Source organism: Macaca nemestrina, chromosome 4 (assembly GCF_043159975.1).
Source record: "Macaca nemestrina isolate mMacNem1 chromosome 4, mMacNem.hap1, whole genome shotgun sequence".
Lineage (NCBI taxonomy): Eukaryota > Metazoa > Chordata > Mammalia > Primates > Cercopithecidae > Macaca > Macaca nemestrina.
This window is the reverse complement of record NC_092128.1, coordinates 38,215,819-38,359,997: the sequence shown is the minus strand read 5'-3', so window position 1 is coordinate 38,359,997 and position 144,179 is coordinate 38,215,819. Positions and strand designations below refer to the sequence as shown.

The following is a 144,179-nucleotide window of genomic DNA, read 5'->3' as shown; positions in this document are numbered from 1 at the left end:
GGCTGTCCTTACATGAGAATTTGCAGGACAGCCTGGACTGTCTTAGCACCCCTGCCTGTTCTACTTCCTTGTACTCTCTTACTATCTCCTCTGCTTTAACTCACAACAGCAGAGCCTTGGAGACCATCCTAACTGGCTATAATGTGAGGAAACTCTGTGTCTCTACCCAAGAGTGTAAACGTGAGAGAAGATGTACCCATTGATGAACACTTCGTGCCCCCTTCCTCTTCTCACCATAATCATTGCAGTCCTGCTTAGTCCTTGCAAATACTCACCTGTGCTTTCTCAGTTGTGAAGGAATGTTGGATTATAAAACAAAGATGGTAGAGCTAAAAAATAAGTATTTTATTTTATGTCGATTACCACAGCTTTATGACACGAAGCTTCTCTTATGTATCTGAAACCTCTTTTCCCTTATGGATCCTACTAGACTGAATTTGCTGCCTTTCAACAAACTGGTGTATCTCCTTACTTTTCGTAATTTTCTCTAATAATTGCAACTATTCTGAGCTTGCCTATCCTATGACATAGTGAACCAAGAATACAAAAATTAAATAATAAATAATGACTTTTAAAAGTCTTTCAAGGGCAGGAGAAAGTATATGATGGATTCACTTAGCTATTTTATATATTGATATTTTAAAAGGCTTACTTCAATTACATGGACTCAGTACTTGTCTTCTTTAGCCATAATAAATAATTAAGTTTTTATTAAACATCAAATCTCTTTTTTTAAATCCGTGTGTGTGTGTGTATGCGTGCGTGTACATGCGTGTGTGTGTGTGTCTGTGTGTGTGCCTTCTCTGGGGCCTACTGCATAATCAATGCAAAGGGGAAAAACACTGTGTATCAAATATGGCTGGACATTCAATGGGAACTGTGACAGATACATAATTTGTCTCATATGTACACAGCATTGTATAAAAAGGAGTTGACCTTCCAATCCCACTGACATATCTCTATAGTAAGAATTTCCCCAAGACTTTTAAAAATCATCTTCTAAATTCCTTTAGTTTTCACTGTTTCTTCACTAACATAACCTTTAGATTATAATTTAGCTTCCCAGATAGAAGGAGATCATGTTTTATATGAACACAGCATTCTGGTTCTTAGGTTATTATTTTTGTACTATAAATTAATACTGTCATTCTGGTGCCAAAGCCTTGTGGGAACTTTAGCTATGTTAAATTAGCTCAACTGCTGATCACCCACAAACACCAACAGGAATGAGTATCTTAGTCTTCAATGCAAAGGACCAGAGCTCAGAATAGGGTCACTAAATGTGGCACTAGATAGTATCACCTTCTGTCTCTCTCAAGTTTTTCTTCAGCCGATTCCTCTCCATCTCCATATTGACACACATATGTTTTCCCACAAAACAATGTTAGAGTGACTATTGCCTAGGCTACCTCTCAAGATACAATATAACCCCAAGTCCTCCTAAACTCCCTTGAGTATGGATTCTAGTATGTGAGTTCCTTCGAGCCCTGTCTCTCAGGATTACACTCTCTGAGCATTGAGCTCTCCAAAGCCCCAGAATGAGCGTGGAATAGTTGGAGCTCAGACACAGCTGGGTAACTTCTGCAACAATAAGATGGAAAGAACTCCTCCTTGTCCCCTGCCCCAGGAGTGCACTCTTAGACAGTCTCCATCAGTAAAGAAGAGAAAATGTATTCATTCAAGTAGGAGCTGGCCTTATGCTCACAAAACACAAAGTAGAACAGCTCCTGCTTTAGCAAGTTTACATTCTAATGTCAGTAGGGTGGATGAGGAGTGAAAAAATAGATCAATAAATAAGAAAATGTTACTTGTTAATAAGTACTCTGAAGATAATCAAATGAGGAAATGTTATAGAGAATGATTAGGGAAGACAGTAAGACTACTGTGAATTAGGTGGCCAGAAAATCACTTGGATGGAGACATTTAAATGACACCCTGAATAATCACCATCTGGGGGCTGCACACAAAACAGAAGGCCAGATGGCCAGTGTGGCCAGAGGCCAGTGAGCTTGGTGAAAGGTGGTGTAAAATATAGGCAGGAACTAAATGAGGTAGGCCCTTGGAGGCAAAACTGAGGAGTTTGGATTTATTTCAGTTTCAAGTCCATTTCAGGGTTTAAACAACATAGCAGTTGTCTTATCTCCATTTCTAAAACCAAAATTCTGGCTGCTATGTTGGTATGAATTGTAAAGTGGTAAATGTAGAAAAGAGAGTCAGGTAAGAAGCTATATCTATGGCTCTGGCAAGAAATGACCATGGTTTGGTTTACTGTCATAAAGAGGCTTGAATGGGATACAATTTGGTGTGCCCAGAGACAACAAGACCAGCTAAGAGATGAAATGTTGATACTGGCAATTACGTTGATGGCTCTTCCAGTTTTGGTATGAACAACTGCATGGTGGTGGTTCTGTTTAATTATAGGTGGCAGACTTGTGGGAGGAAAAGATTTGAGAGAGGCAGAGGAAGCTAGGGAAATAAGAGTTCCATTTTGTCTGATTTAAATTTTAATGGGTTCTTAGGCATCCAGGGGTAGAAACAATCAGACCAGACCACTCGAGATGTGAATCTGGTTTTCAGGAGAGACATCATGGCTGTCAATATAAGTCAGAGCGTCAGCTGCATAGAGCTAGTTTTAAGATATGAGATTGGACAAAGTCACATAGGAAGTGGGTTTATATGGAGAAGATAAGAGGACTGAAGACGGAGACCTAAAGTACTCTAAGGTTTAGAAATCAGATAAGGGGAAAGGAGGCAGAAAAAAAGATGGAGAAGTGGTAGCCAATGAGGTAGAAGGGAGAATAAGAATATTTGCTAATACTAAAGCCAAGAATAAAAGGAATCTTTCAAGGAGAGAATAGTCAACTAATAAGCTACAAATGAGAGATTGAGTTAGATTTTTATGGAGAAATGGCCATTAGATTTCACAAGTGAAGGTTAATGGGGGCCTTGAAAAGTTTATTTTTTAAATGATGACATCTGGTGAAAGGAATGTGATGTGCTACTTTTTCTACTTAAATTTCATAACCAACTAAATGTTGAAAAAAAACTAAGTGGAAAATTGTGTTATCCAGACTATAAATTTCAGCATAGAATTATTGAGTATTAAATAAATGTAAAGAACTATGTCACGGCGTATAAAGGAAAAATTGAAGAGCTATCATTACATCATCTGACTTAACATATTTTCCAATCAAAAAGATTCCTTAATGTTAGAATCATTTTCTACAAGGTTGAAAGGTAATTTTTATATTCAGATATTTATCATTTCTGACATTAACATCTGAAGCCATGTATATTGTAGTCACAAAGTAGAAATAGACATGTCTAAAAAATCATTTGACTTAAAGCAAAAAATTATTAGTTTCAGGTAGAAATGTCTTTCTGTGACTTAAAACAATATATGTATTTTTTTTCATTAACTCAGGTATGGTGACATGGTGCCAAAAACCATAGCAGGGAAGATTTTTGGTTCTATCTGTTCGCTGAGTGGGGTCTTGGTCATTGCTCTACCCGTTCCGGTGATTGTATCGAACTTCAGTCGTATCTACCACCAGAATCAACGAGCAGACAAACGAAGGGCACAGAAGGTGCGTATTCAGCTCTATGCAACCATAGTTTAGCACTTCCCACTTTTTATAATGAGCTTTAGTATTTCTTAACGGTTATTCAGTGCTCTGGATTGGTCAGTATGTGCATCAATCAGGACCGAGTAGGTTATTCTACACTAAAAAGAAGCCTAACATCTCAGGGGCTTAAAACAATAAGCAATATTTCTGAATCATGCTACAAGTCCATTACTTGTCCAGAGAATAGAGAGTCCATCTTGACAGTGTGCTTCTGCAGTCTCCAGGAGGAGTAAAGGGCACGATGAATCACACACTGCTTCCTAATGCCCCTCCTGGAAGTGGTTTGAGTCACTTTCTCGTCTATTGCATTAACCAAAGCAAATCACACAGCAGTGTCTAATTTCGAAGTGGGCAGGAAAATACAATTCTACTATGGGGCCAGAAGCAGAAAATAAGAAATATTTGATGAGCAGCACTAATGACAGTAGCAAAATCAGAAACAGATTCTTGGCAAATTTTATTAAAATCAGATTTCTAGGTCTGATTCACTGAGTCTGTATCTATTAAGGGTCAAGCTGGTTCTAGTAGATGAGGGTTATTAAAGGGCACCAAAATGTGTCTCAGATATTTTACATAGTTGACACAGGAAGTAATCTGATCATCTGTAGCTGAGTTTTATTCTCGTCCTAGCAGCTTACCGTTTGTTTGAACTTCATGCCAGGTAATTAATCCCTCAAGAATAAGCATAGTGTACACTCAACTATAAAATGGAGAAAATAATAAATAGTAAGATTAAGATTATATACAAGTATATGTAAATTTATATAACCACATCATATTATAAATATTTAATGTTTACTTGTGGTTTATATGTGCCAGACATTAGCCTAACGTTTTTCACAAAAGAATTCATATGTTAAAAGACAAACCTTAGCCAAATTAAATTGAAAACTTTAATTGAGCAAAGAACAATTCATGAATTGGGCAGCCTTTCAAGCCAGAGTAAGCACAGAAATTCCAGCACAGCCACATGATAGAAAAAGATTTACAGGCAGTAAAAGGAAAATGACAATCAGAAAACAAAAGTGAGGTACAGAAACAGTTGTAATGATTATAGCTCAGCGTTTGCCTTATTTGAACACCATTGGAGCAGTTGGCCCCCTTTGATTGGCCAAAACTCAGTGGTTGGCACAGAGTGGGTTACAGTCTGTTTACTCCTCCATTTAAGGTACAGTTCACTATGCATAGAGAAACCTTTAGGCTAAATTTAAAATATGTAAGGAGGCAACTTTAGGCTAAACTTGAGTCAACATATACAACCTTCACGAAAACTCTAGCAGTTAGTTACCATTATTATCCTCATTTTATAGATGGGAATTCTCCAGTATTCCCAAATTAAGCAATTGTAAGGTCACATACCTGTTCAATTGGAGATCCACCACTCCATCCAAGCTAGTCTGGCTCCCAGGCTCATACACACAAACAGTATGATAAGGTGCCTCTCAGAAAAGCTATGTAAATGTTATCATACTTCCCTTCCCCAATCCTTGTCAAAATAGTCACCTTGAGAGGCAGGGCCCTTGTTGCTTAGAAACAATCTTGGAAATCTCTTCTGTAGTTTCCTTTGGGCTTATGGCACTGTATTTCCAGTATTCTTCATGGTCATTATATCTTTGTCCTTTAAGGATAGATTCATTTTTTAAAAAACATCCAAAACCATTCATAATCGCGACTAAAGTGGATGCACAACCTGGGTGATGTGTCATAACTACAAAATACCATGAGAGGCTTTGGTGTAGTTATTCACTGGCTTTGTAGGTAATTCCAGAACAGGATCTTAAACACGCATATGAACAATGTCAGCCTCTTAAGTAAAGTATACAATCTCATGAAGTAAGTCTTTGGAAAGTTCTAGTTAATCAGTGTGGCCACACAGCATATTTGTCCAGAGAACTAATTTATGCCCTTTGTCAAAGATCTTCCTTTAGCAAAGAATCACTTTTCCAAGTCCTGTAGTTACTTGCTTTATGGAACTCTTCATTTTTGGACGAATGCCTAGTCTTTAATTATTACAGAGAAGAGTTAGAAATAGTCCAGTCAACATGGATATAGAGAACTGATCATCTAACGAATAGGGAGGAGTAGAAAAAGGCACCCTCTGGACAGTTGTAGTCTTATGTAGGGAATACATACCCTTGGCAAGCAGAGGTAAAGGGGTTTCAGCCACAACTGACCCCACCACCAAGGACCTTCAAGCACCACAGTCGTGACACTGCCCATACAGTCCAGTCCCTCCACTGGGTACAATTGCTCATTGTCTAAAGAAACAGGATCCTACCAAAAGTTTAACTTTCAACCACCCATCTATCTCCATTCTAGACATTTCTCCTTTGGTATAAGAGCCAACTATATGAAAACTATAGGAAGCACAAATCTAAATTTCTGATAAACCAATTTCCCAAATACCTGTATTTCTTCAGAGTTTGTCATCTGCAACAAAAAAATCAATAAAGAAAACCTTAGAGTATTTTAGAAGCCTTTTGGTCTACTAAATATTAAATACTAAAATACATTTAGAAATCAAAAGTAAGTAATGTGACATTCTAAAAGTACACTAATTGAAAAGTATATTTTGTGAATGCTTTTAGGAATCTTTAAAATATTTGCTATATTTTTAGTTTCTGCCATAATGCAATGAATTTTACAAAGTTTTACTATTAGAAAAATTAGATTAATAAAGTCAAATATAATAACCAAGTATAATATGTCCAGTATGTAGACTGTGACCAATAAACTGAACATAATCTTCTAAGAAAGAACAGTTTGGATATGAACTAAATAAGTTACCAAAGGATGTTTCCTATTTTCCTTCCCAAGAGATTAGGGGGGGAAAAAAAAAAACAGAACAAATGCCCATTAGGCTAAGACAGTTTAAATTTATCTGGGACTGGGCTATGTGCCAAATATTAAAGTTATGCAAAAATAACCAACTAATTCATTCAAGTAAACATTCAATTCAGTAAAAACATCAGTCCAACAAATAAAAGTAATGTTACAAAATGGTTTTTTTAGACCATATTTTTGTTGTTTAATTCAATTGCCACGTCAAGACCAAGCAAAAGCACGAAATAGACACAGTATTAATTTGAGAACACTCCCATCATCACCATCAGAAATACTTTCCTTCTTCTAGGTTCTTCCATTTGCAATACTCTTCCTGCTTTTGCTACCCGCTCCTGCTGTTTACAGGGAATACATCGTTTACCCCATTTCTATCAATCATTGATAAAGTCTTAACTAAATCCCAGCCCTTTTTCTGCTTAGCCCTGCCATCTCCAGGATTAACCAAGTTCTGGACCTAGGAATATTGCACTGTCTGCTACTGACTTCTTTCCTCTCTTTTTATTGTTGTTTGGTACTAACTTGTCTCATTTCTAGCACATACTGACATGCTGGTGGATATAGGCCTAAACTGTGACACCTCTCCTCCACTCGCACCCTTGGTAATTGTATTTTAATAGATTTATTGATTCTCTTAGTTAGTCTATAAATATTTACTGAGTAGAATGTATTAGCCAAAATAAAGCTAGATTAATGCAATGACAAGGGGAAGGTTGATATTTTGAAGCAGCTCATTTAAAATATGGATCACATCACCTAATCATCTGCATACTCACAGGCTAACCTGTGAGTAATTATCACATAATAATCATAGTAGTAATTATAGTTATAATTTAATAATACAAATTGCAACAACAAAACCCCTCACTAGTTTCTAGAATGTCCCAGGTGTTTTATATCTGTTTTTTGTAACATTCACAATCAACTTGCAAAGGAAGTATACTATTTCCATTTTACAGATAACTTTCTCATGCTCACAAACCTAGTGATTAAAGTCCAAGGCAAAAAAAGTCTAGTATTATTTGAACTATTAATGTTTTAGGATATTCCTATAGATAATTCTAAATGCAGTGAGAAGTTTAGAATCAATGAGCCAATGTATGGTGTAATATTTTTAATTTTCACATTAAAATTCTCACATTGACTTAGAAAGGTACTAACCATATGTAATCTGCCATTTATCATACCCTGCTAGGGTGGTTTTCAAAGTTTAGAATCATCTGAAAAAGAAAAAAAAAAAAAAGATTGTTGAGCCCTACTCCCAAAACATCAGACTCTGTAGTTTTGGGTTAGAACCTGAACATTTGCTAATAAATTCCCAGGTGATGCTGATATTGCCATTTGGGAGACCACATTTTGAGAACCACTGCCTAGTACATTCAGCAATGTCCAAATGAAAGATTTTTTTTTAAGTAGAATAATGAAAAAGCAAGAAATAACTACTTGCTAGAACCTGAGAGTAATCTCTTAGGCTATCTACTATTAAAAACAAAAATTACGCAGCTCCTAATTCCACCCAAGAATTTGGTCACGGATGCCCTCCTATATTCTCTTTCAGTTCTCACCCCTTCCAACATGGAATCCTCTTGCAGACCTCTCTTTGCTTAGCCTCTTCCACTGACCCAAATCCCAGCCTTTTTCTGCTTAGCCCTGCCATCTCCAGGAATAACCATTTCTGGACCTAGGAATATTGCACTGTCTGCCACTGACTTCTTTCCTCTCTTTTTATTGTTGTTTGGTGCTAACTTGTCTCATTTCTAACACAGTTATTTTTTCTTAGCAAGTAAAAAGATTCCAATAAATGTCTTAAACTTCTAAGAGATGATAAAGTTTAATATGCTACCTCCACCTGAGGCATTTTACTAACCTTTAAATGAAAGAAACAACTGTAAGCAAAATTTCCAGAATGCATGTTACAGAGAGTGTGGGGGCAAGCATTTGAGGAGTAAGGAATTACCAAAGAGAAACACCTTCTTTACCTCACTTTTAAGGCTGCCTAGGATACCTTTATTTTTCAAAATATTTTGTGATTTGGTAACAAGATGGCCCAATAACTTCCTTTAATCTACCTCATACCTCATCTAGAAATGACTGACGATGTAAGGAAATCAATGTCTTGGCCGTGTTTGGCTTATAGATCCTTCTCAGATTGACTTCCACCATCTGTTCCACACACACACTGTAAAGTTTATGTCACTTGGTGTAATTAAAAAACAATCTACTTGATAAAACCCATTGTGTTCCACGGCATTCTAACCTGTACTTCACAATACAAGATTTCTATGTCAAATTAGTTTGAGGAAACTTGCAGACTATGTATCCCTGTTCTCCTCACAGTAATCATCCACAATGTCATATGTTGTGAGGAACCCAAGAGCAAAGAAACCTTTTTAACACCTCGGCATTTCCCAGCCTTTTCTTGACCACAGAATCAGTCCTTTGCTTCATCTGTTTGATTTAGATTTTACTTTTGACACTTACGAATTCCTTGGAACCAACTTTGAGAAATCCTGCTAAGATTAGATGATTAGACAAAAACTGCAGCTATGAAGAATCAGGATGCATAGGAAGAATATGTTTATGAGACAGACAACTTTTTTCCAAACACTATCACCATTTAAGGCAAATAAATTATTTGAAAATAACTATAATGCTTTTTTTACACTGAAAATGTAAACCTTGCTTTAATTAAAATTTAAGAAGTCTCCTACTTTTCATACAGCTAAGATAAAGTACTTACTGAAACTTTTCTTTAACTTCCATATTATTTGCTGATACTTTGCCGTGCCAGAAGTTGTATGTTCTAAAAGGGTCAGGGGTAAGAGACTGAAAGGAATACATTTGTTTTTACCAGCAGATGGCTTTCTTTTAACCTCCCAATTACATAATCGGCGCTGCCAAGATTGTCATACTGAGAGGGTCAGAAGTAAAATGATTTTCTAAAATATCTTTGTAAAATAATTTCCCTCAATTACCGGCTGGAACCAAAGAGATAATCACAAGTCATAAAGGCTAGTATTCAACAGGCATTTGTTGTGGTGCTCCACAAGACCAATTAAACCAATTAACTCCTATGGAATTGTAGTCGGGTCAAAGAAAAGCCATGATTGAAATTGAGATGGGAAGTTATTTTTCTAACACAGTGCATGACTTAGCATAAATGGATAGTCTGTCTCTAAAGCAACTTCTTTTTTGTCCCTAAGCGCAGAACTACTTCTACAGTAGTGTTTTCCACCATATGTAGGCTTACCATTACATGATGAGAAATATATGTCATTTTATTTTGCTGGACAGTATTTTTGGTTGATGTATATGTTTCCTTAATAAAAGAAAACAGTATCACCCAATGCTGCTGCTGAATGCTTAGAGAATGAAGGGAGGGAGGAAGGAAGGAGTCGGGAGTCTGGAGTAGAAAGGCAATGAATGTTCCAGGAGACTAAAAAGACTTTAAGACTGAAATTTCAACAATAATCCCTTTTTGGAAACAAATATATGAATTGCTTATTTCTGAATTATTAGGCTAATTCTGAGTCATTTCCAAGTGTCCTTGTCACTTGCTATTGTTTTACTGCGTCTGGTCTGAAATCCTGAAATTGCTGCCCAACTTTTGAAGTTAAAAATTTTCTACCTTCCAACTTCATTCTCTACTATTGTGTTAGTATTTTGAGTGATCTAAACATTATGTTTCCAACAAAGAGTGAAATTTGTCTAATTTTCTCATCATTTATAAGCATGATCTTTGTACAAAGTATATTATTTTAACCTGGAGTCAGCACACAGGAAGAATAAATTTAGGAAGGAAGGGAGGAAGGGTGGTGTTAAAGACAGATGATATCTTAATGCGATTTTGAGAACTTCAAACATCTCAGTGCTACTCTCAAATGATACGTGTGAAAGGCATCTTGGTACAGTAACTTTGGAGGGAAATTTGGTAAGACTTTACAAAAGAAACACACACACACACACACACACACGCACTCTCTTTGGTCCAGGAATAATTTTGCTTTCAGAAATATGTCTTGTAGATAAGCTCATCATCATATTCAACGCAGGCAGCATTGCTTATAGTTGCCAAAGATGCTTTAAAAATTAATTGGTAGTTGGCCTGGTAAATAAATACTTCTTTGTTTATACCGTAGTATATTATACATTCATAGAAAATGAGGCGGATCTTTACATGTATATATGGAAGGAGTTCCAAGATGTAATTAAAAAACACAACTAAATGCAGAAGAGTGTGAGGAGTATTCTCTGGAGTAAAAATGTATGTGTATATACATGTGAATATATATACTTGCTCTTTTAGGCTTAGAAAATTTCTCACAGGATTTTCTAGAAATATTACCAATGATTGATTCTGAAGCCTCGTAGTGGGATGGCTCCAGGGTCACAGACAATTGTTTGCAGGCACTTCTGTAGTATTAAAAATTTTTTCATATGTATATATTTTTCATTTAAAAATCTAGATAATTTTAAAATTTTTATTAAAAAGAGCATTCCAGGACTTGAGACTAAAGATACTATTTTTCTGGATTGTTTAGAAGGGAAAAAGAAGAAATTTTGTGAGGTAAGCTTACAGGAAACTTATCTAAGCCATCCCAGTCTCTGTTTCACATACACTTGCTAGCTACATGTAATACAAATAGAATGATCACCAAAATAGTGCTCGCCAGGAAGGGAAAACAGGACTCTTTCCATGACAGTCTAAATGCGCATCAATAACAGCAGTTGGAAAGCAGAATGGAATATCAGAAATCTGGCTACACAGCCAGATGCCTAGTACTTTCACTTCAGGGATCTCACTGTAACTTAGAGGAACAATTGGACTGGTCACCTAAACCCTCTACATTGAAGGATGTTATCAACAGACACACACACACAAATGCTTTAAAAATGAAAAACAATGTTTAAATCTCTCTGGATAGGCTCACTATGTTCTTCATTTCAGCCAATCCAAGAGTGAAACACAAATCAGATGCGCATACAGTTGTGTGGACCCATGCTGGTAGACAAAGTAGATAAATTCAGAGTTGGTTTTGTTTGTTTGTTGGTTGGTTGGTTGGTTGGTTGGTTTGTTTAGAGAGACAGTCCATGTTGTTTGACATGGCTCTACCTTGGCTAACTTAAAGGATAATTGCAAAAATATAATTTTATATTGGAGGATGCAGATATAGATGAACAGTGGTTCTTATAAAAAAAAAAGAAAGAAAGAAAGGAAGGAAGGAAGGCAATCAATTCTTGGTATTTAATTACTAATTTTTAAGGACATTAGTTTAAACAAAAAGGAGTTGGCAGCTGGTTTCCTGAGCTACCAGTCTTCATTTCATTAAGTTACTCAGAGAGGGATAAATGAAAATATACATAAGGTAATACTGCTATTTTTCTTTTGACACAATTGAAAGAAACAATAATGAAATAACTTGATCTTACTGTAAAGACTTAATTATAATTTTCAAAGGCATAAGCCAGCTCCAAGGTAGTTCATTGATTTTACTGATAAATATTAACTGAAATAAAGCACTTAAAAAGGTAGAGAGGTAATTTTCAATAGTTGCATTTGAAAAGCTGGCTTACTTTTAATAATATGTAGACTGACAATAGGATTATACAAGAGTTCATTCACTGTTTTAAGGAAACAGTTCGTAAATGTTAACGGCATATTTATTGCTCTTCTCCTATAGAAAGCTAGACTGGCCAGGATCCGGGCAGCCAAAAGTGGAAGCGCAAATGCTTACATGCAGAGCAAACGGAATGGTTTACTCAGTAATCAGCTGCAGGTACGGTCAAGCACACCTCTTTTTTTAATGTTCAATTTATTGGTTTGAGATTGATTTAGTTCTACTTCCATAGAATTTTATTATGACTAATTATGACGATGGCTATCCAAACAACAAAAGTTTTTTTGTTTTTGTTTTTGTTTTTTTATAACTTCACCCTATACATCCTCATTGGCTGTAGAAGGTTAGAAAGTGCACTATGAAATACTGCCAGTGAATCATGATGACTATTCATCATTAGGCAATATTTCTACCCTGTCTCTTATTAACATGGTAAAGGTAAAAAAAAAAAAAAAAAAAAAAAAAAAAAATAAGCTCAATAATTCAAATGCCTAATTCTTTTTTTTATTTCAAATTTATCTTCCTTAACGTTCATTTGGATCAAGGGTTGGGGTGGGTGGCTAACATGATGTCTTCTTTTACTTCATAACGAAGAGGGAACAACATTCAATGTTAGGAAGATCATATGGCATAAACTACAATTTGAGAAAATTTATTTTTACCCCAGAATTTTCCTTTAATATTTAGGATTCCAATCTTGACTTACAAAATAGTTTTTATTTACATGCGCATGATCACGGTTTCCAAATTTTCTAAGCACTAGGTTAAATTTGATCATCAAAACATAACAGCTTCCCATCTTACAAACATGGTTGGTAGTTGAATGAGTAAAAGGGATTTAAAATTTCAATTCAAAGAGGCATGTCTAAAAGACCAGACCATTCATTTGATGAAATTGTAAATGCCGATCATCCAACTTTACAAGAACTGCACATTTGTTCCTTTCTAGTTAAAAAATAAATAAAATGTTGCCAGTTAATAGAGCAGATCTCTCTGTGGAAATGTGTAGCTGAGGTTCGAGTTGTTTGCAAATAAAATAGAAAGCTCTTCTGTCTTCTTTTTGTTAACAGTCCTCAGAGGATGAGCAGGCTTTTGTTAGCAAATCCGGCTCCAGCTTTGAAACCCAGCACCACCACCTGCTTCACTGCCTGGAAAAAACCACGGTAAGGAGACAGTATGACTGCCTTCCTCTGCTCTCCGACATTAATTCCATTTGCCTTTCTGCATACTTCATGCTTCCGAGTGTGATTTCACTGTCTGCATTACTGGACAACATGCTAAAAAAACAAACAAACCAAAACCTCACAATATTTGAAATTACTTTGAAAGACTGTAATGACATTTCAACTTGGAAAGTATTTTAGAAACTTATTTAGAATGTTTTATTCTTAGCCGCTATCTTAACTCTAGTCTAAGAAGTCGGTTAATGCAGATGAAGAGTGGTCTTCCAATAGTAAATCCTAACAATGTCATTGTTTGTGATTCTTAAAATGCTGATTAGACAGAAAAAAAATTAATGGTGCTCGAGGCTCCCTAACATCTAGATCAAGAGAATAGCAATAGCAATAACAAAAAAACAGAGAACAATGGAATATAAGCATTTGTTTCATTCACAACCATAATGAATAGAGATAGATAATAGAAACTATTCTCAATTCCCAGCTACTTGGGAGGCTGAGGCAGGAGAATGGCGTGAACCCGAGAGGCGGAGCTTGCAGTGAGCTGAGATCTGGCCATTGCACTCCAGCCTGGGCGACAGAGCGAGACTCCGTCTCCAAAAAAAAAAAAAAAAGAAACTATTCTCATTAGAAAAATGACTCATGTAATCACTGGTATGCCCCTGGGTGCTAAGGAGTGAGTCTGTATTTCTCCACTTACAAGCTCTCATTTGGACCTCCTCATTGGCAAATCTACCAATTTCTTAGCCAGTTTGTAAATAGGAGTCACAGTCTATGATGATTACAGAGCAGAACAAAATCTTCACCATATTTGGATCATGTCATCTCACTCACTCTCGGGTGACACATGATTTGTAATCTCAGTTCTAAAGTATTGCCTGTCCATGTACTTATTTACCAATAGAGTCATTCATGCCTACTATGTGCCCAAGAGTGAGCCAGACCCAAGAAACGCCATGAAATGAGGTGTGGCCTCTGCTGCCATTAGCTTCCATTATAAAACAAAACCCCAGACAGGGCTGTTACTGGAAAAGAGCAGCGAACATTGAAAGCAACAATGATGCCACTGGTCAAGGGAGCAAAGAGGGCAGAGCCATGAGGGGACAGGTCAGGCAAGGCTTCCTGGAGGAACTTGAGTGGAGACCTGCAGGGTGACTAGGAGTTAGCTAGGCAGAGCAATGAAGGGGCTAACAGGTGATAGAAGTACCTCAAGAAGGAAGGAACTCAGCCTGGGAGGAAGTGAAAGAATTTGAGGGTGGTCAGAAGGAGAGAGTGTAGCATGGCAAAAGAGGAGGTGAAGGGAAAGGCAGTGTCCAGGTAATGCTAGGCTTTACAGGCATGTGGACAATTTTGATCTTCAGCTCATGGAAATTATTTAAGTGTTTTAAACAAGGTAGTAACATGATTATACTTGCATTTTTAAATAAAGATATGGACAGGTCTGTAACCTAGTAGGATAAATTTGAAAGTTAAATGATACATTAATAATAAAATGTTGGCCGGGCGCAGTGGCTCATGCCTGTCATCCCAGCACTTTGGGAGGCCAAAGTGGGTGAGTCAATTGAAGTCAGGAATTCAAGGCCAGCCTGACCAACATAGTGAAACCATGTCTCTACTAAAAATACAAAAAATTAGCCAGACATGGTGGCAGGAGCCTGTATTCCCAGCTACTCGGGAGGCTGAGGCAGGAGAATTGCTTGAACCTGGGAGGCGGAGGTTGCAGTGAGCTGAGATAGTATCACTGCACTCCAGCCTGGGCAACAAGAGCCAGACTCTGTCTCAATAAATAAATAAATAAATATGTAAAATATTTTTATTCTTATCTTTTTTGTTCCCTGTATTTTCCTTTTTTGAGGGCTTTTTTTTAAATCAAAAACCATTTAACACCAACTAATATAAATCGTGCTACCTGCAAAAGTACGTAGTAACTAATAACAGAATGACTCCCACACTTTCAATCACTGATGAGATAAATTAGAATCTCATGCATTGCAACTTAGGTATGTGAAACCATGCATTGTAAGAGAAGAAAACAGATTGTGAATCTTTTGTGCACCATTTTTTCTTTGAAATTTAATATTTGACATGAAATTCTGTCTTGTCTGATTATATTATTCTCTAGACTTCAAAGAATAGAATGTTAAATTTCATTTATTTCAAAATGCTTGTCTCAGCAAAGAAATGACAAAACGAGTAGCTAAAACATAATCTATTTCTTATTAGCCAGTGTCTTGCTTCAATTGTTTTACTAATATTTTAGGATGAGAGATGGCTAAGTGGAATTTAGTATGTGCAAAGCCTTCCATTATAAGACTATCCCCACACGCGCAAAGAAAAACAAAGTAGTAATTGAGGTCATTCTCAAGTAGTTCAGACCAAAAATGTTTTCCTGTATATTTCTGAGGTGAAATTCTTGCATAGGCATTTCAGGAGGTTTTTGTTAAACATTTTAAAAGCAAAATTGATATCATGTTTCTACAAAATATGATATGTGAAATGATGCCTATTACTATTTCCTACTGGGCTAAAAGTTAAGAAATAGTGATGGAAAAACCCCAAATGCAAACAGAGATCATGAGTACAGCCAGTGATGCCAGTGATGTATCACAAAGATTACAAAAAAGGCCACAAAATTTCAATGCTAATCCCTTCTGTGTCAAACACAAAGTGACACATTCACAGCAGTTATTTATGTAACTAATAAGTCATATTTTTCTGCACTGGGTATTTTTAGAGGAACATATAAATAAATGGATAGTGTCTTGGGGTCTCATTTTCTCATTTAGAAATGTTTTCAATCCCAAGTGAAAATATTTGCTAATATATAACAGACAATCTAACTTGGGGCATCCTATTAAAATAATCTATTTTCCATAACTTCAACCTGTTTTAAAAAATAAAGTCAGTGAAAATTTATAACTTCCCTGTGGGTTTTATCTGTATTCATTTTTTGGGTGTTTTTTTTTTTTTCTTAGCTTATACCTTCCAGATTTTATGTTTAAATAAATAAATGATATTTCAAGATGAAGTTAGTCTATAAAGGGACACTAGATCAGCCTACAGATGTCAATCTCTAGGTTTAACTACAAAGATAGTTCCACATAAATGCCAAAAAGAAGTGGTTTTGATGTCAATCTTTATGAAAATGGTTTTATTTAACCATTGTGTCAAGTCTAAGTATACTTGGGCATATTTGAGCTTTAAAAATAAAGCTACGTATTTTGTTTTTTAAAATGTGCTTCTCTGTTTCTTCATTTACTTACAACTGTGGAACAGAATCACGAGTTTGTGGACGAACAAGTCTTTGAAGAAAGCTGCATGGAAGTTGCAACTGTTAATCGTCCTTCAAGTCACAGTCCCTCACTGTCTTCACAACAAGGAGTCACCAGCACCTGCTGTTCACGACGACACAAAAAAACTTTTCGCATCCCAAATGCCAACGTATCAGGAAGCCATCGAGGTAGTGTACAAGAACTCAGCACGATTCAGATCAGATGTGTGGAGAGAACGCCTCTATCTAACAGGTACCTGAGATTAATCTGTGTTATCTGCACACCTGTGCTGGTTCCCAGGGTGTGTCTTCTGCACTCATGTTGTCACATATGTGGCATCTAAATTCCTAGCTCCTATGGTTCAGGAAGAGACAAAACTGGTAGTGTAACAAGTAGGAAAGTGGTTCTACTTGCATATCCATTAAGGGTTAAAAGTAGCAGTTATATCAATATTCAAAGAGTCAAAAGAAGGAAACATGATTGGGTGGACACAAATGTGTTTTTCTCTCTTCTGCTCCACAACCTTTTCTTTCTTGGGCAAGGACTTTTATACTCAGGATTCTCTTATATATTCAATAGCCTGAAATGATGGTGGACACTACTAAAAGAGTCAAATGAAATTGAGATCAACATGGCTAAAAGTTATTTAATAGCATGTAAAAATATACAAACACACTCTCTGTAGCAGTAAAAATGAAAACTTTGCCTACACAAATCATTTATATCAATATATAATTTTGATCAGAAAGATATTTTTGGCCATATCAAACACAAAATCAACATAATACAAAAATAAGTGAAGTACTAAAATTGTTTGCCTCTGGTTAGTTCATGAACAAGTTAAGTAAAACTTCCGTATTGATATTTTTGCTTTGCTTTTCCTTATTCACTGTCTTTACCACAAATGTGTAAAACGAAAAAGTAGTACACTTAAACAATATATGTCATTAAAATATAAGTTTCTGCCAAAATAATTTTATTCTGTTTTCAAATTGAATAGCATATGTTTTTAGCGTTAGAGTCTGTAAATTCAGTCCCCTTCTTTCTTGGCATTCAAAAGTCTTTGTTGAAATCTGGATGAGATTCTGAATTCAGGTGATGTCGATTTACATAAATTGGATGTCTCTGGGACTAGAAAATTAAACTTAGGAGCCATAAGACTTCTATCTTAAAGATATTTTAGCTTTGCAGCCTTATATCCTTTATAAAAGGAAGTCAACAATGGAAAAGTATCGAGCAAGAAAATCTTAGGACATAAACATCTTAATTATGTTTTCCATGAATATAAAATAATTAGGTTCAAGCTTCTGTGTATATCCTTCTCTCTCATTTCCCTTTTATCCGCTTCTCCATATAGAGTATACAATTCATCCAAGAATACCATTTGGGAAAACCTTAAAGTATTAGATAGTAATAGATAAATTTTTTGATTTTTATAATATGTGGTCATCATTAATTTGAGAGATTTGAGGGCATTATACATCCCAAAAAGACATGAAAATAAAAATATTCTGTGGTCAAAAGAATTAAGAAATCAATGTGATATGGCTCTTTCATAGTGGTTTCTCAAACCTCTTAGAGGTCCTGTCTTAAATAAAACTACTTTGTTCAGCCCAGGCTGTCCAAATCTTACTTGATGCTCTTTCTTTCTTACATTTTTTAATAATACTTTTAGTTTGATAAACACTTGATGGAACCAAGTGAAACTGTCTTTTAGAAATTTATTTAATGTTAATTACTGACTATATTCATCTTTAACATAGATTAAGATTTGGGGTTTGATATTTTTAATTATAATAACTTTCCTTAGACAATTAAAATGTTTTTATAAGCATTACAACACATATTCCTCAGTTGTGTGAAAAAAATTTAACTAAACAACTTACTTTCTTAATTTTTTTTTCTATCAGCCGATCCAGTTTAAATGCCAAAATGGAAGAGTGTGTTAAACTAAACTGTGAACAACCTTATGTGACTACAGCAATAATAAGCATCCCAACACCTCCAGTAACCACACCAGAGGGAGACGATAGGCCAGAATCTCCTGAGTACTCAGGAGGAAATATTGTCAGAGTTTCTGCTTTGTAAGACACTCGGAATAGGGTTTAAGAGAATTTGAGTCCTGGCTGTGAAAAGAATCTCAACGTAGAAGAAAGAAGAAACAAATATTCTGCAGATTAAGGCAGCAAAGCAAGAAGGTTGGAAATGAAACAAAAACAAAGCTTCCAATCTTAAGGATGTGAATAAAACCACCAAATGGCATTTCTAGACAGTTTGACCTGTTACACAGAGTAATATTCTGTGGCCCTTTGACTTTGTGAATGAGCACAATGAAATGCCGCCTATTGATGCTTCTTATGATCAGAACTCTTTTTTAATAAAATAAATAAAATAAATCTTTGAACATAATGTTCCAGTTGAATGCAAAACAAAAAAAATATGGAAAACATTTTGATAAATTTTTTTCCTGTTAAAACCATGAACATTGGCTATGATGAAGATTATTACATATGAAAAAAAAAACACAACATATTTGTATTGACTGAAGGAAACCATCATAATGCATGCTAGAATTCTTTGAAGCAGTGATCTCAGTTTCTTTATGTTGTCTTCAGAATAGGCATGATAAACTATAATTGTAGAAAGGGGTAATTTCTGTGCACTTACAACAAGCTGAGTGTTCATGTTCCATGGTGGGCTGTGCAAATAAACTCCTTTTAGAACTGCAGTATTTCTCATGGGGATACTCATTAGTAAATCTAAAGTGTTCAGCTAGTTCAGTATTAATTATCGTTTAACTTTGCACCTAGATACTGTTACAACTGCAATAATTCATTGTACAACTGTTGTATCAGGAATCAGGATTTTTCTGTTGTTGTACTTTCCAGATCTTTATAGATACGGTAGGAGCCACGTTCGTAGAAAAACTTCTGGTGTGGCCAGGTTTTAGGTAACTTTTTAATCCAAAACTATTGTGCCATAAATGTTTTTCAGTAATATTCTTTGGTCCACTGTATTCCTGTGACAGTGCATTATCTGTTCTTGTATTTCTATAGCACCTTTCTATTGGGTTTATCATCATCAACAAGACTAATGTTTACTGTAGTTCAAGTGACTTTCCTACTTTTGTATTTCAAAAAAAAAAAAATTATCGTGTAAGTAGATTGTCCTCAATCCCCTTGTCAAAATGAGAAAAAAAAGGAGTTGACCCATGTAAATTATCACTAACGTCTTTGTTGTTTATGGAAAAGCCCAGATACTGGATCTATCACTATGTATTTTATGAAAAGAATTGACTGGGACTAATATCACAGGATCGGTCATCTCAGAATCTTACTTGATGTATTATTTATTTTGCCTCAGATCTTGAATACATTTTGAGAATAACTAATGTGGATTGAAATGTAGAGATAAACTAGAGTGCTTTATTGAGCAATATTTGATGAAAGCATGCTTTCTACACCATTCAGGAAGGCAGTACAAATTTATCTCAGAAAAGTTCCTGTGTATTGCGAGGTACAATTTTCTCCAATAAATCAGGAGGACAGGAGTTTGATGATGCAAAGTTGATCTCTGTACATTTAAGTGAAAAGTTTTTATAACTTTTCACCCTTAAAATATGTCAGCAGACATGTCTGCACGTGACAGTGTAAAAAAGTTTAAAGTCAAATGCAAAGTTTTTATTCATTCCAAGCCACCACTGTAAGGAATAAAGCTTAGCTTCTGTACATGGAAAGAGTTAATAATTATTCCTCTATTAGAGATGAGATTTTTAAATGCTTATCATATTTTGTCATAAAAATGGATTAATCCAACCATTTTCAAGTAAAGCCAGAAATCCTTGCTTCCCATTTCTAGAATAGCTTCTAGAACAGTGCTATGCACATATTAGATCTTAATAAACATTTGCTGAGTGAAAGTAAGATAAACTCAACTATCTCTTGGGAAGAACTGGCTTTATTCCTAGTACATCTTTTAAAAAGTTACTAATCTTCCAGCAGTACAAATATTAACAATTATATTAACACCTGCCTCGTGTCACTTTGTGCTTCTAGAGCAATGTCTAGTGAAACTTATCTGATGGCATTTATTGAAAACTTTCTAAAAAGTAGACTAAGGAAACCATAATCAGAATTACTATGTCTTTTGATTCCCAATGAGAAGTTCTATTTTCATGTTCTTAATATTACATAAAAGAAAATGCAGTTAGGTTATTTCAATTGACAATTCTGCCTCCTCTTTTGATTTATCACTTATCCAAAATTATTAATTTTATTAGGCTTTTGGAAAAGAAAAAAACCTTTTTGATGTTTTAGGTGATTTAAAAATATACTGTGTTGGTGGTGAATGATTATTGATGACTGTTAAGTGCATCTGTATTGTAAGTGAAACGTAATTATTTCTGTGTACCATATGGAGTAACTAAGGTCATTGTTTTTGACAATTTTGTTTGAAATTCACATATCTTATTTCAAAGGATAGCATAATATCTGCATTATGCTGGAAAAAAATAGACCTTTGGAGAATACTTAAATAAAACATGTGCATGCTTGAACAGGACAAAATGTTGACTGTTGCCCTATTTTGTTAGATTTCATTCCTTAATACACATAATACATCCATAATACACATGTGGGAGGACCCTGTGAGACATACAACTCGAAGGACACAACAATTGAAAGTAATGCTTAAATCTCATCTGAATGGGTGGAGACAGTAGCTTTTGCCAGTAATGGGAATTAAGGCAGAGACTGTAACAGAAAAGATAGTATCAATTAAGGAAAGCCAGTCCCTGAACCTTATATACTTCTTAAACACCACTACTTGCATTAAGCAGAGAAGCTCGGGGTAATGGTTTTGGTCAGAAATTAACTAAATTCTTAATCAAAGGCTTTATTCTATCTAGGAAAGCAGGGTGATTTATTTGTCTAGCTATTTGTGTGTATGTATGTGTATATGTAGATATAAATTTATTGATACACATATACATAGATTTTCATTCATTTTTAATATGCAACCACTAATGGTTTCTCCTTAATATCCTGGAAAAGATAAAAAGCAAGCAAATGTTAAGAGTTTAGAGAAGAAGGAAAAAGACAAAGGAAATTATTTAGTAGAAAGACTGATTTTAACTGGTGATATATATGATCCTCTTGGTGGATAGTCTCCATCTTTTCTTGTTAATTATTTTCATTTATAGCCTTTGATTTATTAGGTGTCAATTTGGCATTAAAAAGTTCAACACGCCTCCCTATTCCTTCAACTTAGTCACAATGTTGGCTTAGAAATAGTCTCTGGGGAGCTATAATATGTCTGCCAGTAACATTGCTCAAAAGAATAAAAAAGGATTCTTGAAATTAAATTGATGCCTCCTCAGAGTTTCATAAGAAAGGCATCTTCTCTTCCCTACAGTGTCATTAAGGTGTTTGTTTTATTAACTCACTGGTACAAGAATGGTTATTACTCTCCACTGTGTAAACATCTGAATTTTCAACACAATTGTGTAGGCACACAGTATTTTTTTAATGAAGGTTTAAATTTTATCTACGAAGGTTTAAATCGTATCTACTTCAGCTGATTGTATTAGGAGAGTAAAATATTCTTTACAGAGTTTGATTTTTTACTTCTAAGGAATTACTAGTTTTGAACAGCGAGTTTGCTTAAGATGATTTTAAAATATAATTATTACAAAAAGTTTTTGGTTGAAAATAATATTAAATACATAGCATACCTTTAATCTTTCAATTTACTGCCTGCCCTGCCTTTTTTCTCCTTTATCTTCAAGCATTAATTATTATTGTAGCAGATTATTCTTTGCCTTTCCCTAATTACTTTTTTCTCTAGCTTTTCTATGGAAATTCTTTAGGTCACATAACTATATTCATTCTACATATAATCCAATTTATTGAATACAGATGATGGGCCAGATGTGGTGATAGAGAAATACAGATTAAGAAACCAGATCAGATCCTTTTGAAGGAATTATCTAGCGGAAAATATTTCAACTCTCTTCTTTACACTACTGTTCATAATCTTACACTTCAAATCTTCACCTTTCCATGTTGACAGTAACTCTTCTACTTCAGTCTCCTGAAGACATCTCTCCAACAGTGGTTACATAAAGATACTATTCTTCAAGGTGCTTTCTAAAATATTTTCATCACGTCATTAAAATCTTCTTTCAGTAGGTAATGGTTCTGTCTCTATGGGGGCTAGCAGGCAGGGCAAATGAATTCCTACCTGCCCAGAGAAAGAACAGGAAACAATAAAGGTAAAACAAAACCCAAAGGAAGAAGAGCTTCATGTTTACGCATCATGTTAAAGTTAAAAGAAAAAACTTTCTCAAGTATCCATTCTACCTTTTCAACTATAATTTCAGAGAATGTGAAGAACGCTATTAAAATAGTTTTGCAGGAGGACTAATACACAATGCTTCTGTGAATCTGAACACCACACCTCAAATCGTATTATCTGATGAATCCTATTGAAACATCTGTGTAATTGGGACAACAGAAAGGTAAGTCTGTAAATAAAGGGCACTCACTAATAAGGTGGGCCTAGTTGGTTCACATCAATTCCAAAGCAAGAGGATGGTTGAAGAAGGGTGTTGAATGAGTAGATAACAAATAGTTGGAGAGAGATTTGGAGGAACCCTGGAAGACAAGAGTAGGATATTGACAAGGGCTACAAGATGGCAGAGGCCTCCTTGGGCTTTGACTCTAACTGAAAATACAGAATTTTGGCTTGGTTCAGTGGCTCGTGCCTGTAATCCTAGCACTTTGGGAGGCTGAGGTGGGTGGATCACTTGAAGTCAGGAGTCCAAGACCAGCCTCACCAACTGGTGAAACCCAATCTCTACTTAAAAAAAAAAAAAAAAAGGTAGCCAGGTGTCCTGGCGCATGCCTGTAATCTCAGCTACTCAGGAGTCTGAGGCAAGAGAATTGCTTGAACTCGGGAGGTGGAGGTTGCAATGAGCTGAGATTGCACCACTGCATTCCAGCCTGGGTGACAGAGGGAGACTCCGTCTTAAAAAAAATAAAATAAAAGGAAAAACCAGAATTTTAAAGTTCAGTTTAGTTCAATTTAATTCCTTGGTTAGAGCTACATATTTCGGCACCAAAAGTTCTCTTAACCGATTACCAGTTTTTAATAGTCATACACCAATACTGCTCAGACATCTCCTACACTGCCTGCAAAATGAAGAACAGAACCCTAAAACAGAATAAGCTATTTCTCTGAGACATGTGAAAGGGAGTTGAAAGAGCCAAGGCTGAGTGGACATTGAATTGGATAGACAAGTTTGCTAAATTTCCCAGTCACAGACACCTTCTTGGAGAGGGAGACGATTTCATTACAGAGGATATAACAATTTTGAAAGTAAAAGTGTCATGTGCATCATAATTTTACACAGCAATCATTCTAGACATGCATAATTTATTGGCGATCAATCTGGTAAAAAAAAAAATGGAAACCCACAGAAGTAAAATCCTAATGCACCCTTTTCATTTTACACTTTCTTTTTTCAATAGATTAACGGTGAGCACTAAATAATGATGATTACAACCACCATGGAAATATAATAATAATGGCTGTTAACTTTATTGGATATTAAATATAGGCCAAGCACGGTGCTAATGACTTCACATGTATCAATCCATTCAGTAATTATTAGCCACGTTTTCTGATGAGAAAACTTTAACACTGAAAAATTGTGAGTCTGGGTTTTCCTAATTTAGATAATATAAAATTTTAAATTATGTATTTCTATGACAGAGTTCCATTGTGTAGAATTATTGATGTTATTTCTTCTTTTAGGCTAATAGCAAAATTTAAAGAAATGGGGGTGGGACACAGAGGGAGGCCTGGACATACCTGTGCTCTGGTGATTGCAGTCATTATCAAGGATGATCATTTTCTCTCCCCATTTTCTTTGGTCCAACATATTTTATCATCTTGTTGTGTTCTGATAACAACTGCTTCCTAATTTGACTACTGGCAAATTAAAATAAAATGGGACCTGGCTAGGAAATACATTACTGTCCTAACTGACAAATATTTTTCCAACAAGTCCATATCAGTACAGAATACACATTTAGTTAATTTTCCAGTCACAGAGATGGACTGTGTTAGGGCATCTATTATTTCTCACTTGCTCCCCTTTTTTAATAAGGTCTGCCAAAATTTTCAAGGTTGTTTATTAGGGCCACAGTTATAGCCTGCAGCATTTAATTGGTGCACAGTCCAAGTCCTGAAGGCTGATCATGAAACGGAAATATTTTGGAATTAACATCAATAACCACAATTCTCATCCTTCATTATCTTTTGCATCTTCCTAAATTCTTGCCTGAAAAAATTTCAGAAGATAGGAGCAAAGTGCCTATTGGCATTTAATACCACATACAAAATAAAGTGCAGAGAGATTCAGACAGGCGAAATAAGTGCATAATTCAGTATCCCAAGTTAATATAATATAATTTAAAATACAATTGGATTTTTTTCAATCCTGTTGTTCCAATCCATCCTCACAAACATTTCCAAAATTTTTCTGAAGGTCATTGAAAATTTTTATTTGTTCCTAATAAAATAAAAAGCTCCAATAAAGGTGTAAACATAGACATTTGATTTATTCAGAACTGTAGAAAATTTAATGTACCTTTTAAAATGGTACTTGGGATATAAGTACTTCCCATAAAACTTTTTATTTGGGCTTCATCGTTTGCTTGTTTTATGTTCCAAAATAACACTGGCTTATTAATAATATCTCTTTACTTTCCACTTCAATCTTTCCCTTTCTACTTTTCAAATGGTAAATTTGTTATTCATTGTAAATATTAATATTGTGTCCAAAACTTTCTTTACATGAGAAGTTAAGACACAATCATGATCCAAAAGACATGTATGGGAAATTAATGTCACATATAGCTTATTATTGTCAAATTCTGATAAGTTATATAAATTTAATATAATAAATTTTATATTATAAATTATAATTTTCTAAAATTATACAAATTTTATTATAAAATAATAAAAGTTCCCCAAGTTGTCATACAGAAGGATAAAAACACTTAATTTTTGTTTTTTCCAAACTGCTAATACACAGCAGATAGACACTAATACAAAAATCACACCACACTATGAAAATGAGGCATACATATATACATACACGACTACATACAGTCATGTGCCACATAGCAATGTTTCAGTCAATGGTGGACTGCATATATGAGGGTGGTCCCAACAGATTATAATACTGTAGTTTTACTGTACTTTTTCTATGCTTAGATTCACAAATACTCACCATTGTGTTACAATTGCCTACAGTATTCAGTACAGTAACATGCTGTACAGGTCTGTATCCTAGGAGCAATAGGCTTTACCATAAAGCCTAGGTGTGTAGCAGGCTATACCATCCAGGCTTGTGTATGTACACTCTGTGATGTTTTCACAAGGACAAAATTGCCTAATGACGTGTTTCTCAGAACTCATCCCTGGTGTGTGTGTGTGTGTGTGTATGTGTGTGTGTGTGTGTGTGTGTATCAGACAGCTCTACTAATATTTAAAATGAAATGAATTTATTCATCCAAATGTGCAGGAACTGACTAATGAGAGACTAGTGAGAGAAATGGATTTATGAGTGACTAGAAGAACTTGAAACCATGTATCATTTGGAAGAAACAGAGTTTGGAAAACCAGAAGAATTCAATGTCATACCAGTTTCTTTGGTTATCATATTTATAATTCAGTTCATTAGCAAAGATTCTGAGAATTTAGTTAAATTGTACTGCAATTATTTGCTATTAGATATAGACTTAATGAATTTTGTAGGATCATCTGAAATTAATTCAAGACATTTCTCTCATCATCCAGTATTTCAACCTAAACTTAGGCTGAGTAATAAAGTGATTATAATAAATTCACCTTAAGAGACTAAGTTTAGGAGCCGGGTTCAGTGGCTTATGCCTGTAATCCCAGCACTTTGGGAGGCCGAGGTGGGCGGATCATTTGAGCTCAGGAGTTCGAGACCAGCCTGGCCAACATGGTGAAACCCCATCTCTACTAAAAATACAAAAATTAGCTGGGTGTGGTGGCAGGCGCCTGTAATCTCAGCTACTCAGGAGGCTGGGGCAGGAGAATCATTTGAACTCAGGAGGCAGAGATTGCAGTGAGCCGAGATCACGCCATTGCAGCCTGGGTTACAGGGCAAGACTCTGTTGCAAAAAAAAGGACTAAGATTAGCTCCATAAGTCAAAAACATGAGAACATAAATGCCTAAGTGCCTGTATGTCTGTATCTGAGTATTGCTGATTCTAATGACCTATTTTTTCTGTAATTATTGCTGACTGAAGTCTACATTTAAATACAAATGAACTATATATATTTATGACTATGACTATGGCTTATTTATCATTAGTTGCACTTCTCCATTTCTTCTCATAACTAAGAGAAAAATATATTCAAAATCCAAAGTTTATCATAAAAGCACAACCTCAACTAAGGCTTTTTAACAATATAAAAGAAAGCCAAATAAATCAGCTAACTTAGGTTTCTAGTGCATTCCTCATAGTAGAAATACATAAAATAATAAAAACAAATTTCTTGTGCATACATTTATATTCTTAATCATAGATTGCCACGTAGTTTACATAGATGTTTTATTATAAAATCTCTTTCATGTTTCAGATAAAAATCAGGAAAGAAAACATTGAAGGAAAGGGTGAACACGTGGACACACACGAACACATACACACTGCACACAAATCAAGGCAGGCAGAATGTGGAGTTTTATTTGTTTTGCCACCTGAGGAAACTAAAATTTTAGTGAAATCTGAAAGAAGACTTTTTCTTGCCATAATCATTATACCTCCTGATTTTTTCCTTCGTCGATTGTAGAAAATAATAATGTAGCAGTGTTTAGGCTTTTAAATGAATCTTTCCAGAGGTATCATAAGTAGTATTCTTACGATTACTAAGGGCGTTATCTTTTTTCTAAACTTAAATGCTTTAGAATGCCTGAACCTGCATTAGCTAGCACACGAAAGAAATAAGATAGCAGTGATTTTGACGCACACATGAAAAAGAAAAAATCCTTGTTTGTTAATTTGGAATTTATTAAGCGTCTGTGCTCTTTCAGATCCTTAATACGTTTTCATAACATTTAATCAATTTCTTAGGTAAATTTGTTTAAAACTTTAAGGTAAATATAGCTGGCAGTGGATTTATTAAAAGCAAACCATTCTTCAATTGTATCCTCATGAAATTAAAAGGTACACCAAGAAATTCAAATTCTTGTTTACAAAAATGTATCTGTGAGCTTCTACCCTATTATCCTCCCTACTTTTCAAGTGGCTAAGCCTTTTTCTTTGGATCTTATAATTTATAAAGATCACAGATGTATACATATACCCATATCCTCTGGTTCATGTTAATCATTGTATATGATACTATGTAGAGAACTGGGGACACACCAAAAGGAAGGAGGCAAAAATCCCTTCACACAATGGGAATGCTAAGTGTATCCTACATATTAAAAAGTATGAGCTAGAACTTAAGAAAGTTACTATAAGTTCCCTTGATGGACAGCATAATGCCTGCAGCTGAAAATTACATAAATTTCAAGACATTTTCTAAAAACAATATTTTTTTAAAGAACGACCCTTGCGTTTTGCTTCAGCTATGGCTAAAACAGTATGCCAAAGGGGCTTAATGAAACTCAGGCAATGTAGCTATTCTACTTATTCATGTTCTTTGTGAGCAGGTACTGTGCTCAGTGCTGGGAATGGAACATAAACAAGATCCTGCCCATGGTGGTATTTGTAGTTTATTTGTTGACTTGGACCCTAAACAGGTAAAATTATAATTAAACAACCTAAGTTCAGAGCAAGATGTATTCAAGGGAAAAACATACAGGGTTCTCAGATCAGCAATGAAATGGTGGTATAGGGATGCTTAACATGTTGGTGAAGGAAAAGCCTCTAGGTAAAGATGTGAGAACTGAAAAGGGAAACGTCAGCCAAGTAAATAACAGTCCAGATCTGGGAAGCACATGTACGTTTGCTTTTGTAATGTTAAGAACCAATCTATTTGATTGTGAACTTATGGATTATATCAGAAATTAAAATATAAAAATAAAAAAGAACCAATCTGTTTGATTTTAATAAAATTCATGGGTTTTAAATTTTTCTATTCTATTGCCTATTATTTCAGGCCTTTATATGATTTGGGGGCCATAAAATTTTTGAATATGGGCTGGGCACGGTGGCTTACGCCTGTAATCCCAGCACTTTGGGAGGTCGAGTTGGGTGGATCACCTGAAGTCAGGAGTTCGAGACCAGCCTGGCCAACATGGTGAAACCCCGTCTCTACTAAAAATACAACAATTGGCCAAGCCTGCTGGTGCACACCTGTAATCCCACCTACTCGGGAGGCTGAGGCAGGAGAACTGCTTAAATTCAGGAGGCAGAGGTTGCAGTGAGCCAAGATCGCACCATTGCACTCCAGCCTGGGCAACAAGAGTGAAACTCCATCTCAAAAAAAAAAAAAAAAATTGGATGTGATAAATAGATCAAAAGTTTATCAATTATTCTTGATTCCTATGTCTTTCCTTTTCATAGTTAAGTGCCAAAAGAGAGCTTTTATTCAGTGCAAATGACAGCTAACATTTATTCATTAAGCAACCAACATGAGCCATTTACTTTATTTCAATTCGCTGCAACAACCATATAAACTGGTGCTAGGATGACCATTTTCAAAGGAAGGGACAGAAGCTCAGGAAAGTTAAGCAACTTGCCCCAGGCCATACCACTGGTAGGTAAGGATTCAAATTCAGATCTGACTGCAAGTCCGTGTACTTTCCCCTCTAACATCGTCTTCCATTGTGTTAACAATACAATTTAATAGTATTGAAGTTGTGTACAACACGCAATTCTAGATTTCATCGCTTAAACACAAAAAGTTTAGAAACGTCTTGTGACTTATATACGTCTTAATTATAGGACTAATTATATTTAATCATTGAAATGACTATTAACTATTTATATTGGCCACAGTTGATTTATTCACTTTATTAATTCAACAAATATTGATTAAGCACCTTCTATGGACCAGAGGCTCTGCCAGATACTTGAGATGAAACAATTAACAAGACAAATACGGTCCCCGTCATTACAGTGTTTGTTTCTAGTCAGGAAGACTATAATTAAGCAAATAAACACACAGATTGCAAATTTTGGTAAGTGCATATGATAAATAATGAGGTATTACAAAAGGGATAACAGAGGGTTCCTCAGTTAAAATTTAAGGTTCAGAAAAATTGTCTTAGAGGAATGTCATTTATTGAAAACCCTAAGGAGGGGTGAAAATTCAAAAAAGGAATGAAAACATTCCAGGCATATTCTAGAGGCAAAATTATAATTCACAAGGTAGAAAAGGTCTTGCAACATTTGAAAGCCCTGAACCACTGAGTGAGGGGAAGACTGACTACAGGTTGGAAGGTGGGCAGGGATGAGGCCGTGTATGAACTCACAGACTCTTCCACTCAACAATATGAGACTTTCTTCTCTGTCCAATGGGAAACTATGAAGAATTTTGAGCAGAGGAGTGACATGATCCAATGTATGCTTTAAAAAGGTCACTCTAGTTGCTATGTATTGAAGAATGAGTTCAGAAAAGGGCACAAGAGGGAGCAGGAAGACTGATTTGGAAACCATTACAGTAACTTAAGGGAGAGTCAAGGTATGGTTGATTTAGGGTGGTCTATGAGAGAATTGGAGTTAAAGTAATAAAGACTTGATAATGATTGGTATCAGTGTGAGAGGTATCTAGGGAAGCTGTCAATTTCTGATTTAAGCAGCTGAGAAGAAAGTGTCATTTGCTGAGATAATCAGAAGTTCTGATTTGAATAGATGTCCATGAATCATCTAAGAGGAGAGTATAAATGATAAGAATAATTTTTTAAAAGAATTAGTAAATACTTATTAAATGCTTACTGTATGGCAGGCATAGTTTTTAAGCACCTTAAATGTATTAATTCATTTGTTATCAGAAAAGCCCTATAAAGGATATGCTGATTTAGAAATGAACAAACAGAGGTACAGAAAGGTCACATAACTTATGTAGGGTGACACAGCAAATACGTTACAAAACTGGTATTGAACTCTATGTTTCTGACTCTGACTCCAAAGCCTGAAAGCTTAACCACTCCAGAGATTTCTCCCTTTCATCTTTAAACAAGCAACTAGATATAAGAGAACACTGCACAGAAGAGGATTCCAGAGCTATTCATTTAAGAAACAGCAGCATAGAGGAGGAATTTAAATCCAAGGGAATGGAATAAAGTGTAGAATAGGAGAAGGATTCCTGAAATGATCTGGGAAGAGCCACAGATAAGTCTGAAAAAGAATGGCCAGACAGATGGGAGGAAGCCAAGAGAATGTTGAGGGATTTCAAGAAGGAAAGGGCCAATGTACTGAATGCTGCTGAAATGTCTCATAAGATCTGAGCTAAGTGTTTGAGAATATGACACATAAGATATGCACTAATAGTGTTTGAAGGTTTGGCACCAAATTGGTCATCATTCAACCAAGCAAAACACCTGATGTGATGTGTTGAGCACAAAACCTAAACTAGATTAGAGACAGTAAGTGTAGAAAACATTCTTGAGCTGCCAGGCTCTGAAATGCAACTCAGAGATGGGGAGATTTCTAAAGGGAAATCTGGGGTGAAGGAGGCAGATTTTTTTTTTATTTTCTCAACTTATGAGATATAAAATGGTATGTTCACATGTTGGAAGGAAAGATCTAATAGCTAGAAAAGGAGCGGCTGAAGTTGCAGGCAAGAGAAGAGAAATATAAGGAACGAAATATGAAAAAGGAGAGGGCAGAGAGTCAGAGGGGTGGAGAAGGGCCCTGACGGGAGGTGGGTCACTTCTTCCAAGGAACATGCATGCAGGCACCTCTCTGCAGGGTCCCCTGGCTGGTTATGTGTGACAGTGCATGAAATAGTCACTGAATATGCTCCCTTGCTGTCCTCTGCTTGTGCTCACCGAGGAGTGACTGTGTCTACTGGGAACAAGTTTGCCTTTTCACTGTTCTGAAAAAAAGGATCAATGATCTCAAATCTAAAGAGCATCAGGAAACCTCTGAAGCACAGAACTGTACCAGGCATGTCAGGCATTCAGCAAAATTTAGGAACAACTATCTTTTCCATTCCCCAACATTGCCCAGTACCATAGCGAAGGGGAAATCCCTATGATCCGGGAAGATAATCCAGGAGATGTCATCTCAGCCAGTAAACCACGCTCCAAGAACCAAGTGTCTCTCAATTTCCTTTTCTGAGACCTTTTCACTCATTCTTATCTCTGGTTTGTTGTAAGTACTAGGAGGAAGACAATTTAATTATAATACTCACAGGAAGATAAAGATGACGATGCAACTCCCAGGATATTTGCAATTGACAAGAGACCACTTAAACTTAATGAGTCTCTAGAGAAATATAAAGAGAGAAGATAATCTGTGGTCTATGAGTACTTGCAAGGGAGCTGTCTATTCTGCCCATTCTGTCTGATCTGCCCATCAATCAGGATGGCCCTGTCTACAGGGGAACACACCAGATACACACATCCAGGCACACATGCACACAAATGTGTATACTCAAGACACACACTCAGACACATTCCCAGACACATGCTAACACATCTATCCACACAGCATGCACATAAACACACATGTACACACAAACGAAGACACACATGCACACAAAGTTTGTGGTACTTTAACTAAGCACCACGTATGGTGAAAACCAGTGTGGCTGACAAATGGGCAGGAATAAGAATATGTAAAAAATTCTAAGTCAGAGCAAATAGTTTAGATTTATTATTCTAAATGAAATAAAAAGCCATAAGGAGTTTTAAGTGGAGGAGTGACCTGAACTGATTTTATTTTCAAAATGCTCCTGAGAGGTGACAACATGCTGGCAGCCCTCGCTGGCTCTAAGTGCCTTGGGGAATACAGGCTCAGGGTCCACGCTGGCCGTGCTTGAGGAGCCCTTCAACCTGCCACCGCACTGTGGGAGCCCCTCTCGGGGCTGGCGGAGGCCGGAGCCGGCTCCCTCTGCTTGCTGGAAGGCATGGAGGGAGAGGCGTGGGCGGGAACCAGGGCTGCGCCCAGCTCTCACGGTCCAGCATGAGTTCTGGGTGGGTGCGGGCTTGGCAGGCCCTGCACTGGGAGCCTCCGCCCAGCACCACCAGCCCCAGGCTGTGAGGGGCTTAGCACCTGGGCCAGTAGATGCGGAGGGTGCGCTGCCTCCCCCAGCACTGCTTGCCAGCCTGCGCCAAGCTCAAATTCTCACCCGGCCTCAGCCACCTGCCTGCAGGGCAGGGCTCGGGACCTGCAGCCTGCCATGAGCAAGCTCCCCTCCCCACTGTGGGCTCTTGCGCTGCCCAAGCCCCCCCCGACGGGAGCCACCCCTTGCTCCTCTGCACGCGGTCCCATCAACTGCCCAAGGACTGATGAGTGCGGGCAGGCGCATAGGACTGGTGGGCAGCTCCACCTGCAGCCCACACGCAGGATCCACCAGGTGAAGCCAGCTAGGCTCCTGAGTGGGGTGGGAACTTGGAGAACTTTTATGTCTAGCTGGAAGATTTTAAATGCACCAATCAGCACTCTCTGTCTAGCTAGGAGTTTGTGGATGCACCAATCAGCACTCTGTATCTAGCTAATCTGGTGGGGACTTGGAGAACTCTTAGGTCTAGCTAGAGGATTGTAAATACACCAATCAGCACTCTGTCAAGGCGGACCAATCAGCTTTATGTAAAATGGGCCAATCAGCTCTCTGTAAAATGAACCAATCAGCAGGATGTGGGTGGGGCCAGATAAGGGAATAAAAGAAGCCTGCCACCTCAGCAAGGGCAAGCCACTCCAGTATTCTACGACCGTGTGGAAGCGTTGTACTTTCACTCTTTGGGTCCTTACTGCCTTTAAGAGCTATAACACTTATGACAAAGGTCTGCGGTTTCACTCCTGAAGCCAGGGAGACCACAAACCCATTGGGAGAAAAAAACAATTCCAGACACGCTGCCTTTAAGAACTGTAACATTCACTGCGAAGGTCTGCAGCTTCACTCCTGAAGCCAGCAAAACCACAAACCCACCAGAAGGAAGAAACTCTGAACACGTCTGAACTGCCAGAAGGAACACACTCCAAACACACCATCTTTGAGAACTGTAACACCGTGAGGGTCCGTGGCTTCATTCTTGAGGTCACTGAGACCAAGAATCCACCAATTCCGGACATACTCCCACGGCTGTAATGGGGAATACTTACAGGGGACAGAGAAGACTTACTAAGCAAAGCTATTAGGAGGCTATTACAGTGTTCTAGGTGGGAAATAGAGGAAGGATGAACTGGACTGGCAGCCAGGGAGAAGAAAGTTTGGTAGATTCAGGTAGATTCTTTGGAAGAAAGACATGATGACAGGACTTGCCCAGAGATTAGGAACAAGATAAGAAAGAGTTTAAACAAGTGGGTAGGCCAGGTGGGGTTACTCATGCCTGTAATTCCAGCACTCTGGGAGGCTGAGGTGGGTGAGTCTCCTGAGGTCAGGAGTTCGAGACTAGCCTTGCCAAAAAGGCAAAACCCCATCTCTACTAAAAACACAAAAATTAGCTGGATGTGGTGACACATACCTGTAGTCCTACGTATTCGGAAGCCTGAGGTTGGAGGATCGCTTGAACCCGGGAGGCAAAGGTTGCAGTGAGCTAAGACTCACATGGCACTGCACTCCAACCTGGGCAACAGAGAGAGACTCTGTGTCAAAAAACAAAACAAAACAACAAAACATAAGTGGATAGATTTACTTAGAAAGAGAAACCTGGGAGAGAAGGGAGAATCCAGAGTTCTGTATTAGCTGTGGCTCATTTTAAATTCATGTGATCTATGTGACAATGTTCAAGAGAGACTGGATATATAAAACTGGAATTGCAAGGCTAGGTCAGGGCTGAAGATAGAAATACAAGAATTACGAGAACAGAGATGGAATATAATGCATGGTATTGGATGAAGTTGTAAGGTGAAAGTGTCCAAAAAGAAGAGTCCCTGAGCAGCTAGAAACCTCCAACATTGTAAGGTATACAGAGGAGGAGGGGGCAGCAAAGAAAGCAGAAGGAATTGTAAGTAAAGGATGAGAAGCAGTAACGAAGCATTTATCCATTTTCGTTAGTTTTACTAGGATGTGAACCAACTGAAAAAAAATATTTTGTGTGGTTTCTCTTGCAAAAAGTGAGAATTTGGGCAAGCAAAATTTTAAAGATACGTTCACAAATTATATGATATTCCTTCTTCTAACAAATGGAGTTTAATTTCCCTTTGCTTGTGTGCGGGTTACATTGACTGACTCAATACTAATTGAATCTGGCAGTGGTGGTGGGATGGTACGTCAGGATTAGATTATAAAAAGACTGCGGCTTCCATTGTGAGGTGGCCCATGTGGAGAGGAGCTAAGATCCTGGACTAAAAGTCAGCATCCAATGTTCGCGCAAGGCCCAAGGCTCTTCAGTCAGCTGTGGTGAATGTTGCTAGTCTTGAGTCTCTCCCTTCAGGGTAGTGGGCTTCCTTCTGGCCCAGGGAAAGTCCAGAAATGCCTTCCAGAGTCAAGGCCTGGAATAGGGGACCCCAAGAGCCCACTTGGTGCTCTACCCCACTGTGGCCAAGCCAGTACCCAAGCTGCAAGGCAAAGTCCCCTTTACCCTTCCCTCACCTTTCCTCAGGCAGAAGGAGTCGCTTCCCATAGCCACCACAGCTGGGAATGTGCTGGGTCACACCTGAAGCCAGCATGGCTCTGACTCACAACCAAGGCCTAAGGTCAGTACTGCCTGGCGACCACTGCCCACTATTCAGGGCCCAAGGACTCTTTAGTCAGCAAGTGACGAATCCTGCCAGGACTAGGTCCTTCGCTTTAAGACTGCAGATTCCCTTCTGGCCCATTGTGCGTCCAGAAATATTTTCCAGAAGGTAGGGCCCGGAATGGAGACCTCAAGACTCTGTCTAGTGCCCTGTTCTACTGTGGCTGAGTTGGTATTCATGATGCAAGACAAAGTCCTCTTCACTCTCCCTTCTCTCCTCAAGAAGAGAGAAGGCGTCAGTCCTGGAGCTGCAAGTTGCACTTCCTGGCATTGGGGGAAGAGTGATGCAAGCACTCTTGGACACCTCAGCTGATGGTTCTGTAGGTTGTGTGTACACTAAGTCCACTGGCTTCAAGCCCAGCACAGCACCAGGACTTGCCCAGGAATTACAATCCTTGTGGTCTAGACTGCCTTTCAAATTTACATAGAACCCCAGAGTATTTTAGCCTGTGGTGAGGAACCTTGCTGGAACTCAGCTTCAGACCACTGGGATGGATGATTGTCCTCTGGCTAAAGCTGGTCTCCCTGTTCCCTCCATGGGTGCCAGCTGAGTTCAGCCCTGTGTGTGCTTTCTGCTGTCATAGGGCAGCTCTGGGTTCCAACAAAAAGTCTGATAATCACTGAGTTATCCCTTCCCTAAATACACATATTCTTTCTGTGTGCCACACAGCCACTGCCAGGGAATGGGGAAAGGCTGGTGTATGCGATTCAATACTGTTTTTCCTACGCTCTTCACTGCCTCTTTCTTTATTATAATGTTAAAACCAGGCACTGTGATTGCTCACCTGATTTTTGGTTCCTATGAAGGTGTTTTGTTGTGTGAATAGTTGTTCAATTTGTTGTTCTTGTTGGGAGGACAATCACTGAAGGTTTCTATTCGGCCGTCTTGCTCTACCTCCTTTCCCAGCTATCCTTGTATTTTACTTTTCTGAGTGAATATTAAGAGCTATTCTTTCTCCTTTTTAATAATTGTTGGCATGAGTTTGTTTTTTGTGGGGTGTTTTGTTTTGTTTTGAAATGGAGTCTCACTCTGTCACTGGGCTGGAGTGCAGTGGCATGACCTCGGCTCACTGCAACCTCTGCCTCCCGGGTTCAAGCAATTCTCCTGCCTCAGCCTCCCAAGTGGCTGGGATTACAGGTGCCCACCAGCATGCCCAGCTAATGTTTGTATTTTCGGTAGAGACGGGGTTTCACCATGTTGGACAAACTGGTCTTGAACTCCTGAACTCAGGTGATCCACCCACCTCGGCCTCCCAAACTGTTGGGATTACAGGCGTGAGCTGCTGCACACAGCGAGTTTTGTTTTTTAATCTTAAAGTCACAGAAACTCTCAGGGGGGTAGCTGTGGAATCTGAATCAGGATAGCTAGTTTCTACAGTATCCGTTTTCGACACTTATTTTACTCTATTGAAATCACTGAAAACGACAATACTAATTGGTCTTAGTCCATTTGTGCTGCTCTAATAAGATACCTGAGATTGGGTACTTTATAAACAACAATTTGTTTCTCATAATCTGGGAAGCTGACAAATTCAAGATCGAGGCTTCTGGAGGCTCAGTTTCTCATGAGGGCAGCTCTCAGCTCATCATCATAAAGATGATGCCTTTAATGCTGTGACTTCACATGGCAAAAACTGGAAGAGCAAAAGGAACTATCACTAGCTCCCTCCAGCCCTTTTATGAGGTCAATAATTTCATTTGTGCAGGCTCCACCCTCATGACTTGACAACCTCCTAAAGACGCCACCTCGGTTTTTTTTTGTTTTGGTTTTTGTTTTTTGTTTTTTTTTGAGACGGAGTCTCGCTCTGTCGCCCAGGCTGGAGTGCAGTGGCACGATTTCCACTCACTGCAAGCTCCCCCGCCGGGTTCACGCCATTCTCCTGCCTCAGCCTCCTGTGTAGGTGGGACTACAGGCGCCCGCCACGGCGCCCGGCTAGTTTTTTTGTATTTTTTTAGTAGAGACAGGGTTTCACCGTGTTAGCCAGGATGGTCTGGATCTCTTGACCTTGTGATCCGCCCGTCTCGGCCTCCCAAAGTGCTGGGATTACAGGCGTGAGCCACCGCGCCTGGCCAAAACCCCACCTCTTAATACTGTCACATTGGCAATTCAGCTTCAACACATAAATTTGGGAGAATATTCAGACCACAGCACAATCATAGCATCTAATTATAATCAGATAATCAATTTTTTTAAATTTCTCTCATACACTCACACTTTGAAAAATCTCTTACAAATGAAAATAAAATGCACACATAAGCAAAATGTATGTGCTCTTTGTTATTGAGATATCTGTGGTATTAGACATAAGTTTTTCATTTCTTTTGCTTTCTTCTCCCAACTTTCAACATAAAAGAGAACAATGACATCCCTAAAGGAAGCTGCAGATCTCCAGGAAGAAATGAATAAAACCATCGTAATGGCGGGATTGGTCTGGTTCACTTCACTACTCAAAGAAATGTGCATAATTAGCATGTCTTCATAAGAAAATTAAGTTAGAAACAAATTTCAATTATTAATTCCCTTTTGTCTTTGCCTTCTTAGAAGGAGTTTTTAGTAATCCATTTTTAACAGCTTTTATTTAAGTTTTAATGTTTTAATTTTTAATTACTATGGATACATAATAGCTGTACATATTTATGGGGGACATATGATGTTTCGATATAGGCGTTAGAGTATAATCATCACATGAGCATAATTGGGGTAACCATCGCCTCAAATATTTATCATTTATTTGTGTTAGTAACATTCCAGTTCTACTCTTTTAGTTATTTTAACTTATACAATAAATTGTTGTTAACTATAGTCACCCTATTGTGTTACTGACCGCTAGATCTTACTCATTCTAACTGTATTCTTGTATCCATTAACCATCCCCTCTTTATCTCCACACTGCCTCCCAGACTACCCTTCCTAGCCTCTGATAACCACATTCTCGTCTCCATTTTTTTAACTCCCATATGTGAATGAGAATATGCAATATTATTTGTCTTTCTAGTTTATTTCACTTAACATAATATCCTCCAGTTTCATACATGTTGTTGCAAATGACAGAATCTCATTCTTTTTTATGACTGAATTATATTTCATTGTGTATATACCACATTTTCCTTATCCATTCATGTGTTAATGGACAATCAGGTTGTTTCCATAATTTGGCTATTGTGAATAGTGCTTCAATAAACATGAGAGAGCAGCTATTTCTTCAGTGTACTGATTTCATTTCTTTGGGGTATATACTGAGGAGTGGGATTGCCAGATCATATGGTAGCTCTATTTTCAGTTGTGTGAGGAACGAACAAACTGTTCTCCATAGCAGTTGTACTAATTTATGTTCCCACAAACAGTGTATGAGGGTTCCCTCTTCTCCACATCCTCGTCAGCATTTGTTATTACCTGTCTCTGGGATAAAAGCCATTTTATCTGAGGTGAGATGATATCTCATTGTAGTTTTGATTTGCATTTCTCTCATGACTAGTGATGTTGAGCATTTTTCACGTATCTGTTGGTTATTTCTATGTTTTCGAGAAATGTCTATTTATATCTTTTGCCAATTTTTAAATTAGATTATTTTTTCCTAGTGAACAGTTTGAGCTCTATAATATTCTGGTTATTAATATAAGGGCCCTCATTGTAAAAATCACCTTTTCTACATTCAGCATTTTTTTGTAATGTGATCAAACATATTTAGTTACAACTGTTAGCTTCATCTCAATTGTTTCAGTTTTTAAATATTATAATATGAAATATTTTGAAAATACTGAAAAGTAAAAAGAATAAACAAACATGTGTTCACACCACTAAGATCCAACAAACGGTAATATTTTGTCATGTTTCTGATATTTCAATTTTTCTTAAAAAAATGAAGAATTACAACAAATACAAGAGAAGATTCTCTGATTCTAGTTCCCATACAAATTTCAGGATAATGTTTGTGTATAGAGAGGAAGAAGAGAACTAGAATCCCACAAGACTGTCCCCACTTCAGATGCCAATCAGAAACCACAGGGTATGATTTGTGCTTCTGCCTACCCATAGTTGGCTACAAATTGGGCCTTCCCAAAACTGCCTCCCTGGGTTCAATTAATTTGCTAGAATGGCATACAGATCTCAGGGTGAAACACTTTATTTACACTTATCTATTCATTATAAAGGATATTACAAGGGATACAGATAAACAGGCGGATGGAAGACACATTAGGCGAGGTATGGGGAAGGGACACAGAGTTTCCATGCCCTCTCTGGGGCACCACCCTCCAGGAACCTCCACGTGTTACCAATCTAGAAGCTCTTTGAACTTTTATGAACAAAAAGAGGCTTTTATGTAGGCAGGATTGATTAAATCATTGGCCATTGGTGATTACCTCAACCTTCATCCCTGCTCCCCTGCCTGGAGGTTGGGAGTAGATGAGACTGAAAATTCCAACCCTCTGATCACAGAGTTGGTTCCCCTGGCAACCAGGCCCCACCCTAAAGCTATCCAGGAGCTCCCAGCTATCACTCCAATCTTTGGAAATCCCAAAATCCCAAGGGTTTTACTAGCTGTGTGCCAGGAATAATGATCAAAGACCAAATATTACAACAAAATATTCTCCTAGTGCCCCATTTACAAAGGTTATAAGGAGCCCTGTCTCAAGATCCAAGACAGAAGCCAATTTATATATTTCTTATCATGGTTAACCACTCACCCACCCACTAACTCTGTTCCAAAGGAATCCCCAGGGAATACTACTCTACCAATGTATTGAGAAATATATTGGTAAATAAAGAACCAACATCCCAGAAAAGTTCAGTGGCTTCAGATCAGTGATGGTGTTTGAAAATGATCTCCTTGACATGGCCTCCCTGATTCCCAATCTTAAGGGACAGTTGGTAATTACCAAAATAGGCAACAAGAAGCACCAGCCAAAACAGTTTTAACCACAGATATCATTGAGAGCAACAAGTTGATTATGGTATTCCTAGAACAGATATAGATATCTATACCATCTATAACATATGAAAAAAAATAGAACTTTTATTTTTGTGAACAGAGTCTTAACTTCAAGCAACACAATGGAGAATCACAACTTCTCACTAAGTTCCCAGACTTGAGTCCTTTCACAGATATGAGCCCCTTCGATAAAGGGAGGACCAGATACCATCAATAATTCCCACTGTTACACTAACACAAGAAGTTTGTATAAAATTTCTCTCTTGAGTTCCTTCTAAGGCACAGAGCAAGGACCCCGCGTAGGTGCCTTCCAGGCCTCTCCCAAGTATGGAAATAAAGGAAAATCTTGAGTTGCTTTGAAAGAAATTTTAGGCACTTAGCTAGCTCTGAGAAGTAAATGAGCAACTTGGTAAATAAAAAAGTAATAGTAGCTGTAAACAATAGCCAAGGAAGTTAGAGTCACAAGATGTTTGGTTCCCTGCAAAACTAAGAATAACATGTTCACATATGTCCCTGAGTTGTGTTTCAGAAACCTGGGCCCACACTAAATGGATCCATTGGTACATAGACCTCAGATAAGAAGGAATTGTGGACTGAACTCCAACTGCTGTTCTTTCTAAGGTTCTTCCTAAGGGGTTTGGAGGTAGTCACACCCATGAGCCATACCTAATGTATCTATTCTGCTCATCCCAAATTTTTAAACAAAGCTTTTCTTCCTTAACTAGTTGCAAATCAGAAAACCTTTGAATCTATCTATGACCTGGAAGCACCTGCTTCAAGATATCCCACTTTTTCAGTCCCAACCACTGTATAACTTACATGTATTGATTTTGAATTTTGCCTGTAACTTGAGCTCTCCTGAAATTGACCCCTGCCTTTAAAAACCTGTGCTTGCAAGCCATCAGTGAAGTCAGGTATTAAGCAGGAGTTGCCAGATTGTCCTTGCTTGGTGCCCTGCAAGTAAACACCCTCCTTTCACCTGCTACAAACCTCAACGTGTATGTTTGGCCTTATGCAAGTGCTGAGTGAGTGAACCCCAGTTCAGTTTGGTAACAGTAGTGTGGCTGTACACTGGAGAAAGACAAATACTCAGATTCTTCAGAGATTATTGCACTCGTTCAGAGCTTACAAATTCCCATGGATCCTATATGTCAGTGTGGTCCAGTAGTCATGGGTGGGGTCTTACCGATGCCAATGACCTACGTTAAATAAAGTTGAGAAAGCAGAAAGTCTTTGTTGCAATGCAGAAGAAGGAATACAACAATCAGAATCCAACTCACAGTTGAATGCATGATTCTGTGGATCCCCTCGTGCTTAGCTAACTATTCAGTTTCTGAATGCAAAGTGTACATTCAACAATAGGAAGTATACCTACTTCAGCTCCTTGTTTTATGAAGTAAGGGCTCTAAGGTAGGAAGATCAGATGAAAGTGGCTGGAATAGCCCCTTTTTTGAAAATAGAAAGTCACAAAAAATATTACAGAGATTACTGCAATGATCAAATTTGAAAGACTAAGGGGTAAAGATTTCTGCTGCCTCCTTGTTTAATTCACCTATGTGGCCTATGGAAAAAAACAGATGGCTTTTACAGAATTATGTGGAATATCGTGAATGTAATCAGGTAGTGTTGCTACTTGCATGGTTGCTCAAATGTGATTTCTTACTGGAAACCTAGTACGCCATTATTAAATCTGGCAAATGCTTTTTCTCTAGACTGTTTCTTGAGACCACAGAAGCAATTTGGCATGTGGCAGAAACAGTACTGTGGATTCCCTATATTAACGCAGGGGCTTTGGCAACTCTCTGGCTCTTTGTCATAACCAAGTTCCAAAGATCTGGGTCGCCTTATCCCACTGAACATTATGTTTGTCCAGGATTTTGGTAACATCCTTCTAATTGCACCTGGAATTAAATGTGTAGAAATACCAGCCGGGTGTGGTATACCTGTAATCCCAGCACTTTGGGAGGCCGAGGCAGGCGGGGTTACCTGAGGTCAGGAGTTCGAGACCAGGCTGGCCAACATGGTGAAAACCCCATCTCTACTAAAAATGCAGAAAAGAAAAATTAGCCAGGCGCGGTGGCACATACCTGTAATCCCAGTTACTTGGGAGGCTGAGGCAGGAGAATTGCCTGAGCCCGGGAGGCAGAGGTTGCAGTGAGCCAAGATCGTGCCACTGCACTCCAGCCTGGCTGACAGAGTGAGACTCTGTCTCAAAAAAAAAAAAAGAAAAAGAAAGAAAGAAAGAAATACTATTACACTAAAACTAAATTTGTACAAGTCATCATTCACCTTAACAAATATTACACCTTCCTCTCAGTGTGCAGTTTTCCTTTCTCTGTTTTGTCCCTTTACCTGAAAAAGCCCTCTCTTGCCTCACAATTTTACCTCATTTGGCTTCTATTAAAGGATGTGCTCATTTTCCTTTCTTAATTTTCTAATCTTTTTTTTCTGTGACTTTTACTGGTTCTATTTCTTCTCCATTGCCCTTCCCCCGACACACATCGCCAATGTCAGCCCATTGCTCATGTTGTCTTTACATGATACATATTTTTGTCTAGAATTTATGAGGAAAGTGGACTCCAGTCTAGGAATTTTGAGGAGAAAGAGATTTAATACAGGGAGTTAGAAACGTACACATTAGGCTGGGCACAGTGGCTCACACCTGCAATGCCAGCACTTTGGGAGACTAAGGTGGGCAGATCACAAGGTCAGGAGTTCTAGACCAGCCTGGCCAACATAGTGAAATCCTGTCTCTACCAAAAATACAAAAATTATATGGGCATGGTGGTGCACACCTGTATTCTCAGCTACTTGGGAGGCCGAGGCAGGAGAATCGCTTGAACTCGGGAGGTGGAGGTTGCAGTGAGCCAAGATCGCACCACTGCACTCCAGCCTGGGCAACAGAGTGAGGCTTCATCTCAAAAAAAAAAAAAAAGAAAAGAAAAAAAAGGTACACATTTGTAAAGCTGGAGGAAGCACAAGTTATTCCAGAAAGTGGCTGGAAATCTAACAATGAGAGCCCACAGGGGTGAGGTAAGGCCACCAATGAGAAGTCAGACAACAGTTGCCAAGGAATATGAGGACTATACCCTCTGAACATCATGAAACTGCCTCACCTTGAAATAATCTACTCTGAAACTATGCAAGAAAGAAATTCTGAGGAATTCGTTCCAGGCTTCTTTCCTATGAGACAAAGGAGAAGGAGGGAACAGACAGGAGCACTGCTGAGTTGACAAAAGACAACCCAGTTGTTTTCAAGGATGTAAACCCACCACCCTAGAAACACTCATCCCTAATCTGAGCCTTTAAAACAAAACAAAACAAAACAAAAACAAAAACAAAAACAAAAACAAAAAAGTATCATTCTAATTTTGCCAAGATAATCTCAAACTTGAATCTGAAACAAACTCTTTACAATAGTCTGTCTTCCAGTTTTCTCTTCTGACCCCGGGATTGTATCCTCCATAGTCTTTGACTTTTAAATCAGGAGGTCAAACTTTATTTCTTCTTTTTCATAATCTGTGAATCTCATTGTTTTCTACTTTCCATAGTTGATTTCTTTCTTCTCAACCATGCTGCAAGCATAATACTTTAAGTTATAATTACCCATTTCCTATATTTCTATATTCAGATCTCCATGCCTTTGCAGTATATTTATCAGCCTTTCTGCATGCTATGCAAGTCTAGATTCAAAAATATGGCTCTGCTGATAAAAACCCTTGTGTAGTTCTCCATGTCCTCAGAATAAAGTCCAAAATTCTCATGAGGCCCTCCGTTCTGCTTCAACTTACCTATATGTTTTCATCTCTGACAGTCATAATGGGCTTCTCCCTGCAGTGAACGCACTGTACTAATGTCCATCTCTTTGATTTATTTATAATTACCATGAACTGCAATGCTCTTATTATCTTTTATCATCAAAATCTGCCCCATCTCAAGTGTGATCTTCCCGTGATCTGCCAGAACTCCAGCCTGCTTTGATGCCTTGCTTTCTTTGAAATCCCAGATCTGTTAACATATACTTCTGCATTTATCCTTATACTATTTTTCAGTGTTGTTTAATTTAATTCACTCACTAATGATTATCATCACTGTGCCAGAAACTGTACTGGGCACTACTTAAATACTCCATGTTCATTTGCTTGGTCTCTCTACCTAGACTATGAGTTCCTTGAGGCTGGGATTATATTTTACATGTTTCTTATGATCTGTATATTGTCCAGCAAGATGTTCAGCAGATCTTACTAAATTGTATTAAATTGGTCTCAAATTTGGCAAGAGAAAATAAGATGATGAATTTATTGAATTAATAGGGGAAAATAGAATGGAATTAGGAATCATCAATAGACATCTGATTGTCAAATTGTTAGATTGATTCATATTAAACCTCAAGCAGAATAATAGCACAGTCTTCACCACAGTAATTTCCTTCTTCAAATTTTGCCAGAACATAACTTTCCAGAAAGAAAGAGATTTTTAAGCTATGCATGTGTGGAGAACTTAACAACACAGGGCAATTAAATTCTCACACGCTTAGTCCATAATTTATAAAAGGTAATAGCCCAAAGCTTAATTTTGAGTTCTGAAAAATGCAACTATTATTTTTCTTTTAACTGTTCTACCTAAAGGACCCTGCCCTTTGACAAGCTTGTGAACAATGAATTATAAAACAGAGAGAACTTTCTCCTGTGCCAGTAATAAATGCTTTCTATCTTTCCTAGTAGATCAATCAAAGATCGTTATTTATTGGCCCATTTTGTTAAATCTTATTTTAATAATAATAAGATCTCCCATTTTTTAAAAGCTTTGTTGACATACAAAATGCACAAATTTAATGTCTACAATTCGATAAGTTGTGACATATGTATACATCCATGAAACCACTATTATAATCAAAATAGTGAATATAAACATCACCCCCCAAATCCTCCTAGAGCCAACCAGGGATCTGTTTTTAGTTACTATAGATTAATTTGAATTTTCTAGAGTTTTACATCAATAGAATCATGCAGTATGCACTATTTATTGGTTGGCTACTTTTACTCAGTATAATTCTTTTTGTTTTCCCCATATTATTGTATATAACAATGGGTCATTCCTTGTTGTTGCTCAACTGCTTTCAGTCAGCATAATTACTTTGAAATTTATCCATGTTGTTGCATATATCAATAGTCTACTCCCTTTTAGTATTGAGTAATAGTCTATTATATAAATATTACACAATTTCTTTATCTATTAATTTGTTCATGGCATTTAAGTTGTTGCCAATTTTTGGTGATTGCTAGTAAAACTGTCATAAACATTATGTATAAGCCCACGTATGGAAATACACCTTGCTTTCTCTTGGGTAAATTCTCAGGCATAAGTTAGCTGAATAGTATTTTAGGCATATGTTAAACAATTTAAGAAATTGTCAAACTATTTTCAAAGTGGCTTGGCCATTTTATGTTCATAGCAATAGTATGTGAGAATTCAGTTTCTTCACAACTTCACTAACACTTGGTATTGTCAAACTTTTAAATTTTAGCCATTCTAGTAAGTGTATAGTGGTTATTGTGGTTTTAACTTAAATTTACCTAATAAATAATTACACTGAACATTTTTATACATCTATTTTCCATCTGTGTATCTTCATTATGAAGCGCCTCTTCAAATATTTTACCTATTTAATTGGAATTTGCTTTAGTGTTATTGAAGTTTGAGAGTTCTTCATATATTCTGGATATGATCTTTAATCAGATATTTATCAGATATGTGTCTTATAAATATTTTCTTCTAGTCAATGACTTTTTAAATTTTCTTCATGGTACCTTTTAATGAGCACTGGTTTTAAAATTTTACCAATTTCTTATTTTATGGACTGTGCTTTAGTATCATGTTTAAGGAGCCTTTGCATAAGCTGAGGTCAAAAAGATTTTCTAATACATTTTCTTCTAAACTAATTATTGTTTTAGTTCTATATTTATGTATGTGATCTGTTTCAATTACTTTTGTTCATGTTGTAATGTATAGATTACAGTCCTTTTAAAAATATATTTTTATATGTGGATTTCTAATAGTTCTGGCACTATTTGTTGAAAAGATTATTATTTAACCAAAGAATTGCGTTTGTATACATGTCAGAAATCAGTTGTCCATGTACATAAGAGCTTATTTTTGTGCCCCCTATACTGTTTCATTTATCTATTTTTCTGTCTTGACACCAGTACCAGTATAACGTTCTTGATAGCATCACAAGTTTTGAAATTCATTAGTATTATCTCTTTATCTTTTAAAAATTTTTCAACTTCTTTATTTATTTTACTATCTTAGATCTTTGACATTTTCAAATGAATTTTGCAGTTAGCTTGTCAATTTCTACAAAAACACATGCAGAGATTTTGATTAGGATTACATTGAACCTAAAGATCAATTTGGGGCAAATTATCATCTTAACAATATTAAGTGTTCTGGTTCATGAATATACTATGTATCTCCATTTACTGAGGTCTTCCTTAATCTCTGTCAACAGTGTTTTAGAGCTTTCCAAGTGCAGGATCCTACACATCTTTTTTTTAACCCAGAAATACCTCATGTGATTTTATATTTTTTATGTTAGTCTAAATGGTATCATTTTATGTAATTTCAATTTCTGGTTGTTTATTGATAGTGTATAACAACTTAGTTTGGCATATTGGCTTTGCATTTTGTACCTTGCCAAAAATCACTTATTAGTTCTAGTAGTGCTTTTGCAGATTCCTTTGGGTTTTCTACATAGATGATCATGTTGTCTGCAAAAGCAGGCAGTTTGGATGGCCTTAATTTCCTTTTGTTGCCTTATGTAATAAGAACATAGTCCTATATATTTACAGATCTAGTTGCCATTTCCTGTGCTCTTCATCCCATTTTGTAAATCCGTATTTCCATCTGCCATAATTTTCCACAGATTTCTATTAACATTTCTTGTAGTATGATTTGCAGGTGATACTTTTTTTAGTTTTTGTGTGTCTGAAAAAGTTTTTTTAAATTAATTTTATTTGAAATCTATTTTCACTGAGTAGAGAATTCTAGGTTGAACTTTTTTTCCTTTCAATGTGAGATGTTATCCTGCATACTGTTTTTGTCAAGAAATTGACTGTCATCCCACATTTGTTTCTCTGCATATCACATGACTTTTTTCTCTGAAGGCTTTAAAGACTTTCTGTGTATCACTGGTTTTGAGCACATTGATTATATTTTGCCTCAGTGTACTTGGGTCTTTTGATATTCTTGGATCTTTTAATATCAATTTTGAAATGTTTTCTAGTATTCTTTCGTTAATCTTTGCTTTGCTTATCTCCCTTGAAGCTCCAATTACTCGTATATTAGACCACTTGAAGTTGTCATAGCTCAATGATTCTCTTTTCACTGTTTTCCTTTTTTTTTCTTTCTCTCTCTCTTTTCTTTTGTATAATTTATGTTGCTATGTCATGAAGTTTCTTAATCTTTCCCTCTGCAATGGCTAATCTGCTTTTAATTCTATCCAGCATATTTTAATGTCACACATTGTAGCTTTCATTTTTGAAAGTCTGAGTGTTTTAAAAATTATCTTTCCTCTTTCTACCTAATTTTTTGAACACGTAGAAAACCTCTATAACTCCTCTTTTTAATGTTCGTATCTACAAGTTTTAACATTTGTGCCAGTTATGGGTCTATTTCAATTGATTATTTTCTTCTCATTATGGATCATACTTTCCTAATTTTTGGAAGGCCTGATAATCTTTGATTGGACATGTCAAACGTGAATTTTTTCTTTGTTGGGTGCTGAATAGGTATGTACTTCTATAAATATTCTTGAGGTTTGTTCTGAATACAGTTAAATTATGTGGAAACAAAATCTAAGGTCTTGTTTTCATGATTTGTTAGATGCCAGTAACATTTGTTCTAAGGTTAATTATTTCTCATTACTGAGATGGGACTTTTCTGAGTATTCCACCCAGTGCCTTGTGAATTATGATGTTTTCCAGTCTGGCTAGTGAGAATAGGCACTATTCCCAGCCCCCTGTGGTACCAGTAGTTTTTTATCTAATCCTCTTGGATATGCTAATCTGTACCCTGCTGAATACTCAAAGAGGAAACTCCATATCCATAGGGCTCTTTATTTATGCATGCAGTTCTTTATTTATGCCTTCTTTATTTATGCACCTAGGCTGTACCCAGGTTCTCCCTCCCTTCACCACATCCTGGAAACTCTCTCAAAGCAACAAGTGGGGGAAGCAATAGGACTCACCTCATTTGTTACCAGTAAATTAAAAGTCACTGTCCTTTATTCCCTGATGGCCAATGTGTTAAAAATTATTGTTTCAAGTATGTTAGTCTTTGTTCTTTGTTGGTTTGTTTATTTCAAGCAGGAGGGTAAATCTGTTCCTTGTTGTTTTATCTTGGTTGGAAGTAGAAGTCCTTTTTTGTTTCTCTTAATGTGAATGGAGATAAATAAATTTAAGATATTTTTATCATAGAGAATTAAAGATGATATATATATACTTGCCAAATTCTTAGAATAAAATAAAATAAATAAACATTGACAGGACTCTACATTGTCCTTGATATTTTCAAAAATAAATATGTTCAGACACAAAACAAATGAATATAACTGTTGAATATACACAAAAAATTCATAAATACTAGTTAGCAAAAGGCAGAAATCTATTAAAATAGCAATATGCTATAACCATAAAATTAAGAATAATTTTGGACATCAGTTAACATTGTAACTCTCTTATAAAATATTTGAGTACAGACTTGGAATTTTAACAAAACTCGTTCAAATCCCACCAATATCACTTACTTGCTATGTAATTTGGGGCATATTTCTTATCTCCTTTCATAGGCACTTTATCTTGGCTAAAAAACTGACCTCATTAAGATTATAAGAAGAGTAAATAAAGCACTGTTTGGGGCACTCGCACAGAAGTTTTGGAATGCCACTTATTTTTTTAAGTTACTTTCTAGAATTGTGTAGAAATTGCAAAGTTAGGGGTGATCTGCTCCAATTTCTCACTCTCCGTGGATTTTTTTCAGAGATGTGCACTCAGCTTTTACTTTGTACACTACCAGTCAAAGAAATTTGTATATTTAAAAGCTAAAGGATTTAGGGTTATGTGTGAAAGCATTTTATAAATCTAGGACACTATTATATTGTTAGACTAAAAGTAAAATCTGATAGTTCACTCAGACATTTATAAGATTTGACTAAGCTTTAAATGCATTCTGCAGATGCAATCTACAACCGTTTACAGCTAAGTCAGTACTTAGCCCATGCTAACCCAGTGTCCTCTGTCTCAGTCAAGAAAAACAGATAGCCTCCTTTACAGCTGTTTCTCCTTGTTGGAATCATTTTAGGCAATGGCTTTTGATTCATTTATCTGTCTTGTAATTCGTGCATACATTAATTTAGATGCACAACAAATAGATATGCAACTGATACATAAGACGTATTGCCTAGGCCTATGCAAAATGCTGAGTGGGAAAAAACAGCATGATGTTTGTTCCCAAGAAAGACCAGATAGACAAGCAAAGAGAGAAAAAAAAAAAAAAAAAAAAGCTGGACCCCAGTGGCTCATGCCTGTACTCAAGTACTTTGGGAGAAGGAAGTGCGTGGATTGCTGGAGCTCAGGAGTTCGAGACCAGCCTGGGCAACATGGTGACCCCCTGTGTAGCCTGGCATAGTGGCTCATGCCTGTAATCCTAGCACTTTGGAAGGCTGGGGCAGGATGATTGCTTGGGCTCAAGAGTTTGAGACCAGCCTGGGCAACACGGTGAAACCCTGTCTTGACCAAAAATATAAAAAATTAGCTGTATAAATATAAAAAATGGCACGTGCCTAAGGTGCCAGCTACTCAGGAGGCTGAGGTGGGAGGATTGCTTGAGCCCAGGGGGTAGAGGCTGCAGTGAGCCAAGATCATGCCAGTGCACTCCAGCCTGGTTGACAGAGTGAGACCCTGTCTCAGGAAAAAAAAAATAATAGACAGATAGATAGAGATATAGATATAGATGATATAATTGAAAATACAAACATCAAACTAGATGTCATGGTAACAAATTAATGCTGAGCTCCGAGAAGAATGAATTGTTGTGGACTGGAGTAGTCAGGAGAAACTTTATGTAATAGGTGGCTGCTGAGCTGGGACTTCAAAGTTGAGTACAAGCTGACATTGTGGAGATGAGGTTGTACCAGCGAAGAACCGTGATGAGAGCAAAATCAAAGAGACATGGGATATGTGGGATGTTAGAGGCAATGAGTGGACTAGGACTGGTCCTGTTGGCTGGTTTCTAGTGATACTTGAGAAAGTATTATGGGAGATAGATTTGGAAAAATAAATTCAGGTAGTGGAAGACTTTATTCTGCAGGTACTGAGGAGTGTGGCAGAGATTTGCTAGTTGACACCAATACTCATTACCCATTCTTTCTGTGTGGTCATTGAAATTCCTGGTTTAACGGGATGCATGGGTATTCAGAACAAAAAGCATTTACAACCCTTCCTTGTAGCTGTGTGGTGTCAATGGAAGTGATGTGTGCTTCTGAGTAGGTCCTTAAAGGGAAGAGGTATTCTTTCTTCCCTTTAACTTTCCCTATTGTCTGGCCTATTGTGTGAAATGTGGAAGTAGGCTGCTACTTGGGTCCATGTGAGCAAAGCGAACACCTCAGCATTGTAGAGTAGCCAGAGAGAAGGATCCTGAGTCCCAGACAGCTTCGGGCAGCCATAGTTTGGGCTACTCACATACACATTTTATGAGCTAAAATTTCACTTCTATTTTGTTTAAGCCACTGTATTTTGAGATCTGTAATGTAGCAGCCAAAATTTTGAATTGAGCTATTGCTTCCTCGTAGTCCTTATGGTAGCCAGACAAGGCCTAGGGTGGCCAGTGGCCCCTGAGCTTCACGTATCCTAACATGCCGTATAATATATACATGAATGAGTTGGGAAGCTCCGCCTTTCTTACAACAAGGAATCTCTGGAAGTGTTTGAGTAAGGAAGCAGCAATATAAGAATAAAGTTTCACAGGAATTAATCTGAGTGACATTTAGCAGATCAGTGTTGCCTGGGGCTAGGAGTGGGGACTGCAGGATTTATCAGAGATGGGCAAGAGGAAACTTTTTGACATGATGAAAATGTTCTAGATCTTGATTGTGGTTGTGGTTACATGAGTATATATAGTTGCCAAAACTAATTAACTGTATACTTGAAAGGGGTATATTTACTAGGTGTGCGTGTGTGTGTGTGTATATACATATATATGTGTGTGTGTATATGTGTTTATATATATGTACATAAAATCTCAATAAAGTTGATTTAAGAACTTAATTTGGGCTGGGCACAGTGGCTCATAATCCCAGCACTTTAGGAGGCTGAGGTGGGCAGATCACGAGGTCAGGAGTTCAAGGCCAGCCTGGCCAACATAGTGAAACCCCATCTTTACTAAAAATACAAAATATTAGATGCGCACCTGTAGTCCCAGATACTTGGGAGGCTGAGGCAGGAGAATCGCTTGAACCCAGGAGGCAGGGGTTGCAGTGAGCCGAGATCACGCCACTGACTTCAGCCTGGGTGACAGTGTGAGACTTCATCTAAAAAAAAAAAAAGAACTTAATTTGCCTGTGTGTGTATGTGTGTGTACAAGATACTTTAGATAATTTCTACTTGTTCTTGGGAAATAATAGTAGGAATGAGGTTAGACAAGAACATCATTTTGAAAGAAGTAGTAATAAAATCTGGAGATCAATTAGGCCTGGTGATATTGATTTACATGTAGGGAAATTTGGCTTTTCTACGTAAAGAATCATCTGAGCGGCCGGGCGCGGTGGCTCACGCCTGTAATCCCAGCACTTTGGGAGGCCGAGGCGGGCGGATCACAAGGTCAGGAGATCGAGACCACGGTGAAACCCCGTCTCTACTAAAAATTACAAAAAATTAGCCGGGCGCGGTTGTGGGCGCCTGTAGTCCCAGCTACTCGGGAGGCTGAGGCAGGAGAATGGCGTGAACCCGGGAGGCGGAGCTTGCAGTGAGCCGAGATCGCGCCACTGCACTCCAGCCTGGGCTGGGCGATAGAGCGAGACTCCGTCTCAAAAAAAAAAAAAAAAAAAAAAAAAAAAACAGAATCATCTGAGCTTCACCACGGGTCGGTGAAGATACCATGCCACAAAATGGGGACAGTGGAAGTACAGCTCTGCCACATATTAGCTAAGTAAATTTATTCAATCTCTTGGAGTCCCTCTTCTTCATTTGTAAAATAAAGTGGGGTGCCTGCAAATTGCAAATGAGTTGCAAAGAACAGAGAAAATAAGTGTAAAGAACCTCCTACATGTGCCTGGTACCTAGTACGCACCCCTGAAAGTATGAGATAAAGAATGACTGCAATTAACACATAAAAATAGAAAAAGAAAAGCTTTCAAGATCAAGATGATACCAAAGATTCTGTATGTTTCTAGGATGTGAGGAAATGAGAACTCAGTTCATAGGGGAGACGAATCTACTTGTAAATCTCAGAATGACAATAGGAAGAGGGTTGGGTGAAGCAGCATAGCAGTTGGCAGTGTTTTTAAAAAGGGGGCAGCTCCTTTGCCAGAGAAGATTCAGTAGTATAATCATTGCTTGTTTTTACCTCCCTTGACTCATCCACAGGAGTGGGAGTTCAGACAAAAGGAAGCTTCTGTGGCAATCTATTTAAGATTCTCCTCATATAAGATTTGGTTCCCAGCCCATTTTCTGTCAGGCTTCCTGAGATGGGAAAGCAAAGCATAAAAATTCTCAGGCTTGACAGTGAATTCTCCAAAGCTCCAGACTGAAATTTACAGCTGCCTGTAGACATCTCCATCTGCATGTCCTGCAGGCATCTCTAACTCTGTGTCTCAGACCAAATTAATTACCCTCTCATACTTGTTCCCCTCCAGTCTTCCATCTAGGTTAATGCCATGCCAATTTGCCAGGCGCAAAATCCAGAAATTTCAGTTCTTTTACTTCTTGTCCCACACTCCCTGAGGTCTATCTACTGCCAATTTTTGTGGATTCACCCTGGTGTGATCTGTTTTATGCACTCTTGATTTGTGACGTCCATTGTTCTGGTGAGGATCCTTATCCCTCTCCAGGACCACAGCAACAGCAAACTATCCAGTCTCCCGCCAGGACCTGCAGTGTGTACAACTCTCTAGCGCTCCACTTACCTAGACTGTGGTCAATGGTGACCCACCCACTCAGGAGTTGCATAATGAGTATAACTGTCTCCTGGTCCCCTCTTTCTTACTTGGCTAATCCAGTTAAATTAATGAAATATTCATTTCTCTTTCTGAAATCACTTCGGTGACTTTACTTTTAGCCTACAGAACAAAGCACCTAAACTCAAATTTCATTCATTTGCTCTCCCATGGCATCTCTTCAAGCATTCTATGATCTAATCACATTGAACCATAAGTCATAACTCCAAAATCATGTATACTTTTTAACCTCAAACTCATGGCTCATGGAACGTTTTCCACGAGCTAGCTAGACTCCACTGCTCCTTCTGATCCAGCTTGAAGGCCATCGCCTTGGCATAGCGGCCTTAATTCCACTCTACTCCATCTCTTATTCTTAAGAAGGGCCCTACTTGCTGTATATTCCCTTATTTATTTTTCCTGTGGTTAGCACGAGTGTCTCTAACCCAGATTCTACAGTGTTTAAGGACAGACATCATCTCTTGTTGCCATCTCTGAGTCTCCAGGGCACTTTGAATGGACTGTTAACCAGTCTAAAAATAATCTTCTTAAATTTCTACTTTTAAAAAATGGTGATTTTTTTAACCAAAGAAAGCTTTTAAAAATTCCCAAAGAAACAGTTAACAGTTTTGTTTGCAATGTACCCAAACAGTGAACTCCCTCAGCTCTACTGTATTAAATACACTTTTTTAACTCCCTTGCAGTTTTATTATTCCAGGTGCACTGCTACCATAAGAGGCTTTGTGGGCTATTGCTATAAATGTCATTCATTCCCATTAAGCAAGTGTATTATATACAAAATGATTGTCTAAATTTATGTTGACCATTCTAGAGGGTAGTAAATCAGGTAATACATCAAAATATCTGAAGTCTAAAAATGTAGAAAGCAACTTTTGTAATTTGAGGACTTTTCATTTTACTGAGTCCAACATATTATATGCTTGCTCTTTCTGTGACTGTAAGACATATTAAAAAAAGAAGCCGCTAAATTTGACCATTATACAAATAATTCAAACAAAACTCATAGATATCTGTCTCAGTTACGTGGGTATTTTAGGTGAAATTACAGGGATTTGGGGCATTGAGGAAGTTATTAGAAGGGATGCTTTTGGCTCTGATTGAACAAGTACTGTACTCAGTTTTCATTAAAATCTATGGAAGATTTTAAATACGGCAGTCAATTTCAAGTATTGTATTCCTTGACTCATTTGAAGAGAATTTGAAATTAACTAAGAGACTCATATTCTCTTAAAAATTAATAATAGTTATAAAACTGTGATTATGCAAACATTGAAAAGATAAATTAACACAAATGGGCATATTTTTATATTATCTCAAACAAGTATATTATTTAACATTTAGCTAAAAAGCAAAAGTGAAAAATAAATGGGCATCTTTTGACTCTTCTCAGTGAAAATACATACTCTTATAGGTCTGTTCTATAGTTTGGAAATCAATATTAATACTTTATGCAATCATTCTTTCTCATGTTTTTCTCCCTTTGATAATCTTCTCAAGTGGCTTAAGTGCTTGTAATGTATTAAAAAATAGGCACAGACAAGTCATTACTCTCTAGAAAATATTTATTGACACATTTTATTTTTCTTTCCATATTCTGAGAAATAAACAAAATACACAAAATACAGTAAAATGCACTTTTCCCATTTCAAATAAATATACTATACTCTTGTAAAAAATTTAATAATCTGTGTAATTTGCCACAGTATATTAATCAATGAAATAAAAGAAAGAATCTCTAAATTGTCACGTGTTTTAATCATTCTCACAAGCATTTTTCTGGAGAAAAAGAACATTATTTTCTGTAGAATTATATTGACTTGGAGACTATTGCTTCTTGCTTGGAGAAGGCAAAGATAAGTTTTTTAAAAAGTGTTTAGTGTCAAAAAGAGTCTTCATTTGGGAGAAAAACAGCATACAAGTCCTTTCTGAATCAACTAAATTATGTGCAAATTTTCTTCTTAATACTTCCTAAAGACCAGACTACATTCTGAATAATGATTCCTATGTATCACACTGGTAATTTTCAAAATTAGTGGTTAAGTATTTAAATTAACAGTTATATGTGTAATATAAGCCCAGGACAGAATATTAAAGCTCTATTAACAAGAAAGGCTAAAAATAATGATCCCATACAGGACAAATTTTCCTTTTCATAATGGTTATTCTTAACATTATCAGAACTGAAATCTACTGAATTATACAGATTTAACACAGACTTATATACAAATAGATCCCTGATCAGTTTAAGACAATGTGTTAGCTTGCTCTTTTAAGTGGTAAGAATATTTTAGTAACCAGCAAAAATCACATTTAGGTAGTCACCAATATTGAAAGTTTTCTGATGTATAATTTATTTAGCATCAAAAGAATAGATCACTGAGTAATAAAAGTTATTAGTATCTTCTAACTTCCTATGTTAGCATTTAATTAGTACTTTCTATACTAGTTGGTAGAAGTAAATCAACCTTTACTGTAGCTCCAGTTCCACCATATGTGACTCGTTTGTATGGATGCAGAAATGCTAATCAAACCACGCTGCCTCAAAACATAACTGTGTTCAGTCATACACAGGCTACACAGTGGGTATGACATTTGTCTTCAGCATTTTTTTCATTTTTTTTGGAGACAGAGTCTCGCTCTGTCGCCCGGGCTGGAGTGCAGTGGCCAGATCTCAGCTCACTGCAAGTTCCGCCTCCCGGGTTCACGCCATTCTCCTGCCTCAGCCTCCCGAGTAGCTGGGACTACAGGCGCCCGCCACCTCGCCCGGCTAGTTTTTTTTTTTTGTATTTTTTAGTAGAGACGGGGTTTCACCGTGTTAGCCAGGATGGTCTCGATCTCCTGACCTTGTGATCCGCCCGTCTCGGCCTCCCAAAGTGCTGGGATTACAGGCTTGAGCCACCGCGCCCGGCCTGTCTTCAGCATTTTAAGGGCATCAGTTATTGTCCAGGTGGTGACTTATGACATGAAACTTTTCCCTCCTCATTTTAAAGCATAGAATAGTATATGCTTAGGTATTATTTTATGACAACATTTTTATTTTACCTGTTTCTGAAACACATAGTATGTACTCAAAAATTCACAAGTCTAATAAAACAAGTTTGTGTTTTTCTTCTGTGACTTTTCTTTTTATAACTCCTCCATCTCAAAGTGTGTGTTAAAGCTGTTTGCCATGGATGTGTGTTCAAAGATTCTTGACAGGCTTGGTTTCAACAGTTCTACTGAGGGACATGACAGGTGCTGAGAGTTCTCATTCTTCAAGGACATCATTTGGTCTGTCACAGGCTCCCTTCTATCGTAATACAGAGCCCAGAGGAGAGTAATGGTGAGAATCATGGCCAGAATTTGTGTCACTCCAATGGAGATTCCCAGAAATCTCAGCACCTGCAGTTGTTTGGTTCCTCTCAAAAAGGAATACATTTTCTTCCCACAACCCTGTAAAAGAAATACACGGTCAACATTACTTTAGATATGTTAGAGAAGGCCAAAAATAGTTAATGAAAGCAAACAATCTGTATCAGTTAATGAAATCATTTGGATCATAAAGTTTAAGACAGTGGTTCTCAACAAGGAAAGCTGATGAGAAGAAGGAGAAAGGGAAGTGTGCAGCTTTTGAAAAGCCTGTCCAGCTGATTCCAATGAGCCAACCCCTTCTTTTGTCTTTCTCAAAACCTGAAGTTGAGACCCACTGGTATAAAACCCAACATCTAAAGCAGGGGTTGACTTACTTGTTTTCTTTTTTCAGATGGCCAGATAGTAAATATTTTGGGCTTTGTGGGCCATATGGTCTCTATGGCAACTACTCATCCCTGCCACTGTCACAAGAAAGCAGCCATAGACGGTAAGTGAATGAATGAATGTAGCTGGGTTCCAGTGAAACTTCAAACACACAAAAAGGCATTAGGCCAGATCTGGCACACAATGTTCATGATTTAATAATACTTAACACTGATTTGGTAAAGTTGCTTCTCTGGCCACCTTAACCTATTTGATACAAACACAAGAAATTTGCACAAACACAGACATACACATACATTCTGTGGGAAACTAACATAGACATCACAAAGACAACTCACCAAAATTTAAGTATTTTTCAAACAGTTCCACTCAAATACTCTATGACAGCTCATTCACTCTTAGGTTTATGTGTCATTTTAATAAGCATTTTTAAATGACACAGTGATACAGCAGATAGAAATTATTTAGGCAGATAGTGAGGGTAAAAGAGTCCTTGGCGGAATTTTCCTTTTAACAAAAAGCAGCTCCAAAATCATTAAAAGAACTGCCTGAAAAATCGAGCTGTAGACATAGACAAGCAAGCGGGAAGCTTGCACAGGTGAATGCCAGCAGCTGTGCCAATAGAAAAAGGCTACCTGGGGGCCAGGTATGTTCAACATGGAGGCTCCATCTTCCCTTGTCTTTGTGTATACAGTAAAGAAACAGGTAACATGGTGCCAGCCAAGTACAGAACCCATCAGAATAATAAAAGATTAGGGTGGGGGTGGCCAGATTTTTATGCACCATGCAAATGGTACACCTGGTCCGACCAATCTTTCGTGCCCTGGTAAATCAGACTCTGCCTCCTCAAGATTATCTATAAAACCCGCTGCATTTTGCTGACCAGAAAATCCACTCAGGAACCCTCTCTGCAGGAGAGAGCTCTTCCCTTTTTGCATCTATTAAACCTCCACTCTTAACCTCACTCCCTGTGTGTTCACATCCTTGATTTCCTTGGCCTGAGACAACTAACCTTGGGTATTACCCAGGATGGACGATGCCACTTCAACAGTATAGTATAATGGTTAAGATCATGAACTGCTACACATGATTTGGGGCAAGTTACTTAATCTCTCTGTGCTTCAGTTTTCTTGTCTAAAAACATAGATGATAATAGTGCTTACCTGTCTGAGATGTTAGGAGGATTAAATGCACAGACACATTTTAACACTTAGGATAGTGCCTCATAAATGTTAAGAACCCAACAGGTACAATCTCTTGTCTCATATGTCAGTTCACAGATTATAAAGTAGAAAGATCAAATTAAAAATAGATGGAAAATCTATGATTAGCAGATATTAATGGAAAAATATGAGGCACAACACTTCATGAAAGAGTATGAAAATACCAGCAGCACAGCATTATGTCACCAGTGAGTACTTCTGCTCAGCTCTACCCTACAAGAGCAAGGTGGCTGCCACTGTTTTACAGGACAATGAGATAACTGTCCAAAATGATTACTTGCTACTGAGACATTAGATCATTAGCTTCCTGATGAAGCAGAGAAATGTTTTACATAGTTTGGGAAGAGTCACCTCAAAATTTGTTAAGTTAAAAAGGTTTGGCTTCAGACATCTGGAAAATAATTTGCATAGCAACTTCATTTAACATCATTACCAAATAATGTGGCACGATTTTCTCACATCTATCTTTGAAGAAATTGATATAAAACAGCCTTGGATCATGTTTAGCTGATTCCTTACCTATGTTCTCAGTACTTAGTACAAAAATGGACCTTTAGTGAATAAAGAATTAGCATGAATATATTAATATTTTAGTAATAATAATTATAACAGATTTCAGAATTAGAGGTAAACTGGCTGGGCGTGGTGGCTGACACCTGTAATCCCAGCACTTTGGGAGGCCAAGGCGGGCAGATCACTTGAGGTCTGGAGTTCAAGACTAGTCTCGCCATCAGGTGAAACCCTGTCTCTACTAAAAATACAAAAATTAGCTGGGCATGGTGGTGCATGCCTGTAATCCCAGCTACTCTGGAGGCTGAGACATGAGAATTGCTTGAACCCAGGAGGCAGAGGTTGCAGTGAGCTGAGATTGCCCCACTGGACTCCAGCCTGGGCAACACAGTGAGACCCTGTCTCAAAACAAAACAAAGCAAAACAAAAAAAAGCAAACAAAAGAATTAGAGGTAAACCAAAGATACAAAATTCCAGTTGGGAGGAATAAGTTCAAGAGGTCTACAATACAACGTGGTGACTATAATTAATAACAATGTATTAGTTACTCAAAAAAGTAAACCATTCAATAAATATATATGCTGATGATTCAATTCTGTGAAATGCTGTCAGTAAATTACTTGATGTTTACCCTTTCAATAGTGTCTGGGGTTTACATTGTATCTCTATTGTCTTAAGATCTCCTACCCCTTTAGACTAATTCATTTTAAGTTAAGAAACTGTGCCAGAAAAGTAATATTTCCTTTTCAAATCTGGGAATAAAACAAGGCAGAGTTGATAATTAAGTAAAGTTTATTATGTTTCATATCTTGGCACTGTTCAAAGTCTATTTCAGTGTATCTTAAACAATCATATTTATTTTTAAAATGGTACAGTAAATTCTATCACCTAGGATGGTTGGGGAATGAGACCTATTAATACGGAACACTCTAGAATGGGAGGGGTCCTTGGAAGCAATGAATTCAACTTTTTATCTTTTAAAAACATGGCAAAAAAGCACTTGTACAGTGACATAGCAAAACTGGCATGGAAAGGACCTCCAAAGAATCTCTACTCATGTAAGCAATGAAAACACTGGCAAAAAAAACTGTTAGCCTCAATTTTTCTAGAATTCTGGAAATTAACCAAAGTCTTGCAGCAATCTGAGGAGCGTTTATTCACGAAAAGCCGCCGAATCTCATTAGGAACAGCAAGCGCTATGGAATTTTCATTTGCCCTATTCCCATCCCTGCTCCCCTTGGTAGCCTGGAAAGCCAAGAGCCTGCAATCCTGGTGAGAACTGGCAGCCTAGCCGCCACCAGAGGGCGCAGAACGGGGTTGCAGCTCCTTCAAGGCCCCATTCCCAGACGATTGTTGTTGTATGGCTGATCTGGCGGTTCCCTGGAAGTCCCCACTCAGAAGGATGTCTTTATTTGACCTGAACTTGAAGCTTGACTAGGGAAAGCCTCTGGTCCCTCCCCCCCCGCCCCAGGAGGTTTCCGACGACAGTTAGAGGTAACTATTGATCTCTGAGGCTGCCTGAGGCAGTTGGTAACAGTTGTGCACAAGGGGGCTTGACAAAGCTCTGGCATATTCGTGGGGATCTCGGAAATTACACACATGAATAGGGCTGTGCTTAGATTCAGGGGCTGTGCATAGGCCCAGGAAAGATCTGCAAAGATCCTAAGATCTCTCCTCTGGCTGACCTTGAAGCTCTGTGCACCCTTGGTAAAGGCCAGGAGACTCGCTGGTTCTAGGTATCTAAGGCATCTAAGGAAATCTCTGTCCGTTCATTAACTGACCACTAAGCTAACTGAGCAGAAACTTCAGTGACCACATGTGACAAAGAATACAGCCTTTAGAGAATTCGTTTAGAAAATGCTATCGAACCAACAAATAAACAACAGCAAACGTTGGAGAGGTGGAAAAATCGGATTTTCTGAGTTGTCACATTATATTATTTAAAACATCCTGTTCTCTTAAAAAAAAAAAAAACAGTTATAAGACATGCAAACAAACAAGAAAGTATGACTCACAGGGGAATAAAAAAACAATGAATGAAACTGCAGTTCTAATGAGAGGGACTCCCCGCCTCACCAGACAGTCCTGTCCACACTGGAACAACACTAATTTTTAACAAGCACTTCCTTGTTGGAACCTGACTTCTTCGTAAGGAAGGATGCACTGGTTCTAACTCTGCTCTCAACCCTTCCCTTTTCCATAAGGTAGAGAGTCACAGCTGAAGAATTAATTATCTCTTTCCCTTTAACTATTCTCCTCTCCAGGCTAAATAGTCCTAGTCTTCAAGTTTTCCAAAAGATGTACACTTCATCATTCTGTCGATCCTTTTCTAGACTGTGTTGATTCTGTCAATGTTTCTTTGAAAATGACATTGATTTGTAACTTTAAAAAATATAAAATGCAATGAAATATTAAGACAATCAAGGTTATTGAAAATGACTTTGGATTCCAATGACAAAAAAAGCTTTTTCGGTTGCCCAGAAATGTAGACATGCAATTGTATTGACATTTCACATAGTTGGGACTTGGTGTCCTTCCAGATCACTGGTCCCTGAAGATTATCTTCACACTCAGGTAGGCAAGTATGCTTTATTCCAAGCAAAGGTCCTAGTTAGACTCCTCCATTTTTATGGCAAAATATCAGGTGATCATTTCCTCATTTTGTTTAAAAAGCATACAGGTAACTCCTCAAACAAGGCAGAATTTCAGTCCTTAAACTTGTCATCAGAATTCATTAAACTATATTTTATGCTTCTCTATCAAGAGTCTCTCCAAAAGAGGTGTCAACTACAGATTATCTAAAAGAAATGAAATCAGTTGACATTATAGGACTTTATGTCCATCCGTCAAACCAGGTCACCAAAATGTGCCAACTTGCAATATATTAACTTATGCCTTTGCATATTATTTTCTACCAAGGTATATTTTAAGGATATGTATTGGAAAACACCATAAGAAACTGCTCTATAAAATTTGTGAAAAAATGATATTGAAGATATTTTTTCTTGATAAAGTAGTAGATATAAAATCCCACTGGATAAAATATTTAGAATTTTGCTCCCTTTGAGGTTAGAATGTTTGCTCTCCTAACATTAGAATTATGGTGATGATTGTATCTCCTTTTCACCCAGGCTGTCAGAAAGCTGAGAGGCAAACAGGACACTCAGCCACAGCAACTGTGTCTGTCTTCATGTTAAGCACATCTACTTACTCTTTCCTTTAACATTGACTTTCCAATTCTGTTTCTATTTTATTATTAATTTACTGTATTTTTGTTGTATACTGCCCTATATCCTTTAATAAATTCAATTTTAAAAGATAGAGTATAATTATATAAGGAAAAGCACAAATTTCTCTATAGTCATGCAATTGAATATTTCTTTGCTGACTCATTAGGCAGGTAGAAACTTGCAGCAGACAGGCGTTGATAAAATTAGTACATTTGTCCCCACCCATCTCATGTTGAAATAAAATCCACAGTGTTGGAAGCAGGGCCTGGTGGGAGGTGTTTAGATCACGGGGGTAGGTCCCTCATGAATGGCCATCCTCTTGGTGATAATGGAGTTCTCACAAGATCTGTTTCTTTAAAGTGTGTGTTTATTGCAGCACTATTCACAATAGCAAAGACTTGGAACCAACCCAAATGTCCATCAGTGACAGACTGGATTAAGAAATTGTGGCACATATACACCATGGAATACTATGCAGCCATAAAAAAGGATGAGTTCATGTCCTTTGTAGGGACATGGATGCAGCTGGAAACCATCATTCTCAGCAAACTATCGCAAGAACAGAAAACCAAACACCGCATGTTCTCACTCATAGGTGGGAACTGAACAATGAGAACACTTGGACACAGGAAGGGGAACATCACACACCGGGGCCTGTTGTGGGGAGCGGGGAGGGGTGAGGGATAGCATTAGGAGATATACCTAATGTAAATGACGAGCTAATGGGTGCAGCACACCAACATGGCACATGTATATGTCTGTAACAAACCTGCACGTTGTGCACATGTACCCTAGAACTTAAAGTATAATAAAAAAAAAACTGCATAGCACCGCCCCCCATCTCTGTCTCCTATTCCCGCTTTGGCCATGTGATGTGCCTGCTGCCGCTTTGCTTTCTACCATGCTCAAAGCTCCTTGAGGCCTTCCCAGGGGCAGAAGCCATTATCACTTACCCTTCCTGTACAGCCTGCAGAACCATAAGCCAATTAAACCCCTATTCTTATAAATTACCCAGTCTCAGGTATTTATTTGTAGCAATGCAAGAATTGCCTAACATAGGTGTCATGCTGAATATCAGTGAATCATTTTCACAAGTACTTAAAGTTAAGAACCAACTTTGCAAAGAATAGTTCTCTTCTTGAGAGGACAGTCAGTATGTTTCCAGATGTGTCTGTGTAAGATGATTGACCTCCTCAGTCACTCTGTAAATTCTTCATTGAAATAGCTCCAGGGTTTTCTTTCTGTTCTGAATCATTCTTATTGAAGTAATTCAACCTGAACATAACCCTGAGCATATTTTGAGCCAGTCAAATAATTATGCATAAGGTTTACATTTTTCAGTGTGAGCTTGTCTTGAAAAGTAAGACATTAAGTCTAGATAAAAAACATAGATGTGTTCATATGTATTGATTATACTATTTATAGATATTTAGCTGCATAAACAAACATTTCTGTAGAGTAAAAAGAGAGACAAATGATACAATTCAAAACTGCATTTCATTTCACAAAGAGTATTTTATTCAGAATAGGAAAGAACCGAAGTTTGCTTAGTTGCTTTTCTCAAAATAAAATACTCTGAATTAATTTTACTTGAAAATGTTTTCTTCCTAAAAAAAGGTAGGTTAGCCCTATGTTAATAACTTCAGATAATTCAAAGGTATGAATAAGACACGTTGGCCAACCTACTTTACTTGCTACAATATTAAAATTCTTGTCAACCATTAGCTGTAAATAATAACACTACCTTTATCAAAAGAAAAATCACAAATCCCCTACATTTCCTAGAATCTATTTGAAAGCATGTCAGGATGCCTCATTTCACTTGAGGAAATTATACACTTGAAATTATTCTCTGATCTATCTCCAAAATGAGTTTCTAAAATTGGAAGAACACCCATGGCTTTTCAGTACTCAATATTCACAGGCCACATCAAAAAGTCGGGCAGCCTTTTAATGTGCTTACCAAGATAAAGTATAAATAAAATCTAGGTGCCAATACATGCCAATATTAATGTTTTTGTAAATAAACATCACTCTCAAGTTTGAAATACCTATATCGATTATCAGATGCAAATATACAATCTTCAATCCTCTTTCTTCTAGAATTGAAGTAAATGATAGCAGTTAATGAGCTCACAAGATTTAAACAGGTTAGAGCAAAAGTTCTCCACTGATAATCTTAAGCTCTGCAGGGAAATAATGCTTCCTTTAAAAAAAGCAGCAAGCAATAAAATTCACTACAAGACTTTCTGTTCTTTAGCTGTCTCTTAGGAGAACAGAAAGATAACTAAATCTGTGCATAGAAAATGCAGTAGAAAAAAGTCATCTTATTATTTCTTAATATATGAAAGATCTTCATATCTCATTTAACCCTCACAATACCCCTATTACATAGATAGAATAAAGAAACGTAAAAGACTGCAGTTACTGATCATTTTTCATTTTTACCAAAAAAAATGTAGTTACAAAGAGGCTAAAGTCAAAAAACCCGGAGGGCTCCATGCTCACTAGTTAGGTCAGTTCCAGCAGGCTGACGGAGCAGAGTTTATTCACAAACCCCTCCTGCGCACATTTTCTCTCATGGGGGCCCATTTGGGTACCTTAAATTTGCATCTATAAGAAGTTGGAGGGTGTTAAAACAAGCAAAGAGAGAAACTGGACCAAGTCCCAAAAACTTTGACCTGAAAATCTACCTTCAGCCAGCACAAACGCACATAACCAGAAAATACACACTTCCCTGTCATTTCAAGCAAAACTAAGGGCAATTTAGCTAGTTAAAAATCTAATCATAGATCAATACATTTTCTACTTACTTCAATAAATACCTTAATAAATTATTGTTATTATTGTCATCAGCTACCACTGTGGTAAGTGGTATACTAACAGTTTCTCATGTCATATCTCAATTTATCTTTGTATATTACAATGATGTGGGTACTATTAATATCTTAGTAGAGATAAGGGAACTGGGATGTAGAAGAAAAAAATTTCGACACTCAGCTTGCCCTTTACCATGTAGTCACCATCTCAAAACTTCAGTATCTCTGCCCTTAAGTGTTGGCAGGTCACAGAGTTCTGTCCTTGGCTGCATGTATTGCATCATTTCCTGGTGTGGTCTTATTTCCCTCCATACCTTCATTGCCTCATGTACACTGATGACACCTGTGTAAACTTAGTCCATCCACCCACCTACCCACCCAGTCTGTCCTCCATTTGATCCACAGTAATTAATGTTTATATAAGAACATAACTTCCGGCCAGGCACAGTGGCTCACGCCTGTAATCCCAACACTTTGGGAGGCTGAGGCGGGCAGACCACGAGGTCAGGAGATCAAGACCATCCTGGCTAACATGGTGAAACCCCGACTCTACTAAAAATACAAAAAAATTAGCCCGGCTTGGTGACGGGCGCCTGTAGTCCCAGCTACTCAGGAGGATGAGGCAGGAGAATGGCATAAACCCAGGCGGTGGAGCTTGCAGTGAGCCGAGATCGCACCACTGCACTAAAGCCTGGGTGAAAGAGCGAGTGAGACTCCATCTAAAAAGAAAAAAAGAAAAAAAAAAACAAAGAAAGAAATGGAACATAGCTTCCTAGCCAGACCACATTTTCCAGCCTCCCTTGCAGCTAAGCAAAGCCATGTGAGTTCCTGCCAACAAAATCTGAATAGTGGTGATGAGTGTAGGCCTTCATGCATTGGGAGTTCTCCTTCTCACTCTCTCTCCATGACTAGAACTGGAGACCAACTTTGGAAGACAAGGTATTTAAAAGGCAAAGTTGTCTCCTCATTCTGGCCCCTGGATGAACTTGTGCAGCAGAGCTGCCTGGAGGCATAGATCAGGTCATTGGTCTATGAAAGAGAAATAAACTCCCAGCTTATCCAAGTCATTGTATTTTGAGTTAGCACTTTCCTTAATGAGTACACACAAAATCTGTATCTCTATCTGAGTTCTGTCTCTGAAGCCCATATTGCCTCCTGGGTTTCTGCAAACGGAATACCTGACAAGAACCTTAAATCCAGTATTTCCAAAAGGAAATTAATCAACTCTAACCTCTCCCTTCAGTAAATGGCTTCCTCATCTGTGAGAGTCCAAATCAAAGTCAAGAATGCTTGCAAGTTCCCTGTCGTTCACTCCCACAGCCAATTTATAAGCCAGTCCTGTTCATTCTACCGCTGACATATCTTTCACATTCATTCCTTCCTCTCCATACTAAACGCCACAACCTGAATTCCAGCCCCTACCATAGCATGAGTTATCTGCTACAGTTTCCTACCTCAATTTCTCTGCCTTAAGACCCAGTCTTCAGCTTAAATTCCCCACCTCAACTCATTCTCTACAATGCCAACAGCATGATGTTTAAGCTTAAATCTAAAACTAAGCTTAAACCTAAAACTTATTTCGTAAGGTAGCTTTTCAGGTCAAAATACTATCATGGCTTTCACATCCATAAATTTTAAGGGCAAAATTTTCAAGTCTCTACTAATAGAGTCCAAAAGGAAATATCATTTGATTGAATAGAGAATAGAGAACAGGAAACTCACAATTGAATGATGTCGAGAAAGAGAGTGAAAGAGAAGAAGAATGCATTTGCATACCTGAAACAAAACTGGCAGAATGGTTTAAGACCTGATATGATCAAGTAAAGCCTGAAGATAAAAACGGATCTTCCCCCCTACCAAACCCAACTGATCCCGCAGGGCTTTGAATGATAAAACAAATACCACCGCAAGTCAGAGTCAACCAGATCCCATCAGCAGCTACTTGCAGAGGAGATAATGAAATCAGCAGAGAGACAGGAGGGAACATCTTTGACTTTATATAAAAGAACCCTGAGAATGGAAATTCTTGAGGTATTCCATCTAAATAATCACTGAGCCTGCAAACTGCAAACTACCTACCGTTGACTGTCTGAGCAGGAGGCTTTATGGATGTTTATCTGAGAACAAACTTTCATTATTAAAAAATCAGAATCCTATGACTACATTGTCCTAAACCGTCTTTTTATAGTAATGCCTCAAATTTGTGAATATGTTTCCCTTTTTATTTGGCAACTATTCACAGACTTCAGTATAAAATATCCACGTATTATCAGGACGTACAGGACTCTTCAGAATTCAGCCCCTGCCCTCTGTATCCCTGTAAACGTGGCCCTTCTCACAACCCGTGCTCCAGCCGTGCTCTCTTGCTTCCAGCTCTAACTTTGCCCCATTGTTTCTTGGCTGGGAATGCCCTTTTCAGCCCTGTGCCACCCTAATATTTTCTGCATGTGGCTTACGGATACTTATTCATTAAGATTAGAAGCCCAAAGAGTTACTTCCACTGCTATGTGTTCCCATTGTGTATCTCAGTCATAAAGACAATGGCAATTAAGGATTGCCTGCTGTGTCTCATGCTCCCTTTTTTTGTGCCGACTTAAAGATTTTCTAATTCCTACTTTTATTTTAGTCACTGAAGTGGGGAATCTGTTCTAGGCAGACTTGACCAACTTCCATGTTGGTGTAACTAGCCAGTACCTACCTAGCTAGAGGTCTAAGCTATGACCTCTCACTCCCTGTGTTGGCCTTCTCTTTTAATACTTGCCCCTAATTTTTTGTTTCAAGTGTGGCAATTTACTTGGTCTGAAGTAGAATCCTACTAATAACCAGAGAGCTGGGTTGTCTGGGAAAAAACAATTGACCTTATATCTAGGTGGAGCTTGCCAGAAGGCCAAGTCCACCCCCAATCATGGCCTTTTATTCCCACACCACTCTGTCAGGTCTCCACTTATGGCTCAGGAGTGATAAGGAAACATTTATGATAATATAATGTTGTATATGAAAATTATAAAGCAAAAGTTATTTCTGTCAGTCAAAACAAATAGACATACACTATTGGCTCATCTTTCTAATTGGTCAAAGATGTTAGCAGGAAAGGAGTGTTAACAAAAAGTGTTGAGAACTAAAACATCGCCCAGAAAAAAAGATTGGTTACAAAACAAATATCATTTGCCAAGGACAGCAGAGTATAGAGGAGACAGGTGAGGGCAGTATTTCTAATCAGGATGAGGGCTCAGAGTGTGAATTCATGACTCTCAACTCAAACATCGTACAACACTCAACTGAGAGAATAAAACCCTCAAACAGCCCATCCCATATGGTTCACCACTGATAAAGTTTCTCTCCATGACCAAACTCTATTTAAGCTCCACTGAGTTCTTTTTCAACCGAACCTTGACGTTTGGACTTTGGAGTTTGTCTCTGCATTGTTCAATTTTGGCAAGAATCTTGGTAAGTTGGTTTACGGAGACTCCCCATTCTTCATACTTTATCATCCTTGATATCTAACTGACTTCTTCCTTCTCCACCCATCGTCCAAGAGATGTCTCATCACCCTGGCCTGCCTTCAGTACAAGTCTTGTTAGGTAAGGTTTGCCAGAATCTCATCCCTCACCATGTTTCCTCTTAATGATTTTCCATCCTCTGACCCCCAACCTGTTCCTTGACTATAAATTCCCACTTTCCCATGTTATATTCTGAATTGAGCCTAATCTGTCTCCCCTACTGCAAGACCACACTGCAGTGGCCTTAATCCTATCCCGATAATCGCCGCTGAAATAAAGTTTTCCTCATCATCATTTTTTTGTTTTTGAGACAAAGTCTCACTCTGTCGCCCAGGCTGGAGCACAGTGGCACAATCTAGGCTCACTGCAAGCTTCCCCGCCTAGGTTCACATCCCAGGTTTGAGGAGATTCTCCTTCACCTCCCAGGTTTAAGCGATTCTCCTGCCTCAGCCTCCCAAGTAGCTGGGACTATAGGCAGGCACCACAGAATCCAGCTAATTTCTGTATTTTTAGTAGAGTTAGGACTTCATCATGTTGGGCTGATCTAGAACTCCTGACCACAAGTGATCCACCTGCTTCAGCCTCCCAAAGTGCTGGGAATACAGGCGTGAACCACCGTAACCGGCTCCTTATCATCTTTAACGAGTGTCATTAAATGATTTGTTTTTTCTTTAGCAACGTGAGCTACCCTCACTTCTGACCTGGAGTAGCACCTCTACAAGTCTGTTTGCCTCCTGTGAGCACTGGTAACCCACACCCACTTGTCATCATGCGGTTCTTTTTCCTGTAAGCCAAGACTCAGAGAAGAAGGTCACGTCCCTTCACAACCACACCCCTGTACTTCCCAATTTCCTTTATTCATCGATGTTTTCTAGCACTGGGAGAGAAATAAATAAACTTATAAAGAGGCACACATGGGTTTGCCAAAGTAGAAATTATTAAGATTATTTAAAACTCACAACCAACACACAGAACACAGAAAGTCTAAGGGTCTAAAGGAAAGGTGTCCCAAAGGCACACAAGTGTGGAGGACATGTCTGTGTCCAGCCCTTACATAAATCTGCGGGAATACTACTTTTCTGAAGAAGCATCCAATATATTTGAACAGAAGAAAGCTTCTAACTACTAAACAAAGAAACGTGTCTCTGGAGGTATATTTTAGTTGACGCTCTGTCCCTCTTTGTTTTACATTTTGAGTCAGTCCATTTGAAGCAGAGCCTGTTGTGAGCCTGTTTACTTCCATTTATTTTTCTTGACGTAGCACAGAGAGGAGGAAAATGGCATTTCAGCCTTTTAGAGGGGCTGTTTATGCTAAGTTTCCTATCTGAGACAGTAAGTGCTGCAACTATTCTTTACAACTGTGTTTTTTCATTCTTTTACATGTGGAACCCCAAGAAGAGCTGATGAAAGCTATGGCTCTTATTTCCTAGAAAAAAAAAATGGATATAAAATGTTGGAAACAATTTTTGCAGTATCACTTTTTCCTTGAAGTCCATCCAAGAAGAGCCCCGGTCCCTGGGCAAGAGGTGGAGAGTCCCTGCTCTATAAAGACTGATTTTCTAACTGCTGTCTTTATGTCTTTGATTTATGCTTCTCTTCTCCAAATCAAGTCAAGACACTGCACTACAGTAACCGATATGATGAAAAACTCAGCATGTGAGAGAAGACAAGAGATACCATAGGCTTGTGCTTTGCCAACTTAAATCTGAGTCTGATATTTTGCCAAGGCCAAGTCTTACACCTCGCATTTAGAGTGTGGTTACACAGGTGATTCCAAAGAACATGGGAGTGGGCTGTCAGCAATCACGGGCCCAGACCACTCAAGGGTGGGCCTTTATACTTGCAGTTTCCTCGGCCAAAAACACTGTTCCCCAGCATGGCTGCTTCAACTGGTCTCAGTTCACATATCACCCACACAGAAGAGGGTCTATTTCTAACAATCTATCTTAAGTAACTCCCTCACCAACAAAACTGCAGCACATTACCCTGTTCAGTTTTCAAAGTGCTTACCATCACCTGAAATTATTTTCTATTGCTGTTTTTTCTTCTTGTTAAACGTATGTATCCATAACCAGAATATAAGTTACAAAGGAGAAGAAATTTTTGTCTGCAACACTCTCCACTATATCCCTAGCATTTAGAAGAGCAAATGGAACCCAGTAGGCAATCACAAAATATTCTGAATGAATATTGGTTATCCTATCATCATTTTGAATGAGTGAATGTGATAGTTCCAAACTGAGGGTCAGAGGTATTTTCATTACAGATTTTTAAACGTATACTTTAATATAAGTTTGTAGCTTATTATGGATATTTGAAGAGCTGTGTGCCAAACCTAACAAGGCTCCTGAATATTTCTAAATGTACAATTGTCGCTATATTTCTGCTGTCATTTTTCACAGGTTTCCAAATGCGTCATAAAATATTATTGGGTCAGGGACCATGCAGGCCACCAGATGGTTGAGAATGATTTATTGCCTTGATTTCAGACTACTGAAGAATGATTGCAGGAAGAAAGCCAGTTTTTATCTCTGAGCTTACAGAATATGAAAGATAAGAGAGACCTTGTGGTTCATCTAGTCTGGATTCATTCTTAATTTAAAAAACCATTCTACACTACCAATGACATGGTTATCTGACCTTGACTCCAATATTTTTAGTGATGAGACACTCGTTATTTTACAAGATAACCTGTCTCACAATTGGACGGATTTTGATGAGCAAGGTCTTCCTTCTATTGATTCAAAATTTCCTTCCTATAACTTCTGGCCCTTGGAGCAACAATGTGTAAGTCTAGTTCCTGTTCTGAATTATGAACTTTGAAATATTTGAAGACATCTCAACTATCTCCCTTCAGTGCTCTCAACTTCTGAATAAACATCCCAAATACCTCCAGCTGTTCCTCACTTATTTCTCCCTTTAGAACCCTCATCTTCCTACTGAACGATCTCTGGACACACTGTAATTAGGAAACATATGTTCTCCAGGGCAAAGTGGAATTATGTCTTATTTTTAATTATAGATTTAGTTGTACTTATGCCATAAAACTACTATATGATCCTCTTTTGTAAGTCAACTATGCATATAATTGCATACTATATCATTACCAATATCAGTATATGTTATTAGTTGTAAAATGCAAAAGCAGGTTACTCTGATATAATAAGCCCCCATCTTAGCTGGAAGTCTGTGTCTAAAGAACATCTCCTGGCTGACAATGCCAGCTTACTATTAAAATTCTTTAGATAAAAATATGAGAAATTTTCAAAATAATCTGGGCTATCAACTTGTACATGCACAATAGTATGGCTTGTTTCAATTTCAAAATTCATGGAGCAAGCAATTATAGATAGCCTGAAAGTAAAGCATCCCATTATAAAGTAGTATTATTAGTAAAAACAATCTAAGACAAACTAGTAAAGATGAATTGTATTTTTACAACAATAAAATTATATTAAATGTTTAATGAAGGACAGTCTTCAGCTAAATAAAGTAAAACTGAAGAGAATTAGTCCATATTCAGACTTTATGGGAAGATCTGGTAAGTTGATCTCATGATCAATAGTAGTTATAATCATAGCATCAGTATTAATCCCTAAAGCAGATACAAATTATATCATAATGTTGTGGCCCAATAATTGTCCATATTGACTTACTACTGGTAAAAACTAGCAGATGGACAATTCACACTAGGAAATTTAGTAGGTTTCAATTTACACATCTATACTTCTACCTGTACTGTTCTTTTAATGTCTAATAGTGAGTTATAGTATATTTGAATATCCATAATATATTTCTATATAATACTACCTCAGAAATATTAGTACTGTTTTCTGTTTTATGGAATAAGCAGGAGTTTGCTGCATTTATTAGTTGATGATTGCTACTACAAACACTAGCCAATATTTAGCTTTCACACAAAACAAAAGAACTAGGTTCAGTGCCATAATCACTGAAGAACCTACAGACACTAACCCAACAACTTTCTGTTCAATAAACTATATCTTGTGTATTCGTTTTCATTCAAAGCCAAATGTTTCTAAAGAAAGTATGTATAAAACAGTAACATCCAAACACAATGCTTCTCAGCAGTGTGAGTATGACAAAAAGTATTCTGATCATCTTTTAAAATAAAAAGCCTGAATTATTCAATTGTTTTCATAATCCTTGTGATCGGTTGCATTATGTCCTCCCAAAATTCATATGTTAAAGAGCTTAGTACCTCAGAATGTGATCTTATTGGAACGTAGGATTGTTGCAGATGTAACTAAGATGAGGTCTGACTGGAGGAAAGTGGGCCCCTTGTCCAATATGACTGTTGTGCTTATAAAAAGGGAAAATTTGGAGACACACACACAAGGAGAACACCATGTGAAGATGAAACAGATCAGGGTGATGCTTCTAAAAGACGAGGAACCGGGAAAATTGTCAGCACACCACCAGAAGCTAGGAGAGAAGCATCAACCCTGCTGACACCTTAATCTTGGAGTTAGCCTCCTGAAACCTGAGACAATAAATTTACATTGTCGGAGCCACTCAGTTTGTGGGACTTTGTTATGGCAGCTCTAGGAAATTATAACAGTTTTTAAACTCCTAAAAAATACTTGGCACTCTCCTTTGGGGCATGCCTTCAGAGTCCAAAGCACTTTATTTTGGATATCCTTAAATGGTGACATATTCTTGTCCTCTGAGATATGAGTAACAGCCCAGAGTTACTCATATCTAGGACATGAATATAATGGATCACTTGTGTAGGTAGTACAGCATTCTTTTAATTAATTACAACATCCAAATTAATTAATTTACAATATAAATTGACTGCCCATCTCAACAACTGCTTTGGCAGACAGTCTAAGAGATGCTTTGAATGGTAGTATTCCTAGGGAAAAAAAGTATAGCCTCCTAAGATAACTACCTTGAAATATATCAAAATGCATGTATTATAAATCCTGATGTAGTTTGTGTTCATTCTTTATAGCCCTACTATATATACATGCTTTATATTATGAATAGTGTGAGCAGCACCTTGTGATACCAGGTACTTGACTAAAGATGTATCTGGGGAATGATCCCAACCCCTTAGCCTAAGCAGTTTCCCTTCTATCTGATTCACATTTTGCATTTCCATTCCAGATAAATACTGCCTAACAAAACTTTCTGTGATGAAGGAAATGTCTTATATCTGCATTGTCCAGGACAGGGGCCACTAGTCACAAGCGGCAGTTGAGCACTTGAGATGTAGCTCGTGCAACAGAGGAATAGACATTTAATTTTCATTAATTTTAATTCAAATGGTCACATGTAGCTATTTGGCTATCGTACAGGACAGTGCAGTCTTAGATTTTAATTTGAAAATAGAATGTTACTGCTAACAAAGTTTGAAAATCACCAGTAAAAATGAATGAATAGGAAAACTTCTCCTAAAATGGATTAACTGATTATTCTGATCAGTTCTCCCAGAAAACACAAGTATGTACATTTCTTGGGCACATGAGGATTGACTTTACTGCCAGTGAGCATAAAACTTAATCAGTGAACTAAAACTGGCATCACTAAACATTAGCCAGCAGGGGGAGCTGAAGAGTAGCACGGTTGCGTTTTCTTTGGAGAGGTTCTTTTTCCCCCCTTCTATGTGTTGGTGGTCTATGTGGAGGCTCTTAAAATACGTATTCTGTCCAGGAACTCCAAACCCTGCATTTCTTGCATATCCAGTGTGAGCTACATACTCTGCCTGTGTCTGTTTCAAAGGATTCCCAAGCGGTCGGAACTTGATTCAAAACAAAACAGTTCAAAATCCAATTAATTACAAAACCTGGTCTTTCCCACTTCTCTTTGTTAAAATGTGATTAGTGTTTAGATTTTTATACTTTTTTTTAGCTTTCTTCTTCTTCTCCCCATATCAGAGAAAATTTTAAGGCCTTTTATATTTAGACAGAGAAGAAAAATTTCATTGGCATATTGTTGATTCTTTAAAGTTATTCCTAAGAAAACATTTATCCATAATAAATTAACCATATATGGCCTTACCTCTTGATAAAGGTCACTGAGATCTTCCTGGTGGGCTTGTTTGGAACATCCTGGGAATTCTCTAACACAGCAGGAATCTGGGGGCCAGTCCATCTCTGTCATTTCCAACCAGTCAGTGAAATATACCACTCCACAGCACTTAAACTGCAAAAAAAAAAAAAAAAAAAAAAAACACTAGTCAGCCTCAGAAACCACAAAACTATTTTCTTAACTTATAGGAGATTAAACATCAGTTTTTTTAAATTTTTGTACCCAGAGCTACATCTGTCATCACCTAATGATATGTGTACAGTCTATGTTGATGATAGAAATGTAGTAAAGGAACACCATGGCTAACCATTGCATAATGGAAGAATTCTGAGTAATAATGCCCGTAACACATCAAAACAAATCAGGCATGACTGAGACTCACTCCCTAGCTGTAAGCTTGTCTACAAGGGACTATACATAGCAACAGACTGAACATACACACTAACAAACCCAAGTAGGTGACACCTTATCTTTATCATTAAACCTCTAACCACCAAGGGCCAGTTGATCAAATTTTTCTATTGCTCAACATATTCAAATATTATATTAAAAGTTTCCGTAATCTTTGTAAAAACATGTGTCGACCAAAGCCCACATCACAAAAAGTTAGCAGACATCGATTCCTCAGCTAGTAAAATATCCAAAAACTTTAAGAAATAAACATAGGTCTGGCCAATTAGTGTTTATTCAACTAAGGTTCTTGAAATAAATGTTCATATTCTATTACCACAATCTCAGAAGAAATGGTGTGCCTTTAGCTTGAATAAAATTGGAGTTAAGAAAAACTATATTGACATTTTTTCTTTTTTATCTCATTTCCCCAAAGATTAGCAAAAGCTTTCTCTGATCAAGGTTTGAAAGCACTGCTTAAGGACCTCTATAGATTAGATTCAGAACAATTATCTATGATGAATAATTTTCTGTCCTTGAGTAGAGAGGGAGGTTGCTCTTTCCCCTCTAGCCAGAAACAAGGACTATGGGCAGTCACCGAGAACTTTGCCGAGTGACTGGCTATGCAAATCATGCAGTCCAACAGATCAATCTATGTTCAGGTTTCACATTGTATCATAAAATATCACAATCCCCCACCATTTCAAAATTTAACTAAAATTAATTTTGAAGAATTCTGGACTTCTCATGCAAAAGGAAACAACAAGAATACTACAAAGTATTCTGTGTTGTTACACTGGTCTAAATGTCTGATTTTTAAACAGAAACAAAATCACCTTAAGAGGATTATAAATGATGAATTACTGAACAGTATGGGTAATACGAAAATTTTGAGAAACTTAAAAAATACTTTCCATATATTTTTCTTCTTTAAACTTGCTCTCAAAGTCATGAGTATACTATCAACATCACAAATTTAGTCAATAATTTGACATTACATATTTCACACAATACATTAAATATCCTTAAATAATATATGTAGTATAAAGACTTCACTTCATAAAAATCATAAACAAGGAAACATTAACTTTCCATGTCCATCTTTTTAACTCCTTACACTCAGAGAAAATTCATTTCTCTCCTTTGCTAATGACATGAGTCCTTTCTGTGTTGATGACAGAACAGTTCTTGGAACTCTCTAACTCCATCCAGCATGGAACAGCCTATTTATATGGCTGTGTCAGGGAATGAGATATTCTACATAAATGACTTTCTCAAATATAAGTATATGTTTTTTCTTATTATAAGTATATAATGTTCAGTGATGAACTTATTTTTATTTTAGTAAGTATTTGTATAGAATTGCCCGTCTTCAACAGAAGATACTGAATTTATTCTGAAACTTTTTCTGAGAACTCCTTTGAGTAAGCCCAACATCATACCAAGATATTACTGTAGTCTACATCTCCTTGTCATTTTCCTGTCTCCTTTAATATTGTGTTGTGAGATAGTACCACTCTTGCTAATGTGTCAAGCTCTAGAAAATACCATCCATTTTACATATGAGTAAACTGAGCCCTTTGACGGTCAAGTAGCTTGCTAAAGTTACAGGCCAGAGTGTGGCACAGTCTATTCCAAAGCCTATGCTCCAACTACTATGTTAAAATAAATAAATGAACACATTTTTTAAAGTTAGTATTCTAAAAAGGTATTAAATAAACGCCAATGGGGCTTAAGTGAGAGTCTGCTAAGTTGAGGTACGTGCACAGAATTGCACTGAATGAGGAGCAAAGGAAACCGGCACCTGATAAAGTTGCTTTCTGCAATATAGGTTATTCTAGAATTGTGTCCCCCACCCAAATTCATTTGTTGAAATTCTAACCCCCAGTACCTTAGAATGTGACTGCATTTGGTGATAGAGTGTTTAATAGTGATTGTTAAGTTAAAATAAGGTCATTAGGGTGGGCCCTAATCCAATATGACTGATGTTCTTATTCGAAGAGGATATTTAAATATAGTCACATATAGAGGGAAGACAATGTGAAGACACGGGGAGAAGATGGCCATCTGCAAGCAGTCATAGCAAACTAATACAAGGGATTTAAAAAACTCTTTCACGTTCTCAGAGGTCTTCACCCTCTCCATTTACACAAAACAGTCTTATGATAATGGAGGAGGAAACTTACCATGTAACAAATCTAAAAATAAGTGTGCTATCTTTTGCAGTACTTGTACATTGTCCATCTAGGTGGAACTCCCATCAGAAAAAAAAAAAAACTCACTTTGTTTTTTAACCTGGATTATCACTGTCTACATCACAAATTCCAGAAAATAACAAGCTCTGGGCAGCATCTACTCAAGACAGTAGCTGACATAACTTACTATAAATTTCCTAATGCTTATTTTCTCTTTGTGTTGTTTTTAGCACAAATATACAATAAATAAACAAAGTTAGGAAGCACTTAAATAAACAGGAAATCTGTGTTACAATGATAATTTTTACCATCTCAACAGTTGTATACAGAGAGTCAGATTTGGAGATTGTCCTGGACTTGAACCTCTGCCCATATCCAGGACAAAGCAAGTGAGCAGAGATCTTGCTATCTATCATGTAAGATATTAATTCTCAAATGCTTTGCGGCCTAACACTACAATAAATTAAAGGAAATTAAATACTTATCCATCTGGGAATGTCACTTCAATCACAAGGAAACTGCTTGGAAGAAGAGCTTGGTTTGAAGCAAGATCAATGGTTAACTTCAAGTCACCAAATTTTAAACATCTGAATATAGTCCCCACTTGAGAAGATGGTTGGGTGCAGTGCTACATGGCAGTTAGGTAAGAAATGCTAAAAGCACCTATACTTTGTAATGTTATTGTTAATAACCATAGGCTAAATGAAATCTAACTTATGACATCGTTTAATCTTCTCAACAACCTGAAGAGAGAGGTATTTTTATTATCACTATTTCACAGGTGAGAAAACCAAGACTTAACGGGGTTATGTATATTATAGAAACTCACTTAATAGTAAGCAGCACAGCTATGATTTTAACCAAGGTCTTTCTGACTAGACCATGCCATTAACGATATACTGACTTCAAAGTCCCAAATGAGAACAATCCTTTTTTTAAAACTAAAATTATGTTTAAAATATTGAGAGCTCTAAAAGTCATGAAAAATCTATTTGTCTGGAACTTGGATATTTATCAAGTTAACCCTCATAAAAAGAAAACTTCACAATAATTTAGCAAAATGGCTTTTCAGAAGTTCTTAAATATATGTGAACCATGTGAAATAAAGGGGAAATGGTATATATGGGAGGAAAATCAGGCCATGAAGTTACTTGAGATATTTTTCAAGAAAGAATTGCACCGGAGGTTACTGAATCATAGGCTTAATTTTTCAGCACAGAGGAAATTACCAAAGTCAAAGCTTTAAACATCTGGTTTGAAAGTGCACCACTTACTTCACTCTCTCTACCTCAGAAATTGCAGCACTTACCTCTCTCTGAAAAAAATTCCAAGCATGAGTAAGCCACCGATATCTAGGTAATCCATAATTTGTCATCCTGGCTTTCAAAGTGACCATATCTGACCACTGTACTGGAACCTGGTAATAAAAAGCAAAATATCAACAGCTATAACACACACACACAGACACAGATTCACACACACACACACACACACACACACACACACACACTTGGAATGTCTTATAATTGACAAATACTATTTTAAATTTATATTTGCTTGTGGCCTAAATTTAGCTCAGAGTATTCAATGTAGTTTTTGGACAATCTCAGTGTGTAGATTTTTGTGATAAATGATTAGGTATTTTGTACTAAAGAAAAAAATGAGAAATCACTTTAATGCTCAAGGAAATCACAAACAAGTAATCAACTGTACATTCTACAGACATACTGAAAATTTTCACATAACAAATAACCTCTGCAGAGAAATGCCCTTAATTTGACTTCAAAATGCTATGAAGTTTTTGCTCTCTTAAGCAACTGCAGATAATAGTACTAAAACAAAGGGGAAAGAATTAAAAAGGGAAAGACTTTGACTCAAGTTAAGCCTGGGATAATTTTGCCAACACTTTTTCAAAAGTTGTAATTAGGAGGTATATTAGAATTTAAGAAAGAACAGTTCTCCACTTTTACACTGTTGGTGGGAATGTAAACTAGCACAGCCACTATGGAAAACAGTGTGGAGATTCCTTAAGGAATTAAAAGTAGACCTATCATTTGATCCAGCAATCCCATTCCTAGGTATCTACCCAGAGGAATATAAGTCATTATACAAAAAAGATACTTGCAAACTCATGTTTATAGCAGCACAGTTTGCATTTGTAAAAATGTGGAACTAGCCCAAATGCCCATCAATCAATGAGTGGATAAAGAAAATATATATACCATGGAATACTATTAAGCCATAAAAAGGAGAAAAATAATGGCATTCACAGCAACCTGGATGGAATTGGAGACCAATATTCTAAGTGAAGTAACTCAGGAATGGAAAACTAAGCATCGTATGTTCTCACTCATATGTGGGAGCTAAGCTATAAGACACAAAGCCATAAGAATGACACAATGGACTTTGGGGACTCGGGAGGAAGGATGGGAGCAGGATGAGGGATAAAAGACTACACATTGAGTGTAGTGTACACTGCTCAGGTGATGGATGCACGAAAATCTCAGAAATCACTGCTAAAGAACTTATTAATGTAAGCAAATACCACCTGTTACCCAAGAACCTATTGAAATAAAAAAATTAAAAATAATAAAAAAGAAAGAACAGTTCTTAAAGTATTTCTGTGCTTCTATTCTCCAATCACCTAGCACCATGTCTATTGCAGAGTATTTAATCATGACAGAGCTTTAGGTATACAATACCACAGTCATTGTTGTAATGCAATACAATACAACAGTCATTGCTGGCCAGAAATCTGGTCAGTATATCAAGCTATGATTTTACTCCAGGGCCATGAGAAATGGAGGTATACAAATGCTAATCTCATTACATACATAGTATTTTTTTTTTTTTTTTTTTTTTGAGACGGAGTCTTGCTCTGTCACCCAGGCTGGAGTGCAGTGGCCGGATCTCAGCTCACTGCAAGCTCCGCCTCCCGGGTTTACGCCATTCTCCTGCCTCAGCCTCCCGAGTAGCTGGGACTACAGGCGCCCGCCACCGCGCCCAGCTAGTTTTTTGTATTTTTAGTAGAGACGGGGTTTCACCGTGTTAGCCAGGATGGTCTCGATCTCCTGACCTCGTGATCCGCCCGCCTCGGCCTCCCAAAGTGCTGGGATTACAGGCTTGAGCCACCGCGCCCGGCCACATACATAGTATTAAAGCAACTCTGGGAAACTGGATGGACATTCCCATCTGATCTATGAAGTAATATAGACTGGGCTTAGTAAAGCAAGCTTGACATTCAATAAATAACACAAAGATCAAGAACCAAAAAGGAAAAAAGGCAGACATGAGCAAATAAGGCTCCAACAGAACTAGAGATTAGGATTATTATAAAATCTTATTTTTTAAGATAATCATATCAATAGAAGCAGTTTCAAAATTCCTGACCACAGAAATTCTTCATGTTTTTCCTTTGTTAACTTTTTTTTTTTTTGATTACTTGGAAATATACAATAAAACATCCAAACACTTGGCCACACATTTTTTCCCCAAATAATGAGCAAAATGGGTGTACTCTGTGTTCATATATGCCTTTAACAAGGTTCAGGGAACTAGTCAAAGTTCAAACTACTCACCATAAATTAGTATTATCTCATAACCCTTTGGGCATAAAATAAATGGAAGTGAAGTAAATTATCTAGAAATGTACAATCTGAAACTATATCATTGATGGATTTTATCTAGAGAAGGAATAATGAATAGAAGGTGAATAGTATAAAAAAACAGAAATGAGAAAGCAGATTATCTGATGTCAAGTCACTTGATTTAGTTAATATATCAATTTTTTAAAACTTTACCTTCTAAAATAAATACAGGTTATTTCCTTATTGTGACCACGAACAATCTGAGACCAAATGTGGAAGAAAACAGAGGAGACCATTGAGGTTCTGGCACAAATACTGAGGTCTGGCCATAAAGTAACACACAGGTTGATTGGTTCCTTGCATGGAACAGCTAAAAGCACAAAGCCCATTCTATGTAAAGGCTGGGTTCTGCAAAATTTGGCAGATAATAAACTTTAATGGTACTTTTCATTCACACTGCTATTAGTGCAAAAGCAATAAAAAACCTGACAAACTTTTTTTAAAGAACTGCTTTTACATTTCACTTTTAAACAGCCCTTGCTCCATTCTGGTGATGTAATGGGAAAGATTTGCAAAAGCAAAACAGTGATGCATGCCCTCAACTGGAATGGTAGTGGGCACCTATTTAGTACTGCAGTACTCAGGAGCTAATCGTAGATGGTCTCTTAACAGAATAGAAGAAAGTATCTAGGCCGGGCGCGGTGGCTCAAGCCTGTAATCCCAGCACTTTGGGAGGCCGAGACGGGTGGATCACAAGATCAGGAGATCGAGACCATCCTGGCTAACACGGTGAAACCCCGTCTCTACTAAAAAATACAAAAAACTAGCCGGGCAAGGTGGTGGGCGCCTGTAGTCCCAGCTACTCGGGAGGCTGAGGCACGAGAATGGCGTGAACCCGGGAGGCGGAGCTTGCAGTGAGCTGAGATCCGGCCACTGCACTCCAGCCTGGGCGACAGAGCGAGACTCCGTCTCAAAAAAAAAAAAAAAAGAAGAAGAAAGTATCTAAATAAGTATACATTCATTTCAATTTCTTCGTATTTCTTAGAATTATTTTAAAATCAAAACATTTCATTTCAACCATCTTAAGTGAAATCATTTTGAACTTGCTGTATCTTGGAAGATTTACCAAATATTAGTATGGCATATACACTCTAATGCCCATGTTTAAAATCCGCAAGAAAGTAAACCAATTGCTAAAATCCTTTTAATTACCAAACAGAACACAATAAAAAGCTGAGGTAACAGGATCCAGAACTAATGATAAGATATACTCTCTATTGTTTAAATGTCAAGGAGACACATTTATCACTTGAAAACAGAAAAAAATAAGAGAGACAATCTTTTGACCAGTAAACCACAGAAACGGATTCTCTGGAGCCGAGTACTTTTTCAATCCCCTAATAAAATTTCCAGGGATGGGGAGAAAACATGATTTTCAAAGACAGCAAACAAGTTCCTATATAAACGGGAGAGTTCATGTTAATAAGAGCTCTGAACTTTTTATTAAACTAGTTAGAATCTGAGCTAACTTTTCACCTTTTCAGGAACTCTCTACTTGCTTAGTGCTGTTGAACACTGGAAGCATGAGTGTCTTCACAGAGAAACATATGTGTGAGTGTGCCAAAGCATCACTGATATGTAAATTGGAGTGTGTAGAGTAGCCACTGGTCTGTGGTTACTACTTAGTATTCAAAACAGTCTCAAAGCACAATGGTAGATTCACCAAAGAATCTTTGAAGAGTATATCAGCACCAGAAATGACTTCTATTTTACTGTTCAATTGCCAAATGACTCTCTTCACTCTGAAACAAATACAATATAATCTCTGTCCCTTCTAGAGAGTCACTACATTTTAAAATGTTGAAGACGTCCTAGGGAACTTGTCACAGATGCAAATGCCCAGTCCTTGCCCTTTCCTCCCTGCCTTCCCCTCCATTCTGACTGAGCACATCTGGGCTGGAGCCCAATAATGCACACCTTTAAGAATCATCCTGGGTGGCTCCTACTGCAGATGGCCCAAGAGCTACACATGGAAAAACACCATTTTACTAAAACAGAATTACTCTACAAAGTTTATGGGGAAAAAGTCTGGCCTCCCTCGACGAAAACAAAAAGCATTCACAGACATGCAAAAGCGTTCGACATCACTAGCAATAAATGCAGTAATTTCCCTCAATGAAGTAAGCAAATGTTAATAAGTAATAATACCCAGTGAGTGCAAGGATGAAGTGCAAGTGGTAAGCCAAACATGACTAGTAAAAATCTTAAGACTGAGAAATTTCATGCTCATTTATGCTACCTATAAAAGTTGTCCCAGCCATTTCAACTGCTGAAATAAAAGAGAAAAAATGAAGAGCTATATTCAAGTAGCCAAGTGTGGAACTGTGAGAGTGCTTCTAGATTGTGCTAACCACACAGCAACTCTTCAAATACACCTCTTACTTAAGGTGGAAAATGGTTCTGCCTGTTGCAAACAAGAAATGTAGGCTTCCTAGTCATCTGTTCACTATTGCAGTCAGCATTTTAAAAGGCTTTATGTAGGTGTTCAAGAATTTTCAGACTAATCATTTGCGAATATGAATCTTTTCTATTATTAACTCCAAAATTGGTAAAATTATTTTAGAACATATACTATTTTTAGTCTATGATACCCATGTTTAAGCAGCCTGTGGAATTAAAGACATATACAGAGTATACCAAAGAAAATTCTACAAATTATGACTTGGAAATGTGCTTCAGACACAGAAAAGAAAGTGTTAGCTTTCAGAAGTATTGGGACTATTAACTGTTATCATGTAGCATAAACATTCAAATTAATAATCATGTGCCTAAATTACTCTAAAGTATTGATATGGTTAGGCTTTGTGTCCCCACCCAAATCTCATCTTGAATCGTAATCCCCCTATCCCCACATGTCAATGTCAAGAGACAGACTAGGTGGAGGTAATTGAATCATGGGGGCGGTTTCCCTCATGCTGTTCTTTTGATAGTGGGTGAGTTCCCACGAGATCTGATGGTTTCATGAGGGGCTCTTCCCCCTTTGCTAAATACTTCTCCTTCCTCCCACCATGTGAAGAAAGTGCCTTGCTTCCTCTTTACCTTTTGCCATGACTGTAAGTTTCCTGAGGCTACCTCAGCCACGCTGAACTGTCAGTTAACTAAAGCTCTTTCCTTTATAAATTACCCAGTCTTGGGCAGTTCTTTCATAGCAGTATAAAAATGAACTAATACAAGTATCTAATTTAAAAGGTTGAACTGTTGTTTTAGATTATGGTTATATCTATTTTGAACTCACCATAAGTTCCTGTTCATATGTCCAAACGCCACAAGCCAGTTCTACGCAGAAAATGACAAGCAAACTTCCAAAGTACTGTAGAAAAACAGAAAAGTATGCTGTTATTATAGCAGTAAAATAAAGTAGGCTCCTCAAAGACAAACTTGGTATTATGTTTACCTAGTGAACAAGAAAACAGAGGTAAGTTTTCATGAAGCCCCTCAGAAGCAGATGGGGTAATTTTCAGCAAATTTAGAAATATCTGCAGATAACATTTAATATTCATCTCAGTGAGTCATAGTTTATTAGCCATCTCATGAGAAAAATATTTTATAAATGCCACTACTTTCATTAGGATAAATAAGAATTTACATGTTCTAGTCTGATAAAACTTTAATCAAGTTCTCCAAGAAAGGGGACCTAAGTCCTTTCAAAGTGGACGGGGTACAGTCAACAAGTTCAATGCTCTGCCCATGAGCAGAATTTAACTCACTCTTCTAGGCAATGGGGGTGGGGCGTCTCCTTTGCATTCTTAGAAAAAGCACAACATAGAACAAAACCTCAACCAGTCTTGACATTTTATATAGTAAGTTTCTATTATGGGGAAGGCACTTGGGATACAAAAGAATATCAAAATTCTGATAAGGCATGCATAGGCAAAAAATAACACAAAGTTTAATACAATGTCAAAAACAGAAATGGAGATAAAAATTCAAGATTCCTATGACATAGAGAAATACGCAGTGTTCCAAAAGGTGAAAAGGATTGGAACAAAGAAGAGAAGAGAGAATACCAGGTAAATAAAAGCCATGAACAAGTGTGCAGAGGCAGCTGCAAAGTCAAGCAAAGAATCAGGGAACAGGAAACAGATCCATCTAGCTGGAGTGGGGTGGTCAGAAAGAGGAATGAGAAGCGATCAAATGGGAAAGATGGACTGAAGCCAGATTATGGTGAACTTTAAATAATACACTAGTGAATTTTAAATCCATCATGCAGGCATTAAGGTAGCATCTTTCAAAGGTTCTGAATAGGGGAACGACATTATAAACTGATGAAATAAAGGCAAAGTTCTCAATGATTTGGAAAAAGGAAGTTTGCTAAGGGGGAGGGTGAAGATCCCTTAGAAGGTAGCACAAGAGGAGGCATGAAGTGAGCAGCTGAACTTAGATGATAGCCTTGCAAATAGGCAGAAAAGAATCATTTTAAAAGGTATAGGAAAAGAAAATTGACAAGGCATTAGACTAATTGAATTTAGAATGGAAGAGAATGATGTATTTCACCAAAGCAGAGAAATTGGGAGGGGTAAATAGCTCTGTGGGAAGATAAAAAAATCTAATTTTATTTGATTAACATAAAAATGTTTATCTAACTATCAGAAATGTAGACTCGGCTGAGTGTGGCGGCTCAGGCCTGTAATCTCAACGTTTGGGTTTTGGGAGGCAGGAGAGTCACATGAGCCCAGGAATTTGAAACCAGCCTGGAAAATATAATGAGACCCCATATCTACAAAAAGAAAAAAAAGAAGAAGCGAAGAAAATTATCCAGGCAGGGTGGTGTGTGTTTGTAATCCTAACACTTTGGGAAGCTGAGGTGGGAGGATCACTTGAGCCCAGGAGATTGAGGCTGTAGTGAGCTGTGATCATGCCACAGCACTTCAGCCTGGGTGACAGAGAGAGAACCTGCCTCGAAAAAAAAAAAAAGTGTAGATATGAAGCCCACATAGCCAAGGATGGAATTGAAAACCATTATTATGATTAGAAAAAAACAACAACTTTTGGATAGTGCTCTGTTTATCAAGCACTTTCACAATGAATTCACTCAAGAATCCTGTGAAATAGATAAGGCTACCTCATTTTACAAACAAGAAAATTAAACAGCAGATAATGGGACTTCCACAAGAATGGGCATAATGAATTTGGGAGCACTGAATCACCGTAGCTGTGTTCCTGTGTCACACCTTGCCCAGTTGTGGTGGTAATTTTACAGAGGCAAGCCGCAAATATACGAGAAAGAACAAGCTCTCTGAAAATCGTCCTCACTAATTTCAGCAGGAATAAAACTTCATTGCAATTATGAATATTCCATTCTATTTACAGTGGGAGGTCAGGGTGGGAGTACCAGGTAGTGACGATTTGTGAATATCCTCCTTCACTGGACTGAAAGCTCTACTAAGGGCAGGTACTTTCTTGCATTCCTCATCACATAATAGGTGTTCAACAAGTATTTGTTAAGTAAAAGAATAAATGCAAACAAAGCAGAGTGGTATGACAGTGAGTAGGACTGGGAGCTACCTTGGACTGGGTGATCAGGGAAGGTCTTTTTATAAAGGTGATCTTTAAAATGAGTCGGTACAGACAAGAAAGAAGCAATGCTGTTAAGACTTCAGAAAAAAAAGCAATCCAGGAAGAGGAAATACCAAGTGTGATGTGGCCTTGCATGGTGGGCTAGATGGTTAAAAACTCAATGGTAACTGGCACACAGAAAGAGTGGGATGGGATACAGGGTATGCAAGTAGACATTGTGAGGTGCAAAGAAACAGATCATTATGAGCCATGGAAAGGATTTTGGATTTTATTCTATGGGTAATTCAAACCCATTAGCAGGTGGCAAGATCTAATGTACATTATAAAAACATAATTCTAGCAATTTTGTGAAAAAATGACCTGTAGAAAAGCAAGGTGTGATGAATCAAATAAAAGATTGTAGAAGTAGAATGAAGAAAAGAAGATGGAAAAAGTGGACCGAATTAGGATTGTGAGCCATCAGGATTCAAACTTAAAGTTTCTTTGTTTATAATATTTGCTAATAAAAGGGGGAGTGGAGTATAAGATACAGAAAATGGGGCTGATTTTCTACTACCGTAACACACCTCCTATGATTTAAAAATATAAATCTTTGCTATTGTTTTAATATGGTTCCTTCCTATTTCTTTCATATGAAAAATAAAGAATACATAACTGCATAATCTCTCAGACAATAACACAGCTTCAAAATAACTGTTGGTTCAAAGGATAAAGTAGTACTTTGTTAAGGGGATCTCATTTTGCAAGCTACTTTTATTTTTGGCATACATAGTATTCATGGTCAGCTTTAATATACTCAGATATCATTTCAAAGTATTGTTATTTCTAGGCCTTACTTTAAAGATTTCAGCCGTAAAAGTATGATTAGAAGAAATGTTGTGAGCATAGTACTTCAAGCCAATTTTTCTCCAAACTTTCTTTAATGCTTTACTTAAGAGATTTCTAGACATAAAAAATATTATATTTGCATCTTATGTTACAAAGAGACCAAATGTTCAGTAACTACATACTAGATCACTTTTCTAATCTTTGATAAGAAAAGACCCTTAGAGACAGTGAGACTCCAGAGAAAAATTAAACTATGAGACATTTTTTGCGTCTCAGATTCTTAACCTAAATTCGTTTCATATTTGACGTCTGGCTACAATGAAAACCAAAGCATCCCTGAAAAGGCAAGATATGTTTACCAATAAAACACGGACATGGATGATGATTATTATTAAAAAAATAGGAAATTCCCAGACTTTGCCTTGAGGATAACCACGTAAATTTCTAGACAGGTTTTATAACCTTTTAAATCCTACTTGAATATTCTCTCATTTTCTGCCTCTTGGAGTCATTAATCAGTTCGCAAATGTAGCCCATGATTGGTACGGAGGGGCTAAGTTTCCTATGAGCTGGACGCTCTTAACTCCGGGAAAGCTCTAAAATGATTGTATCTTTCAGATTTCCAATGGGTTCATATGATGCCAGTTCTCCCATACAAAATAATTTTTTTTCTTTATTCCACTAACACTCAGGAACGCTGATTTGTTTGACTTTGAGGTTGAAAAGACAAGTTTCATCAACATTATAACACTTTCTTGGAATAAATTAAATTTAAAATTTGATTCAAATAAAATATTTTTACAAATGATGTTGCAGCTTCACGGTCAGCTGTCTTTTCTTCGTTGTTATTGCTGTAGCCTGAAACATCCAGTGTTCCAATTCCAAGGAAAACATTAAATGTCAAATTCATCCTTAATACAGGATAAATAGACCATCTGCATCTACCCCTAAATTTTCTTTTGTGGCGAGATCTCAGTCCTTGATAAAGTCATTCTCATACTGATTATTGCACTGAGAATCACTCAGCTGCTATTTAGTTTAAGAGCTAGATTTGAAGCATCTATAAAGCATGATGCTAATCCTTAATTTAATAAAAAAAATTAGCCCAGAATTAAACACAGCTCCTGCTGAGTTGTGTTATGGTATGAAGTGTACATCCATATCAATTTCACCACACAAACACCTGTTATCTTCAACATTACTGGGAACATGTATGTCTCTCCCCCTGAAGGTGGCAGCAAGTGTTTCTCGTGTTTCTTGCTTTCCCAATGCATATGGTTTAACGAGATGGTATGTACCAGTCTAGTTTGCAGAGCAACTCACCCTATCTTCTCCTAGTGGGTTTTCTTTCTAGAACGATGAAAAGTGCTCTGAATTTGGAGTTAAATTTAAGTTCAAAACCAGCTCTGAAACATATTGTGTGATCTTTAGCAAACCATTTAACTATCTTTGTGTCAGTTTGCTTATCTGCCTGATAAGATAAAAAAGAACCCCCTTTTATAGTTTCCATCAAGGTTGATTTGATATATGTGAAAATGCTTTGGAAAATGGAAAGCATTGTAAAAAATGCTATTCTGTACTAGTCTGTGAAACAACATCCATAATGACTTGTCCTCTCTTTCCATACGTAGCCTTCATTCTCTGCAGTGTGCCACAGTGTCTTCCTCATCATTGTTTTCCAGTATTTTACCTCCGATTCTTTATTTTATTACTTTTCTCCCTCCGTGTGTCGGGGTTTCCTTGTCTGCTGTATTTCAGGTCTCAGAGACTTTGGCTTGTAAACCACTTGGCTGCCCTACTCATAAGTCACAGTGCTCCCTCCACTGCCAGATCATCAGTTCTGGCTGGCAAGGATCTTGTTCTTAAACATTACTTTATCCCCATTGTCCAAGCAGCACCTGTCACACAGCAGGTACTGGGTGGAATGTCAGTGGAAATAATGACCAGTTTACCAACTAAGACCAATTTCAGTGTTCCCTTGGGTTTCTCTAATTTGAACCTTGAGTGTCTTATTAACATTTGACTCCCCTTAACTTCTGCCTATACATTTCTATTTTAAATATTGCCTCTCTTTTACCAGTGTCTTTTCTGTAGATTATGCTGTAATAATCCAATATGCCTTTAAACATTTAATGCAATTTACAAGTGAAAGAAAGGGAGTAACATGCAAACTCTCCCCATCTCAAGCTACTACCATCTAAACATTTTAAACAAATGAAGAATGAATAAATGTGTGTCTATACAGGAAATTAGAATGTCATTATTTCCATTATAAACTATTTTACTTGCTTTGAAAAAATTGTTCAATACAGAGTTCCTGAAAATATCTAAGCTCCCTTACTACAGACCAACTAAAACTTGTGTTCCACAAATAAGTTTTATTCCTAAACCTACATTTAGGAAAAAAAAAATGAATCTAACACAACATTCTGATAATAGGATACACCCCCTAAATGATGTAATCAATCATATTTTTTCACCAAGTCACTGAAGCTGAGAATAAATAACTTTCAGTTCAAAGATGGGTGCCTTCATGTTTTAGGTAATAGAAGATTAAATAAAACAATGTATGTGAAATTGTCTTGTTGACTTAAAAAAAAATAAGCTGTAAAAATGGAAGAACATAGGCTTTGAAATAAAATAGACCTGGCTTCAGATTTTGGTTACTTGACATATCCGTTGGCTAGTTTTGGGCAAACCACTACACCTCAGTTTCCTCATTTGTAAAGTGAGAATATTAAAATTACCTTGCAATGCTGTGCAAAAGATTCCATAAGGTAAAGTGCTGCTTCCTTGTAAGCACTTCCTAAAAAGTAGCCATTATTAACCATATCATAATTTCTACTAGAACACAAACTCCACATGAACAAGAGGTATCATTGCTGTTTAAATACTTACCACACTACCTGGCACATAGCAGACACTCAATATATGTTTCTTGAGTAGAGGTAATTAGGAGTAGAGGACGAGAATGACGGTGTATAAAATTGCTCATCCTCCTGAGACTATCAGTGTCACTCCCACAAAAGGGTGTCTAATCCCAAAGGCTATTACATGAACTTTCAGTAAAATCCCTGTCCAGTGAGACTGTATTTGGTATTTTCCAAAACATTTTTATTACAAAACTAAAGCAGGATGGGTGTGGAGGGTGGGGAATGCCACTTCTTTTTTAAAAGTAGTGAAATCAATTTGTCTGTTATCTTAAACAAACTGAGGTTGGTCACAGAATGACCAGAATGACATGTTACTAGTCCCTTTGTCCACTGGAAGTGTCTGAGGAGGAAAGGAAGGGCAGGACACCCACCTTCCTATTTAAGCCCTTGGGGATGTGTGGGTAAATGCATCCCCTCGTAGAAACAAAGAGGATTCATTCCCACCCCCCCACCCCCCACTTTTAAAGTTATTTCACATCACTATATGTATGCAGTCAAAATAGTAAAATCTCAAGGAAGACCCTTCTCTTAAAGAAACATTTATTTATAAAAATGATCTGCTTCCCTGATACCACCACCCCCTAGGATTTCCCCCTAAAGAAAGCAGATTCAACACTTGCCCTTATCCCTTCTTCCCCTTGAAACTTCACTAAAACAATAGTAAAGGGATATTTTAAAAGGCATAATCCCAGAGAAAACTGAAAAAAGGAAAAGGAGACAACAGCGAGTATATTTTGGAAAAGTGCAAAGCAGAGAGCAGAGTGACAAATTTGTCAGCAGTCCCCCAGAAGGTGAATGATAAAGCAATAGTGGGAAAACTTGATTCACATCACAGAGTCCCCAAAATACTCACGTATTGGCAGCTCTGAGGTGGGGATAAAGAGAGAAGGACTTGTTGAAAACCCCATTTAGGAAGAAGTTAGACCTCCCCCTCAACACAGGCCCCTCTCCCATCCTATGTAGCAGGGTGACTACCCTACCTTCACCAATAGAGGTGCTTAAGGAAGTGGAGACACTAAAACAGAGAGTCAGGACTGGGGACAGCAGGTATAGTAGATGACAAAGTACAGTACTAGAAACACAGAATTGAAGGTCAAATGTACATACGTTTCCTACAAAGGTTCAAGACTCAAATCAAACCAAAATAGCAGTGGACTTCTTAAGGACAGCAGACAAGTGTCTTCAAATTTCTGAGGAAAAAGTAATTTCCAATCTGGAATTGTAGAGCCATCAGAATTAAAGCATGAGGGTTTATAAAGCCATTTTCAGGGACAGAGACATTAAAAAACCTGCTACGAATATTTTTTTCTGGAAATTACTGGAAGACACGCTTCCTAAAACGAGAGACTAAACAGAGAAGGACAATGACTTGGAATCCAGGAAACAGAGGGTCTAACACAAAAGGGAGGTAAAGGAAATTCCAGAATGGTAGTAAAAGGATATCCCATGATGGCAATAGCTTCAGGAGGCCTAGGTTGGAGCAAGTCTAGAATGTTCTGAGAGAGATATATATATATTCAAGATATATATATATATAAAAGATGAAATGCCCAATATATTTGACTATATAAAGAAAAAAACTTATGACAGAAGGAAGTAATTCAGAGTTGAATTAAACATAAATATATAAAAACAAAAAAACAAAGAAATTGATGAATTTCAAGAAAAACAACAGATCGTTCCAGAAAGAAAATGTAAACCCAGTGCTTTATCGGATCCAGCTGTAAACAGCATTTACATGGTCATAATCACATAAACACCAATCTAACCATAATTATGAAATACCTGAGTTGAGGTGAGATAGGAAGTATGGTGGGAGGCACAGCAAGAAAGGTTGCCAGTTCTTCATCTTCCATAAATGGAAGCCAACAGATAGTGGCCAAAACTAAAAACTATATAAACTAAAAGATATTACATAAATATATGATTTGGAGATATGGAAGTAAATTCCAAAGGAATCTGCTCAAACAAAATTGAAAGCAATTGCCTCTTGGGTGTGGAAAAATGCCAGGATGAATGACTGCAATGTTTCATCATAAGCCTTTTGGAACTAAATTAGCTCTCTAAATTATGTGCTTGGAGCACACTGATAAAAGTAAAAACAAAATTAAAACCAACAATAGCCCTCCGCAGGCCTTGACACCAAAGAGAAAAGACTTCGTAGCTGAAGGACTTTGAATATGCTTTACATAGAAAATTGTAAGTGGCGCAATTATACTTCAGGGTTATGGGAAGTAAAAGAGGTGAATGGAGAATGGAAATATTCTAACTGCTCAGGTACAGTCTTCCTTTCCCTAAATGTGTCCTCAGTAATTCAAAATAGAAGTGGTGTAACAAAAATATAAAAAGTGTATGCTGAGGCTAGACCCTGCTTTGAAATATGAAACTCTTCTGCAATATTGCCTATTAAAACTATACATTTGGGAGGTCAAAGCAGGTGGATCACCAGGTCAAGAGATCAAGACCATCCCGGCCAACATGGTGAAACCCCATCTCTACTAAAAATGCAAAAAAAAAAAAAAAAAAAATAGCTGGGCATGATGGCACACACCTATAGTCCCAGCTACTCGAGAGGCTGAGGCAGGAGAATTGCTTAAATCCGGGAGGCGGAGGTTGCAGTGAGCCGAGATGGCTCCATTGCACTCCAGAGCGAGATTCCATCTCAAAACAAAAACAAAAACAAAAACAAAAACAAACTATGCATACAGTTTGCCCAAATCAGTTTAAATATAATTATTTTCCATGTTCATTTCAGTCATAAAATCATAGAACCCAGAATTCTGTTACTGTCAATTTCATTCAATGATAGTCTGGATTTTGCTTATTTGTATTCTATTGCCTCTGAATGAATGAAAAATTGAATTTTTTTCTTTTCACGTCTTTACTTCTTTACTGATAATAATGGGCATTAACAAACTTTCTAAAAAGACAATATTTGCTATTGTATTAAGTATTTCCAATAACTTTCACTTTGGGGAAAATTGACTTTTTAAAATTTTCATGTCTAACTTTTATTCATGTAATGAAGACAATCTTCTTCATTAGCAATCTTCTCTAACAAAGCCAATCAATTTATTGACTGCCTGTATTGTGGAAAGTATTAACTTGTGAAAAGTATTAAACTTGGTAAAAGCAGTTGAAGAACATAGGAAAAGATACTTTCAATCACTAAGAGCGTGTTTAATATACTCTCTACATGTAAAACTTAACACCCTCATTCCTTTCAACTTTACAAAGGGAGGACCCTATGATATATATTATCTAAAGAAAACAAAAACCCTATATCTAACTCACCACAAATACAAAAGGCAACTGTTTTCCAAACTGATTTTCTATATAAATGCCACTGCAAATGAATTTTACATTAAAAGAATTGTAATGTTTTCCTTGAACACTTTTACATAAGTTTATTTTTGTGCAAGCAAGCAGATAATTAACCAAGTATCACAGAATCCCCCTCAATAAGAATCTACTACACTGAAAGAAAAGTAAAAAGTATAAACAACATAAAGTTATTTTAACTTACTGTTCTCTGAATTTATAACTAAAAACTCAAAGACTTTTTTCATAAGTAACATTCAACATGATTTAAAACCACAAAAGTCAGATTTGCTTATCTTGTAAAATTGATACAACCTGTGATTTATCTCCCCCCAACTAAAAGTTATTTCAAAATATAACATCCTTTACTGGACATTTTAATATTTTTAAAACATGAGGCCTTTTGACTCCTATCTACATGCTACATAGCCAACACTTTTAATAAACAAAAAGTTTGATGAAAGGCCTACGTTCACTAAATGATAAATGATAAACTCCAGTCTCTATCCTGTCAAATACTAAACTCTGCAAACTTTCAGTGCTAAGTATCTTTATGGCAGTTGTTTATTTTTCCTTTCCCAGTGATTGGAGGTTTAAAAATATTATGTTACTTATAGTTAGTAAATAAGGGAATTCCATTGCCAAATATTTGTACAAGATAATGGAACAGCTGTCCTTCTATTAGGAATCCATGGGGAATAAAATACTACCAACCTCAAGAGTACTTGCTGCTGAAAACACATATATACACGTAGCCTCTGTTTTAGCTATAGCAGCACACACTTGGTAATTTCTGAAGGCCAATCATTCACCATGTCCAGTATCTCTCTACAATTTTTTTTAAAGTCAATAGAATCAGGTCAGCCTGATTTAGGAAAAATAAACTAGAACTATAGACCAATGGTTAAAGAAAGAGTCTTGTCTTAGAGACCGTCCCAAATCCGCCAGTATCAATAACTACTCAGGACATGCAGAAATTTAAGCTCAGATTAAAAATGTACGGTCCTTTGTGCATGCTTGTACTTGAATAAATATTGAAGATTCTTTCTAAAGTTGTATCTTAATTTACTCCCCTTTTCAGTTTCATTTGCATTAATAATTGCTGAGCTAATTTCTTATTAAAGATGTTGGTGAAATTCAAATTAGTAAGGGTTTGCTTCACGTGATGTTCAAACTACTAGACAGAGAAATGTGTTATGCCAGGATGTGCTGGTGTAGCTGAGGGCTACAAGTTCCCAGGGTCAATGATGTACATCATGAGAGGTAAGGCATTAAGGGTCAGTCAATAAAACATCTAAACACACTAGAGAGGTCACCATGTATATGGCGTCTATTGCCTGGTAAGCTAAGTCAGCTAAAGTGTGCAAGCTCAGCCCTATCTCAAAGGATTTACAAGCTGTTACTGGTTTCTGAAGAGGGTATCTATACAGATTATTGGGCCATTCCTAAGAATGTGAGACAGGGGTCCCCATTACCAAAACCCACACATGAATATGCAAACAGGAAGGAGCCTTAGCAATATCTCAAGCAACACAGCCAAAATAATACCACACAAAATTCTGACCCTTATTGCGCCTCTCACTCCGACCTAACCAAACATGTCCAGATCCTTCCCAAACAAAAGAGGGGAATGAGTTCACTATAGTCAGCATCTTTATTTTATTAAATTTTTTTTGGAGACAGAGTCTCATTCTTTCACCCAGGTTGGAGTGCTGTGGCAAGACCTTGGCTCACTGCAACCTCCCCATCCCAGGTTCAAGTGATTCTCCTGTCTCAGCCTCCCAAGTAGCTGGGATTACAGACACGCACCACCATGCCTGGCTAATTTTTGTATTTTTAGTAGAGATGAGGTTTCACCACATTGGCCAGGCTGCTCTTGAACTCTTTACTTCAAGTAATCCACCTGCCTCGGCCTCCGAAAATGCCGGGATTACAGGAGTGAGCCATTAAGCCCCGCCAATAGTTAGCATCTTTATGAAAACACTTTCATAAGTCAACAAGTTAGGAAATGAGAAGTTTTAAAAGACGTTTGATTAGGCAGAAAGAAAACTCGTACTATAATAGCTCTCAACAACTTTTTAGCTTATCTATAACTCTATGTCCGTGAAAGTATCTCCTTCTAAATCACGTTTTTTATTTTCAAACAAGATATATACTTTATTTTTTTATATTCTCCAGAATGACCACAAACCCTATTTGTTAAAAAAGGGTATTAAAGGAAATAGTTTCCTTTAAATTTTACAAATCCATATATATAAATATTTATTACAAGTAAACAGCTTGCTCTTTTCATTGATAAATATATTCATGCAAATACACTTTCTTCCTAAATCATAAATATTTTTATTCCCACAGAAAAAAAGTGTAAGAACACTATTATTTGTGAATGTAACACTCTGATTCACAGTCATGCTCAATGTTCAGAGAAGAAAAATTATGTATAAACAATGATAAAATTAAATCACCAAACTTGCCAAAACGTTAGTAATTCAGTCTAAATGATAGAAGGAAGTTTGAATTAACTACAAATTACAGAATAATTGTAAAGAAATGCACTTTTGTTACAACAAATATTTGAATATAACAATGTTGAAAAGTAAAGAACTGCTTTTATAAATAAACCAATGATGACATGAGGAAAGCATATCCATTATCTCTAAGTAAATGTTTTTAACATCCTTGAAAAGTTTATTCGTAAAAATTTGTTCTCCAAGTTTGTTTAAGCAGTTCTACCACAGTCGTCTGACACTAGTTAATTGTTTATGAAAAGTCTTTTCCCTGAAGCTGAAAAATCGCTGCAGCGTTCCAAAGAACTAATGTTGTAACCTCAGCAAGGTCCTCTTGGTGCTGGCTTGCTTCCCTAAACTCACCTCAGCCCAGCACCTAGTGTCTAGGTGCCTAATTTAGCTTAGTCACTATATTTTTAGTATCAAATGTGAACTAAAGACATCTAGATTAATAGAATTTTATTTATAAAGAGCATCTGGAAAAAATCTAAAACATTAGATGGCCTTCCCCACATGAGTACCTTTATTCGTTCATCAATAAAGGCATATTGTCAGAATTAAAGCATCTCCTCCATTCTCTCTTCTATCATTACAAAAGGTTATCAAAACGTGATACTCCCTTACTCAGCCAAGAGTAACAAGACCAGGTATCCATTTCTCCCAGGTAAATGAGCAGAAGGTCCAGGATTAGGGAATAGACACTCCCATCAGGGATACATAGCAAACGATAGATCAGATCGCGCTTCTGCTCACAAAACTTGAGATCACAGAGTATGCTTGACATTCAATTTGGCCCCAGTTCACACAGCCAAGTCTCAGCCATATCTGGTAGATATCTACCCTAAGACATACATGCGCCTTTCTCCAAACCCACTGTGAGCTTTCCAGTCTTATCACAATGGTTCCTTCCACCAGCCTTTGGGTCTTCCAAAGCGCCTTTTTTCCCCTGGCCCACTGTCCAACCACCACTCACTGCCACTTGCCCGTCTCCATCACATCTCAGCTCAAATACTTCCTCAGGTCCTTTTGTTAAATGTTCTTAACAGAAGACAACTATTGTTCCTTAGAGTTTTTTTGTTTGTTTGTTTTTGTTTTTTTACAGTACCTTTAAAAACACAAAGAGAGAACGTTTGGAGTGAAAATATTTTCATAATAAAAGGTAAAAAACCCTAATTGTCTCCTTAAAAGTTCTCAGTCTGTGCTTCAACTCAGCTATGCAAGCCCTACACAGAATGTGAAACTGTAAAATATTTTAAATGCTTGTTTACTGGAAAAGACACTGCAATGATTCATATTTTACTTAATTAGAAATTATTTTAAGTTGCGATCATCTAATAAAATTCTGTTATTTTATTAACTCTTTAGAATTGTATTAATATTCTTCTTAAAAATCATGTTTCTAAAGTGTCATTATTTTAAGGAAATTTGTTGTTTCTAAAGTTTAAAATTTTTAAACTAAAATAATGTCAGTATAAAGAAAATTCAGGAATAACCACTTATTTTGGAATAATTCAAATGCATTGCTTGACAGAAATACAAAGTGATACAACTACAGTGTTAATACATTTTAAATACAATTTAAACTATTGTTTCTGTCATCTAAGCTGAGAAGATTTATCTTAGCCTGAGCATGTCACCTGAGCCTATATCACCTTTTCTCTGAAAAAGGGAAAAGATATACATATTACAATTCTAAAAATGTTAGTTTTTAAAATTTATGTAGTTTCAAGAAAAAGCTTACCTTAACTCATAATCTTATTTAGCCAACAACTTCATTAGACATTGCACATAAAGCAAATACTAACCATGTTTTTTTTTTCTAAATATTCCATCTAAAAGCTGCTTTCCTCACTGGTTTAAACGACTTAATTCTCTCATCTTTTACAAACGTTATCTGCCCCTTGTTTAAACTCTCTCTACATTTAGGATACTGTTTCCTGAGTCATCTCCTTTTAAATGAATATTTTCTGGTTTATGTTTGCCAAAGGAAGTTAGTAGAGAGATACGTGGAAGTAAATGAGAAAGTGAAAACACTGCACAATTGCTGAATTCACCTCAAGGAAGCATTCGCTGAATTGGTGACCAGTATTCATAGGTGGAATGAACATTTCAATAGCATGTGCTGCCAGAAAAATACCTGACTTTGAATTTTCCACAAACTCAGGACAGTCACCAAATCAATGGATATTGAAATATTTCACTTACATTTAACTAACATTATCTCAAATGTATATATCTAAAAACAATCTATAATAAGGTTTAAAATGCTTGCAGTGACATAGCACACCATACAAAAACTTGAATCATTCATATTTCAAACCCTGAAGTAAGACAAAGGTCCAATGACCAGCCAAAATCCTGTCATAAAGACCCAACACTAAGGCCATGAATATCAGACAGTTGTCCTGGGCCCATCTCTGACACAACATTTACTTTTGAAGACATCTGCTGACATATTTTCCTGGGGCATCAAAAACCATAAAATACTTACAAAGTAAATTTAACTGAGGGGTTAAAAGATCAATATGCTGAAAATTATAAAATACTGATGAAAGATGACACAAATAAATAGAAAGATATCCCATGTTCATGGATTAGAAGAATTAATGTTGTTAAAATGTCCATACTCTCCAAAGTGACCTATAAATTCAATGCAATCCCAATCAAAACTCCAATGTCATTTTTTACAGAAACAGGAAAAAAATCCTAAAACTCCTATGGTACTACAAATTCCCCAAATAGCCAAAGTAACCTTGAACAAAAACAACAAAGCTGCAGGCATCAAGCTACCTGATTTCAAAATATATTATAAAGTTACAGTAACCAAAACAGCATGGTATTAGCCTAAAAACAGACATATCAAGCAAGTAAAAAGGACAAAAGAAGTAAACTGACACATTTACAGCCAATTGATATTTTGATGAAGATGCCAATAACACACAATGGGAAATGGAAAGTATCTTCAATAAAGGGGAACAACTGGATATCCATATGCAGAAGAATAAAATTACTATTATTTCACAGCATAAGCAAAAAAAAAAAAAAAAATGTATTAAAGATTTAAATGTAAGACCTGAAACTGTAAAACTAGTAGAAGACAATGTATGAGAAGAGCTCCAGGACACTGATCTGAGCAATGATTTTTTTAATATGACCCCAAAGTCACAGACAGAAAAAAAGCAGAAATAGACATATGAGAAAATATTAAACTACCAAGATTCTGCATAACAAAAGAAACAATTAGAAGAGTGAAACTCATGGATTGGGAGAAAATATTTGCAAACCATGTATCTGTTAAGGGACTAATATCCAAAACATATAAGGGACCCAAACACCTCCATAGCAAGAAAGTAAACAACCCAATTAAAAAATAGGCAAAGGACCTGAACAGATATTTCTTAAAAGATGACACGCAAATACCCAACAGAAGACAAAGAGATAAAAAAAATGCTCAACATCACTGTTAGGAAAATACAAATTCAGACCACCATGAAACATCAACTCATAGCTCTTAGAATGTTTACTATCAAAAAGACAAAAGATAACAAATATTGGCAAGGCTTTGGGGGAAAAAAATCCTGGTATACTGTTTTTGTAAATATAAATTAGTACAGTCATTATGGAGAGCAGTATAGAGGTTTTCAAAAAATTGTGAGTTGAATTACCATATGATCCAGCAATCTCACTTCTGAGTATACATCCAAATGAAATGAATAGGAATGCCAAAGAGATATCTGTATTCTCATGTTCATTCCAGCATTATTCACAATAGTCAAGACATAAAAGCAACCTAAGTGTCAATCAACAGATGAATGGATAAAGAAAATGTAGTCCCTATATACAACAGAATACTATACAGCCCTAAAAAAAACAAGGAAATTCTGTTACTTGTGGTAACATGGATGAACCTGGAGGACATTATGTTAAGTGAAATAAGCCAGCACAGAAAGACAGATACCACATGATCTCAGTTATATGTGGAACCTAAAAAAGTGTTGATCTCAGAGGAACAGAGAGTAGAATGGCGGTTACTAGAGGCTGGTAGGTGAAGAGGAGGATGGTTAAAGGATGATTAGTGGGTACAAAGTTTCAGTTAAACAGTAGGAATTACTTTTAGTGACCTATTGCATAGCATGGTGACTACAGAATGATGTATAGTTGTATATTTAATAAGGATAAGCTGTATATTTCAAAATTGCTAAAAGAGTAAACTTTAAATGTTCTCACCACAAAAAATAAGTGGGTGCATTGGATATGTTAATTAGCTTCATCTAAGAATCCCAAAAAGTATACATACATCGTTGAAACATCAAATTGCACCCTATGAATACATACAATTATTAATTGACAACTACAAATAAAAATTTTTAAATTATAGTTTTTAAAGAATTCTAGCTAACAAGTCAAATAAAGTACATGTATTGAGTAGATATGTTTCTATTATATAAAAAAAGTATAAATGCTGAATAATTTTTCATTTCCTGATGTCAAGCAATAAAAGCATTACTATCATGTAATGCTTTATCCATAATCCTACCTCAGCAAGGTTTACTGATTTCAGCCACCTTCCTCCAGCCCCAAAGTCTTACTTAGTTCACACCCTTATCCATGGCTTCTGGGGATGATAATGTAATCACTAACAGGGCTTTCTATTGTCTCCCGCTTAAATGGGAATTATCATTTCATCACAAGCTGGAAATACCCATTGGTTCTTTACAGCCCAAAGAATAACATCTAACTTTTTGATAAAGACCTTCACAATTGGACTTAACTTCATCTTCTTCTCACTGTGCACCAACACCACAGCCGCACTGACTTTCTAAGTTTTGCCTAAGTTTTCCCTGTCCCTTCACTCCTCAGTGTTTATACACACTCTTCATGTTGCTGTAAATCTCCTTCCTTCCTCATCTCCACCAGGAAACCCTTATGTATTTTCAACATCCAGTTCAAATAAAGACTCTACTGTGAAACATTCTGGAAAGCTCCATTTGCTCCTGATTCTGGATTCCCACAGCAATTATTTATACATTTAATATTACATTTCGCTTTGTAATTTTCTTTCTATTCACCCCTTTCATCTTGGTTCTCTCAAGTATCTATTACAGATGGGTACCCAATACATAATTAAGGAGGGCAAAAGGAAAGGAAAGGAGAATGAGAGGTGAGGAAGGTAAAAAGGAAAGGAGAAACTGCTTGATTCTTTGAGAAGATAAGCAAAAATGATAACCACAGTAGAAATTTTAAAGTTCATTTTATAATAAGCATACGAAAAAACCGTATTTTTAGAAATTAAATGACTACCGAATGCCTTGGAGTAATAAATGAAGTACAGTTAAGTCTTCTAGAAACAATGCCAGTAATTAGTTAAATGCCTTATAACAGTACTGTGGTGCAGTGAAACATGTGTGGTCTTTGAGCACAGGCCGCATTTGAATGCTAACAACAATTACCAGCTGTGTATCTTTGGGGATTCTACTTTTCCTCATTTGTAAAATTAGTCTAATAGAGTTGCTATGAGTATATTTTGAGAAAACAAAGGTAAAATATTGGGCAGATACTGAACATACGGTAAATGGTATGATGAATTTTCATTTAGAAATAAAGTTTAGGCTATCAACCAAAAATATAAACGAAATAATAAAGACATACAACTTAATAGATTAATGTTTACTTAAGGACTTATGACTAGCTATATAATTATAAAATTCATGACTATGTAAGAGAAGGCCTTAAACAGAGACTCTTTAGAAAATCAATTACTACTTAAATATATGCTGATTTGCATTATGCTTTTAAACAAATAAACAAAAGAAAAAAGAGGGGAAATTTCTCCAAGGCCATTAAAATTTCACTTGATTTCCACTAAGGAAAGCATTCAGATCTGGTTCAATCACTCTATATTTAAAGAAAGTTTGAAAAGTGCAAGCACACAATCAATAGTTATATTCAAAGTCTCTGGAAAAATAAAATTGAAAATAAAAAGCATATCTCCTTTAAAAATGATTCATTTGTATTAAATACGTAAGGTACGTCCAACTGAATTTCTGACAAGCGCTTGACTACCTTTTGGTTTGCTGGCAATTGAGCATATATTTGCATCACATCCTGACAAATGATGATCTCCTGATGGTGACATTCAGCTGTTGTCAACATCATAAACATGTCTGTTCAATCTGCTGACATTCCCCCTGAGCTGGCACTGCTTTCCTAATGCCTATGTTAATAGCAAGGTAAAACTGCAATAACAAATGAATTTCATTTAGTCTACAGCTAAAGCCTTGGGAAGTACCCATCTAAGGCTTAAAACCAATTTCAATTTAGCTTCAATTTCTCTTTTAAAAGGAGAAGGAATTTCTACTACTGAAATTACTGTGAAAGGCATGACATATTCCAGTTTCTTTTCTTAGTCGTTTTTGGCTTGTTTTCCCATTACAATTAGAATTTAATTATTCTTAATCTCCTCATACAAATACATAAAAATTTCTGTTCTACGACAGTTTCACACTTACTAAGAACAAATCTAATGAGTATGTTTGCCAGATAAAGCAAATAAAAATAAACATGTCCATTTAAATTTAAATTTCAATCAATAATGTTTTAGTATATGTATATTCTAAATATTGCATGCGACAAACTCATACTAAAACATTATTCATTGTTTATCTGCAATCAGATTTAATTGGGCATCTTGTATTTTATTTGAGAACCTTAAATTAGGGTGTTTTAACAACTTATACCTATAAATCTATTATTCAAAAGAAGGATGAAATTCATGACCAAGGCTTCTCGGAAATGTTTTCCAAGAGGTGGCGTCTTAGCTTCTAGAGGTTTTCTGTTGCTTTTTGGTGAGGGCTGCGGGGAGGTTGGTTACAAAGACCTGTTTTGAGGGAGGCTCGTTTACTGTTTCTTGATCAGTCTGTTGAATATTGGCATTTTTACTTTTGCTTGAACAGCACAACAGCCAAACTGCCAGGTTTTTTTTTTTTTTTTTTAATATATATAATCATTCAAGAGATATGGCAGCTCTCTGAGATACCAATTGTCTTTTGAAAAATAGCTTTCTTACACTAATCTATTTTACAGGTCTTCAAAGTAAAACAAGGCTTTGAATACAGGGAAATGGATAAGTTGGATGAATGCATTCTGCTTGTTTAAATATTTACATCCAAAATAAAAGCAAGAAACTTCCTTAAAATTTTGTTTTTAATTAGGATAAAAGGCTAAAGGGCACACAAAAAATACTGTAAGTTACTTTGCAAATATTTGCCAAAGATCTTACATCATGTCACACTCTGCACTATTTTACCGCCAGACCCCCATGAGCCATTCCCCTTGTAATCTAACCTTTTCTAACAGCCAAATTCCTCTGCTAAAATCTCATGCTCATCATTGCCTTCCAGGCAACATCTTTAATCTGATGTGCTGGTCATTCCTACGTTCACTATTCTAATTTATTGTCTGTTGTTCAATGATTTAATAAACACTTATTAAAGCACTGAGCAAGGTGAATGGTTCATATTACTAAGTTGTTTGTAGTCTAGTAGTCTGGGCTGATTATTAAAAAGAAAAGGAAGTTTATAATAAGGGAGATACACTAGGCTTCAAAAGTTGAGAAAAGTCTATTAGAGACATCAGTAAAGGCCCAGTGAGAATGGGCTTCGCAATCAGGAACGCCGAGGTCTGAATCCAAGCTCCCATCCTTACTGTTGAATGACTTGTGGCATATTACTGACCTCTCTGAACTTCATTTAATAATTACCTATCTCAGATAACTGTCGTCAGGTTTAAAATGAAAATGTTTTATACATTACAGGACACATTTGTAAACACTTAGGCAAAAAATCAGCTATTATAGAGTAAAATGGCAAAATTGTTACAAATATTGGAACTTGACTGCCATGGTCTGAATATTAGATCCTCTCTTTACTAGCTGTGTAGACTTAGGCAAGTCACTTAATCTCTCTATGCCTCATTTCCTCATCTATATTAAGTGAATAATAAGGGTAATTCAAAGTTTTAGTCCAATTTCATACTCAGCAGAGAGGATAAAATTGATTAACTCATGTACAAGAACTCTTCATTTTAAAAAAAAATTCAGGTAAAACTCTACAGTGTCTGGCACTGTAAGTACTCAAGAAATGTTAACTACTTCAATTATCATCAGTGTTATAATTATTATTTAAAGAGGTAGTATTTCAGATAAGTCTTCATGGGCTAGTAATATTTAAATGAAAGTACTGAGAAGAAATTTCTGGTTAAGCAGACAGCAAGAATAAATGTAGAGAAGAACAAAGCAAGAAAGTTTGTTCAGGGATCAGAAAATACAGAACCAGAGAATAATGAAGTAGATAGGAAAGTAAAAAATGGCAGATAAAAGCTCGATTGTAGAAGGGCTTGGTGCACGTTTGAGGTGTTGGTACATACTTCATTACCCAATAGGGAGTCTCTACACTTGTCTGAGCAGGAAGTTAGGAAAGCCTGAACTTGGGCATCCCAGAGGAGGACAGAAAAGAGAGGACAACTTCCCAAGACTGTAGAATCTGAACTGAGAGGAGTTGGCAGCTGTTTAGAGGAGAGGGATGTAGGGAGGAAGTCAGAGAGGAAATTGCCTGAGAAACAGACCAGATGCAAATTGGTTGTGAGTGATAGATACATGGGAGTTGAGACCACAGATCATTCTTTAGCAAGGGGAAAGCTATGTTGGGTCTAGACAGAGTAAGGACTAGAAACCTGCCATGAGAGGAGAGGCAGCCCCAAGGGAATGGAGAACGAACTGCCAAAGGCAATCAACAGGAAGGAGGAACCAAGATGTAGATGTCACCTAGGGACATATGGAACAGCAATGCATAAAAAGATGCTTTGTAAAAAAGAGTACATCCAAGAAGCAAAGTGGGGATGGAAAAAGGCAAAATCAATCTATGCTCATCATCCTCCCAGAGGGTGGCACTGAACCCTTTGGACTGAGCTTAGAGCTCTTCTTCTCTGGCCTCATAGCACCCAGTGCAAACTCAGAGTTCTTATCTCATAAAGACAGGTCTGACAGCAAAAATTGGTGGTATATATGATCAGTAAGTGTTTAGAGAAAGAATGAATGAGTAAATTAGTAGCCTTTAGAACCTCAGTCCTCCATGCCACTTTTGCATTATAATGCTCTTTCCAGTATTACAAACTGGACTGTCATTCACAAGTCTAAGATTTGCCCTATTTCAAGTAGCAGGCCACATTACTTTGTTGTTTGTCAATTTGCATTACTAGCATTTAAGCAGCCTAAGGGAATGCATAAAGAGTTTTCAAAATGTGTTTCCAAAGCCTTTGTAGTTCCATGAAATCCCTGACCCTACTTGCCCTGCCTCCCTCCAGCATCCCACTGCATAGGGGCTGTGCAGAGTAAAAGCTGGGAGGAGGGAGGAAATGGCAGTCAGACCTTAGTTGGTTATACAAGACAGACATCATTGTAAGACTGTGTTTTCAAAAAGAATTCTGAGACTTTTTACTTAAAGCTTGAAATATGTTATACTCTACTCAAATTGTAGAAGGTTCATGTAAAGTAAGTCCTTTTGTTTATGTTTAAATTATTGCCCAAATATCTAAAATTGCAAAATAAGACCCCAAACTTTTCCACCATTCTCCTTTCACTGTATACCTATATGAAGAGAAACAAAGCAGTAGGCATGTTTCCCCATCTCTGAGTGTGGTTTATTTTCTTTATTTTTTTTATTTTTTATTTTTTTTATTTTTGAGACAGAGTCTCGCTCTGTCACCCAGGCTGGAGTGCAGTGGTGCGATCTCGGCTCACTGAAAGCTCGGCCTCCCAGGTTCACGCCATTCTCCTGCCTCAGCCTCCCGAGCAGCTGGGACTACAGGCGCCCACCAACACACCCAGCTAATTTTTGTGTTTTCCAGTATTCAACCTGAACAGTTATCCTCCAAGAAGCTAAGTAATACATTAGCACAGGTTATACTGTGAAATGCAAAACTTTAGTCCAACTTCACACTAAGATTCTCTTTTAATTGGCTTGGCATGGGAGCCAGTCAAGCACGAGTGTGTGGGAGCTGACTCCTGGAGCCAGTTTGTTCTCATCTGTCCCCAGCTCCACATTCAGTTATGATTTCATGTTGGTAACTTAAAATTGACCATGCTGGAGAATTTACCCCACGGAAATCCTCAAATGCTACAAATCTGAGCTTTTTTTCTGCCCAGTGATCCAGCTTACCAGCACACCACTCAAATTGTTTAAGTTCTTTACATGAAATTAACGCACAGCCAGGGCTGAGACCTACTACAAAGAAAGCATATACTCAATGAATTAGTTTTTCAGCCTTATATGTCTGCAACTGTACGTTAGTAATCTCACCACCTGGTGCCACTAGTATATATTTTACACATTAAGTGCTCTTCTAAAAATATCTATATAAACAGCATTTTAATCAACTCAATTTTTTAATGTTAAAAATGTTCGCCTATTTTTGAATTAAAAGACCAGTCACAGAATTTAAATGGTGAAACTAATTTAACAAGTACCTAGTGCAACTCTCAGAGTTAAAAAAATAAACTAAGATTATAGAAACTGAGACTCGTTTATGTTCTCTAAGCTATATAAAGGCGGTGACAGGGCTATTACCTATGTCTGCTACCTCACAATCTGAATTTCCACACGAGCTTACAGGGTGAATTTGTTTAAAAATAGAAGAGAAAGAAACAGTTCCTTTATGGCTTCTCAGTTCCAGTCCCAAGGGAACTTTTTGAGTGCTAATAACGACAAGGACACTAGAAAAAAACTCATACTTTCAAAAGAAAATGTCAACACGTAGCTGGAGTGAAATAATTAAATTGCTTATATATATTTCCATACCTCATCATCCGACTACAGCAAATACGTGTATTCAAATAATTTCTTGTGAAACGAAAGCTTCCCTCCTTACAGGACATTGTTACTGCTATCACTGCTCCCTAATCTTGTGAACGGATTAAAAAATAATACATTACCGGTTAATCTTTTTAACTATAATAAAGAGAAAATATAACATCATACCCATGCAAGAAGCAACAGATTTCTTTTCACCGTTCCACAATATCCTAACATCCCCACAATGATAAGAAAACAGCAAACAGCAATCATGACCGGATGAACCACAGGAAAGTAAGTCAAAATGACGGCTTCCTCTACCCTGAAAGAAGAAAAATAATGTATTAGAAATAAAATATAATCAAAATGCACCCAAGACATAGTAGAAGGCACAACTGTGATTTGTGTTAATAATTCTTTAAATCACGATGCCTCCAAACTAGTGACTGTATTGTTATTTTCAAAATCACGGTGCTATTGTTTTTATGTTTATTTGCTCACTTGCTTTATTTTTGGTTTGGCAGTGTTTGGTTTTTTTTAATAGAAGTGGTTGCTTTCCTACCCCAACTCATTTAATATATAATATACGGGACCCTGATAAAAGGTCCATCTATAATTATCTCCGAAGCCTTAGCCTAAGTAAATCACATGGGAGCCTTTGCTATTTCCCAGCTGGGAGGAATCTCCTTCCTCTTCTCTAATCTTTGACCCCATGTGCACTACGTTTCTTTTCCCTGACAACTGATCCTCCCCCTGACAATTGATTTTCCTTTGCTATGCAAAGGAAAATCAATCTACATTTGAAGAAAGGAATAGGTAGAAATAATTTTTGCTAGAACACAATGAAAAATTCATTAACCAAAACCAGTATTAATGATAAAAATTAACCGTTATTAAGCTAAGTTCCCCTGTGTTAAGGCCTTGAAAAAAAATGTTTTTCATTTAATCCTTACCACAATTCAGATGTCATATATTATAATACAGTCTCCATTCAGAGATGATGGAGTAAAAAGTAATTTGTCCCCTGTGTTATTAGTAGATTAACCCTTGAAATTTGAGAACAAAAAAAATCATTGTGGTGTATGGTTTTCATTAACCCAAGAATATGAAGGTAAGAGGAAGCTGATGGTAATTTTCTTAGGGAAAAGTAACTATGCTGGTTCTTTACACGCACCTATGACATGGCTGACACACAACCAGAAGGACAGGCAACTGCTATTACCACACTCAGAAATGTCTATCTAAACATGCTGTCACCTGATCCCCACTAGGACCAGAGGCTCACCTTAAGGAGAACTCTGGAGGATGCAAGTATCTGTGACGAAAGTTGCTATGGGCAGGAAAAACTTTTCCAAAAGACCAAGGGAGAGCACTACCATATAAAGAGCTGAGGGCAAAGTTACTTAAAAGAAAGTATGAAAGAATTCAATCAATAATTATAAAGTATACCTTGTTTCTGCAGTTAAAGTGAGAACATTATTTAGGTAGTCCCTCATCCAAGCAGAAACTGCCAACACACTGATGGACATTAACTGGGGAGAAAAAAGTACAAACTGGTTACCAAAGATTTACATAACATTCACTGCAGGATTAATAATAGGAAAATTAAGGATTTCGTTACATAATGTCTTTCCCAATTACCATTTGCTACATCTTGAAATTTACTATTACTATAAATATCTGCCATTCCATTTTGTAATCATGTCATAGGCACCAAATAGCATACCACCCAAATGGGATACAGAAAACAAAACTATTAAGTGGCTGATCCCAGGTTCAGGACAGAAACTGCACAAGATGAGGAGGCCACAGAACAAATAAATTATCAAACATATAAGATGTGTCTAAAACACACTGTCATTCTTAAAGGCAAGGAAGCAATTAAATACTATTACTGAACAATTAAATATTGTCCAAAAAAGTCACAGGAGTTAATTTAAAATGACTTCTACTGGCTAAAATTCAAACAATTTAAGCATTAAAATGATAGTAATAGTAATAACATTAAATGTAATCCTTTGATTCATAAAGCGCTAAAGTATATACACTCATACTAACACATATATGTGCTAAAGTATATAAACTCATAATGAACAAAATTCTCTGGTCATCTTTGTAGAAAGTTGAATACTCAACTCATTCAGAAAACTGACAAGAATCTATGATTTCTATTTATCCTACTTTTCCCAAACCAACTAAAGGAAAAACCAAGGACTTGATTAAACTTTTTATGGAAGAATTTCTGTAATATTTGCAGGAAGCATTCTAGAGCATCACCATTTAACAACCCTTTCTCAAATAATGGATCTCAAAAAAAAAGATCCTCAATGGCTGCAATTCTATCAGGTCATTGGTTCTCAATCCTGTCTGTACGTTTGAATCATTTAAGACTGAAAAAAATTACTGAGCACAGGTTTACCCTGGACTAATTTTAGGGAGTAGGGCTTGGGCATCAGAAATATATAGCAGCTTCACAGATATTCTAACAGGTAGGCAGGGCTGAGAACCACTGCATTAAATGAAAGGCTGGTGGGGAGTCAGAATGGAGAGAGTAGGTGGGTGATCCAGGACCCACTGGTCACTCTTAGTGTCACAAAAAGAGACAACTAGACATAATGTGTCTCCCAACATGGTACGATCAGAAGCACACAGAAATTCCTATGAAGTATTTTCACCAGAAGGTCAAACTTGAGTCAAATCAATCCTCCCGCACTATCAGTCAATAAAAAAATATATGAAATAGATTTAAACATGTTAAATGCCACCACGGGAAGCAATTAGCAAAATCAAGCATGTGAGAAATTTTACAGGACAAATGATCTGCTTTCTTGAATTGAAAAACAAAAACAAAAACAAAAAAACTGGCAACTTAAAACAAAAAGGAGAGAAGGAGAAACTCTTATAGATTAAAATAGAGATTACCCAGTGCAATACATTGACCTGGTTTGGATCCCGATTCAAACAAATCAGGTACATAGAAACATTTATGATACAACTGAGGAAAGTTTAACCCTGAACGAATGTTTGGAAATTTTAAGAAACTACTTTGATTATTTTAGGTATGAGAATAAATTAAATTTATTTTTTTAAGGGTCTTTATTTTCTAGACTTATATACTGAAGCAATTTTAAATGAAATATATTGATATCTATACTTGTAAGAAAAAAAATAAATGAAACATAATGATGGTTGGGATATGGTTTAATAATTAATCATGACTGGTAGAAGTTAGGTGGGAAGTAGAGAAGGGCGTGTTGATAATTGTTGAAACTGGGTAATGAATAATTGGAGATTAATTATACTGTGCTTTTCCACTTTTGTATATGTTTTAAATATTTTCATTATTTAAAAAATTAAAAAAAAAAACATAAAACAAATTAAGAAGAAGTCTCCCTGGGAAGCTTTCCTAAAAGCTGCATATTATTAATTCTTAAGTTTGAAATGTCATTCCTTCTTCGATGGAAATTTTTTTGAAATGTGTATTTATCTTCTTAAGTACAATGCAGTGAAATTCAACTTACCCTGATTTTTAATAATTTCTGGTATCTTAATGAACATCAATTACCATTACGTGCTACAGCTTTAGCTTTAAATGCTGATATAATGAATACAGAGAAGGTAGAAATAAGTCTGCGCTAACTCAAGTGGTGGCCATAAAACGTGCTTTCTGCATGAAGGCTCCAAGGTAAACAGACTGTGTAGAGCTCTAAAGCTTTGAACAGTAAATTATGACTATCTGCTTGGAAAATCTGCTAGTGAATTCAAACTTCCATCATTTATTACAAATATTTACCAAACAATTACTATGTGCCTTGGACTGGGCAAGATTCAGAGACTGACAATAAATAAGAGATCTAGGCCTTCTTGGAACCTCTTGGGGAACACAGGCAACAATTATACAAAGAAAACAATTACAAACTGTTTTTAAAAAAAGTGCCATGAAGCACAGAAAAGGGAAATACCCTGTTGAAGATCTCTCAGATCCTGAGTGGTAGAGCTGGGATTCAAATTCAAGCTGTTGGGCTTTGAAGCATCAGGGTTAGTCACTGTCTCCCAAGTTTAGAAATAGGCATGGTATGTTTCACAGAGGGTGAAAACACTACCCTACACGGCATGTAGAATTCCTTTTTAGAAAGAGGGGCAGTGGGTCTCCTGTAGAAGTCAGGTTCAGTCTAAATGTCTGAACTACTTTCTTTGGTGAATGGGAGCTCAGTGGTTCTTAACCTGTAAATACAAATATATTTCAACATAATTAATTTCCTTTGTAAGCCAATACATTTTGTTTTGTGGATTAAAATACAGATTAATAGCAATATTATATTAATTATATTAATCTTTTATGGAAGAATTTCTGCTAATATTTGTAGGAAGCATTCTAGAGCATTACCATTTAACAACCCTTTCTGAAATAATGGATCTGAAATAAAATACAGATTAATAGTAATATTATATTAATATCACACTACTATTAATCTGTATTTTAATCCACAAAGTAGAATGCAGTTTAATATTCTGACAATAGGCCCACAGGTTTATAAGACTGCCAAAGGAGTCAATGGCCTATAATATAGGTTAAGAACCCGGGGACCACAGTCAAGAGTAGAATTAGACCAGTTATTATTATTCTCATGTCTGTTAGAAATGAACTGATTATAAACCTCATATAAGTTACAAGTGGGTCAGCCGCAGTAAACTAGTCACGTTTCTAGCTTCTTTTGATGCATTAACATCTGTTCTGCATGCATATGCCAGACACATCCTGCTCAGGAGAACCTAAAAATGTGCCTAAGTCACCTTGCCTTGGCCTGCTGCCTCCCTCATTGCTGGTTCCGTCCTCAAGAGGAGATGTTCTCCCAGGGGTGCACTTTTCAAATACAAACAATGCAATCCAGAATACACACTCCTAAGTACTTCCCTTATGGGGCTCTCCCACTTAGGGGCCACTATACACCTGCCCTAATCACCCCAAGGCCAATTGTTCAAACTGGCCAATCCTAAACCCACTTACCTGCCTCACCTATACCTTCCCATAGAAACCATGGTATAAGCACTTGCCCACAGTTCCCATCTCTCTTTCTGCCTTGTGATTGACCCTAGTGTTTCCCCTCTTGCCCCCCACCCTCCATAATGAGATGTGTACTCCATGTCTTGGGATTTATGAATATAATAAACTGTCTTCTCAATGGCAGCCATCTCCTGGTTTTTTGGCCTTAGCATACCTAATTGACAGCAGAGCATATTAAAACACACAGAGCTAGCAGAAGACTGTTGCCTCTTTGATGAAACCTGTGGGCACGTGTTCTCCCTCTACTTGGCTATATGTGGGTCTTATGTGGTGCATTAGTCCATTCTCACACTGTTATAAATACCAGAAACTGGGTAATTTATGAAGAAAAGAGGTTTAGTTGGCTCATGGTTCCTCAGGCTGTACAGGAAACATGCCTGGGGAGGCCACAGGAAACTTTCAATCATGGTGAAAGAGGAAGCAGGCACATCTTACATGGCCAGAGCAGGAGAAAGAGAAAGCAGAGGAAGGTGCTACACATTTTCAAACAACCAGACCTCATGAGAACTCACTACCACAAGAACAGCAAGGAGAAAAATCTGTCCCCATGATCCGATCACCTCCCACCAGGTCCCTTCCACAACACTGGGGATCACAATTTGACATGAGATTTCGGTGGGGACACAAATCCAAACCATATTATTCAACCCCTGGGCCCTCCCAAATCTCACGTCCTTTCACATTCCAAAATACAATCATACCTTCCCAACAGTCTCCCAAAGTCTGACTTGATTCCAGCATTAACTCAAAAGTTCACAGTCCAAAGTCTCACTTGAGGCAAGTCAAGTCCCTTCTGCCTATGAGACTGTAAAATCAAAACCAGTTAGTTACTTCCAAGATACAATGGGGGTAGAGGCATTAACTAAATATTCCCATTCCAAAAGGAAGAAACTGGCCAAAACAAAAGGGCTACAGGCCCCATGCAAGTCCCAAATCCAGCAGGGCAGTCATTAAATCTAAAAGCTCCAAAATAATCTCCTTTAACTCCATGTCTCACATCCAGGCAACAATGATGCAAGGGGTGCAAGGGGTAGGCCCACAGGGCCTTGGGTAGCTCTACTCCTGTGGTTCAGCAGGGTACAATCCCTGTGGTTGCTTTGTTTCACAGGCTGCCATTGAGTGCCTGCAGCTTCTCCAGGCACAAAGTGCAAGTTGTGAGTGGGTCTATCATTCTGTGGTCTGGAGGAGAGTGGCCCTCTTCTCACTGCTCCACTAGGCAGAGACCTAGTGGGGACTCTGTATGGGGGCTCAAACCCCACATATCCCTTCTGCACTGCTCTAGTAGAGATTCTCCATGAGGGCTCTGTCCCTGCAGCAGACTTTTGCCTGGATATCCAGGCATTTGCATACATCCTCTGAAATCAAGTCAGAGGCTCCCAAGCAAGCCTCAACTGTTGCCCTCTGTGCACCCACATGCTTAACACCACATGGAAGCTGCGTAGGCTAACGGCTTGCACCCTCTGGAGCAGTGGCCTGAGATGTACCTGGGCCCCTTTAAGCCACAGCTGGAGCTGAAGCAGCTGGATAATAGGGAGCAGTGTCCCAAGGTTCTGCAGGGCAGCGGAGCCCTGGGCCCAGTCCATGAAACCATTCTTTCCTCCTAGGCCTTCAGGCCTGTGATGGGAGGCTCTGCTGTGAAGGTCTCTGAAATGCCTTTGAGGCATTTTCCTCATTGTCTTGAATATTAATATTCAGCTCCTCTTTGCTTATGCAAATTTCTGTAGCCAGCTTGAATTCCTCTCCAGAAAATTAGTTTTTCTTTTCTACCACATGGTCAAGCTGCAAATTTTCTAAACTTTTATGATCTGCTTTCCTTCTAAATATAAGTTCCAGTTTTAGAACATCTCTTTACTTACGTATATGACCATACACTTTTAGAAATAACCAGGCCAAATCTTAAACACTTTGCTGCTTAGAAATTTGTTCTGCCAGATTACCCTAAATCATCACTCTCAAGTTCAAAATTTCACAGATACCTAGAGCAGGGGCACAATGCCACAATCTCTTTGCTAAAGCATAGCAAGAGTGACCTTTATTCCAGTTCCCAGTAAGTTCCTCATCTCCATCTGAGACCACATCAGCCTGGACTTCATTTGTCAATATTACTATCAGCATTTTTATCACAATGATTTAACGAGTCTCCAGGAAGTTCCAAATTTTCCCTTGTCTTTCTGTCTTCTTCTGAGTCCTCCAAACTGTTCAAATTTCTGCCTGTTACTGAATTACAAAGTCTCTTTCACATATTCAGGTGTTTATAGCAATGCCCCACTCCTGATACCAATTTTCTGTATTAGCCCATTCTAGCACTGCCATAAAGTAATACCTGAAACTGGGTAATTTATAAAGTGCAGAGGTTTAATTGGCTTACAGTTCCACAGGATGTACAGGAAGCATGGCTAGGGAGGCCTCAGGAAACTTTCAAACATTGTGGAAGGGGAAGCAGGCACATCTTACATGGCCAGAGGAGGAATAAGAGAGAGATGGGGGAGGTGCTACACACTTTTAAACAACCAGATCTCTTGAGAACTCACTCTCTACCATGAGAACAGCAAGGGGGAAATCCGTCCCCATGATCCAATCACCTTGCACCAGGCCCCTCATCCAACATTTGACATGAGATTTGGGCAGGGACACAAATCCAAACCATATCATGTGGTATTTTATTTCATTATCTAAAATTATTTTACAGTTATAAAACCTCCTTTCTTTATCACTCTTCAAAGTAATGACTTCTGTTGGTTTCTCTATTCTATACTGGCTTTATAGGATGTTTAGCCAGTTTTCAATAACATAGTTCTTAGTCATGTCAACACATTATTTCTTTCTTCATAGTGTACAAATCATTATCAGTGTAGTTACTATACATAGTTCTTCCATTTTTAACAAACAAAAAAAAAGTGTATATCGTTTAAATGGTGTATTCCAAGACATTTCTTATATGGCAGGATGATTAAAAGCCTGGGCTTTGAAGTCATTCTTCCATTCAAAAATCATATATTGGTCACCCGCTCTTTGCCAGGCACTGTGCTATGTGTTAGGGATACACTGACGAACAGTAGCAGACACTATCTCTGTGGTGCAATTAACTAAGTGAAGAGGACACAGGTTAATCAACTCATCAGAGATATAAATATGTAATTGAGAACTGTATCAAGTGCTGAGAAGAAACAGTACAAGTTTCTGTATGAATTCCTTTTGGAGGGCCTGACCCATTCCACGGGGTCAAAGGAACTTCTCTAAGAGAGCTAAGATCTAAAGGATAATTATCAAGTTACTCAGGAAGAGGAGGGTTGAAAATAACCTTCCGGTCAGAAAGAACAACGGCCCCATGAGGGAAGGCAACATGACATGGTAAGGAAAATTTGCACATGGTGAGAAGGAAAAAGCAGGCAGGGGTGAGACTGCATGGAGTCTTGAAAGCCATTTCAAGGTATATGGGCTTCACCATCATGACAATGAGAAGCCACTGAATTTTGAATTTCAGCTAGGAATTCCAGCTCTACTGCCTTTTAGCTATATGACATTCAGCTTGATCTTTCCTATGCCTCAGTTTTCTCACCTGTAAAATGATATAAAAATAAGGCCTACTTCATAGAAGATCCATATGACCAAAAAAAAAAAAAAAAAAAAAACCAGAGTGAGATTCTTATATACATTACCTATAATTACTGCAAGTCACTTTAGACTTAATCTTTCTCAGTCAGTCTGAAAGATTAGATTACTCCTAAATCAATTCTGAAATGGAATCTTCAGCTGTTTGAAGGTCTACCAGATGGACAAGAGAGGAAGCTCTTTGATATAACTACCTATCAGACTATCATGGTCAATTTCAACATCTCTAACACTAAACTTATCTCCATTCCTCCTAAACCTGCAAGTTCCTCCCACTGTTTTTCCTGTAAATGGTATAATCAATCCTTCAATCATGTAAACTGGAGACTTGGCAGGAAGGCTGAACCTCTCCCTTTTCCTCAGCTCTATATCTAATTAGTCTCAAGTCCTTCAAATTGTACTGGCAAGGCGTCGCGTGAATTCCTCCCCCTTTCCTGCCACAGCTGGCTGGTTCAGGCCTTCATCCTCTCTTGCTATCCAATTATAATTACTTTATAATAAAACTCTTCAGCTCACAGATTCCACCTCCAATTCACCCTTCGGTTACTTTTATAGAACATAGATCAAATTCTTCTGCTTATAGCTACCCTTTATGGTTCTTCTTCAACTACCATTTATTTAATCTTCCCTCAACTCCCTCGGAGAGAACAAAGTTTAAACTCTTGAGCAGGGCACACCAGGCCCTTTTCAGCTACCCCTTAACCTTTTTCTTAAACCATGCTTCCTGCCAGCTCTTTCCTACACACATTCTATATATGGAAAACAACGAAACTGCTTGCACATCTCCAAAATGCGCCATATGCACCTCCCATTGCCTATCCATCTTCACTCCTGCAGTGCATTCTGCCTGGAATACCATCCTGCCCCAGCTTTCCTGTTCTCATGTGCTGAGCAACATCTACTTCTCCTTCAAGGCCAGCTTGAACATCAACTAGAGTGTAAAGATTTTCTCCCAACTGCTGCCTTACCTACAGATCTTTTCCCTCTTAATGCTCTTTGGACAGACCTTATAAAGCAGTTATCCTACTGTTCTTGTTTCTGTCCATCCATCTCATCCCAGCAGAGGGCACAGAACATTGCTTATCTCCCCATCACGTAGAGAAGTACCAGGCTCAGTAGTGATGCCTAATATATGTTAGGTGAGCGAATGAGAAAATAATTAAATTAAAGGGAGATGGTTTCATCCTGCTAGATAAGCTGTTAGAGATTTTTAAACAAATTAAAAGATGCTGTAATAAGAACTGAGCTTTCTATCACTGGAAGTTTTCCAGGAGAAAGATGGTTTCTAAAAAACAAAGTCAAAGATTTATATATCAGATTAGAAGCTGGCTAAAGTGTTCTCAAAAGTTCTTTAAACTAAAACTTTGCATTATACTCTGTTCCAATGTTTTCCTCACAGGAGTATACCTGAACATTTCAGCTGTGCACAGAACATTAGTCAAAATAAATAATAACACCAAGCCTTTTTCTATAGTAAACAAGCAACCCTGGGAATAAAGCGGCTTTTTCTCAAGGAATTGATTCCAGAAACATTAAATGTCTGAGAGCAGTTTCATCCTCAACGAGTGAGGCTTTACTCACTGGGTTCGAGAAAATAACAATAAAAACAAATATAGTGCATGCCTATAGCAAGAAACTGAAATAAAACGAGACTAGGTCAACTCAAAACTAAACCTGATATTAAACCTAGAAGCGCAACTTATGAGGGGGATTCAGGACTCCTTGCTAATCACGTTATTTTCTGCTAATTTTCCAAATTAACTATGAAAATAATCCTTCAAATGCCACTCACATTGGCTAAATTATTAGGAACATTATAGTTATCATATGTAGCTAGGCTTTATAGCTCGTTACGTTTTCTCCAGTATTGCAACATGTCACTTGAAGCTCAAGGAGATATTTTAAAACTAAATGAAGTGTTACTTGATAGAAACATATTTAATATATTATTTGGCAGGACATTTGTCACAAACTCTCTTGCAAAATACTTAGAAAATGCTAGCTTTCAACAAATATTTAGAAACATAAAATTTGCAGTGCTGAGGATATGGTCTGCTTTTGTTTGAATATAATTATATAAAAAAAACTCTTGAATCAAGTTGTTTTCTGAATCAGAATTGTATGTGTATGCGCATTTCCTCAGTGTATTATGGAATGTGTACCTATAATTTCCATAAAATAGTAAGGTCACAGTCGAGAAACAGTCTTTTCTATCTTTCGACTGTCTGCCATCTGTTACATATAGTCCCACATAAGATGACAGTGACACAAATAATTTCTGTTCAAGGATGACGGCTGTCTAAAACCACCTACCTAAACTTTTCATGTCAAACCTGTTAGCAAAGAGAAGAACGTAAAAGAGAGACCTGAATCTTAGTTACAGCTTTGTGTATATAGAAAAGGACTTTGACAAATAATTCAAATTTTCATAATTTTTATTGGCTGATCTTGAAAATGGAAAAAGTAGACCAGAAGCTTTCCTTCTTTAAAAAAAGGATTTAAATTTTGGGGGTGTTTTTTTTCTGTCTCCCAGGCATGATCATAGTTCATTGCACCTGGAACTCCTGGGCTCAATTGATCCTCCTGCCTTGGTCTCCCAAGCGCTGAGGTTACAGGCATGAGCCACCACACTTAGCCTTTAAATTGCTATTTGTTAAAACGTAAAAGTAAGATCAAGCCTTGATTATTTGGAGGCTGGTCGCACAAGGTGAGTCACACGTGTGTTTCATGTTGCCAGGCCTGCTCCCTTCTGCCTTTTTGTGAGTCTGTGCCTTCTCAGCTTCCCTCTACCAGGGGATGGGCAGAAGGAAAGAGAGCAAACAGGTAACACTATTTGCTAAAGCTGTGAAAGAATAGGCCACGTAAATGATGGCTGAAATACCGTCTGGAGATTACTGGTGGGTATCACTTCAGAATGAACATCAATGAATTAGAGCTGAATAAATCAATAGCACCCTGGAGCTGTTCTGACTGATAGTTTTTCTAGACCATCATGTTTTCCTATAGATAGGGTGACCATGCATCCTGATCTGACCAGAAGAGATCCACTATAAGCCTCTGTTGTTTGGTCATAACTGTTAACAGAAATATCCCCTTTTCTTCAGTCTCTACATTGTCCTGGTTTCCATGATAAAGTATATGATTACCCTATAGTCACTACAGGGAAAAGAAGAGTAAAATGCCTCATTCTACAGGCTAGTTTCTGTGCAGTCTAACTGCAGTAAACTCCACTTCCCTCACACCCCAGCTCAGGATTATTCCCTGAGTGGAATCAATGAGGGAGGAGCCTATTGCTCAGTACGCAGCAGAATGTGCTGTGAAGAATCTTCCATGTACTTCTCAAAAAACATTCCTTAAAACGCATGCAGCGGGTCAAGTCTTTGCTCAGCTGAGCCACGATGTATATATAAAAAAGTAGATCAGCTTTACTCTGAGACTAAAAGACTTTTTTTTCTTTTTTTTTTTTTTTTGAGACGAAGTCTCACTTTGCTGCCCAGACTAGAGTGAAGTGATGGGATCTTGGCTCACTGCAACCTCCACCTCCCAGGTTCAAGCATTTCTTCTGCCTCAGTTCCCCTAGTAGCTAGGATGGCAGCTGCACGCCACCATGCCCAGCTAATTTTTGTATTTTTAGTAGAGACGGGGTTTCGCCATTTTGGCCAGGCTGGTCTGGAACTCCTGACCTCAGGTGATCCACCAGCCTGGGCCTCCCAAAGTGCTGGGATTACAGGCATGAGCCACCATGTCCGGCTGACTAAAGGATTTTTTATGGTTAAAATTTATTTTAAAAGACCACAAATACTTGCTGGAGGGCTTTCCACTATTCCTTAGGAAGAGTTCAAAAATACTTGAATACCGTTCATAGCATAAAGCTGAGGACACCAATTTAAGATGTAGTATTTCAATATGATTCATAAATGTCCTCCCTGTGAATTCAAACTTCTACTTGCCAAGAATCTAACTCTTCAGATTCTGTATGGATCAAACACCTAAGGTTCACTACGGATGGCCAGAGAAAAAGAAACAGAGCACTGAGCCTCCTGTCTTTTCATCTGCCGCGCATATATCCCAAAAGCATAAACTAATTTCCTGTCTACTTTTTTAGACTTTCTTTTATAAGTTACTTTTCATATTTAATCAGGGTAGTTCTTCTCTATTGCTATTATCTTTAGTAATGGTAAGTAAAAAACAATGGCTCTTATATAATGGTGAGATATGGGAGTTTATATTACACATTTAGAAAATTAGAAACAAATACATATTTGATGAATTTTAAGGTTTCGCCAATGTCAGAAATTTTCAAGGAGAACCATATTTATCCATATTTGTAATAATAGAAAATTACCATCTAAGAAAGACAAATGACTAAAAAGCTAAGAAGCTGTCTTTAAAATGGTGGAAAGCTCTCATTTCTTTAAATAATACGCCATTTAAATTTTACTAGTAGCAAAAGCGTATAAATTTGAAGTAAAGGTAACCCACGTCCTTACTCCACCATGGAGAGAAGGCGAATCATGGTCTCAAAAGAACCCTCGGGCAGTTCACCTACCCACACCATCTCCTATGAGCTCCTTCCCATCCTGAATTCACAAAACTCGTGACAAACCTAGAAGGCCCAATACTTTTGTGCCGACTCCAGTACAACAGTACTAGAATCTGGCTTCTTCATCATGTGGAAAAGACACTGAACAGATGACAAATCAAGGTGACTGGATCCATATAATAAACAGACTATAGAGCATGTGTGATCTCGAATGTGCTGTGGATTGTTTCTTCTAAGACACATTTATGGCTTACACTTAAAAACACATCTATGCCTTACATTTTTAAAAAAATAATATATACTTTTTAACTTAAAAAAAAAAAACACAAAAAAACTCTCAGTTTGATTTTTGACTCTCAGAACAGGAAAACAAAATTGAATGGGTTCCCAATGTTTTTGTGATTAAGATTTATTTTTCTTTTCCCTAAAATCCTAGTGGGGTAGAAAAGATAAGAAGGTACCAATATAGTAAAAATAGATTTAAAAAACTAAGACTAGTTAAAATGCCAGTGCAGAGTAAAAGCCTATAGCTTTTGACCTCATGGGTAATGGGGACAAGGTTATCAATCTTGCAAACCCAGAGGGAGGAACAATCTCCCTCTTCATAGTCAGAATGTGAAGTCTGGTTTAAGAAGTGGGGTTCATATGCCACACTGATGTGTTCTACTTGTAATTCCAATGAGAACTAAAAGCTAGTATTAAAGCCTTGCTCCTCAGGGTGCGACGCTCAGACCAGCAGCATTGGCATCACAGAGGAGTTTGTTACAAATGCACTCTCAGGTAGAACTCAGGACACACTAAATCCAAATCTGCATTTTAACAAGATCTCCAGGTGATGTGCATGCACTCTGAGGTTTTAGAAGCACTGTTCCAGAGAATTTGGAATGAGCAGGTGGACAGCTAATCCCTTCCTTCTGAGGATGTTTACTTGACTTCTTTCATGCAAATAAATCCACCACTGTTTCCAGCAATTTAACTTCTACTACACTTGGATAAAAAACAAAACTGGACTTTCAATTCCTGTTCTGCTACTTCTAGCAAGTTATTGAATTACTCTGAGTACCAGTTGCTTTACCCAAAAAAAGAGAGAGAGAGAGACAGACTAAGAAAACTATTTTATGGGTCTATTATGAGAACTAGATGAGAGTAATGTTAAGAATGGCCAGGAATGTCTCCAGCACAGGCTGAAAATGGCTTCTGACTTGGTAATGGTAGGATCTGCAAACATTGCCTTAACACTGAAAAAGTAAAATGAGTATCCCTAAAATTAGCCTATTATACATTTCATACTATTCTAACAAAAATCCCAACAGATTTTTTTTTTTTTTTTTTTTTTTTTTTTTTTGGAGACAGTGTCACTGTCGTCAGCCTGTAGCGCAGTGGGGCAATCTTAGCTCACTGCAACATCCGCCTCCCGGCTTCAAGTGATTCTCCTACTTCAGTCTCCCGAGTAGCTGGGATTACAGGTGCCACCATGCCCAGCTAATTTTTGTATTTTTAGTAGAGACAGGGTTTCACCATGTTGGCCAGAATGGTCTCAGTCTCTTGACCTTGTGAACCGCCCACCTTGGCCTCCCAAAGTGCTGAGATTACAGGTGTGAGCCACCGTGCCCAGTCCCAACAGATATTTTTAATTGGATAAAATAATCTTAAAGAACATTTTTAAAAAGAAATCTTAACCAAGTCAAGAAATGAAGGCATATATATACACATATATTTATATTTATACATATATTTATATTCATTTTTATACATAATATATTTATATTTATACATATAAAATCCTGTAGAAAATTATATTACAGGCCGGGCACAGTGGCTCACACCTGTAATCCCAGCACTTTGGGAGGCCGAGGCAGGTGGATCATGAGGTCAGGAGTTCGAGATTAGCCTGGCCAATATGGTGAAACCCCATCTCTACTAAAAAATACAAAAATTAGCCAGGCATGGTGGTATGCACCTGTAGTCCCAGCTATTCCAGGAGGCCGAGGCAGGAGAATCGCTTGAACCCGGGAGGCGGAGGTTGCAGTGAGCTGAGATTGCGCCACTGGACTCCAGCCTGGTGACAGAGTGAGACTCCGTCTCAAAAAAAATAAATAAATAAAAGAATATTATATTACAAAGAATATAGAAAAGTTTAACTATTGTATAGAAACAGATAACATAAATGAAATTAACACTTAAAAAATAGGGCAAACCTAAATGATAAATATGAAATAGTTAATGAATATGAAATGAAATGATATATGTGAAAAACATATATAAAATGATGCTCATGCTCACTGGTAGTGGGGTAGGTACAAAATAAAGTAACAATGAGATAATACTTTAAATGTTTCAGATTGGCAAAAATTTAGAAGTGCGATGTTACCAACAAGATAGCAACAAATATTTTTGTACATATAATGGGGTAATTACTGCTTTTATTTTTAGGGAACAGATTCCCAGAACAAGATTGCTGGATCAAAGGAATTGCAGTAGTGGTAGCAATAGTAGCAGTATTAATCATAACAATAACAATTACTATGATTAGTACCATAATGATAGTAGCAGTCTACCTCCTGGTAATCTGCTAGAACATCATCATTATTGTAGTAGTTATAGTAATAACTGCAATACTGCTATTGCATAGATAGCACTTATTATGTGCCACTGTTCTCAGTGCTTTATATATGTTAACTCTAATCCTCCTCACAACAACTCTAAAAAATAGGTAACTATGATTCCTATTTTACAGGCTAGGAAACAGACAGTAAATGTGCCTGGCAAACATAGTGAGAAGCAGTAGCTATTTTGTATGTTAGTTAGATAGGTTGGCTACTTTTGTTTTTGTTATCATCACATATATTTTTACATAGCAATTCCACTCCTATGACTCTAACTCAAATGAGAAACTAATTTAACAACAAAAAAATCAAGGATTTACATGTATAGTAGTGTGTATCTGTCATGGACAGGTATGAGTAAATCTATCTTTGTATGAAACAAAATACAGAAAAATGTACACAAGATGCTTAACAAAATACAGAAAAATGTACACAGACTATTTTGTTGAAGCGTAGGTGATACTAGGAGAAGAGGAGGGCTGGAGAAAGAGGGAAGCAATCCAAATAAGTCAATAAATCGGAACACACTCACACACACACTGCACACAAAGATAGAAAGTTAGAAGGTTTAAGTACAGGGTAATAACAAAGAAATAATGTTTACATTCTCTGGGGACACAAAGAGCCCTGGAAGAGTTTCAGGAATAGGTGCTTCTTTGCAAAGTTCATTTCCAAGAGGAGTGATACTTTTGTTGAATGATTTGGTTCTTTTTTTTCCCACACAATATAAAGTATTAAGAAATTTTTCAAAGCTTGATTCTTTATCGAACAATAACAACAACAACAATCTTAGTAATTCTAAGGTTCAAAACTCAGTAAGGGTCAAGTTAAAGACACTGTCTAGGGGCAAGAAAGCTGAGTTCTGTTCCTGGCACTGCCACCATTGGACAATTTGATCTTTGGCAAGTCACTTAATCTGCACTTAATTTCCTCACTTACAAAGGAAGGAAGTTCAACCAGGCCATCTTTAAAGCTCCTTTTAGAAGTGGAATGTGATGATTCTATAATTAAAAAGCACAATGTAGAAAAGTGAAAAACTAGTAAATAGGAGTGATAAGTATCAAACATTTTAAAGAAATGGAGTTTAAAATCTTAAGAACTTGTAATGATCCAGGTAATTTAATGATTCACTTAAAAATTGAACTTTTAAGAAGTATAAACTACAATAAGATCAACTTGTGATTTTACATTTCCAAATGGTGAATTTAACTACCCAATGCTTTAATTTTGAGAAATTAATGCTTTAATGTTGAGAAAAGGAATGCTATTTTAGATATTTTCAGATTACTCACTTAAGTAAGACTTAATTTGTCCTTTAAAATGGGGCCATCTATAAGGTGCAGCTCAACCAAAATGTCATCTTCTAGAGACTACATGTAATAGCCCTATGACAAAAAGGCTGGGCAATGCCAGCCAGTCAGCATGCCAGCCAGTCAGCCACATAACATTGCACAATAAAATTTGTAACAGAAAATTTTGAATAAAATTGTTAATAGAACACAAAAAATGGAAATAACAATTTGCTTAAGAATGGCAGCCTCCTGAAGCAACATTCACAGTTTAAATTGTTATATTTTCCTAAGTTTTATAAGTAATAATATGATTATTAATCATACTCTATGAAAATTTAAAGCATAAAAAGTCATTAACTCATAGGGCATAAAGATTTCCATGAGCTTGTTACATTTTATGTATTTTTATTTCCTTAAATGGTTATGGGATTTTCCAAAAGCATACACACAATTCCTTAAACTTTGCCAACTTAGAATTAGTTACATAAAAATCACCCTTCAGACCGTATGGAATCCCCTAGACAAATCTACTCAGCCTTTTTATGATAGGTTATCTGGGTGTGAATTCCTTGCCCACCCCCCCCCAAAAAAAATATTAAGACTTGGCCCAACTAGATTTTACAGGCGACAGAGATGTAAAGAAACAATTTCTGGCTTGCACAGTTATCTAAAATTCCCGCAAACAAGCGGCTCCGTAAGTAGTATGTCATAATTTTCTTATCTACGAGTACAAGCACGTGCATTTATTTATATCCCTAGATTAACTTCAAGTCTAATTTTACTGCCAGTAGTGTCCAGGGGTGGATTTCTTTGTTCTAATTACAAATGGAACTTGAGCTAGATCAAAGGCATTTTAAGAAGGTCAAATTTTACTTCTCTGAAAAATAGAGGGTGTTATCCCATGTAATTAATTAATGCTTAGCCATGCCCTTTGGCGCATTATCCGGTGGCTGCAGAAAACCAGAGCCAGCCGTCCCCACCTGTTGGTGCAGTGAAACTTACTTACCCAAAAGAGCAGATTGAGGGCGTAGAGCAGGCAGCGCAGACACTTCACCGAATCTTCTCTGGCCATTGTGAGCCCCGTAAGGGAGAAGCCCCATCCTTTCACCACATCCTACTCCCAAGGGCAGAACGACAGCGATCTGCAGGGGGCGGGGGAGAGAGAACAGGGGACATCTCACCATCACGCTCCCCACTGCCTGCCCGTCCCTCCTCCGCCAGCCCTCAGCAGGCTCCAGAGGGTCCCGAAGCCCAGTGCATTCGAGACATCGCCTCATCAAAACTCATTTGTTAAAGTCATAATAGTAACTAAACTCCCAAAAGTTCCAAACCGGCTTCAGATAACACCTGCTGGGAAAAGAAAAGAGCAACTATCCGGATGAATGAAGTCGCACAGTAAACTCGCGTTCTCAGGGAACACGCGAGGGGGCCCTGTGTATTCTGATGAGACGCTCTTGAAAATCTCCCTCACCACGCCCCTCCTCGGGGACCGCGCTGCTCGGAACTGTCCTGAAGGTTAGAAAACACACTGCCCCCTACCCCGTACACGTCACAGGCGCCACCGGCAAGCCCGAGAGCATGAGCACCCTTCCAGTTAGGACAGTTCCTGGGCACTCCAACTCAGCACCCCTCTACCCTGCCCCGCAGCTCGGGTGTGAATGCAAGGGACTGGGGGGTGGGGGGAGGGTTCGGGGGGCGCAGCGCGGAGCTGGGATTCCGCCCGGCGACTAGGGTTTCTCTGGGAGAACGTGAGAAATGATGTTTTCGGCCCCAGAGTGATGGATTAGCCTGGGACAGGGGGCGGGGGGCGGGGAGGGGGCGCGGGGGAATTAGGGCCCGTGCAGCTGTGCAGACGCCGGGTTAGTCATTCAAACCCCCTTCCCCCGCCCCGGCCGCTCCGGCGACCCCTTGCTCAAAGCCGCCCGCGGAGCACAAAGCGAGCGCGGCCACCGACCCAGCCATCGCGTCCGCGCGCCCCCGGCAGGGCGCAAGGGGAAGCGCCGGCGGCAGGGAGCCCCAGAGCCAGCCTTTAAGTACTTTAGCACACAGCGCGGAGGGCAGCCGCCGGCGGGCTGGCGGGACAGCGGGCAGGAAAGGCGACAGACGCGCGGCCACTTACCGTAGGCGCTGGGCCCCGTGCCCCACGCCCGCCGGGGTATAGTCGGGGGCGCACGGCGGGGGCTCATCGGAGCAGGGACCTTCTTCGCGGAGAACTGGAGGGCTTCATTGGCTTCAGCTGGAGACGCTTCTTTCTCTTCCTCTCCCCCCCGCCGCCGCCGTCGCCGCCTCCTGGGAAAAAGAAAAAAAAAAAAAAAAGTCCTGGGCAGCAGTTGCTGGAAAGTCTCTGCTAAGCCACCTCCCAGCGCCGCTGTCCCTCCCAAGTCCTCTCCGAGTCCGGACGAGGCAGCGGCGGCAGTCAGGGCCAGCTGCACAAACTCTCAGCGCATGCTCGAGCCGCTGTTTGCCGGGGTTGGGTCCTAGTGGGTGTTTCTTGTCCCTCTCACCCAGCGAGAGTCCCCAAAGGGACGCTTCACCTCTGCAGGATAGGGTCCAGAAGATAATGCCTAGGAACTTGGGAGAAGTCCGTGCAGTAAATCCCTTTAAAATGGTGGTGTCGAAGGAATGGAGGCTGGGTTGTAAGCACAGAGAAACAGGCTTTTATTATATGAAAATATTTGTGTTTGAGAAGGGGGGTGAAGCGGTGGCCCAACCCTATTCCTGCAATGAGAAACCAGTTTTCACAACCTTTATGGAGCCACCTCCTGTGATTTGTTATTAACATGGTGCCCTGTGATCCTTCTTATTGCTCTGTTGCCCTCCCTGATTTAAAAAAAAAAAAAAAAAAAAAAGTTCTTTCCCACTTTCACACTGCACTAATAGCATTTACGGAAACATCAGAGTAATCATGTCCAGTCTGAAATGCAGAAGAGGAGGAAAGAACATTTTTAACTCTTAGAAGTAACTCAAGCTTTCCAAAATTTCTCACGATAAGATTGTATTGAATTTTAACTGGGTGATTTATTTTGAAATGTGTACATAGTAGTGGATCTTTGGAAAATCTAATTTTTTTAAACTAGAAATTCACGAAGTATTGCACAACAAGAGACCATCCTTCCAAAAGAATCTTCCCTTTTAGAAGTTAGAAGTTTCACACTAAATAAAATGCCACTGGATCATATCCTCCACATAAAATGTGGATGTGTTATGCCTCACAATACTGCTCATTTCTAGGATTACTTTTGTGGACACTGCGTGGCAAATAAAACTTCACCAACAAATATGAATTACCTGGAATACGAGCAACAGCTTTGAGAAAACCTAATAACTAGAGTCCTTAAATTTCCTTGCAGAAAAAAAAAAAAAAGAAAAGAAAATTGGAATCCTATGTCCATGACTACCTGTCTAGAGTCAGTTGCTGCATGACTGGAGTGACGATAAGACACGCAGTCTCATATGGAAAGAAGCAAAGTCAAGACCAAAAGACAACATGGTTGTCCTGGGTTAGGCTAGGAAAATTATTGGTAAGCAAGTCACTAAATAGTACGTAAGACAGCAGCCCAAAAGAGTATAAAGAAGTATAGCCATGCACACACACACAAAAAAAAAACACCAAGAAAAGTGTCCAATTATCCACCAGATGACTCCAACTCTGATAATGAAGCAGCTTCGAGAATCTTGGGGAAGAGTAAAGAAACCCACTTTTATCCTGTGCCAGCTTCTTCTCAAATTAGGGTGCATGCCTATTTTAAGGAATGGCCTGCTGAAACAACCAGCCATCCAAATGCTGTTGGTGCCACACATTCCCCAGAGATGTATAAACATCCCCGCATTGAGAGGAGTCCATGACTGCTATTAAAACTAAGAAAAAGAGTGCCAACAATTCCCATGTGTCAAAGCAGAGATCCTCTTCTACTTCTAGAAAGTAGTTAAGTGCCCTTTCCTTAATTCATAAACCTTTAAGGGTCAACTGCCTTAAAGCAATAAAATACTAGAGGAAGTTACCTTAGAAGTATGTATGTCCTCTTCTTCCTAGCAAACAAGGAATATAGATCCAAGAGAAATTAAAGTAGTTGCTCAATGTCACATCTATAGTCCAACCCAGATTCCAAAGTAAAATCCAGAATAATGGCTCTCTAACTAGCACACTAGTTTAGTGGTTCTCAAAATTGTTGTACACGAGAATCACTTGGAGAGCTTTGAAACAACCCTAATTCTCTGGCATACCCGATACCACTTAAATCAGAATCTCTGCAGATGAGGCCTAGACATACAGGTTTTTCAAAGCTCCCAAGGTAATTCTAGTCTGCAGCAAAGTTTGAAAACCACTGCAACTAGGACTTTACAGCTGTCTAAAAACTAGCAAAAGGGTCTCTTTAGATTTTGTTGGATCAAATCCCTCTCCTGTGAGTCGATAAATTGGGTTTATTATCCCCATTTTACAAGTTAAGAAGAAAGCAGAGCTGTAGTTACTGCTCTAATATTCCTGATAAATGGTCATCAGAGACAGTGAATCAACATTTCAGTAGAGGAGACCTCACCACATTTGAGACATTGCAGTAATGGGCAGTTTTGATTGCTTAAACTTGACCATACCACCTTTTAACTTCTACCCTTCAACCTTAGTTCCACCCTTGGAGTCCATAGCGTGAGCAAGCCTTCTTCCCATGTGACAGCCCTTCAACTACTTGAAGGCAGCTGTTCTCTCCCTCTCCAATTCTTCTCTTCCCCGGAATTATGGAAGCACAGTAAGACCTGGCATCGCAGCTGTCATTCTGAGGGTTCTATATTTTTCTCTGGGAGATCTGGTTTTTTTGTGTGTGAACAAAAGGAGGATAGAAGTATCATAATATGGACATAAAAATTTGAATGTGTAATAACATATTAGGAAAATTGTGTGGTCTATTTAGTGCCCATTAGTCAGGAACCCAATTCTGTGGCCAGGTGTGCTCCATTAAGTATTGTTTCAGTGGTGTTACCTACTGTGCCTCATGCTGAAGATACTAAGACAAGTTCTTACCCTCCAAGAAAAGGCAAAACTGTCCTTTCCTATTATATAATAATAATAACAATAATAATAACATCAAAAATAATAAAATAAGCATTTACAAGGAATCACATATATGTCAGTCCCAGTGTCAAGAGTAAAACTCAGTTATTCATTAAGAGAATACAAGTTCCTCACTCCATAAGGCACCCTGTTTGTCCATATCTTATTCTATTCATTCTGCTCAAGTTGTGGAGAGAAAAAGGGTAACACAGGAGTCTGGATGTATCAGTTGCTATTCTTTCTTAGTACAAGATCCTCACAAGTACTCCTAAGCCAGTTCTTTACAATTAATATGGGATAGACACCTAATGTGTTTTGAACAAATTATGTATGTCTGACATAATAGATGCTTCTCACAATTGATCTTATTAATTCCTCATAACCATATGTTGAGATACTTGAAATCAATTCAGATAGCTGATTTTTACCAGACCCACACAGGTAGTAAACAAAGAAGCTGAGATTCTAAGATCTGTCTGATTCTTTCCACTGTTAATCTGCATTACAATAACATTTCAAATCTGGTTGGAGAAGACTTAAGAGGAAAATTTTCGAGCTTTTTAAAATTAGTTTTCGAGACTATGAGGCTGAATTTCAAATATATGTACTTAAACTGTGACTGATAAACCTACTTTCACCTCACTTCTCAAAGAGTATACAGACCTAATAAGACCTGAGAAAATCGTTTCATTACTGAATTAAGTAGACTGCTCTCTACTGTGAGGTTAGGGTTGCCAGATAAACTACAAGACACCTCATTAGATTTAAATTTCAGATAAACAACAATTTTTTTTTTTTTTTGGTATAGGCATGTCCCAAATGTTGCCTGGGACAAATATTACATTGGACCTACATATACTAAAAAATTATTCAATGTCTACCTGAAATTCAAATTTAATTGCAAATCCTACATTTTTATTAGTTGAATCTGGCCTCCCTATGCAAACTAGCAAATGCACTCAAAGAGCCACAAAAACAAATACGTTTCACATAAGAATGAGTCCAGAAATAGTGATTCATCTGCCCAGTAATGATATCAAGGAATCAGTTATTTTTCCTCCTTACTCTCCTGACACACACAGTGAGTCATCATACTGTCCTTAACTACCTCCTCTCATGGTCACAAGATGGCTGTGCAAATTCAGGCATCATTTTCAGTTACCATTACTTCCAAAGGAAGAAGAAAGTATTTCCTCCTATGAGTTTCTCTTAGGATCAACCAAACCTCTCCCAGGAGTTCTGCAGCAGATTATCCCTTTGATTGATTGGCTGGAAGCTGGTCACGTCCTCATATATCTACCAATTACTGACAAGAACTATGGTTCTACCATAACTGGTTTGTTTTGTTTTGTTTGAGAAAGAGTCTTGCTCTGTCACCCAGACTTGAATGCAGTGGCTCGATTTCGGCTCACTCAACCTCCACGTCCTGAGTTCAAGTGATTCTCATGCCTTAGCCTCCTGAGAAGCTGGAACTACAGGTATGCACCACCATGTCCTGCTAATTTTGTCTTTGTAGAGACGGGATTTCACCATGTTGCCCAGGCTGGTCTCAAACTCCTGACCTAAGGTGATCCACCCACCTTGGCCTTCCAAAGTGCTGGGATTACAGGTGTGAGCCACTATGCCTGGCCAGGTATTAAACCAATCAGGATGTATTACCTGTGCCTGGGACAGCCCTTCTCTAAAGCACACGGCCAAACAGAGGAGGGTAGATAACTGAACACAGTCAGATTTTTATCTGAACTGAGGGATAGAGGAAGGCATAGTACCATCCTCTCTCTTATTCACTGCTAGGACATCCCAGCTCTCAGCCAACCATTTTGGGGCACTACTTAGCAAAGTTTCTTAGTTATTGAAAGAACCACTGAAGCAGGAACCTCAAGGCAATAACAAAGGACCCTGAGAAAACTCAGATCACATCATTTCTATCCCATGCCATAAGCTTACTTCCAACATCGTGATTTGCGTTTACACACCAGGTAATTCATTAAAGAAGCGGCCAAATCAGTACCCTCCTATGAAACTCTATAACACTTTTCTCTTAAACATTATCGAAACCTAACCTTCATGCAAAGTTTAGAAATTTGGACTCACTTTACCCACAGATTTAATAAATATTTATTGAATTGTTACTACAAACTCAGAACTGTGCTAGGAGATACCAAGAGTTCTACCATAATCTTGACTCTCAAAAATTTATAACTCCATTAGCATGCTTCTTCTTCAGAAAGAAAAATTTATAGACTATAAGAGATCTTTTGGCCACACTTGGTAGCTCATGTCTGAAGCTCTTTGGGAGGCTGGGCCAGGAGTTGGAGACCAGCCTGGGAAACACAGCAAGTCCCCTGTTTCTACAAAACATAAAAACTATTATCCAGATGCTGTGTGCTCACCTGTAGTCCCAGCTACTGAAGAGTCTGATATGGGAGGATCTCTTCAGCCCAGCAAGTTGAGGCTTCAGTGAGCCGTGATTGCACCGCTGCACTCCAGCCTTAGCAACAGAACAAGACTCTCTCTCTCTCTCAAACAGTAACAACAAAAACAATAACAAAGAACTCTTTCTCTTAATTTTCAGTTATTAGAAACAAAATGTAAAGAAAAGGCAGGAATACACCTCTATTTACAAACAGCTGCCAATTCCTGCTTTTCTCAGAAAGATCCCTCAGGAATTATACTGTTATTCCACTACATCATCTTTTTGTCATGCCCACAATACAACTAGGGAAAGATAATCAAATAGTTACCAAGAATATTAGATATTTGTCTTCGCCTGCTGCTCTTTTCATTTTCTTGGTGTGTTTTAAAACTTCCAGCTTACTCCAGTGCTGTACTAAATAAAACATTTATTTATGACACTAGATAAAATCTTCTGTTTTTAAAATTATTTCCAGCTGGCTAATCCGAACTCACAAGTGTCCTCATCCTACCATGTGTAAAACAACCATTTTATTATTATTTGTGTGTATGTGTACTAGCAATAACCATGTATGGAAAACTGGAGATGTTGTAAATTCTCATTTCAAATTTCATGGTTTGAACGTAGAAATGATTGACTGATGAAAAAGAAAAAAAAGTTAGTGTCCTTGGTTTCTTCTAGAAGAATGCATTTCTTCTCAATGCATTTGTTTTCACTGCAAAGAATTATTATTTCTAGCAATTGCCATTATGTTCTATTATCTTTGTATGGTCAATTTTCTTTTGTAGAAAGCAGTGTTAACTGATTGATTATTACTCACAGTGATAAAGGAAGATATATCATGTCAGCAACATAAGACACCCATAAATAACTCATAGCTAGTTTTATTGACTATATGCATTTCTATTATTTTAATCTATTTCTTGGCTTTATCAGCAATATTATTCCCTATAACTGACTAGAGAAAATGCTTGAGATATAGTATGTTTGATTTAAGAAACATACATCTTTTTCCAAAATGACTGCTAGAAATTAAATTATACATTTTGTTGTGAGTTTTATATTGGTGGTGTTTTATGAGTCACTGGTTCAGAGAGAAGAATCTTTCCAATTCTGCCGAAATGGAGATGAGCTGGTTCTCACTTTGGCTTAAAAAATGGCAGTAGCCAGCTTGGGCTGCAAGGCTGACCATATGTTGACTGAATTAACTAGGTCTCAACAGCTCTTCCTCAGGTGAGACATAAAAACTGAGAATATAGCTACCAACATCATGTTACTCAAGTCGGCTCTCTTTCTTGATCTTTTCTTCCTTTTATTGTCACCAGCTTGCGCATGTGCAAATGACATCATAAATCATTTCCCCTTTTTCCTTTTTTCCACAACTTTCCTTCTATTCAGACCAGTGTTCCCAACTATCCCATGAATTTATCACATTTGTTAGACATCCAGGTTTTTACAAACGTGCCTTATTCAGTTATGGGAACAGGCATGGATGGCCAGAACCTAAAAACTAGACCAATCAATTAGGGTGTGACTGGAATTTGAGTGAAGACCCATCAAAAGGCAATGTAAATTCAGGCAGTCAAGCAGAACCAAGTATGAAGGGAATGTGTTGGCAAGCACTAGGTGGAAATTATGGCAGGAAGACAGATGGCAATGTCACAGAATCCCAGGAAATGGTAACAGAACCCAGTGGCACAGGAATCAGGCAGCAAAAACATGCAAAGTGTCACGCAAGTAAGGAAAGACTCCAGTCCATGTCAAGATGAATTAGCCAGTCTCTGCCAGCACTCAGTTGGTGGAGTTGATCCAGGGAGATGAACTTAGGTTCCTAGAAAAGCAAAATTCAAAAGCAAAAAAAAAAAAACAACACTGTCCCAGATAAACTTCTCTAGACCCTACTTTTAAGAGTGGTAATGTTAAGTTTTTAAAAGTTAGAGGTTTCCAGATTAAGGAAGATCTTAAAGGCTGGCCTGAGGAGTTTGCAGTTTACTCAGAGACAATAACAATCCTGAAACATGTTGGTATGAGCAGAAGAATGACATAAACAAACGACAGAAGGAGTTCAAAGTCAGACCTGGATTTAAATGCTGGCTTTACCAAATGTTGGTAATGGTAACAAGCCTCAATTTCCTTATCTGTATACCTACCACCTAAAGTGGTCATGAGTAATATGTAATTATAAGTCTAAATTTAGCTGGGGTCACACTGTCCTTTAAGGTTTAAATAGAATAGGCCAGCCTCTTTCCCACAAGCAGTGGGTGAAAATGTTTTCCCCTTGCAATCCCTCTGGGGATTCTAGAGATGGGGAAAGAAGGAGGAAACACTTTTTCTCCAGTTCTGAATCCATTTATGGATCATCTTTCCAACTCATATATGCTGTTCTTTTCTCTAAAGGGTGAACAGCCTTCAAGAAAAGATTTCTTCCTTCTCACAACATAGGACAAGCCTATGTTCATAGCTGCCTTTGAGCGAAGTCACAAAGAATCTGAAAGTATTTCTGTAGCAGCACCTTATACAACTCAAAACCAAATATCAGAAATTCTCTAGTCCTACTTATTTCTTCCTCATGGTCTTTCCCTGCAGTTCCCATGTTGATTGGCTGCCTCTTCTCTGATCTCACTCACTGTTTACACCCCAATTCTAAATTCCTGGTAATTTCTCAGGCAGACAACATAGCTCTCTTTTTTGTTTTACTGTCTTCTTTCAGTCTAGGCCTCAGAGAGCTCATCTTTCACATAATTCTCTCCCTGCAAGAAATTCTGGTGCTTTTTACTTAAAACAACAACAACAACAACAAAAGAAGGAAAGAAAGAAAGAAAGAAGGAAAGAAAGAGAGAGAAAGAAAGAAAGAGAGAGAGAGAGAGAGAGAGGGAGGAAGGGAGGGAGGGAGGGAGTCACTGTTATAGTGCTTACTATATGCCAGAAAGTATTCTAAGATATATATATTTGTATAAAAAATGTCATCCTTAAAAACGCCTATATTATACATGAGAAAAACAAAGCAGATCATGCAGTTAGTAAAGGTGAAGCCAAAATTCAGTGTGGGGTGTTGTGGCTCCAGAGTCTTGTGATAGCTGATAGCACCAAACAAAGTGCCTAGAAGTAAATGGTTGTACGATTATTAGGAAGATTATTCTGATAACCATATGTACGATAAACTGGAGACAGGGATACCAGTAGTGAGACAATTATTTGGCAGTATTTAGCAAGGAAGATTCTGTGGATCACTAAACTTTCAAGCATTCTATAGGCAAATGCATTTAGGAAATGCTGACTAGTATGCTGGCCTCCTAGAACCTTTGCAAACTCTAGCACAGTAGAGATTCTGAGAACTCCTATAAGAAAGGAATTTCCTTCACTTTGTATAACCCAGCACTTCCAAAATACATTTGATCAAGTAATCTCTGTGTATTTCTGTGTGTTTTTGTGCCTGTGTGTGAGAGACAGAGAGAAAAAAAGACAGAGAGAGGAGTTCTTATTAATAGTGAATAAACCTAATACTTAATTGCACATATTTTGAGAAATATCAATTTCTACAAAGAAATACAGAGCTATTTCAAAGGACTTAGCAGCTAAATAGATGTCAGGCACAAAGATACAGAAATACAGGGGAAATATAAGTGATATATAGTTTGAATGTATGTTTCTGTCAAGTCTCATGTTGAACTGTAATCCCCAGTGTTGGACGTGGGGTCTGGTGGGAGGTGTTTGGATCATGGGGACGAATCCCTCAAGAATGACTTGGGCCATTCCCTTGGTGATAAGGGAGCTCTTGCTCTGAGTTCACACAAGATTTGGTCATTTTAAAGTATGTAGTACTGCCCCATGCCCTTGCTCCTGCTTTCACCATGTGAGATGCCTACTACTTCTTCAGCTTCTGTCATGATTGTAAGCTTCCTGAGGCCTCTCCAGAAGGAGATGCTGGTATTTTGCTTCCGGTATAGCCTACAGAACTGAGAGTAAATTAAACCTCTTTTCTTATAAATTACGCAGTCGCAGATATTTATAGCAAGGCAAGAACGGCCTAATACAAAAAGGAACTTAAATTTGACCACAAGCATTAAAGTACCTCCTCATGTCTTTTTTTTTTTTTTTTTTTTTTTTTTTTTTTTGAAACGGAGTCTCACGCTGTTGCCCAGGCTGGAGTGCAGTGGCGCGATCTCGGCTCACTGCAAGCTCCGCCTCCCAGGTTCCCGCCATTCTCCTGCCTCAGCCTCCTGAGTAGCTGGGACTACAGGCGCCCGCCACCGCGCCCGGCTAATTTTTTTTTGTATTTTTAGTAGAGACGGGGTTTCACTGTGGTCTCGATCTCCTGACCTTGTGATCCGCCCGCCTCGGCCTCCCAAAGTGCTGGGATTACAGGCTTGAGCCACCGCGCCCGGCCAACCTCCTCATGTCTATCGTGCCTTACCCCAAGGTCCAGTTCATTCACTTGGAGGATCCAATGATCACTATCAAAGCCTGTATAATATACATCTATTTTAAGCCACTGTCCTCACTTCCACACTCCATTACAAACTTGAAGAAAACAGATACTCCCCAACACTGAAGCACTTTTGCAACCAGTTCTCCATGCTTGAATATTTTTCAAATCCTTGTTTCCCTGCCTCTATCATTGTTATTTGTTTCTTTTTCATCTTCATTTGATCTTTGGATTTGACACTAGGCCACTTTCTTAACAACAAGCTTTATTCCTGTCTTTAGTCACAGTGTTTGTTGACTCCCCCAAGCCATCAAAAGTGACCATCTTTCCCAGTCTGGGCCAGCCCCAGAACTGAACCCTCCAAACCCAGCAATTCCCAGCACTAGTCCTCAGTGGTGTCCTTCCAGGCTTACCCTAGGAGCTCATGTGACACAGACATAGAGCAAAACTGCATACCAAGGAAATTATACTATATTTTCAAGAGTATAATAGGTTATAGAAAGAGATTTAACTGAGAGAGAAATAGACATAGCAAACATTACATCCACTTTGGCAAGGCTAAAGATCTCATAAGAAGCTCATAAGAAGCCTTGTCTTCACTGGACTTAAAAGTAGTTTCACGAATGTCAGAAGCTGTAAAGACAAGATAAGGGAGGGCAGGAGAATTTCTGAGACTGTGCTTAAATTGCTGCATTTCCCCAACATATTCCCTCTTTAAAAAGCAAACTCCTTTGGTACGTATCCAGTGGCTTGGATACCTAACCCAAACTAGAAGTAATTAAAAAACAAAACAAAGCACATTTTTTCTTTCTTCTCAAGACCATAATCTCTTATGTCATGCCAATGACATCTTACCACCTTTCTCTTCCTCTTTGACTCATCCAGTCCCTGAGTGTGGTGCAGTGTGAATACTGGATCCCAGTCACCCTTACCCAGTCACCTTTGCCCCAGTCACCCTTGCCCAGTGCATGAGATTGACCAATGGATTCATGCTAAGAGAAGCAAGCCGAGAGGACCTCAGGCTATTGTCTCTCTGACTCATCTCAGCTCCTAGGATATGAATATCATTAAGAGAAGTTTACCATTGTCCTCATCCCCATCTCCAGAGCTCTGTCTCAGAGATTTTGCCTGGGGGTAGAAGTAAGACATAAAACAGATAGCTTCTAATCTCTTTCCAGAGGAACTGATTTTATGTGCAAAAAAGCATGGACAAGTGTAGGAAAAGAGCCAGTTGCATGGTACGAGTGACACCATCTTGAATTAAATCACCATGATGACAGATGTTTGACTCCTGTATACCAACTTATTCTACAGCAAAATGTTTAAACGATGCTTGTAGCATAGCTAACCCCTCATAGAGATGCTTTCTAACTTCCCCAGTGGTCAGAAGTTTCAGCAAGAAAGCCTGAAGTGTGACCCCTGCACATCCCTTTCCCTAAAAGCTTGCTATATAAAGGATACTTTCTAGGCAGGGCATGGTGGCTGATGCCTATAATCCCAGCACTTTAGGAGGCTGAGGGCAGCGGATCATTTTGAGGGTGGGAGTTTGAGACCAGCCAACATGGTGAAACTCCGTCTCTACTAAAAATATAAAAATTAGCCGGGCATGATGGCAGGTACCTGTAATCCTAGCTACTCAGGAGGCTGAGGCAGGAGAATCGCTTGAACCCAGGAGGTGAAGGTTACAGCGAGCCGAGATCATGCCACTGTAATCCAGCCTGTGCAACAGACCGAAACTCCATGTCAAATTAAAAAAAAAAAAAAAAAACAAACAAAAAAACTTTCTAGAGGGCTGGACACAGGATCCATCTTCTTGAAGCTGCCTGAGACATTTCTTTGATTCATAAGTCCCTAATAAATATTTCTTGCTGAGAACCGGATTTGTCAGCCTTTCTTCAGCTTTCCAACTCCCTTGGCCTTTCTGGGTAGGTTTGCATATACCTGCTTACCAGGAAACAGGCAGTTAGAGCCTGAGGCTGCTCTCAAAAACAGTGATGGTTGTGATAAAAGGCACTCATAAATCTAATGAAGGTACAGCCTAAACCATATGGTCTAGCCTATATCTTCATTAGATCCATGAATGAAGAGAGAATCTGGGTTTTAGACAGCTGGGCAGAGTCATTCTGCAGTCAGAACAAATATCAAACACTGACCTCAGAAACTATTCCTTTGAAGAAGCTACATTTTGATTGGATTAATTTGTAGAGGAATACATGCCGAAGACATTGTTGAAAATGACACAACAATCAGCAGGCAACTTTCATTTATTTTTTATGTATTCACAGGCACGATCATAGTGCACTTCATAGACCCTGAAATCCTGGCCTCCTCAGCAGCTGAAACTACAGGTGCATGCCACAGCACCAAGTTAGTAGAGTTTAACAGCTGACTATAGTCAGGAAAAGAATAGAAGAGCCCCCTATTAGGACCATTGTCATCCCAGGGTGACTGTGAAAAAAAAATGCTGTGCTTCCCTACAGAGCAACCTCAGAGGCTTCACAGTATAGGAGAAAATATATATCACAAAAATAATGTGGCCAGTTACTAAAAAAATAAGTAAACAAATAACAATAAGCCCCAAAGGGGAAAAGAGGACCAATATCTAGAGTTGCTAAAATATATTATCTAAAATGTGCAGTTTCCAATAAAAAGTTTTGAGGCCTGACAAAAAATAATAAAGTATGACTCATAAAAGACCTAAAACAGACTGTGACAGTGACCCGCTGTTGGATGGAACAGAAACACATTTCAAAGCAGCCCTCATCAATATGTTCACAGGTCAAAAGAAAGCGTGAGTAAAGAAGCCAAGGAACGTGTGATGGCAATGTCATATCAAACAGAAAATCTCTATAGAGAGATTTAAACATTACAAAACAGAACAAAATTCTGGAGTAAAAAAGTACAAGAAGTTAAATTTAAAAATTCACTGGACAGGCTCAACAGTAGATTTGAATTGGCTAAAGAATTAGCAAACTTGAAGGTAGATCAGTTGAGATTATATAGCTGAAGAACAGAGGGGAGAAAAGAATGAAGACAAACTAACAGCACCTCAGAAAAATATTGGAACACCATTAAGTGCACTATCATACACGTAACGAAAGTGCCAGAAGGATAGGAGAGAGAAAAGGAAGATGAAAAAATATTTGAAATAATGATGACTGCAAACTTCCCATATTTATTAGAAAACAACAAAATACATGTCCAGAAAGTTCTAGTGCATTTCCAGAAAGCACAAAGGATAAGTGCAAAGATACTCACAAACAGACACAGCATAGAAAAATCCTAAAAGTCTAAACATGAAGGAAATCTTGAAAGCCAAAAGAGGAAAATGGCATATTATTTACAAGGAAACCCCAATAGGCTTAACAACTGACTTCTCCAAAGAAACAAGAGAGGCCAGTAGACAGTGGGATAATGTATTAAAAGAGCTCAAAGTAAAATACAGTCAATCAAAAATTACGTATCCAGTAAAGCAATCTTTCAAAACCAAAGGTGAAGTAGAGTTTCCCAAACAAACAAAAAATTGGAAAATTTCTTACTAGCAGACCCTCCTTATAAGAAATACAAAAGGAAATTCTTCAGGCTGAAGATGATAACAGATAGTAATTCAAATTCACACAAAGAGCACCAATAAAGGTAATATTGTGTGATTATAAATGACAATTCAATACATATTTTTCTCTTTTCTTCTCTCAATTGATTTAAAAGCAATTGCATAAAATTATATCTATATACTAAGAGCAAGAGAGAAAATTGTTAGGCTTATGACGTATAAAAATATAACACAAGTAAAATATATTTGCCAATAACAGCCCAAAAGAAGTGAAGGGGAGGAAAGTTGTAACGGGCTAAGAAATGACTACAGATAATAAAGTAATAACTAGAAAGAAAAAGAGAGAGAAAGAAAAGAAGGAAGAGGAAGGGAAGGGAAAGGAAATGGAAGAGAAGGGAAGGGAAAGGAAGGGAAGGAAAGAAAAAAAGGAAAAAAATTGCCCATGCCTGCTTCATCGAAGTTAATAATGCCAGCGCTTATTTTTCAACTTGCTAAGTTCCTGATGCCCCTCTTCTGCATGCTGAACCCCTGAAACAACCCTGCTGCTGTGGACAGTAAAACAGGAAGGATAAGCCCACTTGCTGCCAGACCTTCCTAGAATCTCTTTGTCTCCCAGTTATGGCTTGCCCTATTTGCCCTACACTATTGGCCAAACACTAATTCTGGGCTCCTGCCTCTACTTTCCCTGCCTAACACTGCAGTTTAGAATCCTGTTTGGAATCAGAAACCCTTCCCAAATTCCAACTGCTTGGCTAAGCCTCACTACTATTCTTAATATTTCCCTCTAGAGGCTAGACCTTGCTCCCTATAATTTAGTTGCCTTCTTCCTTTGCAGGGACCTGTTGAGAAGGGACCATTAAACCACTATAGTGTTACCACTTGCTTAGTGACAATTTTTGAATGTTGTCTACCATCTGCCCCCACAATTATGACCCCACCCCGCAACACACACACACACACACACACACACACACACTCAGTGTTGAATCTCCTTAGATACTAAAACCTGCAAGAAGCAAGTCAGGGTCTGCTTTGACCTTTCTGACATGTCCCTCAAGCCCTAGAGCTGCAGTATTTTCCCAGCCCCTGCCTATATGAACCTGTGGAGATGAGCATGGTTTTGTGACTTTGTTTTTGTTTTGCCTAAATATGCCTGACTTTTAACAGTGAATACATTAAACCGTTTTCTCAGTATTAATCTCAGAGCTTATGAAAGTGAGCAGCTTATCAGCTTCTCTAGTAAGTAAATTTATAATATAATTTTCTGTATCCTCGCTCTCAAGATTTTGGTGATTTATTATTTTTGCTGGTCATAGGTGTGCTTGCTGCAAGCTACAGAGCTCTCCCCTTCCCTATCCCCTGCTCTATTTCCTGCCAAAAGCAAAGGAACAGATCTTATAGTCTACCTTAGACAGAAATTCAGGAGAACCAAGATGACAGAATCGAACTCAAAGTCAGAAGAAATACACTTTAATGAGAGTCTTGAAAAATTAATGAGCTTTAGTGTGAGGATTTTTTTGATGTCTGTTTTTGCATAAGGGTTTAAAGTAAAAATATTGTGTGGGTGTGTGTTTAGTCATCTATGTTTTGTGTACTTAAGGTTCTGAGATAAGTGGCTTCTGGTCATTAAATAATTATTGAGCTAACCTTTTGAAAAAAGACTATGAGAAAATATTTCAAAGAAGTTTTACTTCTAGCAGATCATTTTATTTCCAAGTCTAATTTTGTATCTGAGCTACTTCAAGTCTATAGTCAGTGAAATGACCAGTAAACTGGGAAGAAAACTAAGGTTCTAATCTGGCTTTTTCCAGAGGCAGAAAACCTAGAGTGCTTAATAGCTCTCCATTCAGAGAGATAAAGAGCTTTTCATTTCTAACATTCTATTAACTTGTTTAATTTTATTATTATAGTTTCAGTTTTGAGAAATTAGATCACATATTTAAAATTCTATCTCTTCTGGGAGGGAAAGATAATTTTTTGTGTAATTTTACAGTATCATAGTAACTTTTTCAGAGGTAAAATACCCACAACCTACCAGCCTTTTCTTAAATCTAAACACTAAGTGCTAATATGGGGAATGTCCTTTAATCCTATTGATAACAGTAGTTCAGTGTTTTGAAAATGACAAAGTACATGTCAATTTTTAGGGATCAAAGTTAGGTTTATAATATTAGTTTATATAGGTTCTTTGGTCAAAAAAATAATAAAATCAACCGCCTGTTTCTAAGAGAGCTTTCCATGTGTTATAAAAATCAAATACTCAAGTTTCCTCTAGGTGTATCTAGATTGATAAGCATTAGATTTGCTTTCTTTATTTTTATTTTTTTGGTTTTTCAAGTTTGAAGATGGTTGTGATTAAAACATACAATTGTATTATGAATCCACATTCATACTTAGTCATATAATTATTTTGTACATTGAACCTTCATTGCAGGCGCTAATTGGTAGCTACTAATTTCCTTTGTTAACTTGGATTGAAGCCCATAAATCTCGATGCATTTAACCTATATTCTTTCATTCACAGAATAAAAATAACAATATTTTATGACTTACATGACTTGATAGTCATCACAAAACAATTACTGTGTCAGTAAATCAATAATAACTCAGTACAAGTATTGCAATTCTCAATTGAATAGACTGAGTGAAAGGTGTGATTTTCAAAAGACATGTTTTCTGCTAAAACTAACAGTAGTGTCAAATGTTTTAGGAAGTTTTGTAATGCAGATAATGAAACTGCGATGAATTCAACTAGAAATACCAAACTCATTTCAAATAGCTGGCTCATTCTTAAGAGTCACATTCCTCACTTTGCACTTTGCATTCTCCACATGAATACTGCAAAAGAAACATTTAACACGCCCTGATGAATATAACAATTATAACACAAAAGAGATCATTAATGCATCAGAACAGAAAAGTACGGTCTGTTAGCATCTAATTAGGTTTCTGCTGTAATTATCCTCCATTTGATAAATTTTCCTCATGTAAAAATGATAAAACAAATCATGGGCATTCACTTAGTTTAATTAGTTAGCAACACTAAGACAAATTTAGTTTAATCTGCACTCTTTTATGTACTTTTTTTCTAAAAATCTTAACTATAGAAAAGCTGAATATTTTAATGGTTTAAGTCTTTCACAATACCCACATCATAAAATCTTTCCTACACAACCTTACCTCCTATCCCAAGCAAATTCAAACATTGTGCATGGTTATATGTATTGAAGCATTACAAAGGAGAGAGGGGATTAAGGAAGCATTGTATGACTGGATTTAGAGAATAAATGAAGGGGGGAAGAAAGGAAGAAGAAAAGGAGAAAGGAAGAGAGGAGTGAGGAGAAGAACAGATACTGAGAAGGAAAGAAAGAAAAGAAAAGGAGAGTGGAGGAAAGGCGAAGGTAGGGGAAGAGAAGGAAGGAAAGGAGAGAGGATTTAAATAAAGAAAGGAGGCATCAGAAAAAAAAGGGTTAATGAGATGACTGGAAGGGAGAGAATCAGGAACACAAAGATTGTTTTGCATTCATATCACTCATTGGTGTCCAAGCCTGATTCTTAAAAATGATCTATCTAGCTATCTTGCTAGCTAACTAGCTAGCTACCTACTTACCTACCTAGCTACCTACTTACCTACCTACCTATCTGGCAGTGGAAGCTGTTTTGTTAAATCATCTTTCTATCTCTGGGGAAAAAAAAAACACATGAGAGAGGACTAAATTCTGCCTATAATTCTCCAAAAGAGAAAATTCTTCAAGTTCCCTAACAATTTGTTCTCTTCCTTCTGTAACAAAGAAAGCTTTGGACTATCCAACTGGACTGATTCAGTCTTATATCACAGGATCAGAAGTTCTTGCTGCCTCCTGGAAAATGTGGCCTTTGATCCCCAAGGGGGTTGCACAAGGGAAGAAGCAAACTTCATTTTGGTGCTGAAAAGCAACATAACGTGTATGCCTGATTTGGGATGGTCGGGACATCTACTCCATCTGGACATGCTGGAGAGAATGAAAAATGAGATCAATTCAGGAAACAATGCATCTGTATTAGTCTGTTCTCACACCTCCATAACGAACTACCTAAGATTGGGTAATTTATGAAGAAAAGAGGTTTAATTGACTCATAGTTCCACAGGCTTAACAGGAAGTATGACTAGGAGTCCTCAGGAAACTTACAATCACGGCGGAGGGGCAAAGGGGAAGCAAGCACCTTTTTCACATGGTGGCAGGAGACAGAAAGATCAAAGGGGGAGGTGCCACACACTTTTAAACCACCAGATCTTGGAAGAACTCACTATCATGAGAACAACAAGGGGGAAATCCGCCTCCATTATACAAGTACCTCCCACCAAGTCCCTCCACGAACATTGAGAATTACAATAGGATATGAGATTAGGGTGAGGACACAGAATCAAACCACATCAGTATCCAACTGGATTTCCTTCCAACTTGTTTGCAACATGGAAAAAAAAGGTCAATCTTTCTCATTAACAATTTTAAATAATTTATTATCAGCTAAGTTTATATGCTGTTTTGATTGTCTTTTTAAAAACTGCTTGGAAAGGCTATGCTAAATGAGTTCCTCCCAAATATTTATGTATAATGATCCTGAGATATTTCAAATGCATATCTACATTAAAATGTTGTTTCAATACATAAATGGAATTTTGATTTGTACCTCTAAAATCCATTCAACAGTAATTCAATTTTGATTATAGATCTGAGGTGTAAAGAAAATAGTGGCTCTAAAATCTCTTCTACTATCAAAATTAATG

The 144,179-nt window shown here is 37.6% G+C and overlaps 2 protein-coding genes and 1 long non-coding RNA gene across 5 annotated transcripts in view; 1 reads left to right on the top strand and 2 right to left on the bottom strand.

Moving 5' to 3' along the window:
• The window catches only part of LOC112425517 (uncharacterized), a 42,576-nt gene extending 40,862 nt beyond the window's left edge, over window positions 1–1,714 (bottom strand). The window contains exon 1 of the long non-coding RNA XR_011622016.1: window positions 1–1,714. This exon is cut by the window's left edge and continues 3,015 nt beyond it. This is a non-coding gene — a long non-coding RNA (uncharacterized lncRNA).
• LOC105475403 (potassium voltage-gated channel subfamily D member 2) overlaps window positions 1–21,100 on the top strand; it is a 486,131-nt gene extending 465,031 nt beyond the window's left edge. Inside the window, exons 2-6 of the mRNA XM_011730620.3 lie at window positions 3,425–3,587; window positions 12,149–12,244; window positions 13,156–13,248; window positions 16,540–16,787; window positions 18,446–21,100. Of these exons, the coding sequence (XP_011728922.1) occupies window positions 3,425–3,587; window positions 12,149–12,244; window positions 13,156–13,248; window positions 16,540–16,787; window positions 18,446–18,623 (778 nt within the window). The 3' untranslated portion in view covers window positions 18,624–21,100. The remainder of the gene's footprint in view (window positions 1–3,424; window positions 3,588–12,148; window positions 12,245–13,155; window positions 13,249–16,539; window positions 16,788–18,445) is intronic.
• A 34,036-nt stretch (window positions 21,101–55,136) lies between these two features.
• LOC105475360 (tetraspanin 12) lies at window positions 55,137–126,583 on the bottom strand. Of its 3 annotated transcripts, XM_011730555.2 has the most exons (9): window positions 126,504–126,583; window positions 126,089–126,258; window positions 124,976–125,111; window positions 108,301–108,383; window positions 107,038–107,173; window positions 84,134–84,208; window positions 78,561–78,668; window positions 74,637–74,780; window positions 55,137–57,024 (listed from the first exon to the last, which is right to left on the bottom strand). In XM_011730555.2, the coding sequence occupies exons 3-9, from the start codon at window positions 125,039–125,041 to the stop codon at window positions 56,719–56,721; spliced, it is 918 nt and encodes a 305-aa protein (XP_011728857.1). In that variant the 5' UTR covers window positions 125,042–125,111; window positions 126,089–126,258; window positions 126,504–126,583; the 3' UTR covers window positions 55,137–56,718. The 3 variants fall into 3 exon arrangements, with proteins under 3 accessions (XP_011728857.1, XP_011728850.1, XP_011728878.1); XM_011730548.2 differs by lacking the exon at window positions 126,504–126,583 and having other exon boundaries at window positions 126,089–126,345; XM_011730576.2 differs by lacking the exons at window positions 126,089–126,258; window positions 126,504–126,583 and adding an exon at window positions 125,317–125,435.
• Window positions 126,584–144,179: the final 17,596 nt, after the last annotated feature.

Coding starts and splice junctions, on each gene's coding strand:
- LOC105475360 (XM_011730555.2), bottom strand. CDS start 125,041: ATGGCCAGAGAAGATTCGGTGAAGTGTCTGCGCTGCCTGCTCTACGCC. Junction 107,174..108,300: donor ACTTTAACTGCAGAAACAAG/GTATACTTTATA, acceptor TTCTTCTTTCAG/GGTAGAGGAAGCCGTCATTT. Junction 74,781..78,560: donor GGAATTTTTTTCAGAGAGAG/GTAAGTGCTGCA, acceptor TTTTTTTTGCAG/TTTAAGTGCTGTGGAGTGGT.